Source organism: Tetrao urogallus (assembly GCF_951394365.1).
Source record: "Tetrao urogallus genome assembly, chromosome: 27".
Classification (NCBI taxonomy): Eukaryota; Metazoa; Chordata; class Aves; order Galliformes; family Phasianidae; genus Tetrao; species Tetrao urogallus.
The window spans coordinates 4,286,084-4,405,021 of record NC_136840.1 but is presented as its reverse complement, the minus strand read 5'-3'; the positions used below and the strand labels follow the sequence as shown (position 1 = coordinate 4,405,021).

Below are 118,938 nucleotides of genomic sequence, written 5' to 3'. Positions count from 1 at the left end.
ATGGATGTAATTAGTCTAAGCCAAATGCAAAGATTCTTCTGTCAACCAGACCTTCCCCAGATTGCTGTGAGCCCCTCTGTCCCAGAGGGAGCACCAATATGCTGTGTCTCACTCCTGTCCTCATGGGAGGAGGCTGCAGCCTGGTGATTGATTCATTGATTGCGCTGATTGATCTTCCATGTGATCCATTTGCCTGGTGGCACTTCGTTTTCATTCACCTGCACTTCCACATCCCAACATACCCCAAACCAGACACCAGAAACCTACCCCTTCTTTTTGGACCCTCAAAGGTGACCTTCCCTTCTCCAATTCACAGGCCATGAGAACAGCTGCCCACCATCAATTCTTCTCCAGATTTATGGGGTTTCTGTGGTTGCTGACTTACTGTTGTCCTTAGTCACCTGGCAGCTGGTTATGCAACCTGGCTCTCTGTTATCCCGTGAGTCTCATATGGTTAATTTGTGCAGATGTCTTCAGAAGGAGCCTTTTGCAGCTCTTCCCTGGGGAGAACCTTCAATCATTTTTTCAATTTATCCCGGAATCACTGGTGATGAGGCATGGGGAAGCGGTGGGGAGAGCGTTGCTGAAACAGAGCTGGAGTCACTCCTGCAGTCTCTTGGCTTTTCTTGCTTTAATAGTTTGGTGGCACTGATGCTCAAGGGGTTTTAAAGACAACAGAAAATGAAAGGAGAAAGGCGACGATGAAGTCGTTCATTCTGTCCCATTCCAATACTGGTGTGGCTTCCTCTGTCCCCCCACCCCCCACCCCGAAGACAGACACGATACAGTACTGCTGAAAAAAAAACCTCAAATGCTTCTAGAAGAGATGGAACCCCTAGACTGTAGGGCGAGGAGGGGGCCGGGATGGAGGGGGTGCCCTGTTTGGTGGTGGGACTTGAGGCAGTGGGGGGAGAGGGGGGAGCGTGGAGGAAGGGGAGGGGGCATGGGGTGTGGGAGAGCTGGGGGGCGGTGGGTTGTAGATGGGAATTGGCAGTGGAGGGTTGTAGACAGGGGCTGGGGGAGGGGGGGGCAGTGGGTAGGCGTTGTTGAGGGGGTATTTGGGGGGAGCGTCGGCATTCTTCACTCGGGTGAAATTGATGCAACGCCCCTGGAAGAAAAAAGAAGGAGGAAAAGCAGAGTTAGTGATGGAAGCTGATGTCCCTGCACATATAAAGCCAAAAAACTGCTTTTCTTGCTGTTCTGTGAGAACGGTGCTAAGCTACAGTTTGTTGTACATTTTTAAACAAAACCTTTGCCCTCTGAGCTATTCTTTTTTCTTTTTTTCCTCCCGAGTTCCAACCTGCAAAAGATCCCACTGTAAATACTCAAATGTCAGAATCAGCACTATTGCATTATGGATTCATTCTTTCAGATATGAAATCATCCAAAAAGGGGCTGGAGGATTTCTGAGCCTGTCCTTTGTTTTGCTGGATCTGCTGTCCTCCTTCTTCTCCCAAAGTAAATGTTTTTCCTGGTGAAAAGATGCCAAATGGAGCACTGAGTTCACAGAACCCTTGAATCATATAGGTTAGAAAAGACCTCTAAGATCATTTAGTCCAATCATCACCACATCCCCTTCGTGCCTACTCAAAGCGCCATGGAGCCATTAAAGTTGGAAGAGACCTCTAACATTCCCGAGCCTGAGCCCAACCCACCCCACCCTGCCCACTGACCACTTTCTTCAATGCCATATCCCCATGGCTCTTGAACACCTCCAGGGATGGTGACCCCACCACCTCTCTGGGCAGCCTACGGGCAAACTGTGTGGAAGAAGAACCCAAAGTGAAGGAAGGGAAATGGTGGTAGAAAGATGCTGGAAAAATGTTTGATGGGGATGAGTGGAGATGGCGAGGAAGGGACTGACACACAAAGAGATGCAGACGGTTCCGCTCTGAGCACACTGTCAATTCTATCATTATGCTCTGCAGATACCAAGAAACATCTGCCTGAGCTGTTCAGCAGAGGAAAGTGGATTCCTCACTGAAGAATGTAGAGCAGCCACGGCTGAGCACGGGCTGTCTTGAGCAGACAAAGGTCTTTTAAGGAAAACAAAGATTTCACAGCGCTCACACCCTGTGAACATCACCTCGGAGCTGCTCCTTCTGGTGGAAGGTGAACCCCTGCATGGCTCAGCCCAGGCTGTCTGTCTGCAAGAAGAGCCTGTGGCTTCAGTTTGGGCTCTCCTCGAGGAGTGGAGCTCCAGGGCAAAGCAGAGACCCATGGAGTGGCCAGAAATCCCCTCACAGAGCAATTCGGCAGAGAGAAGCCTGAACTGAGCACGCCACTGCCTCAATTCAATGTTCCCTCTGTTCTATTTGATCTTTGCAGGCTGGTGTTTCTGCTTTAATGTTGTTTTAATGCACTTAGTTGTGATTTTAAGTAAACACCAGGGGGTAGGACTGCCGAGTGAGTCAAACTCTGAACCCAAGTTAACCAATTCTACACAGAGAGAAACAAAACACGAGGATGTTTTCCTTGTTCTGGTTCCATGTCTCCTGCAATAGAACTTTAGCAGTTTCAGACTATTGCTTGTACCAGTTTTGTTTTCTTTATTTATGTTGAAAATAAAATAAATCCGAATGAAAAGCAGCAGTCCAGGAATTCCAGCCAGAGAACAAAAAGTTGCAATTGTTTTTGCGTGGAGAGATTCTCTGTCTGGATGTTCCAGGGGTGAGGTTATGGTGCTGTGGATCCAAATGGAACTGAACACTGCCCAAACTACATTTAAGAGGGTGCAGTGACACTCAGAAATCTTTGGAGCTGGGGTCAGGGCGAGCCCTGAAGGCTGAAAACCATCTAGCATTCATGGCAGTGACCAAGGCATGGTCCAAAATGATATCATGTCCTTACAACTTTGACTTCACTGGCAAAGATTTGAGTTTTTATTGATGAGAGCTGGCTTGGGCAGCTCGCAATCTCATCATCATAAAAACAGAGCAAGCAACTCATACCAATGCAGAGCTGCACTGTGTTTTACATTGTTTCTTGCAGCCAGCTACCACTTAGTGAACCCATGTCCATGTATACTGCTTATACTCACGACTAATGGTCTCTCTTCCCCTCTCTTTTTGCAGTGAATTGATACCTCCTGAGCAATGCTTCCTACTGCTGTGTAATGGGTAGTTCTGAGGGGCATCCAGCAACAGTGGAGGCCAGATGGAGGTCAGCCTTCCTCCTCTCATGTGAGCTAATAGTTCTCGTGTCATTGCTTGACATTTCTCTCAACCATGCACATGGAAGGGAGAGTGCCAGATAGCAGTTTTGAGTTCAGACACTGGGGGCTACAATGCCTCAGAGGAGACAGAGAAACCAACACCTTCCAGAGAAGGACAACTGCCAGACTGAATGACAAGAGGACATAGCCAGGAAAAAAAATTATCATGCCATTACACAGGAGAGGCTGAAAATTTAGTGAGATGCTGGCACTGCTGCCCAGAGAAGAGTGGGTGCCCCATTCCTGATGGTGCTCAAGGCCATGGATGGGGTCCTGGGCAGCCTGAGCTGGTGAGAGGCAACCAGACTGCGGCAGAGATTGGAACTGGATGGGCAGTGAGGTCTCCTCCAATCTAACCGTGATGTGATTCATCTGCCAGTCTGATAACAGACAGAAGGGGAGGGGTTGTGCTAGCCACAGTGTGCCTGTGAGCGGCTCTGTGCTGTTTTATCTGGATGAATGTCTGGATGAAGGTCAAGTTATGACCCATTCATTCAAGCATTTGCACATTTCTCCACTGCCAGCACAGTTCTGTTCATCCTCCAGATGATGTGACCAGCTAGAGACCCTCTAAATTAGAGACCCTCTAAATATCTGTGCTGAAATGTCTTGATCAGCCTCGGGGGCCTGGATGCAAAACTAGACTGTGTGTCTGAGACGCAGCAGAGAAGAGGAGTGCACGGTCTCCCTACAGCCAGTGGAAGGATAAGGATCTTCATGAAACTGTATTATAGGAGGGGCTCATTGCCCATCAGTGAGAACCCTCTCTTGTCTATCCACAAGTGTTCCTCCTCATCAGGTGCCCTGATGGACATCAGATGGACGTGGAAGGTATTAGCAGAACATCCCGGAGGAAAGAAAAGAACCCATTTCCAACAAATGGGCCCTTAAACAGAAGTTGCCTCTCATTCCAGGAGAAAAAGCTCCTGAACCAGATTGTACCACAGCTTTGAGAAGAGAAGCCAATTCTATAGGCCTTTCAAACAGAGAGACAGTAGTTGCAGATACAGAATGAAGAATTGAAGGGAATATGCTGTATATTGAAGGGCTGCTGTGCTGAATACCTTGGCTAGGTTTCACTTCCCTTTCTGCAGCCACAACACTTCAGGGGGCAGTCACAGCTGTGCCTCAGCAGAGACAATTGAAGCAATATGAAGACAATATTACATCCAAAATTTAGTGGAATCAGCAAAATCAGCCAGGCAGATTCACTCCAGCATTTTATGTTGTTTTTCTAAAGAACGCTGCTCGCAGGCATTTGCATAATGAATTCTGCTCTGAGTGACTTTGCTCTTTCACCTTCAACAGCTGATTGCTTTTGGGGTGGAGGCAGGCAGCACTGCCTCTGGGCCAGCCAACACGGGGCCACAGGGGATGGAGTGCTCTGACTGCAGGCGTGGCCCTGCCAGCACTTTGCACGCAGAGTGCCGCAGGGCTGCATGATCAATCCAAGCTTTTCTCTTTGTTCTTCTCATCTGGCTGGCTGGGGAGTGCTGCTAGGGTCAGAAGAGAGGACCGGATGTGGGGAGAGGGACATCAGGCTGCCGAGGTCATGGCACAGGGTGACAGCGACTGCATGCTTGAGGGAGCAAGCTGAATGTCGGTGTCTTGGAGGCAGATACGGCAAGCAGAGATGTGAAGAGCAGAGGATGCCTCAGTCAATCTGTGGCATTTCCTAGGAACTCCACAGCCTTGCCTAAGCCAATTCCCACCTCCTCCTGCCTCTCTTTCTGTTCATTTGAACCAGCTTGGCTGCCCACAGTGCTATCTGCACAGCCCTGGCTTGGGATCACAGAACCACAGCATGGTTTGGGTTGAAAGGGACCTTAAAGATCATAGAACTGTAGAACCATAGTATGGTTGGGTTGAAAGGGACCGGAAAACCCACTCAGCCCCAACCTCTGCCATGGGCTGGTTGCCATCCACCAAATCAGGCTGCCCAGACCCCCATCCCACCTGATCTTGAGTACCTCCAAGGATGGTACACACTGAACCCTATGAGGTGCATACCCTAAACAGCACTGGGGACAAGTTTAACAAAGGAAGGTTGAACACATTTTTCTGAAAATGAAGAATGTTTCTGTTTCTTTTGGTTTCCTATCAATCTGGAATGAATACCTGGAAAAACATCAATATTTTAAGACTGTTAAACACTGGGACTGGTTTCTGAGTTTAAATAGAGCCATTGGAAAAGATATGATCCTCATTGTTGTCTTGTAAGGTTCATTAGTAATTCAAACTTTCCAAAAACAATAACTGAGTTTATCCTGTTGTTACAAGAAAAAGGAGAGAAGTAAAAAAAATACAAAAATCAAGAGCAATGAGGAAAAATAACAGAAAGAAGGAGGAGAAGGAGAAGGAAAGCGGAAGACGGAAGGAAGTTGAAAATTAGTGTATTATCCTGAAACAAGCACACACAAAAGCTTCTAGGAAAAAAAAAACATCGAAATGAGCATCAGGAAAGCATTAAATACACGAAGAGATAACACCAGTCTTTGGAAAGAGATTTATTTCTGATGTGTCGATACTTTAAAAGCAAAGCACGTATATAGATGCAAGGTGATAGCACTGAATTCTCTAGGACAAACCCCACTGAAGACAAAAGGTGCTTGGTTTGAACCTAGCCCAGGCTGGAGCCTTCCATGAACATCTCTAAAAATGCATTCCTTTGTGCCATGACATACAGGGAAAAAAACAAGGGCCAAGACTTCCACTACCATGTCATCATTTGGGAAAGCAACGGTTGGGGAGCTCTTGTCTTGCTCCCGTCAAGATAAACCCAAAACCCAGAGGGTTTCTGCTATGTAATGGGATCCTGAGAGTTTGAGATATACCTTCTTTCATGACCCAAGCTGGCAGCATGCTGGCTTTCAAATCACACAAGAGTGTCTAGAGACACTTTTAGGAAACCATTGACTAGCTTCTGGACTTTGTTAGCCAGCCACTTTTGGTGAGATCAGCCTGTGTTGAGTGTGCTTGGCAATGCCAGGAAACACTGCCTCCTGCAGCAAGCATTCTAATTACACGGCTAACTCTGCATCTGTTAGTCACCCAACAGCTATTAAAACTGTCGCGTTTCGTGATAAAACATCACCGCAGCAAAACCATTCCCATCTGTCTCTCATTACACAGCTTTGAACTCAGTGTTGCTCATAAAACCTACCATTCCCAAGGCATTCCAGCCACCTCGTCCACTCAATAATTTAGAGGCTTGATCTATTTTCTCCCTAAATTAAGAGGATGACTTCCATCGATAAGAGGGAACTTTGGGTCATGACTTCTAATGGCCTGCTCAGTTACTGTAGACACAGCACTGAAAACTATGCATCATTATGGCTTAACCTAGAAAGCCTTGTGAAACGTACTGCAGATTCTGAGCTTTCTGTCAGGTCTTAGTACTACTTAGTACTACTCAGTACTAAGCTGTGCTGGATTTCCAACTCCCATGAAAAGAGTGGTACAAAATGGCATTTCCAGTAAGGAGGTGGGATTTGCCCCATATGAGAGCAAAAAATATGCCCCCAAAATAATAAGCTGTACCACAGGCAGCATCCTATACTGCAGATAAGCATCCTGTCTAAATTTAGAAGAAAAAAAAAGAAGCAGAAAAACTATCACTGTCTGATCTTTCTGAATTCAGTAATTCTGTGATGTCTTAGATATATGGACAATTCAGATATTCAGACAGTGGTTTGTATTTGTGCAACGGTTTCTATTTCAACTAACATGATCCTGTTCTTTCCAAGCAACACAAAAGCTACATATTTTGAAGGCCAAAACAAAATACTTTAAAATTCATTAAGTGTTACAGTTTTTGAAGAACTCTCATAGAATTTGCTCAGTGAGGTCATGGGTACCCCCTCCCTGGAAGCATTCAAGACCGGGCTGGATGGGGGTTGGAGCAACCTGGTCTAGTGGGAGGTGTCCCTGCCTACAGCAGGAGGGTTGGAATTAGATGGTCTTAAAGGTTCCTTCCAACCCAAACCATTCTATGATTCTGTGATTTGAAGTCAGAGCTGAATAAGCTCAGTCACGCTGGCTTGTGACCAATGCATGCCTATACCTACATATAAAGCACTGTGCGTCTGAGGGCTCCCACAGCATAAAGAACAGTTCTGCCAATTCAGCCTCCTGTTGAAATCTTACCCAGAAGCTTACTCATAGCTTTGGGACTGCGGCTGACTCTTCAGACCTGCCACAACCCAGATAACACCCATTGCTCTGCCAACCTCTGCCACTTGGTATCTGTAACTATGTCATGCAGGACTGACTGAGCTGGGGAACCTACTGAAAAGAAAACATTCAAACTCCTAAAAAAGGTGAAACGAGACGATATAGGCTTCTACTTTGCCAAATTCAAGTGTGGGAATGAGCGTAACAACTACAATCTTTGGCTTCTGCCAGAGTTTGGGAGCGTGGCTCTTTCAACAATGGCAGGCATTTTTGTGTAAGCTAGCTGACTGCTTTTGCAGGAGCTAGATTTGGCTTATTTACACTGTGAGACAAGTGTCATTTCCAGGAAGATCTGGTCATTCTTCTCACTGTCTTTCTGGAAAGAGGCAGTTCATCTTGGAGAAACACTGCATGACACATCAAAGACAATGCAGGACTATAATCTTTCATCTGGAGGCTGAGTAACCAAGTCAATTGGGTATAAGGAAAGGAGATACGAAAATAAGGAAATTCAAATGAAAAACGAATCTATTATTTTGGCAATGATAACCAGAATAATTAATCAGAAGTAGTGGTAAACATCCCTCCGGAGGGGAAGGAAGAGCCAGCAGGGTAGTGCTAATGGCTTAGGAAAACAGGAGTTACTGCTTACTTTACTGTCCTACTGGTAGATAGTGAGTAGTTCTCATCCCTGCAATCCCTGGATTCACCTTGTCTTCCTAAGCAAACCTGTTGAGGTTCAATGCATACCCTTGTAATTCTGCATAAGGGGAAGTTTGCCTCCGATCAAGATGTGGGTGGTATCCTTCCTTTGTGAGCTGCCTGCTCTCTAATTCACAAATGGAAGTCCAACATCTCAAGAGCCAGCCCAGGGCTTTGTTTTTACAAACAAAAAAGGCATAAGCAGTCCTGCAAGCTGATGGGCAGATCACCTGGCTTTGGGCTTTGGGGCTCTTAGTTCCATGAAAAATAGCTGATGTTGAGGTTAACTTTTCCACAGTTATTAATGGAAGACCATGCTGCAATACTATGCACAGAAAGGCTACAATTTTGTTCTCAAGCTTTGCAGCCTGTCAACATTTAATTTTAATTATTTAATTTTAATTATTTTCCTATAAATTCCTGACAGAACGATGTTCATCGTGGAAATGCAACTGATACTTCAAAGACACATGCATTTGTATCCAACTCCTAATGAGCACTTTGTACAATTTAGCATTCCCTAACTATAAAAGTGATAACGTTTTCTAAAATAACATGTGTTTTTAAATCACCCCTTTCTGATGATGTTTTGAATGTAAAAATAACCTCATTAATGCCGACAAGAATGCAAACTTAGTCTCCTGAAAATGTGAGAAGACCACAGGAATCCCATGTGACTCTGACTTCCTTGCCTTATTGGAAACATCTGTGTCTACTGGTAACCTCAGACCATTTCCAGGTTTGACTCCAAGAAAAGAATTTCACAACCTTTTTGTGCATCTTAGCCTCTCTGAGTGCTTTTTCAAATCAGGTTCTGAACATGCCTTCTGCTTTTGGAGAAAAGGTGCAGATTAACAAGACTACTCCAAACCAGACCAGAGTTTGCTTCATAGTTTGCTCTTTGCAAAGACAGATTGGCATGTGACTGGTTGTGGCCAACATGATAACGTGGTGATCAGGACCAGTTGATGATAACTGGTATAGCTTTTGTGGAGTTGTAATGGTCAAAGCCAGGTAAGACAACTCAGGTAGGCATTCTTCTGGCAGTCCTGCTGGAAAGAGACCTCACCTCTCCATTCAGGAGAACATCTAACCCAGATGTCACACTGGAGGTGATGATCCACAGGCAGGAAGCCTCATGAAGGTCTGGCAGGAGAAGTTGGGCAGCCCCATAAGCAAGGTGTGTTGCCCATAAGCAAGTTGTGCTGCCCAGGCAAAACAGCCTGGACAGAAGGCAGCAGTTCAACCTTGCCTTCAGATCCAGTATGTCCATCCCCACTACGGTCAGCAATTCCTGCATCAGCATGAGCACCTCTAATGCAAAGCTATACACTGAGTGCTGCACACCCCAGACAGCACTCATAGAGAACTTTCAGCCCCATGCAAAGTTTTTTTCTGAAAGCTTGTATGCATGTTTTGCAAGGTTAAGGCCTGAACCTAAAGTCTTCCAAATTAGAAGGATCCCTTGGTCAAGAAACAATCTTGCCAAAGTTTATCTTACATTCTGCTAACTGGTACAGCTGGTAAACCCCCACCCACAACTCTATTTTTAGGCAATCCCAGCTTTCTTGTTGTGTGCAGCACTTACTAGTCAGTTACTGTGATAGCTGTGCCTTTTGCAAAGCAGTCTTACTGTAAGGCATCCCAAACTTGATTAAAGGTCTCAGGGCATGAACACAAGCAATGAGCAGAGATTAAAGTCACACAAAGGAGGAAGACGGGAAGATAAGCTTTAGCCCCTACATTATCCTCTCCATATACATATATAAATTGCAAATTTGTTAAGTCACTATGCTTGAACCAATGTCTTGTTATAAACTAATGTGAATTTAGGCCAGGGAACATCTTTCCTGATGATTCCTATGGTACCTTGGAAGTTGTGTGGGCTACAGCAGATAAAGAGTACCAATTAGTCAACACAGCATTTGAAGCTGGATCCATGTTTCATTCTACTCAAGCAATCTTTTTGAACAGCTCAGCTAACATGCTGGCAGTGGATTAAGTAACTGATTATAGCAATGGATTGCTTATATATGAAAGTGATGTAATGCTGGGATTTAGTCCAATTCCTTTTCGGGCTCCAAAGCAAACAGAAATTCCTTTCAGTTACTTTTCATTTGCCTTTGATTTTTCATTGTTGGCCAGTGGGTGAATTAAGATGCCCGCTGGACAACACCAAAGGAAGAGAAGGAAAGAGGTGCAAATTGCTTTCTTCAGCTGTTGGTGGCAGTGTGATGAAGGACAGAATCGGTTTGGGATCCCCAGGCTCTTCTCTCCTCCCCTTGCTTTGCAGCCATCCCTCCAAGGTACAAAACTTGAGCATTTCACAGGCAGCTTGGTATTGAGGGGCCCTGTAACACAGGGAAATTCGAGCTCTTCCCCCGTTTTCAGAGCTATTGCAAGATTCAGAAGCCAGACCTTCCTTCTGGAGAGCAGAGCTTTGTGAATGGATGGCATGGCAATGAAGTTAAGCAGAGCCAGGAAAAAGCTGGAAAGCTGCAGTCGCCCTCCCTCCCATGTGCTGCAGTAACTCAAAGCCTTGTGTCTGGCTGCCTGAAGCTCCCTGCAGCCGGCAGGGCTGGGCTTGCACATAGCTCCAGTCTACCAGGGCTGAGGTTTCTAACCAGCTGTGCTTCCACTGTAAAACCCCAGGACCAGCTTGGTGTTGCTGATACCAGCTCTCATTAGGTCTCCTTTGCTGACAAATTGGGCAAAGTGCTCCTTTATCTATGCTTCCTGGTAAAACAGGATCCAACCCAAATTTGCCAGCAGACAGCTGTTAGAACCCACAGACTCATGGCTACTTGCCCATGCTGAAGACTTCACAACCCACAGAGAACCAAGGCTGCCTTTGCTTTGCCACCTGTCCATGCTGCCTGGTCCAAGGGAGCTATTTGAAGCCACTTGGAGAGGCCACAGGAATTTACAGCTGAGCTTGCCACTGCCGAAACAACTCTTAACAGCTCTACCCTGCTGGCTGATCTCCAAACTCTACACCAGAAACACATGGCTGGGTAGCATCTAGGTCTGTTTGGGTGACCATCCTGCTCAGTGCCATCCTGCAGCATGAAGAACATCCAAACCTGTTGGATGCAGCCACTTGGCTGCATGTTGGGCCAAGGAGGTGCCATGCTTCTTAGTAAACCAGAAGCATTCTCAGCATTTGCACAGGTAGAAATTTCCTATCACTTCCATGAAGGGCAGCAGATTCATTGTTCTACAGACACAGGTTTGTGAAAAGATTTTCTGGAGGATTGCTCCTTTTCCTTTATGTCTGTTTCTTGCAAGGAAAGCAAACCATTCACACAGACTCTCGACTATCTGCATTCAAGGCACTGACATCTGCAGACAATACTGGCAGATGTTTCTATGCTGCTGTCCTCATCAATTCAGCACTGCATTTCCAACCACATCAGAACAGTGGCATGATATGTGAAATAATATTTGATGCTTTTCTGCTTTCTGTCCTGGCAGAAGCTGATTGCCATGAGGTACTCAGGCACATGGGTTAGTGGGCATGGTGGTGATGGGCTGATGTTGGACTAGAAGATCATACAGGTGTTTTCTGACCTTCATGATTTCGTGAATTATGCAGCCTATATATCATCAGGCTGGGACACAGACTTTCTCTCAGAAGAACAGTGGCCCAGAGAAGAACAGAATGAAATTGGTAGGATCATATAGGGGTTAGAGTCTTCTTATTTCACATGGTGTAAATTTTACAGTAAATTTTTGCACCTTTTGCTTTTCTTTTTGAATAATTTGTCTCCCAGGGCACAGTGGTAGTTGAAGGTAGCTCAGCTAATAGCAATTACACAATCTCTTGCACAGAAGCATCTAAATACATCATAAAGCCAACCTTCATAATGCTCAGCTCCAGTAAAATCACCTTCTGTGCCTACAAAGGAGAAAGTCTGGGAGCCTAAACCAGCACCCAAGCAATGCTTTTCCTTTTGCTTTTCCTTCTGAGCTGTCACAAGTATCTGCCTTATCAGAGGAAGGTAATCACAACCATTCTGTCCTATTTGTAAAGGCAGTCTGAAGCTTCAGCGGAGTTTTGCTTTTCCCTAGCTGCAAGAAATGTCTGGAGGCACAGTACCTTGTCTCCTGGTTGTGGGCGCATCACTGATACACGGTCGTAACCTTTCCGCAGCAAGACCCAGAGAGCATCCAACTTCCCCTGCAATCACAAAGAAAGAAAGGAAAAAAATGCAGCGTGCTACCTTCAGTACAATAGCAAGTGAGCTGTACAAACTTACATTTTGCACTTAACCATTTGCTGTGCCTGTACAAGGTACTGAAGAGCAATGTTTTCCCTTACAGAAATTCCCTCTGAACCTGCTGCAAGTGCAAAGGAGAAGGCCTTCAGATGAGCAATAGGAAGATGTGCCTGGCAGCCAGCAGTGCCCTTGCCTATTCTTCATGTATGCTATTGAGCATCTCCAGAATTGGTGACTTAGATATCTCCAGGGTTGAGAGGATCTCGTACCTATTCCATTTCTGGCATGGTTCTAGCAAAATGCTAAATGAATGCCAAAATCTGTTGAATTTGTATGCCACATTTCCTCACCACTCTGCCTCCTCCTCCTCTGGATTTATGTGTCAAAACAATGTGCAGTGGAATGTGTATGAAGAACCAGGGTAGATGTGGCACTGAAGGACATGGTTTAGTGGGCATGGAGGGATAGGCTGATGACTGGACTTGATGATCTTAGTGGTCTCTTCCAACCTCAATGATTCTATGATAGTATTCTATTCTATTAACTATCTCTGCATGGAGAGGATTGCCTTACCAGGTCTCACACCCACACACCAGTTGGCACTGGCATCTTCTCCAGGCAATGACACGTCTTTCAGAATACTGTATTCCTATGAGCTCACTGTCAGTCACCCAGTGCACACTGCCTTGGTTTTGACAAACTGCTCACCTTGCTGTGTGATCTCGGATGCATGTGAGCAGGCACAAACCCAGACAACTCAGTGTGCTGAAATCTCTCAGTGACAGAAATGTTGGTTGAGATGTGGGGCCATACCCTGCCTTTCCTCCCTGCAGTGTTGCTCTGCCACACAAAGCATGCGATTCCAACTGAAATTCAGCATTATGTTGGGATTTCACTTGCAAAATGGATTCACCTTCCAGGAGGTCTGTAGAAGAATTTCTGTATGTGCAGCATGTTGGCTGGCTCAATGGAACACTACGGATATGTTACATACTGCAGCGGAGTTTACCAAAATCTTCAAATTAATGTCATTTGGCCCAGAGGTTGTTAAGTGAATGCTACCCAAACATTTGTAAAAATTTCTCTGGAGGATTAACAACACACTTTACTTATTGACATATCCATTACAGAGACATCACAGTCTCTGATAGGCCTAATTAAAGAATTAATGCATGACGCACTCAATGCACACTCTTCCTTTCTCGAAAGGCATATATGGAGTCTTCTCTTCCCTTTTAAAGAAACCATTAGGACCATAATCCTTTCTGACACCTGCATTCCTCAATGAATGTATTAAGCCAACGTTTCAAAGCTTTTTTGGGAGTTGGAGGGACACATGGGTGGAGACAGACAGACACATAGAATGACTGCATAGATGTTGTTTTCCATAGGATACTGGGAAAAAAGACTTCCTAAGGTGAGAGCCAGGAAAGTCTAATTCTCAAAGGAAGAAGCAAGAACCTCTTCTGTCAGATTCCTGCATTTGGACAGCCTCTCTTACACCAGAGGGAAACCATCCCTGTCTGTGAATCCATCCAAACCCATCCTTCCACTCTGAAAGCTCTCCTTTCGAGTCCATCTTTTCCCCTACATCACAGCTCATGGAAGCTCTTGGTCTCCCATCCCTTCTGACAACTGAAGAAATAAGTACATTTTTTCATACATTTTTCCTGTGAGAAACCAGAAGGAAAATTACAACTTTACATGGAATAAAAAAGTCTTTACCACAGTCCTAACTTCCAACATTCTACTGAGATTTCTTGGGGAAAAAAAAAACCAAGACCCATCTTTGGGAATTTGAATGGAGCTTCACGGTCTGCCTGACACATCTGGGCAGAAGAAAGGGAATGGATCATGGAAAGGGTGATATTGCTTAAAGAAATGAAAATGGCAATGCATTCATTTGGAAATAGAAGCACTTCTGTGCTCTCCAGTAGATGAGCTGGGCCTCTCTTAGGTTGGAAACTCTTTTGCAACTGAAGTGCGAGGTAGCTTGGAGGCAAAAAAATGGGCTGGAGGCAAATAAAGCTGTGTCCTCCTAGATATGAAGTCCAGAAAGTGGAAATTTACAGTTGTTTAGAGACTGCTATTGGCCTTTTTGACTCAACCACAGCGATGAGGTGGATCTTTGGAGACACTCAAGGTCAGGCTGGACCAAGACCTGAGCAGTGTGACTGAGCTGTAGATGTTCCTGCTCATTGCAGGGAGTTAGACTCAGGGACCTTTAAGAGTTCTTCCCAACTCAAATGATTCTATGATAACTAAGTGCGATAAAAGCTCTGAGGAGAAGATACTGATGCAGATACAAGCAGAGGCAGAAACAGAGGTAAGACAAAAGCTCTTAACCAAACCAAAGCATAGACCCGTGGCTGGCTGCAGCAGGGAGCATGTCTTGAACCAAATGGCATTATCCTCATAATCCTTTATGATCCTTCACTTGCCTCTACGTTTTCTGCTGCTCCTCCCTCTGTCAGATGAACTGAGGATTTGGCAAGTCTCTTGAGAAGTTTCTAGATTTGTGATGCTCCTTGGGTTATTTACACTGACTTTCAAATTGTTGAAGTGATATTTTAAAAGTGGGGTAAGCCAGTTGGCATTGTGCTAAGAAGTAACAGCAGCAAATAACAACAACAATAATAATAACAATCTGTTAAGTGTCAGTAGCTGCAATTTGGCAGCAAACAAAGCTCTGGAGCATTTCTACAGCAATCTATTCACTCTCAGCTAACAGCTGTGTACCTACCATATGGACACCACTCTGGAGAGGGGATGTAAGGGGAAGAAAAAGTCCATCAGACAAACTGGCAAAAGGTAGAGAACTCCAAGTAAGGCTGATGCTTGTGTTGCATGGAGAAAAGGAGGCCTGCTGGCCCTAAAATGTGAATTTCCTGGCTCTTTGTCAGATTTAAGCCACCTTGGTTCACTGCTTCTGAGATTTAATTCCTTGCCCACTTCCTTTATAAGTAGATTGCCACATGCATATTCATCCACCTTCCAAAGAGGTGTTTCAAACAGCCCAGTGGGGTGGGTGGAAACTTAATGTCTCTAATCAAAGGAGCTGAGTGCATTTGGAGCTTGGGGATGAGGGAAAATTTGAGTATCAGAAGCCATTTCCTACAGGTGAGGTTTAGTAGACTGGGAAATATTCCCCCTGAAAAGCAGTGGAAGCCTCTATGTTATTTTAAAAACCAGACTGGAAAAAGCAGTGAAGGACAGACTCAAGCTAGCAATGCTGCTTTGGCTGAGTGCAAACCCAATGACCTAATAGGCCGTCCCTCCTCGCCCTCCTCTGCCTCTTACAACTCCATGATAACTTCCCTGCACAGCACAACACAAATTCACCTTCATATGCTCATGTGTTCTGGACAAGAGCTTCCGTCAAGAGTGCCGATGAGCTATGCCAATTTTGCTAGTTCCTTACTGCACAAGGAAAGTAATCGCAGGACCTCTACTTCATAGGAATGATCCCCTCTGCTTTTTTTGAGTCCTTGTGATTGTACATGGGGAAAGTGTTGGATATAGAAATCCAGTTGGGTACAGCTCAATAAGGGGTGTGGTGGTAATTAATAATTAGGCCACCTCATCCACATATTCAGGCTGCTAAATACTATCCAGTTGTGGAACATGCCAAAGTTAGGGAGTATTTGGATATGGGGCTTTGGATTGGACCTGTCCTTATACTGTAGACTTTGAATGGTAGAAAAGAGAGACTTTTCCAAAGGAAACAGAAAGATATATCAGCCATGAGATACTTCTAACACTTAGTCCCCTAATAATTGAATTCTTGCTGTTACGAAGCAAAAGATGTTCCCAGTCAGAATCAGAACGGAACTTGAACTTAAATACATTGAATCTTTTCTTCAAGCTTCTTTTGAACTCCCAGCTGGGATAAATCTGCAACAAATTCCTGAGTTCAAAACTGATTTTCTGCCATGCAGAATAATTTCTAAGAACAAACTGAAAATCTCCTGAGACTGTCATCCAACATCATGAATTGGTGAAGACAGAGGGGAGAAACTCAGCATTATCTCTGATGGAAAAGACCTAGCTCTCACAGCTAATAATCTCAGGTAGTGGTGCCCACATGGATTCCAACTGCCTGAGTATGTATTCAGGCTCTTTGTGCTAAAATCAGTGCTTCTGTCATTTCCTAGGTGGTTAGAGTATCGTGTTGTGTGCCTGAATCTGGGCTGCAGCACACAAAAGCAACTGAGCTGCTTCTTTCAGCTCGATGAGGTCATTACCATGAGCACATAGTAGGAGTGAAAATCTCCCAGATGGGACTGGTGTAACTTACAAACACTTTGCACTAATGTAAATGACAATGCAATGAATTTAGAAACAAAGGAGCAGCTATATGGGATGGTGCTTACTGAATTCTGGACTCTGAACTGAGAACAGTGGAGTCTGTAACCTGTCCCACCAAGGGAAGGAATAACTTTCATGAACACATGTTGAAGTCATTATAGCACAATTGCAAATGACTTGTTGGTAGGCTATGTTTATTAGATGATAATCTTTAAGAGGGAAAAGAGGGAAGGCATTGGACCAAATTTTCACAGAGGCTCACGTTTCTGTATCCTCCGGAAACCACTTGTACTCCCTTGAGCATCTTTGCCATTTCAATTGCTGGATTTGAACCAGCAGTAAGATCAATGACTGTGGAAAGCCAAAACATGTTACCTGCCCGATTCCTCTGGGCACTGCTCCACTGGTCAATAACAAGATACAATGCAGGGAAACCTGGGTGTACTGTAGTGAAATATATTTGTGTCGTAACAACGTAGCAGATAGAGTATCTCTGACCGGCTGGCTGCTACCAGACAGGGAGAAAACAGGGGACTAAAAATTTCAGCAGTGGGGCACTTCCTTACTTAGAATAAAGTTTAAGTTGTGTTCAACATCAGAGGGTTTAACAAAATTGCCTGTGGAGATATTTTAACCAGAATGACCACTCTTCAAAAAGAGATCCAGGTTCCAGCAGTGCAGGGTTTGCACTCAGATATGAACTGTGCATTTCTAGTCTTTTCTGTTTACTGCAGTGCTGCTACAAATAGCCATGAACTGAAAAGATAGGAGAAGGGTCTCAGCATTTCTTGGGTCCGGTCTTGTTCAACATCTTCATCAATGACCTTGATGAGGGGATAATGGCCACCCTCAGCAAGTTTGCTGATGATACGAAGTTGGGAGGATTGGCTGACACGCCTGAAGGCTGTGTTGCCATTCAGCAAGACCTGGATAGGCTGGAGAGCTGGGCAGAAAAAAACCGGATGAGGTTTAACAAAAGCAAGTGTAGAGTCTTGCATCTGGGGAAGAATAATTGCATGCACCGGTACAGGCTGGGGGATGACCTGCTGGAGGGGAGCTCTGCGGAAAGGGACCTGGGTGTCCTGGTGGATGACAGGTTGGCCATGAGCCAGCAGTGTGCCCTTGTAGCCAAAAAGGCCAATGGCTTACTGGGGTGCATTGCAAAGAGCGTGTCCAGCAGGTCGAGGGAGGTGATCCTCCCCCTCTACTCTGCCCTGGTGAGGCCTCATCTGGAGTACTGTGTCCAGTTCTGGGCTCCCCAGTACAAAAAAGACAAGGATCTCTTGGAAAGAGTCCAGCGGAGGGCCACGAAGATGGTGAAGGGCCTGGAGCATCTCTCCTATGAGGAAAGGCTGAGTGAACTGGGTCTGTTCAGCCTTGGGAAGAGAAGACTGAGAGGGGACCTGATCCAGGTCTATAAATATCTAAGGTGTGGGGGGCAGAATGGCGAGGCCAGGCTGTTCTCAGTGGTGAGTGGAGACAGGACAAGGGGAAACGGCTGGAAACTGCAGCATAGGAAGTTCCGCACAAACATGCGCAAGAACTTCTTTACAGTGAGGGTGACGGAGCACTGGAACAGGCTGCCCAGGGAGGTGGTGGAGTCTCCTTCTCTGGAGATGTTCAAGACCTGCCTGGATGCCTACCTGTGCGACCTGCTGTAGGGAACCTGCTTTGGCAGGGGGGTTGGACTCGATGATCTCTGGAGGTCCCTTCCAACCCCTACAATTCTGTGATTCTGTGATTCTGTGATTTCCCGAAAGGATTAACCCTGAAAAATGTAGTAACAAAGAGAATCCTTTGCTAGAAACATCTCAACGTGTCCTGACTGCAAGATATTAGCTTTCTGACTCTGGAGTGTTTTCACACATCATCAGTGGATGATGCTACTGATATCTGTTGCATGTGGTTTGTTTCTCTTAATCCTGGAAGAACGTTCACATGTGCCTTGAAGGGTTTTGCTTCAGTGAAGCATCCAGTTGCTTGCTTGGTTCAGATGGCACAGGACAGCCCTCCCAGTTCCTGTGGGTGACTGCTGAGCAGCTTTGCATTGCTTCTGACCTGATATCAGCATGAATTTGATTTTCCACTCCTGAGGCATCCTAATACAGCCAAAATCTTCTCGCAGGGCATCCTTTCTGCATGAAGCTGGCCCTGTGACCCACGTCTGCTGGCAGACATCCATGTGCTGTGTTGCAATCCTTGATCTTCTCAGAACATCTCTGGTGACATTTAGGATCAATTCCATTCATATTTCTTCCCTCTTTCTAAGGAAAGAAAATGCAATTTGCTCCCTACCTCTCAGAGAATATGCAGTATCGACTAAAGGAACTAACTTTGCAAGCACAGTGGAATCTGTAACAACTTTACAGAAGCTAGACCACCGTAACTGATCAGCTGCTTATTCTGGTCTAAGAAAGCAATGCAAGCCTGAAATCTGTTTAACCTCATTGGAAATTGCCATTGCACATATGGCTCCTTTCTATAGCACTTGCCCCTGGTCACTTGTTCAGAGGGATTTCCTTCTGCACAGCTCCTCTACCAGCACCTTGAGATCACAGTTTAAAGTTCTCCATCTTTACCCATGGAGGTGAAAATAGATTGCTTAACACAGATCTGGAAATGCTTTATGTGGTGCATTGCTGGACTGAACTTACCTTGATTGGAGAGTACCACTTCCGAGGAGAGGAAGGTCTGCGCATGTTGTTTGCAAGGTTCCTGGGTTCTGGGAACTCATATTCTTGTTCTGGCATCTTGACCCTGGCATTCTTGGCTTTCTCTAATTTAGCGCCTTCCTCTGTGGAGCCCTTTTCTCCCCAGCGCACCTGAAATGACAGCAGCAGAAAAATGAGGGTGGAGAAGTGCTTGAGAAAAGCTGTAAGAATATTTCATTGCAATTTGCATGGGAATGTTGCCCCTGTATCGCAGGCACAAACGCTGTACTGCAGTAGAGGAAAAGACTGTCCTAAGACTTAAGACCATCTATTTGGCTCTCAAATATAGAAAAGAATTTGGTTCCAATGCACAGAAGTGTGAAGTTTGTACCTGCCTCCCAAGCTTTTTGGTTAAACTGCCTGAGTGTTTCACAACTGAGTTCACAACTGAGATTTTCTGATATATAAGCTGGTGTCTATTTACCTCCATTCTCTTGATGCCGCCAACTCCTCGACCGCCATAATAAGAAGCATCCACTGTTGGCCATTTCTTCTTTGGAAGACCATCGTCATCTTCCTCCTACAAAACAGAAGGAAAGGGTTGCACTGTTAGAAAGCAGGAACTGAGTTGGTAAGGGGTAAATAGTTACAGGTTGTATGGCCCTTTCAGCCTGTAAGAACTGGTGCTGTAAAGGTAGTAGTCTGTTGCTGGTTGCTTTCCAGAGGATGTGCACTCGTGAAAAGAAAATGTTTCATAATATAAACACCACCACCACCCAAAGGGTACAGTCAAGCTCCAGCAAGAACGTGTGTTTTTGATTATTTGTTTGTTTTGAAGAGACCTTTCATTCTTTTTAATTTCTATTGGTGTATTCTACATAATATGGGTACACTGTAAGAACTGCACATACGCTCTGACCCATGCAGTGCCTTTCCCTTTAACTTCTACAACTCAGTCTGTGAACTGGCAAAACAGAAAAGCAGAGTCCATCAAAAACGTTTAGTATTTCCTGTGAAAAATGCGGAGAGAAATGAAAAATGGTCTCTCTCTCTCTTTTTTTTCCCTTTCTTTCTTTAATTCTTCACAGGGATTTGGCAAAACTCCAGAACTTTGGAGCTTTCCAAAACTGGGAAAGCCAAAAATACTTTGAATTCAAACTCTCCAGTTGGAAAACTGAAAAACTGGGGAGGAGGGATAAAAATCCGAGACAAACTATGCTTTTCATGCCAAACAAAAGTGTTTTTTTTATCATTTAAAACAAACCAAAACCATCAATCGGGCTGCAAAATTTGTCCTGATCTCAAGGAGAGTAGGCAAATGAATCATAAATACAGAGCTCCTCTCCTTCGAAGCTGATTTCCTCTCTCTCGTTGGAGTAGCTGAGGCTCTTTGCTGCAACCTAAGAACTTAATATCTCTGCATGAAGTTTTCCACGAGGACTTTTTTTTATTTAAAAAAAAAGAAAAGAAAAGAAACCAAAGCCATCTAAATATTTTCCTTCAGCAATTCTCTCTTTCTCTCTCTTCAGCTGAGCACAGACTGGACTTCTCACAACAGGAAATACCAAGGTTTAGGAAATCTTCCCCACAAGCCCTTGAAAGCCCTGCAAGTCGCTTCAATCTAAGATAGGAGGGCTTCTGCCAGGACAACAGAAACACCACACGCGCAAAAAAGGACTACAGCAAACATCTGAAAAACAAAAGTCACAAGCTTTCTTCTGGATGAGCCTGTTTACATGTTTTGAAGGGCATGGGAGGTTTTGCAATATGAGCAGAAAGAAAAAAAATCCAACAACAACGCAATGATTTCCTACACACTTGACAAATGTGCTCATAACACACATGAATTGCTTAAGTGAAGCAATGGGAAAGCTGGGGGTCAAAGTGGGGAGCCAGCAGAAGAATGGGGAGGAACACAGTCCCCACACCAGCATCGCAGCTCAGTGCCCCATTCGCAAGATCTGAGCCAATACCATGAGGATGAATTATCACATCCTGGCTCAGTTTGGCCAATATTAGCTACAGTGGGGTTTTTTCCTGAGGAAGAACTGCGTAAGGAACTTCAGCTCTGACCCAACAGCAACACAAAAGGCAGCCCTGGAAAATCCAAGTGCATTTAAGGATGCTGGAAAGTGACTGTGCAGAACTTGGCATCTTTCCATCCCTCTAATCTGCTTTAGATGGAGCTAGAGTTTCTTTTACAAAATAATAAGGACAGAGCTACATTTCACTGTCAGAGATCCAGGTTCATCACTGCTGGATTTCAGAAAACAAAGATGTGTTTATCTCAGAGGCCATGCTGGGCTCTGTATGCTTTGACCCTGACCCGAGGGTACCTCATCTGTGGGTAACAGAAGGATAATTCAGGCTCCACTAGGGACATGGAACCACTCAGGGTAAAAATTCAAACTAAAATTGGCCAGATATATAAGGTTGGACAAATTACTCCTCTCCCCACCCTTATAATTATTTTCACAGTTGTCTCTGCAAAGCCTGGATGTTGGCAGAACTTAGCATTTATAGAGCTCTGCCTGCAGAAAGCACTGTATGACATGGGGCAGTCAACCCTCTGAGTAATTGTTGTTATCATCTAATTTTACAGCAGAGGAAACCTGGATGTAAAATTTGTCGTCCTCCCGGATTGCAGCTTCCTACACTCCAACCCCTGCTCCCAACACCAGGCCCGCTTCCAAATTGCACGGCCACCTCCTAGATGCAAAGGCATTGTTAGATTTGGAGGACAATTTTCTTGGTTCTTAAGAAACATTTAATTCTTGCTTTCATGGACCAGGCATCACAATTGGATAAACCCTGCCCAGTCTTAACCATCCTTGAGTCATTCTGCAAGAACATGCCCTTGGTGTTTCTCGTATCTCCACCTCTCCCAGCCAAGCCTGCAGAGTATTGTCATAAAGAACTAAAAAATCATAAGAACATCAAAGAAAAGATGCTCTACTGGTGCTCTACGAAGGAGCAGGCTGAAGAGAGAGCTCAGCTCTTGTTAGACACCAGAAAATCCACCTATTTGACTATCCTTGAGACAAAACTGCTTAGAAAACCAGCATTTAATGGTCTTACTGATCACGGAATTCCTGGTTTATCCATGGTAAAGATCCTGCTTGAAGAATATATCCTCACACGGTAAAGTGTACATGGGACATAATTAAAAGAGAACCCCTGTATTGATAGAGGAGAAGAGACATTGAACGATTCCCACTCTATGGCTCAGATGCTGAGCAAGATGAAAAGTGAAATAACATACCCGAAGTCACAGAGGAAATTGTCCTACAGAACAAAATACCCTAAGTCCCCAGATTTATGTCCCCACCTTGCAGTGCATGGGGAATATATCCCACAGTTCATTGCCTCTACACTAGTCGAGTACGTTGTGCTGGATCAGCCTACATATTTCACATTAAATTTGGTTATAAAAGACCACACCTTCAAGAAGTACCACCTACACCTCATTTGTTTCCAATAACATCCCAGCTCTTTTTCTTTTAAATGCCTGTATCTCAAAAGGTTCCTTTTCTTCTCCTCCCAAATATCCACAACACATTGTAAAAGGGGAAGAAAGGGGAAGGAAAAGAGCTGGCATACTGCTGTGACCTGGCTTTATTTCAGGAATAACAGAATACATTTCCTGCCTTGGTGTCCACAAAAAATTACATCTGAACTTCTCTGAGCTGATTTTGCTATCTCCCCAGCAAGGCTTTTCAGGAAGAAAGAGTGGTTTGGAAAGGATTAATAAACAACAATAAGTGAGGGTGCAAGCAGCTCCATCCGTGTAAGTCATTCATTGGCTTTGTGACTGTTCAGCTGTGGGTGAAAGAAATTAGTTCACAAAGAGATCAAGATGAACAGAAGGTTTCATCTGCTGACTTCACAGTAGCTGCCAGGCAGTGAGTTAAAATCCATTTCATGCAGGCTTTCCATGACAGCAATAATTATCTTCAGTATCTCATGACTGTGCTGCTGAATGGTGCTTTCCCTCCAGGACTTTCTTGTGTATGTGTGTTTTGGTGTATGTGGGGAGGGTGACAACAGGCAAAACGATTATCCAATTGGTGGTTGGTGGCTTGATCCTGGCACCATGGTAGGAGTGACTGTGGAGCCTGGGCTTGAGCAGAATGGAAAAACTGGCTTTTACTGATGAGGAGAGGGTGTACTCAGGTCATCTGGTGGGTGTCCTGCCTGATTTTACCAGGTTTCAGGGCACTTTGTGGCCCTGAATCCATTTTGTGGGAAAAAGCACAGTCACAAGAGTAAATAAAGACAAGAACAGCACATGTTTAGATGTAATAGGACACATAGGACATGGTTTAGTGGGTTGGATTGGGTGATCTTAGACATCTTTTCCAACACTGGTGATTCTGTGATTCTATGTTGACATTGCCTGGTGTTTAGAAGGGCAGGAAAGCAACGAGAAGAGCATGTGCCTCCTGGGGAAAGTGGGGAGTGCACCTTATGACACAATCAGAACTTGTCCCATGGAACAGCCCAGTAGCAGAGCCCTGGCGTAGGTCAGGTAGTGAAAAGGAAATTGCTGGAAGATGGAAAGCCCTGCAAAATGCCTCTTTTTTCTCTCTGTAGAAGATGGGTTGCAATAATGAGAACCAACTTCAGCTTCTTGGTACACTTCTCATCTAAGCCAGTAAGTTGTTCCAATAAGCCCAGCCTGAAAGTGATAGGCGCTTGAACAAAAGCAGCTGTGCCTTCCTCCAGCATGGATAGAAAGAGCCTTCCTATTCACAGGGAATAGAAGAATGCAGTTTTGATCCACTATCACTGAGTCAATCGCAGGCCAGCAAGGTGCTCACTGACTCCTCGAGGCATTCACCTCTTCCGATTAGTATTAACTCAATCCTTCCTGGCTCTAAAACCAGTCCTTCATCTGGGGTCAGCCTCCTCCAGCATCCTGCATTGTCTGAAGAACACAGCAGAGAGCTGACAACATTTGCGATTTCAAAATGAATTAATTGTTAATTAATTGTTAATTAAAAGTTTCTAGTCAGTAATGATTTCCCTCACCAACAGTGAGCGTGGCTCCAACATGTCTCAAAATGCCTTCAAAGCAGAGTTCAATAAAACCTTTGGTGGGTTTCTGACAGCAATGCTGCTTTCCCCTCATTGTTATGGTATAATTCATTCTCCTTGCAGCGCAAAGACATATATATGGGCCTCAGCTCCCAAATTTGCTGATGCAAGAAGTCTTATTTTTGCCAAGGCTTTTAGAATAAAAGAATCATACTGTAACTGCAATGCTGCTGCTTAAGGGATTAGCACTTTTTCATCTGGAGATGAGTAGTTACTATGATTTCTACAAGGGAGAAAGCTATTCACAAATTGTAAGAAAAACAACTCCATCTTCTACTCGCTTTTAGCAAAGTAAAAAATGTGGAGTATTCACTCCTCTCTGAAAGCATCATATTACTGTCAATCCCACTCTCTGGATCCAGCTCTGCAAGAGTAAATGAAACCAACAAACTGCATCTTTTTAGAGCTCCTATTGTTTTTCCACCAGTGGGAGGCTTCTGTAGGGGAAAACATGCAACACAGAAGTCACAGCTCCAAGTGTTACTGATCTCTGAGCACTGCTCTGATGCTTTCCAGTTTCTGAAACAATGTAATAGTGTGTTTTCCTTTGGCTGCTGATTGTACAGGGTAGTTTTAGAATAACTGAGTACTGAGTTTAGGGGATATGATATGGTGGAAAGTACACGTGGAATCTTCTATCTGCTATCAGATTAGTCTCTATGTCAGCAGATTGTTGTAGCTAAATCCCCTCATCCCAGGGTCCCAAAACAGAAACAGTAGGAACAACATCTAGAATATTGTATAGAGTGCATTAAGAGGGAAGCAGGTAAGCTACAGGTAGCAAATTAATGCAATTTTGCTGTTTCTCTGCAGAGAAGCCACTGTCAAACACATTGTTAGAGGTAAGCTCTGAAACAGACTGATGAACTGAGGCCTGTTCCATCCTAAGAGCTGCATGGACTCTTCCTCTCAGAATCAAAGAGAAAATACAACACGTCCAGAGATATCCTTACAGTTTAACCAGAATGAACCTGAGGTCTGCTGCAACTGGCTCAATTTTGCAGCAACTGGTTAGCTTTTGCAACACTTACTAGTTTTAGAAGGGCTTCCATATACATGAAGTATGCCTTCTTACTTAGCACAGAGATGTAATTTCCCCTTCCAGTCGTTGGCCAGAGAACCAGCATTCCAGAATGATGTATTTTAATTAACTTCAGCAATTGAGTCCCTCGGCTTGGAGGCATGTGTGATGCTGAACAGAGCACGTGCAATTTTAGACAAGTATTCTCCTTCTCATTCCAAGGATCAAAGCTGGTGAAACTAGTGGATATCCATACAGCCTAAACAGAAACGGCCACTTGGAAAATAAGCCAGATGTTTGTATAAGGATGCATGGAGTGATGTTATTCTGAGAGATGTGTGCCTTCACAAATACCTTCAGCATTGGACCCAAATGTAAACCTCACTTGGGTCCACACATGTTTTGATTTGGAGTTTTGCTTAAGGCCTGTTTTGAAGGAAACAAGTGTTAACAAGATAGAGGTTCCTTCAACAGCCTTGGCTCCAGCTGCCCTCAACTATTTTGCTGTGCTCAATGCAGGTCCGTACTCTACCATACAGCAGAATCATAACCTCTTCTAAGGAAGCTCAACAAAATCTTGTCCTAAACATCAAGGAAATTGGCTTGTTGGTGTCACTTACCTCACTGTCTTCTGCAGGAGGTGGAGGAGGCTCTTTGATGATCTGGAAGAATAAATGAGAAAAAAAAAGTGGTAAATCAGCATGATGCAAATGTTGCTCATTATGTGATCCTTTTCCATGTGAAGTGACACAGATTCGAAGTAATACACCCTGGATGCTCCCTGATATCCCAATAGGAGCCATAATGCTGGCACACTGGTAACAATCATCATTCCACCTGCACAAACATGTTAAATTCAGCATGTCCTCCTACTGGCCACTGCACACACATGCATGTCCTGCCTCAAATTAATTAGCATCCGCACAAAGACTGGAAAAGAAACCAAGGTAAACGAAATGCCCCAGAGACACTGCAGAGGAGTAATTGCTGTCTCCCAGAGCAATACACCATTCCAGAAAGTTGTGCCACTCATTGCTCTCCTAAAGAATGCTTTTCACATTGCCAAGCACTATATCCCACTCTCATACGGTTTTCTTTAAAATCTGCATATATATGTACTTACGTACATATGTACATGTATATACGCACATACACTTGAAAGTTCTCCAAGGATTTCTAACTAAAAAAGCAATCAGGGTGAGGCTTTAGACCAGTCCAGGATATTCTCCATAGAAACAGCTTAAGTTTACGTGGGCGTGAGGTTATTATTTCATGCAAAAAATTTGCATCTCAAGCTCAGCAGGCAGTTGGCTATCATCACAGCCCTCCACTCCAAGAGCAACAGAGAATCTTCCAAAGGGAAAGCAGTTGCATACAGACACGTCAAATCTCTCTCCTTTACACGCAACAGACCCCAGTGCAGAGCCATTGCAGGCAACACTGAATCTAGTCACTCGTGTCAATGCAGCTGCCCCTGGGATGGAATTTCTCCTGTAGTTTTAAGTCCATCTGGATGAAGCAGCTCCTTCTTTACGCACAAGGTAATGAGTTGGATGCTTCTGCGGTGCTGAGCTCCTGTCAGGACTGTATATTGAGTGTAGGGGCTGTCTAAAGGTGGGGTGCAGATGTACAGGCTGAGAGATCGCCCTTCAAAAACAAAATCACAGTCGCAAACAATAACAGCTTGGCTATTTAAATGCAGGAAGAGAAAATGACAATCATATTAAAGGCCCCGAAGACATAAATATTTACAAAAATTTCCCTCACTGTTGTTTTAACTTCTCTGATGAGCTCACTGTTTTTATCTTCTTCTGCAAACCCCAAGTCATGCAATACGGCCGTTAATGAGGAGCATGTGCCTTTGGCTTGGGAGGAGACTGGGGTTGGATCAGTCCTATTTACACATCACACTCTGCATATCCCATTCCTGGGCAGCAGGTCCTTCTTTGTTGGCCTTCAGGGTCCTCGAGGAATCTCTGCTAAATAGCCTGCGTGCTTGGGTGCCAACACTGAATCTTTGCCTATGTGCAAAGGCACAAAGCCCACATGGAAGCATAGGATGACATTTCAGGAGTGATGTAGGTGCACCCCCTGTCCTGCTCTGATGCAGCAGAACCATGGGTCAAGTCCTGGCTACAAATGCACTGACCATGTTAGGGACGAATGTGATGTCCCTAAGAAGTTGGCAACAACGTAGTCTCTTGTACATCTCATGACAATTAGTGACTCTTGTGTACAAAGCACCAAATAAACACAAGGCTTTTCTAGTCACATTTTCAGATATTTTGGCTACTTGTCACTATAATGGTCGCTCTTCAGCAGACCTATCTTCGAACCAAAACCCTTAATCCAAACAAAACGCTGAAAAATTTCAGATATCTCACTCATCCAAAACATATCTACAGGAACTAGTCTTACTACCTTCTCTAATGTTATTCTGGTGGAACATTGTGGGTTTCAGTGGAGTTTCTCTGATTTGCATTGGCATGAAAAATGAGGATACTTGATCCAGCTAAGCATTCACACACAACTTCTCAGCCAGTATCACTGGAAAATCTTGAGATTACAGACTTGGATATGATGGGATAGCTGTGTTTTTCATATATTTGTATTCTTTCTCACAACATACACACTCTGTCATTAACTGATTTATATGAACATTCATTTTCTTTTCTGCCACAGAACAAGTGAAAAAAAGAGTGATCCCTTGCATTATTAAGCACTGAGCACTTCTAAGAACAACTGAATAACCATCAGTTGGCTGCACAGATTGGTTAGTTTGGAGAAGTGCAGAGATGGGGAGAATTTAGTCTTCTCTGCCTTTGAGCCTGTATGAAATTTAGAAATTTATCATATACAAAATATATTTCTTATCTCACCATCCAGAGCTGGAAAGGGTTGCAGGAGCTTACCTCTCAATGGAAAACCAGTGTTTTACACAGGTAGATAGGGGTAGCTCAAGAGGCAAAGGTTTTAAGCTAAATGAAGGAGAGATTTATATTAGATGGAAATTCTTTACTCAGAGAGTGGTGAGACACTGGAACAGGTTGTCCAGAGAAGTGCCCAAGACCAGGTTGGATGGGCTTTGTGCAGCCTGTTGTGGTGGCTGGCAACTAGCCCATTCAAGGCATTGGAACTGGATGACGTTTAAGATCCCTCCCAGCCCAAAACATTCTACGGTTCTACAAACAGTACAAATCTTTTCTTTCTCCTGGGTTGTGCACGGGACCATCATTGTGCAGTAGTGGAGGCAGTGAAGCAAATGGGAGCTCTGCCACCTGACACATCAGCAAAGCAAACACCAAGTGGGAATAACAGGATCCCAGAACTGAAAGGCAGTGCCTTACAGCTGCACAAAAAGAAATGACTACTCAAGTACAAGAAAGAAAACACTGCTACAGGGAACGCAGAGAGGATAGAGCCCATGCTGGCACAGAAGGCTCAAGTCCACCACATCTTGTTCTGTGCTGCACCTCTCGCCTTCCCTCTGCCTCGCCAGATGATACACATGGACCTGCTGAATACAATCAGCTGGGAGCACGCTTGGCCAAGCAAAATGCTTTGGCTATTTAACTTGGCAAAGTTGAAGTGTTTGTTCATGTGTGCTGCAATTGTTTTGATAACCCCAAGCCATTTCTGGGCTTGCTGTTACAACTGTATCTCCTGTCCCTGTCTTTGCAAGAAGGAAAATGTGGTTAAGCAACCATATTTGCTTGCTAGGTTACAAATACCTGAGGGTTTCTACATCACTGCCATGCTATCAAAACCTTACAGTATGGTCTTCGGTTGGTAAGAAGTCAAGGCCTGAGGGATGGACAGTTGACCACTGGCTTTCCTCAGCAAAGGAAAGAACTTCAAGAATAGCTGTCAGCACTTCTGCACACTTAGCCATGAAAAGTCATGACAGTAAAGCAATTATGTGCTTTTCTATCAAATCTCAGTATGTATATGACTGACACAGGTCTCTCATAGTTGACCTACCCTGATGTCACAGAGCAGATGTTGCTGAACAACCCAGTATGAAAGCAGAAGAATCCTATTAGCCAGCCTACTGGAAACTCAAAAGCATGGAGAGGATGTATTTGCTGTTGCCATGAAAATTTTTGTAGCCATTCAGGCATAAGCAAAGACAGCACATGTTGAATCCAAATTTTGCATATTCCAGGAATGTGTCTAGAATGTTTTCCATCCTGGGAGCATAGAGAACTCCACCAGTTTGCAGAGTCCAGAAAACACATACTCAGTTACTGTCCCTGGAGTTTTATCTGATAAATAGAGGCAATATGTTCCATGTCAGTGAAATGTATCTGCTTTAAGATAGAACAGAATATAACTTAAAATGAGGGTTACATGAGAAAACAATACAATGAAATAGAGGATTCTGCCTCTAACCAGAACTAAAAATTCAGGAAGGAAAAATGCATTTAACTGAGCAGATTTTGCTCTTATTTGCTATCATTCTTCTTCATAATATGGAATACATATTTCAGCAATCATAACAAGCAAGGTTTTTTAAAAAAATAACATTAACAATGACCCATCTGCTGGATCCTTCTTTCTCTTTCTTCCTCTAAATCCTGTGACAGAGTCTCATAGCATAGTTATGAATTGGATAAAGGAACATTTCCTTTCTATTTGTTTCCTATCTGCCTTGTGTTGTAACTATCCATTAAACCCTTGGAGATTTTGTCTATAGTTCAAGGTTTCTAATACAAGCAGGAGCCTGTCCCTGTGTTTTCAACTGTAAAAAAGTACATTCTTCTTCTCAGGGGCAAATGAAGTCAAATTGGAATGCTATCTCAAACTTTTTTTTTAAAGTTGACTTCTATTTAGCCTGGAAGAAGATTCAGTAATCTCAATTTTAACTCATTAAAACTAGGAGAGACAGAACTGCTCCACAGAGAAGACTTAAAGCTGACACATGCAAAAATCCAAACAGACATGTCAAAATCATCCATGCACTTAGAGGAGACATGACATCATGGAGGGGGAAAAAAAAGCAGCCCTCCATATAAATAGCTCTGATATACTTCGCAACCGAATAAGGTTGACATGCAATTCTCTGGGGAATGCATGAGAAAACAAAGAATCTGCAAAGGTCATTCCTTTTCCTAGGCCATTTCAATTACACAGACAAACAAGGCCAGAATCAGTAGGTTTTGCTCCAAGTGCCTGACCCACTTGCCTTGGAAGTGCAAATAAATGAATTTCATTTTTTGAACTAAAGAAAAGGAAAACATCACAGCTACTTCCAGCTATCTGCAGAAGCCCTTACTCTCATTCATTGATTGCTCGTAATTTTATTGGTTGAGTAAGACTCGGTTCTAAAGCGCTATTTCTCCTCAGCTGGGCTTAAGAGAACTTTCTTTGGAAGAGGTGAGAGGAGCCCACAGAAAAAACAAAGGAAGAAAGAACTTTTACTCAGTTAATTGCTTTCCATGCAAAACCGGAGCAAAGAACAGCAGTGCCTCCTCTATTCTGAGTCTCTGTTGTGGTCCGGAACAAAAGGTGCTGAAGGCAGTTAGGATTAATGTAATTGGCTTCTGGATCTGGCCTTAAAGAGATGCATTAACAAGGAAAGTGGCTTGGTAATCTGAAGTCTACGCCTATCACCTCATGGCAAAGGGCTTTCAGAAGGCAATTCTTAGCGCGCTCTAAATATTGAACCCCTGGAACACGTCTTGGGTTGGAAACTCCAAAACTGAAGGATGTTTTGGAGAATTTGGCTTTAACTTTTTGGCTCCAATTGTTTTGTATTGACTGTGCCATAAATGAAGACACGCCTTTGTGGCAGCAAGAGTGGATACCAGTTTACGCTCCAATAGCTTTGGTGGAGCTACCATGTTGTGTCAGGTGATTGCTTGGCTTGGTCTGAACCAAAGACAGGGGCTGTGGGGTCTATAAGCCATTTTTCCTGCACATTTTTGTTTTTATCTCTCACTTTGTCTCACTAATGTTTCATACAATTTATGAATCTGCATTCTTCTCTCCCAAGATCATTTTAAGTGCAGAAAAATGATGCCTCACGCGCACATGGGAGTGGGTGGGAATCAGAATACGTGGGCCCTTACGAGTAACCTCCATCACGCCAATGTGCACCATGTAATCTTATTACTCTCCAGGGTTACTGTAGTGTATATGTATTTCCTCCCTTTCTCTTCCTCCAGTTTAGCCATAATTTGCATGTGTTTTTAATATATATATATATATATATATATATATATATATATATATTCTGTATTTTCTCCACCCAGAATTTTGTTTCCAAAACTTTCGGTCAGCTGCACTACGGACAGAGCCAAACAAATTGCTGGGTTCTTCCATGGTTCTTTCCAGAAAGCAGCTTTAGAGCTAAGACTGGCGTTCAGTGCTTGAATACCAACACCTCATTTATATGCCAGCCACACCCCTGTAGTTTAAGAAGCTGCAGTACAAAAATAAGCAAGAGGGTGCATATATTCTGAGCAGGCAATTGCTACAGAGGTGCAAAATGGGAGGAGCATGAGAACTGTCCCAGCATGGATATGACTTTCAACTGATGTAGTATGTCTTTGCTATACATCCAAAACAAATTAACCAACTTAATTTCTAAGCTAATCTATTAATATCCTGCAAAAGCCTCCTTAAGACTATTTTGGAAGCTTATTATGTATTTGTCTTACAAATATTTGCATTTACTTGGATTATGTCTATATTAAAACTACACCTTGTGTTGGCCTCCTGTCTGGAGCTCAATGTCACCTTTGGGCACCTAAGGAACCTGCAGCACACACAGTTCTCCTATGAGTGCTCTAATCTCTCCTGGTTACCCCACATTCAGGAAAAAGGGGAAAAAAACAGCTGTGGAAAGTCAAAAGCCCAAAAGCATCATCAAGGCCAGGATTTGGCACCTTCTGTTTTGCAGATGTGCTCTTCTCAGAAAAAGTGGGGTCATCCTGCCATGATGTCTTTGTATTTGTCATCATTCTTTCAATGTGTACAGTGCTGAAGATGTAAACTTTGCAGAATATCTTTCTTTGCTGCCTGCAGTTGAATAAACTCCCTTGAAATCTCTTCAAAAGTTAGCACCTGGATCCCCCGCTTTTGCATCTCCCCATGGATGTCAAGGGAAATTTTGCCTATATCAGGCACAGCAAAGGTCTAATTATTATTTTGATCCACTAAGCAACAACTGCATCTACTGTAAAATGAGTGGTAAATTCCAGACTTCATCCCAGAATACTTCTGAGACCAATAAACTTGGATACGCTTGGAAACAGTATTTCTTTATGGGTGCATGCCAAGGAGATACTGAGTTCCAGATAAATCTCCAGAGTAAGTCTATTGACTTCAGTGCCTTTACTCCAGGGTGAAGCTGGCTTGGTGTCTTTCCTGGAGAACTGCTGGACAGTAATGATCCCTATTTAACTAAAACACATGCCAAGGGGAGTTTCAGGGTTTAGAAATGTGCTTGTCACTCAAATTTACTCTTCATAAGAAAAAAGTTGTATTTTTTTTCCCCTCAATACAGACACACAATTATCTCTGAGATGTCCCCAGGCTTGAATTCACATCACTGTCTCTGGGTCTGTGGTTTGATTATTAGAGGTTATTGCTTGCCTGCTTCTTGTCTGTTGTGCAAGCCAGTTCCTCTGCCCTTACTTCACTCTGTACTTCTGACATTGAATTCCTTGCTGAGCCACTGCCAAACTAGTAAATAAGCAGTGCTGCCCTGCTCTCTTTCTCCCCACCCTAAACCAAGCAGGCTGGGTGCTCCTTTGTGGATTTGTCTCCACATTTTACAGGACTGAAATGCACTGTAAGGTATCTTCACTGGTTTGCTACTGATACTGCTCTGCCATCCTGGACAGATGAAGAGATCTTACACAGGTTCCTGAATTAAAACTTTTCCAGCAAGTAAAGGTATGTGTCTGACACACACTTAAAGCAGCACAGTTCTATGACTGCTGTCCCCATATCGTCCCCTTGGAGCAGTCCTGCACTGCCCTCTCAATGCATGTAGTTCCACATCCCTCTACTTCATACCCTTCTGCTTTCATTCATGCCTTCTTATCAGCCTCATTGATCTTCAAAAAAACCCCTAAATGGTAGCATCACTTACAGCCTCTCCTCTCTGTCACCTCAGTTCTCCACTAAACCCTGGTGTAAACCACGCACATGGGTTCACCTCCATCAACTCCCATGCAGATGTGCCAACAAAGGAGCTGGCCTGACTTTGCTGGAAACAGGCCATCTAGTTTAGACAAACAACTCCCAGAAGTCTACCCCTCTGCTAATCCTTTGTCCATTTTTAGAACTGTTTTTTTATTGTTCCAATAAGTTCAGATAAGTATTTTTTTCCCTTCTGGTTTTCTACTCAGGACAGAAGTGCCAAACTACCATGAAAAGAAGCATTCTACCCCTCACTTATCCATCCAGAAACAGACCCAGATGATTAAGATTTTTTCCTCCAAGTTTTTCCTCCTTGTTCTGTATAGAGAAACACATCTCACACAAAGACCTTTCAGATATGACCAGCTTATGCCTGTGGATCCACAGCTTGCAAGGACGTAAACTATAACATGGTGTAATCTTAGAAAACCGGAAAAGAGATTTACAATCAGGAACAATGCCAGTGATGCAGAAACTTGAGTCAGTTTGGATGATCTTAAAAGTCACATTTGAAACATTATATGCAGGCTGACACCAAAACCAGTCCCCAGTTCTGACAGTAATTCTTGCTCTGTATTTGGTGTGTAAATGAGATGCAAAGCAAAGGCTGAGACTCATTGAACTGCACACTTCACCCCAATTCCCATTGGAAAAGGCGGCCCTAGGGCATGATCAGCAGAGATGTACAGAGGTATGACGGGTCCTTGCAGTCAGATAGCAGGGTCATGAGTGAGAGAAAAGCTTATCTCAAGTCCCCGATTGCCCCTCACCTCCCCGACCTCCTGTTTTCTCCACATTTTGTCTGCCTTTTTCAGACATCAGCTCTGTAACTATGCTTTTTAACTCTTGAGAACATTTTGTTCTGTTCATTTGTTCCATCCAGACAACGTCGACCTGCTGCTTCCCACCCACCATCTCTGCCCTGCAGAGCAAAACTTAACATTTCAACATACAGAAATGCCATGGAGCTGTCAGCAGCCTGAAAGCAGAACAAGGTGAGGAGGACTTACCACTGTGCAGCAAAGAGGCCAGAACCACCAGAGGAGAGCCAGTGCCAGCAGCAGGAAGAGAATCAACAGAGCTATAGCCAGGATGGTCCCATCTGACTGAAAGAGAAACAGAGAGAGCATGTGAGTACCACCAGCAGAAAACACAGTTTTCCTCTCTCATACATATAAATGGGACACCTTCCCCATCCTTGATTACTACAAAGAAGCTGAGACATCTTATTCACCTCCTGGAGTTGTATGAAGTTTTGTCTTGGTTCTCCCAAAAAAGTATGTATTTTTAAAGCATCACCGCTCACAACACAATGTTTCCTTACAATTTCAAGCATTCTCCTTTCTTTGTGACTATTTGTGACTGTCTACAGCAAACTGATTGAGCTGTAAGTGTCCCTGATCACTGCAGGCGAGCAGGACTAGATGGCTTTTAAGGATCCCCTCCAACTCAGATAATTCTATGATTCTTTGATTCTATTCTTCCCTTTTGCACAAACTTGAAAGTAATGCCAGAATTCTAATTTAATCCAAACAGAAAACTCTTAGGAGAGCTGCAGTTTGCACCTGTAGGAGAAAACAAGAAAAGCCAAAGCTCAAACATGGGATGACACTGGCCAGCATGCAGTCAGGCAAAAACATAAAAGGCTTTTTAAAGTATGCCAACAGCAAGACGAGGTTTAAAGAAAACACTGGACTGATACTTGGTGAAGGAATTCACCTAACAAGATAGGATGAGGAAAATGCATATTTTTTCTTCAGTTTTTAATATTAATGGTTGGAGCTTGATGGTCCTTGAGGTCCCTTCCAACCTAAGCCATTCTATGATTCTGTGATCTTGAGTTGTTCTGTCATCTGAGTTGGAGGGCCATGATGAGAGAAGTGACTTTCCACTTGTGGTCACCAAATTGCAAGGAAACTGTTTTATCAGCTCAATGGTCATGAGTCCATGGGGCCTGATAGAATTCATCCCTGAGCACTGAAGGTATTAGCAGATGTTGCAGCTGGTAACTGTTCTCAACAGTTTACCAAAGGTCTGAGATGAGCTGGATATACCCAGAATTACAAACAGGGCATGAGAGAAGACTCAAAACACTACAGACTGTTGGTTTAACCTCATGCCTGGAAAAGTTCTGGAAAAGATTATCCTGGGGGATAATGAAAGGTCATTAAAGAACAAAGCTGTTATAAGCCATTGTCAACATGGGTTCATTAAGGGAAAGTCCTGCCTTAATAATTTGATCTCCCTCTATGATAAGGTCACCTGCTTGGTGGATTAAGGGAAAGCAGTGGATGAAGGTAAGGCAGGAGATGTAATCTGTCCGGATTTCAGTAAGGCCTTTGATACCATCCCTCACGACATCCTTGGAGAAATTGCCTGACTGTGAAACAAACTGGTTCACCCTACGCTGGGTGATTAAGAACAGAGCTCAGAGCAATGTAGGGAATGGAGCTACATCAAGCAGATAGTCACCAGTGGTATTCTCCAAAGATCAGTTCTAGGGCCAGTCTTGTTCAATGGTTTTATCAATGGTCTGGCTGCAGGACTGAATGCATCCTTAGCACGTTTACTGATGGTGCTAAGGATAACTGGAGGTTTCGTTCAGTCCCTGCAGGGAAAAGAGGCCCTGCAGAGGGATTTGGATAGACAGACTGGAGCACTGGGCAATCAGCAACGGCCTGAAATCCAGCAAAGGAAAATGCCAGGTGGTGCAGCTGGGATGGCATAATGCAGACACAGGCACAGCCTGGAGGAGATGAATAGCTGGAGAGCCTGAGCAGGAAGGGACCTGGGGGTGCTGGTGACAGCAGGTTCAACATGAGACAGCAGTGGGCCATGGTAGCCAGGAGGATGCCCCACGTTTTCCCCATTTAAAAAGGTATTTACAATTCTTTGATATCTATTAATCCAAACTGCTGCACAAGGCACCTCAATATAGCAGTTGAAACCAAATGCGCATTATTTCTTGTCAATTTAACACAAACCAGATGTTCTCAGCTCTCTAAGGCATGCCAGCTTCCCCATACTATGTTTCCACATTATCACCCTACTCTGAGATAAGTAAGCAGGCATCCCTGACTTAAGCCTGTTTGAGATGTTCTTGATGTAAGAGCCAGGCATATAAAAACCCCACCCAGATGTCAGGGTCACCAAGCCAGGCTAAGGACACATTCAAGAGCAGACTGACCTGCAGGATGGAAAAACTGGGTGCCTACTTAAGTCACTCTAATTCCACGGCCAGATGATCTCCCATTATACCAAAATGGCAAGAATAATGGAAAAACAATCAAGGTTAAAAGCATTTTCCAAACCTTCTTCTAGTGCAGAAGACATTTCTGGACATCTTGGATCAAGACAATCTGATCTTTGACACATGGAAATAAAAAAGATGTAGTCTGCACAGGAGAATTCACCCAAGACATCTCTGGAAATGGAAACTGGACCCTGACACAAAATAAAACTCATTTGAGAAGACAGAGCTGTACATTTTGGTGTTGTTCCTTTAGACAGATGGCATAAAATAACATCCATCATCCACAAAGTGGAACGTGCTGATGTTAAGCACTTTAGAATATGTGATCCTGAGTCTTTGTTGCTATGAAATCATAGAGGAAAGGAGGAAGGTTTTTTATGTCTAATGGTTGCCTGCCTCTTTCGTGCCTATATTGAAATAAATTTTGTCATTAAGAATAATTTAAAAGCAATTTGCAAAAATACAGGGCAAATTAAACTGGTCTTTTAACCGGTTTTTAACAGAATTTGTTTGTACTGGAAAGGGTAGTTTACATTACTCTAACACATCTGGATCTCTGCAAGCTGATGTGGCCAGCTGGTATTCTGCATCTCTCAGCAGTGAAACAGTCCAGAGAAGCTGAAAGGGTTTCATTTGCCAAAACTTACATTTCTCACTCAGGTAATGCCTCTTACCAAAGCAGCACTGCATGACAAGCCTGCAGGAATGAGCCGCCTTCTGATATCAAAACCAGACACGCACACAAAAATGTGGGATTGGTATTAATTCCTATTCTTATATTTGAACAAAGATGAAAATAGTCTGGACAGGCCAGGACAATGTATACATACATAATAAAACCTACCATAACCACCAAAATGACCCAAACATTGCTTTTGCTTTGTTTTACCTTTCTATTGTCAGTTTCCCCTATAATTTAGTTATCATTCTATGTAGCATCCATAGTTTCATAGAGCCTGAACTTTGCTTAGATGGAAAGTGCCATTACCCAAGCAGAATAATAAACAAGAAGGAAAATACGCCTGCTAGAGCAGTTTGCAAAAGTTCCACTGACATTTTTGAGCCTTTCTCCCTGCCTTAAAACTGGTTAAAACGGGCTGGTAAAGACTTTTGAAATATCTGTTTCCATTCCATTATTTTTAAATGAAAATTTGGAAGAGCAACACAATAATTCAATGAGCTGTGTTTGACACACATATTGAATAAAGGCTGTCAACTCTGACGATGAAAATAGCTTTCATTTTGAAGACAAACAGTTTTAACACTTCACTATTGGAATTCCTGTAAAGTCTCTACAGAAATGAAGCATGGTAGCCCCTAAGTACACAGCTATCGGAAATCAGTGCTACTTTCCCATTGGGATTAATTTTGACTGCTATACGGAGATAAAACCATACTGCCTGTGCCTATGGCAGGATCAACAACCTACAACTCCACCACGTGAAAAATGGGCTGTGGTACTGTTACCACTTCTGCCAACTATAAACTAAACACAAAACATTTAAGAAACTTGCCTCCAGACAGCCGCTGAAGACCTAGATGATGGCTGGAGCCAGTGTTTTAAATGCCTTGCTATTGTATCAAGAAACACTCTACATGAAAATGATCAGGATCAGAAGACCAATGGACAACTACCTCTGGATGATATTGTAAAATACAAAGATATCAAGAAGTATGAAATGGGAGATTTGAGGCATTTCCTCAGACATGGATGCGCACATATGTACATATAAATACATATATTTTTTTCTTTCACTCAGAAATTAGTGTTGGGCTTTGAGGAGCCAAACTGTGTCTGGGGGGAATTCTTTTGTCACGAGAAAGGGACCTGGCCCATGTCTGCAGGTACCCCAAGCAGTGAGGGATGACAACATCTGACCCAGAACATGGCACAGGCTATTTCCTTAAGTCTACCCACAAAAATTCAGCTATGTGCTGTCTTCAAAAGCAAGACATTCCTCTAGGACACACACAAACCCAGGGAAGATCATATCTAAGAAAAAGGTCATGATTCCGTGCATGCACATTCCTGCAAGAGACAGCAAACAGGGACGATCGCTGCAGGCAAATGACTCATCTTCACCTCTCCTGTTGCTTACCAATGTTGCCGCCCAAGACCAAGTTCCTAAAATTTTGCTTCAGGAAGTGGGAACACAGTCATGCAGACAGACAAAGCTAAGACAGAATCAGTGACTCTGAGACCCTCTTTCAGCTTAGGCATCCAGGGTGCTTCTAAGAGAAACACATAAATCTCCTCATTGACTTTTCAACAGCTTACGTCTGAGGATTTCAAACAAACAAAGCTATTATGCATCAGATGGGAATTTGGTTTTGTTTGAATCCTAATTATTTTTGTTTAAGATTTTATTTCATAGTTCCTCACTTTACTCCACTAGCATCTAGAGCATACAGTAAATATTCCAGAATTGGAACACAGATTAGCAACATCAAAGCATATTCCTGAAAGGTTTGACTACTGACGTATAGGAGTGATGAATGAAGTACTAGGCGCACCTAACAAGTGTGCTCATGTACCGCTGCTGATGAATTAATGCACCATTGATTTATAGGGAGAGGGCAGCGGTTAGCGTGCATGCTCATTACCACAACAGTAAATGGATTTAACTTGAAGCACGTGTTTAGATGTGCTGACTCTGTGGTGTGCCTAAGAAGGATGGACTTCTGTTGAATACATGCATCAAGCACTTGGCTTTTGTAGAGTGTGAAGTTCAATAAAAGGAGTTTGTTCTAACTCCTACTGACCTCATCAGAAAGTAGGATCACAGATGTGATGTTCCTTTACCAGCTAACTGCTCCAGGACCATTGATCCCATGCTGTGCAGCAGAGCATCGTGGAGCCTTTCCAGACATTCTTACACTGGGCAGGCTGGAAAGCTGGCAGCATTACTGCTCCTGTGCTGAGAATGCAGTGCGAGTCCTGTTCTGCTACCTGGGAGCAACAGCGCAGTGTGAGGCAGCCACCTCACTGAGGCTGCCTTCAGAGTGACTCATAGTAACTTAAACACTTATTACTGCCAAATCCCAGGAGATGTGTACATCTCTGTCCCAGTCCTACATCCTATACATTAAAATCTACAATCTTTTGATGTTTTCTCCATGAGAAGAGCAGTGACACACAGAAAGCATATCAAGGGGTGCTAACAGGAAAAGCGCCAAGTGCTGCTAACAGGCTTTACAGCAACCTTGACTACAGTTTTTGAATGAGCATCCAAATTCTCAGATTTTCTCACGGGATAGAAAGGAGAAACAATCTTAACAGAGGAGGGGGAGGACAAAGGATGACCCTGGCCTTTGCCCATCAGATTCAGGCAGCTTTTATTGTGATGGGAACATTCACTATTTCTATCTAGAATGCAGTCATAGAACCTGACTCTCTCGGGAACGTGCCCATCACTGCAACAGAAACGGATGCTTATCATCACACACACATAGGGACTTTATTATTATTATTTTTAGTACTATAATCTGGTCTAATTTCTAAAAGGAAATGGACTCTCACTGAATGCACTATTCTGTAATGCTAACCTCTTTGATCATGGTCTGTGTGCAGTTACATGAGTGGGAGCCAGGCATAGAAGGAGATATGAGCAAGAAACACCTGTTCTGGGTCAGCCAGTCTATGTATTTTCAGATCTACTTTTCCAACTTTACTGAGCTGTGAAATGAGAAGTCCTTTGGCAATGATCTATTTTCCTTCTTTCCTTTCACAGCTGAAAGATGATGAGAGCCCATTTACGAAAGATTCTTCCAGCACCCTTGGTTATTTGTTTTACAGCACAATATACACACCCGTGAAGCCTCACTTTACCACATGCTTAACAAATCCAGAGCAAAAGACAGCCCTTGTCCTGAAGAGCTCACACATGGAGAGAAGGAATAATTATTGCTCCCTCTGCTACAAGGGAAGATCTTTGGTCAGAGAAAACATTTCTTTAATCCCCAGTTGCAGTGTTTATACTTAGGAAAACACACTCAATTTTTCCTTCAGAAGAAATACCCACAAGTTTCCAGATAAATAGAAATGTTAGCAAGACCGCTGGAAGACAGATAGGGCAGAACTAAGGGTAAAAAAAAAATCAAGATTTCCAGTCTTGCAATGTGAGGTATTGCATCAGTACATAGAGTACAGCTTGGTGGGACAGCTAAGTTTCTCCTCGATTCAACCAAATACCCTTCATATGATGGGCATCTACCCAGTTGGAGGTCTTCCCATTTTGACTGAGGAGCTCCTATTCTGAGAAAGCCCTCTCTTGTCCCTTCACACTCGGAGCTAAAAAGCAAAGTCTTCAAGGTGAAACGTAAGCAGTTATTTTGGTTTCCATTTGTGCCTGAAGGCAGCCCTCAATAGAAGAATGCTAAATTCATTTTGGGAGGCAAATACTAACTGGAATAATAGACAAAATTCTGTGGAATTACATTTTGTCATAACAACAGCCATTTATGGCTCTGTTTGGGTTTACTTCTCTGCAAGGCAGGAAAGGAAGGAAAACAGCATGCTACAGCTCTGGAATGCCCTGTCTCTGTGTCTGAGATTTGTAGCACTTAAGCAACTTCACTAAAAAAAGAAAAAATATATGAAATCTAAGCAGCACCTTCTCGAGGTAACAGTCTTACATACCCCTCCCCGAGGGTTAACCAGTGATGTTCCTCATGGGCTGCCACAGGCAGCCTGCCGTGACTTCAGCAAGGTTAAGCAAACACCAGCATGGCCTGAACCCACACAACAAGATATACGAGAGAAGCTTCCTGCTGAAATGTCATTTAAATTGGAATCACATTCATAGCCTGGAAGGAAAGGATGCCATCTAAAGGGGCCTGGACAAGCCTGAGAAGGGGCCCAAAAGAAATTACTGAGGTTCTACAGGACCAAGGGCAAAGTTCGCACTTGGGTGATGGCAATCCCAGATATGAATACAGATGAGAGAAGAACTTGAGAGAAGCCCTGTGGAGAAGGGCTTTTCCAAATGTCCAATCTGTGATTCCTCCTCCACTCCCAAAGTATTGGTCTCTTTTGGAAGTCCTATTTTCCAAATCGTAGGAGCGTGCTCTTTAAAATGCCTTGTCTCACTTAAGGGTATTATAAAACAGCCCATGCAACAACATTAGAGTGAAACAATTCCTGCAGATTTAAATCTTAGAGTGACCTGAGAGGTAAAACCATTCACTGCCTACTATATTTGCAGCACAAAACAACTAAGAATAATTTACTTTAGAAACAGACCTGAAAACACGTGCCCTGGAGTTCCCACAGAGCAATACCTCAACTAATAACACACAGGTCAAGGGCCTAGGAAAGGGCTCATTAAATTTGCTCTGCAGTTTCATAAAGCCTCTATTGATACAATAGTAAATGCACTTTAATTGCCTACAGACTCAGGAACAGTGATAACTGGCAGAGCCTTAACTGTGCAGCCCAGAACAAAGTCACAATTGAGAAAACTCTGCGTTAGCACTGTATCACATTCCTTCTGAATAAAAAACCCCTCACTGCAGGGAGTCATCAGATTTTACTACAGGCCTGCAGTCCTCTCTTGAATTTCTGACCTTCTCATTCTCCATATTTAAAGACAAAATCCATCCACTGTTGTTTAACTAAACATACAAATTCCTCCAGTCCCTTTCAGACAGCCACAGAAAAACAAGAAAAAAATGGAATACAAAGATAGAGAAAGGTGTGTCAGTACTCATATCCTTTTGTCAAAAGCAACACCCACTGAAATGATAAGATCCAATTCTTTTTTCCAGTTTGCTTCAGTGTTTCATCTATCCTTGCGATTGGAAATGTGGGATCAGAGACCATTCCTTCCCAGAACGGTGAGTGCAGGTTTGCAATACCAGCCTTTCAGGAAAGGCAAGGTTGATATCTACTAGCATTGGACAGGAGTAAGCCCAGTTTAGGCATTGCATAGGCCTCCCAAACGCAACCTCTCCCCCCAGAATACCCTGGCCCAACATATAACTCTTCACCTGAAAGACTCCTCTTTACAAGCACGATTACCTAGCTCTCCTCCTGAAGAAACTGAGTGTGACGTGAGAAGACATCCATTGTGAACTGCATACACATGGCAAACAACAACTTCTGGTTACTGGTTGATTAAAATCCTGCAGCAGAAATGTTTCTGCACCCCAGGTGTGGTGCCTCCATTGGATGGAGAATGGATGACATGGAGACACACAAGGTCAGGCTGGATGGGGCTCTGAGCACCCAGATCTTACTGTAGGTGTCCTGTTCATTGCAGGGGAGCTGGCCTAGATGACCTTCAGAGGTTCCTTCCTATTCAAACGATTCTGTGATTCATTATCTCTCCTTGCAGAGAAGCACCATGTGTTTCTCACTAGGTGGTACAGGGGACTGCTCTTCTAGCTGAAGCATTGGAACAGCCTAGGAGATCCACTTTACATGGGCACTCCAGCCCTACACTTTTCACCTCCCTTCCAGTTTTGAGAGCTGCTAGTGCAAGAGGTCATTAGTGTCTTTTGCTCTTCTGAGAGCCTTTTAGAAAATGAACAAAGGCTTATTTTAATTCCCATCCTGGCTTCTCTCCGAGATGAGCTCTCTGCGCTGAAGAACTTGGCAGCAGTGGAGTAGGACTGACTTCCTGCCTGTGAACGCTACCTCGTTAATTACTTCCTCTGTTGCACATCTCCTGACAGTGCTTGGTGTGCAGCCTGCTCTGTACACATCTGGGTGTGTACCCATTATGAAAGCAGTATCTAATACTTTCTCCCTCTTTCAGTTCTTCAGAAAACTCCTGAATTGAGGAGCAAATCCCTTTTTAAGGGTTTCTCAACTCCATTATTTGCTCAGTGCAGCACACAAACACATGAAAGCAACACTCAGCACTGAAGTCTGATGCAGGGCAAGTTTGCATACGAAATTCCAAGATGGTGTGCTGAGAATTAGACACATACACATTATAATTCCCATTGGTGGACTGAAGATGCTTGGCTCCCATTGTATCCCAGGCTCTATGCCTTGGTGCAGCAAGATGGGGGTTGAACTGTTCAGCAGAGAGTAAGCTATAGTCTATATGTAAGGTCCACTGATGCCAACAGGAGAACTGCTTTGGACCTCTCACCACTGATTATATGCCATCCAATGAGAATATTCTAGTCTGAAAGATAAAAGATAGAAAGTGTGCAACCATGTGAGAACACCTGGAGCATCACTGTAAGCTGTCAGCTTACGGACTGGGACTGGAAACGACATTAACCTTTACTTTCCAACTCAGTGTCTCTTTCCTAAGTGCAGTAAAAAAAATTCTGATCTTAAAAGGTGTGAGAAAACAGAACAAGAACAAGTCAGTCCTTCACACTGTATGGAAATACAGCATTTATGCACTGTCATGTCACATCAAAGCCCGACCAATTGTTTCTGAAGCACTTCCTGCAGCCACTGATAGCTTCATTCAATCACCAGATGCTTCTGGCTTCTATTAGCACACAGCACAAGGACCCTGAGAGCAGTGACCAAGAACACTTCATGCACCTGCAAAGCACACAGAACAGACTTTGCTGGATGAAGAAGATATTCAGCAGAATAGCCAGGAAGAGAGCTCTTAAATGGGTCTAGGAGAGGTGCAGCCAGGCTCCACCCTTCCAGCAACACAGATGAATTGCCTTCACCTGTGCTCCCAGGCTGACTCAGTGCTCGCCTCAGGTGATCAATCAGAGGCTGTGATTCAATAATACAATAATAAACCAGAACAAATGCATTATTCCTGAGGAGCTGACATGAGGGTGGGAGAAAGACTGGCATTCAACAAAACAGACCAATTCTTCTGGGCTAACCTGGTTAATCAGGACAGGCTGAATACTCACCTAAAAAACAGAATTTAAGTGCTTGTGGCAATTTTATTTTAGGAACCTGAATGAGTAATTTTTTGAGATGTGTGGAAATGGGGTATGAAAGTGTATGCTGCCATGCCTGTGCTCTGATACAGGAAAGCACAAGCAATTGAGCCAAAGGAAGACTAAAACAGAGCCTGATCAGTTGAATTTAAGGCATCCCTTGCATTCACTTGTCTGCAAACCATGAAGTCTGCCGTATCTCAGGAATTAGAAAGCTGTGGAAAGAAAGAGGTCCCATGAAGCACAATGGCCACGTGCAATACAGGCAAGTGGATTCCATCTGCAGGTTTGTATGCTCAGATTCAAAAGAACATGTAGAAGCTGTGAGGCTGCTTCAGCTGTACCTATGTCTCCTTTAGAATAAGAAAAGCAACAGAAAAACCCCAACCCCCAGCAGTATTCACCAGTGATGCTGAGAGTCTTGACAAGTGGTGTCACTTAGTGCTGGAAAACAGAATGTCTTTCATTCTTTCTCAGCAGAGCAGGAAGGAGATTAAATCAGTCATTACATATGCCTTCATTCCAAACCTGCTCTCATTTTCTCCACACTGAAATGCTGTAGCAGATTTTACACCTCAAGTGGAAAAAATGCAAATAATGACTTCAGTTAGGCAGTATGGGTGCAAGCTAAAGCTGTCTGTTCCCAAAGAGAGTGAGTTTCTGCTAGAGAGGAATGTGTATTGCTGTATTCAAGAGACACAAAACTGTCATTTTTTAAAAGGAACAAATGCTCAAGAACATTATGTTTGCCACATGATCACTATTTGTATATACAGTTGGCATTGGAAGACACAACGTGAGCACAGGAGCACTGAGTCCTCTGGCAGTTGCAGGAATCAAGGCTTGCTGAATTACACCTCCAATGCAGTGATGCATTCAAGGCAAAGGCCTTGATCCTGTGTTCCTTGCCAAGAAGTGACCTATTTGCCTCAGATGGAAAATGTTTTCTTTCTCTTAGAGCATTCACTGTTTGATAAAACTGATATTTATTTTGCAGTCTTGTTCCTAGGAGACTTAAATATTAAATAAAGGTCAAGACCTCTACTAGTAAAATATCATTTTAACATTAAACTTATGAGAAACTGGACCAACTTTCTTAGCAAAAAATTTTAGCTTGTTTTCATATCTGCAGTGATTAAAAAAAAGCCTATTAGATACAGATGCTTACACTCCATCTGCCCTGCTCTTTAAGTATCTGTATCTGGGCTTCAAGTATGAAAGGACCCATAAGGATCATTGAGTCCAACTCCTGGCTTCATCTTAACATTTTCTAAATTATTTAAATGTTGCAACAGAAAGGTTTTGTCATCAAAGTACATACTGGCCTCCAGAATAAGAGTGCAGTTAACTCCTGTGTGTTGTGTCACCATTGGCAGCATCAGTGTAGGCGCAGACTGGCAGAAAAAGCCGCAAGAAATGCCTCTTAATCACTGTCCACTGGACAAGTAGGCATAGACATCTCCAGACCTGGGATGCCAGTTCTAATCTGATCTGTGCATGCAGATATAAGGGCCAAGACAATTACTGAAGGCACAAGAGCTTTGCTGTATTATGGCACAGAAAACGCTGCATCTGTGTTCACAGGCTCACCTCAAAAAGAATTAAACAACACCTTCACACATCAGGGTGACTAAATCAGGAGCACTAATATCAGTGTACCAAACACGTCTGTTGTTAAATGCCACCATCCTACTGAATCATTTCAAGTTGGTGAATGAGAACTTACACAATGTGTGCTGGAGATGATGACAGAGCTGGAGATGAAGCTTAGACCATCATTCATACTAACTTGAAGAGCTGCCTCCCTGAAAAAACACCAAATAAATAAGTCAGAGCTGTCTGTCCACAATCCTCTTCTAGACAACATCCTCTGGAACTTGGACTATAGGATCAGCAGCAAAACTTTTCCCATTTGAGGTAGGAATGTTTTTCTGTCATTGAGAGGATAACTGACTCTCCTACTGACTCTCCCTCTCTGTGCTTATATGAAAAAGAGAGAAATGTCTGTTGATGCACAGAAGTCCTTTTCATGGAAATCCCACACAGGGGACAAAAGTCTTGTCACACAACAATTAATAAACCACCCTGAGTTGAGATAGTTTCAAAGAGTGCATCTAAATCTATTGACACTAGCAATGCAAATATATACCATAGCCAATTTTTGTACTCAGATGTGCCATACCTGATAAACTCCAACCAATGACAGCAAACAATGCCCTGCTTTAACCTAAAAAATTATGTTCTAGAAGCTACGAGTTCCTCAAAGGTGAAACATAAAAGACAATGTTAGAACTATGCACCTAAGAACAACGGAGTATACAGAGATGAGGCAGTCTGTCATTTTCTCATAGGCAAAAAAAGTATTAGAGTATATAGGAAAAACATACATGCCAACTTCTCGTAGTACAGGTGCTGGGCAGAGTAAATAGGTATCTTCCACAACAAAAGGCTTCTCATCTGGGCAAAAAAAAAAAAAAAAAAAAAAAAAAAGAAAAAACAAGACAGATACAAAGGCTTATTACCAGATCAGTAACACAATACTTAAAGACAGCTTAGTTATAAATATATATATATAAATATATGTATAAATACTGTTTTTCCTCACTTGTGATGTCCCGCAGCAGGGCACAAAGCATCAGAAGCACAGCACTGTCTGCCATCCCCATTCTGTAGGCAACATCCTCCCCATTCCTGCAGCCACTGGCGCTGCTGAAGTCCCCCACGCCCCACATCTGACTCACAACAGAACTGAAGACCCAAAGCTTTCTGAATGTACAGAGCAAATCATCACAGCCCCCCTGTATACGAGGCCTGGATGTAGAATCACATATTTCAGGTTGGAAGAGACCAATAAGGACCAACAAAGTCCAGTACAATAAATTATGACTGGAAACAGCTGGGTGAAGAAAACTGTATATGTTATGGAAAATCTCACAACTTCAAGGCAGAATTGTCTGAACATAAATTAAACCTTCTTGCCTCTTCTACAGCTTTTAAATCAGAGTGAAAAAAAAAAAAAACAACAACTGGAGTTTGCCTTGGAAAGATGAACATCAGACAATGCTCTTTTCTAGACTTAGAACTTTGTACTATCTCCCTAGTCACCAGAGAGATGGGGATCCTAAGAAACTTCCCGGCCCATTTGCCAGCTGACCAGACATCAGGCAGGCAGACAGGCTGGTTTCTTTTACTTTTGGCTGGAAACCACACATTCCTACAGAACAGTTTAATTCTGATGAATCAGCAGCTTCCAGAAGTGTGTCATTGCATTGAGAAGCTTTCTTCCAGCTGTAGTTAGAACCATCTCTAGAGTCGTCTTTAGATATGATTACATATATATTGAGAGCAGCTAGCAAATATTGTCAGATGTCCTAAAAATTTCCTCTTAAAATTTTAATTTTGTTTGAAACCCTGGCAGATTTAAACCCCTATCATAAATTAAAATCATAACCTCATCTTTATACACTGCAAGATGAAGGAGTCCTTTCCATGGCACCATGTTAAACAGGAGAATAATATATCACCATCTTGCCTTCCTGTTTGAAGTACAAAACCAGGGTCTACAACCAAGAAAAACAACTTCACAACTGTACAGTGCACTCACTTATCTTCCCAGGGAGCATTAACATAGGCAACATAGAAGGAAGATCAGAAACAGTGTTCAGTGCCTAACTGGCACCGTTGACAAATAGGATGGAAAGGAGCAAGAATGAGAGTTTAGCCAAGTTGTTTAGCAATCTAACAAATAGTTGAACCGGTCTATTTTGCTTGGTCTTTTGTTTATGAGCTATAATTCCATTTAAGGTGCCAATGGAAAGAGGAAAAGCCACAAAGAGACAAAAACCAAAGAGAATGCGGTATCTGCTTGAAAGAAGCATCAGCTGTGAGCCCTGTTCAATCTTGGCTGCTAGGAGATTTATTCACATGGACAGTAGCAGTGGAGCACAATAACCCTAATGCTAACTCCAACATCAATGCTCAGACAACCCCAATGTTAAAACTACCCTAATTATAACCCTAATCATAACTCTAACCTAACTGTAACCCAGCCCAACTCTAACCCTAACAACACTGGCTCCATTCTTGATGGATAGAGCTCAACAGGTCTCACTCAGAAGCAGGGCTATGCAGCACATTTTACTGCAGTGAATGAAGCGTGTAGGAGAGGCAAGATGGAGGCTGCAAGAGTTTGTCCCCTTGGTGCAGAATGCAGAATTGCAGAAACAAACAATATTAGTAGTAGTAATAGTAATTCCTATTGCATATTATAATCCCTACTTCATAGTGGTCTATTTCTTTGCTTTGACAGCAAAATAAAATATGATCTCCTAGAGCAGGTGAGGGAATTTTTACTTTCTACACTCCATCAAAGAATAAAATGGTAGTGAAAAACTAGCTTTCACTGAAGTTTTCCTTATGTTTCCAGCTTCTAGCAAATCCCATGCCTATACACACACACACACTTGAATTTTTGCATTGCCCACAGTATTGCTTTTTTAAGGGCTGTTGACACACAGGCAAACAGCTGAAAATGAAACATCACAGCCAGCTATACAGTTTGCACAAATAGGCTTCACTTCTGTATCATGACTCGGCTACTGAGAGCAGCCTTCAAGCTTCTGTGATCCCTCTCGATCCCTGCTCCTGCTCTTGGCCTGGAAAGTACCATATATTACTCCTGCTTTCCCACAGCCTTGCTGCAAGAACACGTACTAACATTTCCACTACACTAAGCATTAAGAGCAGATGTTTTTAGCATGGGGTTTTCCTTTGCAACCCCACACCACTGACAAGGCAACTTTCTCTCTGAGAGCCTGACAGACAACAGGTATTTAAAGCACACTGTGATGCTCACACTTCATATAACCTACAGCATAGCACTCGATTCATGGGGAGATCCTATGCAGGCACTCAGTTTTGCCACAGAGTAGCCAAGCAAAGCAGTAGCATTTACCACTGACTTTGCCCAAGCATGGAGGATGCACATGGGTGGTGAGCACAGCACCTTCTGGCACTCTGGTGGTCTTTTCACCTTCATCTATGAGGGTATAATTAACTCCCATAAGTTTATGACATTGTCTCAGCGCACACACAATCAGAGAATGAAGACCAATGTCTTGTTTTCTCCTTTGCTAACACCAGCAGCCAAGGTCAAGGAATGTTCCATGCCAGCACTCACTAAAACGAGATCTGGTTTAAATTTTGCACTGGAATTCCTCAGCTTTTTGTTTCTGTTTCTCTCCCTTTCCATCCCCTAACTTGCATTATATCTATGCCTCTCTAGAAAGTGCATCAGCCTCATGGCTGGCAGGGTTTGCCACAGAGAGAGATTATTTTGTTTGGAGAATGCTTGTGTTTCACCACAAAAATGAGTGACTATTTCTTAGCTCTAAACAAAAGAGGATCCATTCATTTTGCAAAACTCTGTCCATCCAACTCCTTCCTGGAAAACTCACATTGAGAAACCAAACAAAACAACATTTCTCATCCACAATCGTGCCTCTATCTGCAGGACATATTTGACAGCATGCTTTTTTTTTTTTTTTTTCTTTTGCATGCTGCATAAAAGCTTGCTGTATTCCTGTGCAGTAAGAGATGGGCCCAAATGCCAAATGCTCCCAAGCTCCAGATCTCATGCCAAAGCTGAACTTGTGGTTTGGAATCCCGTCAGCTGATGATGCTGGTGGAGGAGCTGGGAAAGCAGGGGCCACTCCATGTTACTGATTTTGCTGCACAGAAAGCAATTTCCCTTCTCGGCTCGGCCGCTAGCTGGCCTTGCAGCCCTGCAAAAGTCATCTAGACTCTTTTGCCAGATTCATAGAAATGCATCGCAGATATCAGTTATGGGCAGAGCCTCAGGATGTGTTGCAACACTTCGCCTTTGAGAAAGTCCACCTACAGAAAGGAATGCCTTACCTATCCACCCTGATCACCTCATCAAGCAAAATAAGGTTCTCACTGTAAAAGAAGTCCACAGGACTCACAACATAAATGGGTAGCTAAAACTAATAATCACTTCACAGCTGTGTGCAGAAACAGAAGGGTCAAACATCTCCCCAAAATACGCGCTTTCTATAGATTTCAACAAGGTACTTTCTACTGCTCAAATTCCCGTAATTCACTATCCAGCATTCCTACACCTTTTAACAGCTATCTGTAGCCTGTAAAATCTATTAGTCCTAGCATTAGCGTGTAGTTTCTTTTGCCATTAGCAGGGTGTAGCCTTTTGGCAAGCCAGGACTTGGAGTACTTCCCAACTATAATAATAACAGCTTCAATATATGCATGATGTTTTAACACAGAAGAGCAAAACTAAACCAGAGGAATAAAACCCCAAAGGTGACAAAGAAAGATAGTATTTCTGCCATATAAACATGCTGAAATTAAAACAGCCTTTTCTTTAGTTAATGGCTCATCCAAAAACTAATGAGCAGACTGAAAAATGACTGCAAAGATCTCTTAGAGAAAGCACGAATGTTTTCAGATTGCCATCTCAACAGTATCAATGCTGACTGTCAGGCTTGCAATGTCTGCAATATTTTAGTTCAGGAAAGGCTGCAAAAGCTGTTTGACAAACTTTCCATGCATCACAAGCCAACAATTTCCTTCTGTTATTACCCTTGTCAAATAAAGGAGTATTTGTGATTTGCGTTTGATTGAAGTGCATCTCCAAATGCTCTGATCTAGTCTTCTGCATCTGCAGGAAAGATGACACTGGTTTCTGTTAATCTAATACACACAAATCAGGGGAATCTGGCTGCTCTCATAAAGAGATTCCCCGAGGAACGTCTATGCTAAGGAGGTTGTCCTCCCTTTGGTCTTCAGTCCACCTGAGACCAACCTTTGGAGCAGCCTGCCCAGGGAAGTGGTGGAATCACTGTCCCTGGAGATGTTTAAGAAAAGGTTCAATGTGGTACTTAAGGATATGGTTTAGTAGGCAATATTGATGGTAGGTGGATGGTTGGACTAGCTGATCTTAGAGGTCGTTTCCAACCTCCAAGATCCTAGGATTCTATGACATAGGTAGCCCTGAGCACTTCCACTGTTCCTCTGGAAACTCAAAATACTTCTATTATTCACTGCACCAACTACCAAAGCCCAATCTCAGTTCATCCTGGCTGACTCTTCTTATGCCACTCCTTGTGACAACTCCACAAGCGAAGTTTTTACTTCAGATCCACTTTGTGGGGAGGCAGGAATGCAGAAAGACATTGGAACACTGAAGGGCCTATGAGAAGGCCCATAAATAAAGAGAGAATGTTTTGTTAATGCTGTAATGAAAACCACATTGAGATCATGCTATGATTGCTCTGTTATGGGTAGGGACACACAAGCTTCGAATGCCAAAGCCAGAGCTGAGTACAGAGGATGGGGGGGAAGAGAGAGATAAGCACATAGCAGTGATATCACATTCGTAATCATCTCTAGATGGAGAAAAGGGATCTGGAAGGAAATTTTTTTCTTTTTCTGATGGGTTCCTTTGTCTCTGTTGTGCTCATCTGCTATGCTTATAGCTCTGTTCACCCAGCACACATAACCCAAAAGCTGCTAACAGAACTTGGCAGGCACTCCGCTGTTAATTTGCTCATGCTCACAACTGGCAGCTCTGAGAGCAGCACGTGCTCTGGTATGAAAGGGTCACTACCACGAGCAGTCCTTCAGTTGCATGCCTTGCCCAACTTCAAGCCCCTGGAGAAGTTACCATAAGGCCCATCACAATTCTTCACATGCAGCAAAGTACCCACACATCAATTTGTTAGAGGCTAGGAAAGCACGTGAGGGAAGCAAAACTTTTTCTCCTATTTTCATTCATTTACATGGATGCTCCATCCCTGGAGGTATTCAAGGTCAGATTAGATGGGCTCCTGGGCAACCTGATCTGGTACCTGATTTAGTGGTTGGCAATCCTTTCCATGGCAGACAGGTTGGAACTGGATGATCTTTGAGGTCCCTTCCAATCCAGGCCATTCTGTGACTAATTTTTCAATGAAGTAATGAGTTGATCCACCCTTCAAAAGAGGATGCCTAGCTCACCTTGGTGTATGTTTTCACCCAAGAAACACATCTATTCCTTCTAGGGGAAACACAGGCATAGCTTGTGTCCTTCACAAAGGTCACATCCTCAGAATATCTTGATGGAGTTTGTTCAGTGGGAGATGTTAACTACTACTGTAATGAAAAGAGGGAAGATCCACTAGAAAAAAAAAAAAAAAAAAAAAAGGAAACATTTCATGGAGGTTTAAAGTGCCATGACATTAGGGAACTCAGAGACTGAAATAGAAGCACAGAGCAGAACTTTCCTGTTCTGAGAATGGACAAGATAAGAGAAAGTATGGAAGGTATCACAAGAAAAAGTACTGTGCTGCCAGAAAAATAAAGAGGAAAGAAAAGGTATAATTAGCAATCTGCTTCAAAAGCAGATGACTGTTTTTAGAAGGCATTTGCTTGGCAGCCTGGGGACACAGCTCCCTGTATAGACCACTCTGGTGACAGCTAGGGAAGCCATGCTCTCACCATCTTTGCCTCTTTTTCCTTGCTTCTGTTACCAAGTGCTGAAAAACACAGTCTTATCTGAAAGAAGCAGTTTTGGCCAAGTATCCACAGAATTCACTAGAATGCAAGAGGTTTGCTCCTATCTCTGCTGTGGTGCGTGCTGTTTCCTCACCAATCTTTCATCCCTCCATTGAGTTTTAAATTGCTAGGACAGAGCTTTCCTCCATGCCCAGAGCTATCTTTGCTGGATCCTGCACAATCTGGGCAGACAAAGACATTTTAGCACCACAAACAGTCATAAGTCACTGCACTGGATAATTAGTTTTAACTCTGCACAGTCTGAAACCAATTCTCCTAGGTCCTGCTGCTGGCAGAAAAAACTCTGCTGTTGAACATGCATCTGATTACAGCTCTGTGCAGCCAAATATTCTTTATCGTTTCTACAGCTGTTCCTTTTTTAATTATTTTTTTCTATCCCATGGCTATGAACATTATAAGCCAATGCTCTCTTCACCTGCCACTTTTCTCTGCCAGCAATCCCAATAAAAATCTATTAGCTCATGCCCTTAACCTCAGCAAGTCCTAGCTGTGCTGGTCTACATCTCATCAGGGATAATTTAAGGTTTCAGGAACTTCTGGCTTAGTGTTATCTTTAAAAATACCTCCCTCCCTGATACAATCAGAGCCCAAGAAGTTTCGAGCAAACAAAAACAGCTGAACCATCTGCTCTCCATAAGGTTTCCATAAAACTCCCTCTGAGTTAACGCTGATGTTAAACTGTTTGCATCTAAGTGGGCAAGGGAGAATACCAGCTGGAGCTGCGGGCTACAGCAAAGCAAAAGCTTTGAGATATATTCCCACACAGAGCAGCTTAAACTTAAAGCTTAAAGTGCAGATTTCTGCCTGGAGAGACGTGGATCTGGGAGCACTCATCAGAAACTGCTGGATTCCTTCAATCTGGGAACAGCTTGAACTCAGAAATGGAGTTTTTGGCCTCCTGCTTCCAGGTCACTGCACCAAGCACTCTAGGATTCTGCAGAATGAACAGAGAAGTCTTGGTGTGGTGCCAAGGAGAATAAGTTTACTTCTCACCTATGCACTGATTCAGGACACAATGAATACACCAGGTCAGAGGGGTGGGGGATGTATTTGGCCCTCATCCTTATTTTTCCATGGCTATTTTGTAGACATAAGACAACAGCCTCAAGGAAAAAGCCTATGGGTTGCAACAAAAGAAGTTGATCTTTCCTGAAAGCTATTGTGAAATGATGATGATGGACACTATAGAAAATTATTCAGTACAGAGACAGCACACACGCACACAAAAAAAGGAGGAGGAAGGAGTCTTTTCCTGACCCCCACCAGCATCAGGTCACAGCGTTTGGGAGTGAAGTAACCCTCAAAAGCAGTTCCTCCTATTGGCAACACTAGATGTTTTTGTGTCTCCATGGATGGGACACACTGAATAGAGAAAAGCTGATGGATGACATTCTCAGCTCTATGAAGACTTTAGTGTGTTTCCAGGAATGAATGTCTTGCATCAGAGCCAGAAAGCTGAGCTCTGAAGCTATTGGGATGCAGCACAGATGGCAGGTCACAGCCAGTGTAGCCTCAAGTAAAGAGGGAACTTTCAAGCTATAGACAAGAGAAAATGCGGAGCAGCAAATAGAGTGCTGAACAGGCTTTACACAGGAGAGAAAAGAAGGATGACCACTGAAAAAGGAGATCTGCACCAAATCTCTAGCTACTGGAGGAGCCCATAAACCAGGAGGAAGAGAACTAAGCTGTGGGATAAGAACAGTTTGCCTACTGCATATTCTAAAACTTCCAATTAAATAGGCCAAGACCCACATATTTCAGACCATTAGACTCTGAGCTTTCTTTTTTCAATCTTTTCTTACAATCTTCCCAGACTGGAAAAGACCTTGGAAGATTGTCAGCTACAACCTTACATGAGAAAAGGGAGCCTAGGTGAGATTATCTAGCACTCTCTCAAATTATACTGTAAAAACCGACACTGGGATTCCACCACATCCCTGGGGATGCTGTATCAGTGGTTGACTGATCTTGCTGTTTTCACAGCAAGAGTGTCTTTCTTAAGCAAAGAAAGAACCTATCCCAATGAAGATGAAGTGCCCATTCATTCTCTGTTGTCTTCTCCATGTTTGTTCTTGCAAATAGGGAGCTTCTGTTGTCCTTGTAGCTGCCCTTCAAGTACTGGAAAACTGTGGTAGGGTCCCCTCTTCTCCAAGGCAAAGACATCTAATTCTTTCAATATTTCCATGTAAGGTGGATTCTCCAGCCCTTGGATCAACTTCTTGGCCTTCCTTTCGACCCGCTCCAGGCTGCCTGCAGCTTTTTTGATCTGTGGGAGCACTGAATGCAGCAAGCAGAATAGAATGGAGCAGAATTGGATGACCACACCTCTATCTACGTTAGCAATGCCCCTGCAGATGCAACCCAGAACCTGATTTGCTTTCTACTGCTACAGTGCCTCACTGTTGACTTATATTCCACTTGGTACCCACCAGAATCCCCAGGTCCCTTTAAGCAAGGATGCTCCCCAAACATTTCTTACTGAACTCAACTGGGTGCTGGATAGGTAGCTAGGGAAGGGAAAAAAAGTCTCCCAAAGATTGCTGTCCCACTTATTATTATTTTTAGCATCATCTTCATCCCTGCTCCAGAAAGCACATTTTCCCCAGAGCTCACATCTGCCTTTTGCTTTCCTTCACATGCTGCTTAATCTCCTTCTGTGGTTGTTTATCAGTCCAACTGTACTGAAAACAGATTCCCCAGTAATGCTAAGCCATTGTAAAGCACACCCCAAAAAAGTTCATTGGGAGATCTGAGGTTAATGGGCTGAAGGCAATATTGTTGAGACTGCCAGCTGCACCACTGCACATTTTACAGCCAGAAATTCATCTCAGGATTTAGCAAATGTTCTTGCTCTAATTTTATCTGCTAGTCATATCACATTCTGTGCTCACATTACAGCTTTCAAATTTGAGATGCTGTGCCAGATTATTATAATGAGACAGTGTGGCTCTTAATCTTCTTCTGACTCAGTGAAATGTTTTGAAAGGTGATCTTGAAGTTAATGCCTACAGTTACAGTGCCGATAACTGCATTTTATTCTTAGCTCATCCACAAACTGTGACATTAGTTAATGCAAGCCACAGAAAGATTTGGACCATATTGACCCAAATCCCTTTAATTCCTAGGAGGTGCAGTTTCATAGGTACCACCTGCTTGCTGTCATCCTCTGAAGCCTTTAGCAAATGAACCCTCTTTACTGACTGCAATAAACAGCAAGAACAGTCCTTTCATTTCACCAGCAGGATAAACAATCTTTTTCCTAAGAGACCACCTACAGCCCTCAGGTTTCTCAGTCAAAGATTTGAGTTAAAAAGAAAAAACAACACAACTAACAACATGAAGCATAATTTTGATTGTTCAGGATGTTAGGATGGAGCAAAAGTTGCATTGTAAGAAAAAAATACCATGTTTCAGCCGTATTGCAAATGATTCAGTGCAATCACAACAAAAGTAAAAGCATAATTTAATAAACCAAATGCAGCCCTTATCCCCTGTCACTCAGGTTGCACATACTGCCCCAGGTTGTGCTAAAATCGAAATACTGCACACTGAAATACCCAGTCAGTCTTCATTTAGAGCTCAGAAGCAGGACAAGTCTCTCAAAAGGATATCTGGTCTGAAGAAGGCTCAGGACTTAAAAGAAGGCCATGTCAAACCACAGCAGGGAGCTGGGCTCTCCTAAACGTGAAAGTTTAGAGACTTTTGTTATGCTGAGTGGTTTTGTAGCTCTTTTAACTCCCTTTCTACACACCCATGCATTTCTTAATATAAAATAAAGCTGCTTTATTTTATGTATAAAGAATCAGGACTACCTTCAAAACACTATCTGACTAGATCCCACGTTAGGCAAAATAAATTCTACTGTCACTGGTGATATGAGATATGAAATATGCAGTCTGACATCCTATGTGGACTTGCAAGCATGCAAGATGAGAACAATAGGATCATTAATTCCTCGAATTAAGTGGTCCTCAGTACCCATCACAAAAACAATAGGCACTCAGGCTTTAACGTGCCTGTCATTTTTTCTGTCAGCAAACAGTACTTCCCAGGAGCTGGGCTATTCCAACCTTAATGATTCCATGATTCTGTGCTATTACCTTTGTCCATGAATCCAAGCTGAGCAGTTCCTACCTGCCTTCCTCCCACCCCGATGGGGCCATGTGCTGAGATTGGCTTTCCCTTCTGCAATTTGATAGCTCTTCATCCCCTAATGATTGCCATCGCAGCCAAAGTATTTGAAAAATCCAATGCTTCCCAGGCAAATGCCTGCTAGCGCAAACTCAGGGAAAAAAATATATATAAGGAATCAAAACAGCTTACTGAGAGTGACTGTGTCATTGATCCTGAAGCTGCAGAGTACTCTGTCAACGTTACGAGCATGTCGAAATCCATTTCCTCTCACAACAACCTGAAATGACTCTGTAGAAAAAAACAAACAGCAGATTACTGATCCACAGGGAGGCAAAGAATCGTCACTTGGACAAGCGATGTCTGTCATGTTCTGGCAGCAGAGCCAGGGGCTCACCCTCTGCACCCCCCACAGGGAGGGAACCAACCCCCACAGTTCCTGCTGCTATCTAGGAGGGACCTTCAAAGGCTGATGTTACTTCTGGTGAATGACAATCAAACACAAAATGTTTCTTCTGACAACACAGGAGGAATCACAGTGCATCAGAAATAACCACCCTAGTTTTAAAATCCCAAGAGACAACAAGGAATGGACATTTGCAGACTCAGAATTTCCTCCTTGCACGTTACAGTCCCCATCTTCTTTCATCTCCCTTAAGGACTCATACACTGTACTTGTCAAAAAAAAAAAAAAAAAAAAAAAAAAAAAGGCAGATTTGCTCTGGAATCTGGGCTCTCTTCCAGATCCCACTCATTTACAGCCAAGTTGCAAATCATCCCACCACATCTAGCCAGGGAAGCTGCCTGACAGGCCCATTATGTGTTGTCCAAGAGCATTTGGGAAGAACGAGGGAAAAGAGCTGTGCGGGGGCTGATGAATACTTAAGAGAAATCGCAGAAGCCTCAACTGCTGGGGAATGAGAGTTCACGTACAGTCAAAGAATAGTGCATCAATGATGTCAGATTAACCATGGAGATCCTGTCTCTGCTTGGGACTGAAGCAAACAGATCCAGCACGCACACTGCATTTCTATCGTGATGCAAAACCATGCCATTTGGAAACCAGCATTTCAGACAGATGCGTTGCTGCGAAGTGTCTGGGGCTGGTCTGCAGTGCAAGAGTTGCCTAGGCTAGCAGAACCCTTGCTCTCTCCATCCAAAAAAAAAAAAAACAAAAAAAAAAACAACCAAACCAAACTGCCACTGGTCTTCGAGAATATGCACAAAAATCAAGAAAACGAGATATCAGAGATATACCTGCCAAATTTATCTCCAAAAGACTCCCAGTGGACCTAACTCTCATTTGAGAGGGAGACACAATGGAAATGTCACTTTCATTAATCTCAAAGTCCTAATTGTCACAGTTAGCAGTTGGAACATTATTAATAGAGTATTTGTCCAAGCACAGAGGTTAGACCTTCAATTGAGCATGTAAGCAATTTCTTGGTATTTTTCAAGCTTATCACTGATCCTCCTGTGACAGCAGCTGCAATGAAAGTGAAAACAAAGAGGCATTGGCAGTTGGCTTTATTACTTGCCCTACCAATTCGAGAATGTAAAAAGAAAGAGAATGCATCAGTCTCATCCTACTCTGCAAAACTCATTCAACAAACAGTTACGAAACCCTATATAAAACATTGAGCTCACGGGAGACTGAAGATGCTAAAATGGTTCTCAAGCTTTCTTCCAAAATAGCTGGGGGTTCTACAGAACGTAGAAATGTTTGCCAGGACTTTAAAGCCACAGTGTCCATAGCACAATGTTATTAGAACCACCACACAAAGAAGGAGTGGTATGAGTCAACAAATTGCACCTCCATTTACACTTACCTCCTGCACATATACTGGAAGGCTCTGCAGCCAGAATTTCTATACAAGATTTCTTCAAAATCTAAAAGACAGAAAAATAAGTGTCATAAAATGTTTGAATTGTTTTTCTGGAGATACACAAATACAAAAGCTTGAGAAAGCACTTGTCATCTAAATGCTTAACACTGCAAAATAAAGATATATAATAATTTTTCTTGATTTAAAAAGGGCTCATTCCCATTTTGATTAAGTTGGCAAGAAACTTAAGTGAAGCAGTATTTTTTCATAAGGGTTGGCACTGCCTTCAACCACTTAACAGGCAGTGATTTACATAAATACTTCAGCATCAGCCTTGGCAGACTACCTGCAAGTCAGGAAGACCACATAGATTTGTATTCAATTTATTCCCATGCTATGTTAGAATTTCTCAGGCTGTTTTTTGCAGAGAGCAGCCTCCCCTCTCCTCTGAAGACTCCAATTCTTTGCTGCACACAGACAGCAAACCTGTGACAGCATTTATGAGCCCCTGTGAAAGCAGCAGCAGTGACCAAGAGTGGTGGGTGTTCAGGGCTGGGCTGAGCAGCCCCTAAATGATGCAATGCTGATCAAAATTTAGGTCAGCTCTGAGAGGCAAGCAAATGTCAGCCAAGCATCATGACTCAAATCCAACATGAAAATTATTTTCCCAGTGTTAAACTGAAACATCTGTAAGGAAAGAGAAGCAACCAGCACAATAAATTCTGTAAGAGATGATCTGTTGTATTTTTATTTTGTATCTGCAATCACAGCTCCCTGCCTCGAATATTTAATTACATGAAGCTATGGTTATCATTTCTTTAAACTTTAACACAAAAGTCTGAGTTACTCAGAAGAAGGGCTGGTAGAGACTGACAGGATACCAAGGGTCGGAGGGAAGCAAAACCGTCTGAGCCGCTGGCAGCCTGACAAGTGAGGAGAAAGATTTGCAGGCACAAGATTACACAGGAACTGTTAGGAGGGAAAAAAGAAAGAGAAAGTCAACAGCTGAGAGCTGAGCAGAAAAGCATCAGAAGAATATGAAAGGAATGGAAAACACAACAACAACAACAACAAAAAGAAAGACCCTAAGGACGTTCTTCCAAAGTACCCACACAAAGCTAACTATCCATCATTAGCATGAATGACCCAGTTTGCAGCTAAGTGCTCATTAATGAGCTCCGTTGGACTGTCAAATAACAAGATCTATTGTCAACTACAAAACAGTCACCTGTTTCTGAAGTGTTTTCTGTCCAATCACATATGCATGTACTCAGTGAAATCATAGAATCCTAGAACCATCAAGGTTGGAAAAGACCTCCAAGACCATCTAGTCCAACCATCCATCTACCAACAATGACTTTCATCTTTCCTTCACACAACTCTCATTCTCTCTCCCTAACACCTGTACACAGTATATATATATATTTGCAGGTGACATGTGAACAGCTAGCTCAGGATGAGTGCAGAGAAGCATCATTTCTCATACTTGGTCTGTGATGCATTCACATTAAGTTCCCAAAAACGTTCCATGCTCAAAAGAAAGCAACGACCAGATCCTGTCCTGACTTCACACTGCTTCATGTTTCACTGCCTGCAGCACTTCTATCAAAGACACTGAGCAGAAGATGAAGTTGAGTTTCTGGTTTTCCTTCTAAGACTTACTCTGTTTGCTTTCAATTGACAAGTTATGATTCGTAGAATTTTCTCATAAGAAACAAACAAACAAAAAAAAAAAACACAGCACAAAGGAAAATGAAAAATTCTGGAGTGCCTTCAGCTTTTTTCTCCATTTACAGCAATCAGGTGTCTGCTTTCGCTACCAGGTTCTTCCCTCACTTCTAATGAACTCAAAAAAAATCCCAGCATTAAACAGGGGGAAAACAAGTTGTAGCAGTGACTGTCTCAGTGAGAGAAAAAAAAGTAATTCATTTGCTTAATAAAAAAATCACATTGGAACTTACAGGAGAGAAAGGACGAAAACCCAGTGCATACTGAATGCCCACAGCTCTCCTTTTAAGACTTATGTTTCAGTTCATTTAAGCACAGTCCAAATAGCCTGGTGGTGCTCAGGCAGTGGGATACAGTCCTGCATTAACAGCACAGAGCAGGGCTCCTCGCAGCTGCTCACTGAAGACTTGCTGGCTCCCACGAGCTGGCTGGAAAGCAAGGGCAGGGTGTTCCGAGACATGTGCAAACCCACCACCCCCAACAGCTCTGCTCAGCAGATGCATACCCAGCAGAGAGCCAGTCTCAAGCACTACCCCCTCCCAGCTCCCGCCCTCTTGGACAGACCTCAAAGCCCACGGCCTCTGCACATGCAAAAGGTGAGGGAAGATTTGCTCCCTGGGACGAGGGGGAGGAGGAAAGAGTTGGGCTGCCTCAGCAGGAAGATAAAGCAGTTCATATCAAATCACTGCAGACCAGAGCAAACTCGAGTCTATACATCCCAAAAGCAATTTCAAGCACTAATCTCTCCCAGATTTATTTTATATTACCTTCCCATTACATCAGCCAGTACCTAGTAGCTTAACCAATCCCTTTCTCACATGGCTAAGCATCCTTGCTATGCCAGCATTTATATGAGAGTTGAAAGAAGTCCATGGTTTCCAAATCTCATGGCTCTTCCAATAGGAAAGAGCTTTCCTATTGTACAATCAATGAACGTACAAATGTTAAGTTATGAGGCATACCAGAGAGCCTGGCTGCACAGTTATTACACCAAAGCAGAAAAGATAGGACGCTTACCCATATCCTGGGCTTGCTTTTGAAACTCCAGCAGAGGGGATCTCCAGCAGAGATCCTTTCCCCCTTGAAGTCAGCTCTTAAATGGGTCCAGGCGAGGTGCAGCCAGGCTCCACCCCGTCCAGCAACACAGCTGAATTGCCTTCACCTGTGCTCCCAAGCTGACTCAGTCTCACCCCAGGTGATCAATCAGAGGTTCAGGCCGTGATTCAGCAGTTCCCATACACCTTTGAGCATTAATACTATGTTTACACTAAGAATGAGGTATTCTCCAGGCACGGAATAGTAAGGCAGCTTGTTTTCTGGCTAGAACAAGAATCTACAGTCTCTTTATTTTTCTACAGTGATTAATTTCCTTCTTGCCATTCCTTTCACAGACCTCCTTTTTACACAGCCTATTGCAGTAACTTCAACGCAAGGCACTATCTGCCTTATAAGATGGCAATGCTACCACACTGTCAGCAGGAATCAGACTCACTGCTGTGTAATTACTTCTTGTGACCCTCCTTTCCAGGGATGAAAAATCTTGCACCCATCAGCTGAAGTCTACCTCTATCTTGAGCACAACTGAAAAGGAGTCAGGACTGCTTCTGGAATTCATTAAAAAGAGCTGTAAAGGGAATGCAGGTCTGGGAAGTAAAACAGAGCTTTTTATTGTTTTCTTGCTTTTTTTGAAAATAGATGCAACACCTGATTGAGGCCATAGCCCCATGCTTGGACAGTGTCTGGAAAGCCAATACACAAGGGATTCCATCTGCATGCAAAAGAACTAGGGAAAACTGCCTGTGCTGTGGGAGCAGGTTTTTTGTATGGTACTAAATGGTCAGAATGGTGTGTAACCGCTGTAAACACAGAAATATGAGACCCCCCTGGTGAACCTGCCCTACCCAGATTCAAGTGGAAAGTTATAGATTCCATCTGTGTTATATCAACTAAGAAAGTCTGCACCAAAATGAACAAAATGCATGTCCCCAAAAGGACTTCCCATCTTACTTTGTAGCTGTGGGAAGCAATACAATTAGAATGATTATGAGCAAAACAAAAGAAAAACTAAGGTCTTGCTTTTCCTGCTCAGGCAAGGGAGGCCCTGGTCATAAGTAAGAAAGAATAAGGGCAATTAGCATCTTAAGAACTAGAGATGTCTTATGAGGCTCTACTCTTTGCCAGTAGAGACCACAGAGCTATTTGCATGACTTGTACACAAGGAATAGGAAAGGAGACAATCCAGGCTGCCTCTCTCTTTGCCAGTGAACTGCCTACCCTCCAGCCATTTGCATGCACCAGCTCTTACACACTTTGCCCAGGCCCTACAGGAAATGCCAGCAGTTGATCAATCTGAATTGGGAAACATGAGTCTGGGGAAAAAATAAAACACATTGGGAGGCCAAGTGTAGAAAGGAGAGTTTTCAGTATTTTGCACAGAGAGCAAGATCTTTTCCCTCATTCTGTGCAGGTAAGCAGTGCCTCATCCACCTATCAGGACAGAAAATATGCCAATCAAACTGGAATACAGAGACCAAAAAGTGCTCTGATCTCCCATATAGAGTGTGCCCATATCTCTGCTGACTGACTTTGTGGCCACCATTTTACAGATTGTCCCAAAGTGCATTGTAAATTAAACCTGGTATGTCATATTAAGGAGCAAAACGTGAAGATTCATAGAATCACAGAATGGCTTGGGTTGGAAGGGACCTCAAGCTCCAAAACCCCCCTGCTGCATGCAGGGCCACCAACCTCCACATTTAACACCAGCCCAGACTGCCCAGGGCCCCATCCAGCCTGGCCTTGAACCTTCTGGGATAGAGGGGACATCCACAACCTCTCTGGGCAGCTGTTCCAGCATCTCACCACTCTCTCTGTAAAGAACTTCCACCTGATATCCAACCTAAATCTTCCCTCCCTCAACTTAAAACTATTCCCCCTTGTCCTGCCATTATCTACACTTGCAAAGAGTTGACTCCCCTCCCATTTGTAGGCTCCCTTTAGCTACTGGAAGGCTGGGCTCAATGCTTCCTCTGTTTCAAACTGCTTATAAAAACTCAATCTTGAAGTAGCAATATTATCACCAATTAAGATTTCTTTGGACACAGCATTTGATTTACTCATAGGCAGCGGATCCTTGTGTACATAAGAAGACTAAATCTTTAACTATCAGGTAACAAATTCTAACACATATACATGCAAATATATGATTAAAAATACTTACGGAGTCAATAATTCCCTGCAGGGCTTCAAAACCATCATTCACAGGAAAGACATGATCTTTACTGTCAGCAATTCTTGCCAGCTGACAGCACGGTGCAAGTAAATAAAACAGAAATGCAAAGAATGAGATCAATTAGTCATCAGGCAGCACATGAAGAGTTCTTAAGACTTTTTAGTGCTAGTGGTGGCAATGGTGATGAGGAGACAGTTGGACTAGATGATCTTGTAGGTCATTTCCAACTTGTGATTCTATGATTTTAAGACTCGTTCATTTGCAAGTGAAAAAAAAAACCCAAAACTACCATAAGTGCTGTGCATAGATTGTTAATGGATTGCCTTTCCTGTGAGGACAGAGATTGGACCACTTGTAGTTCATGTTACATGTGAAATATAATTCATGGACACAGTGAATTTCTAAATTTCATGAAATTTAGAAGTCTTTCTGTTGAGTTAATAGGAAAAGACAGTAAAATATTAGAGTCACTAACGAAGGTGATTATTTTTGTCCCACAAAAATGAGATATTGCCATATAATTTTTTTTTTTTTTTTTTTTTTTAACATTTTTCTTTCACAGAACTACACATTAAAAAGCAAAGTCCACACAACTTTCTATCTACAGCTTACACCAGATGGATTTGATAATCCTCTGCCTTTTCCCTGCTTTTCCACAACAATCATTGTGGCACATGAGCAGAGGAATACTTCTCTACAGAAGGAGGTGAAGGCAAAAGGGGCTTAAAATCAGCATCATGACCAACGTGCTTCAGGTAGACACTTCAGACTGTCAAGCAGTCAGAGTGAGGAAAGAGAAAGAAAGTCTGGATTTTGTGCCTGTCCCAAATGGCTTTACGAAATACCCAGTAGACACAATGAGCACTTGTTTACCTGGGTTTCATTGAAGTCTTTCACACCAACACAATATACTGTTGCTCCCAGCTCTCTTGACCGATTGGCCTGGAATAAGGAGAAGAGGAACTATGTGAACACAAATGATTATTTCTACCTCCAAACTTTTTTTTTTTAACTGGAAGGTGTTTAAAACAACTTGTTTTCTATGAACATATGAATTGACTCTGTTTTAATGAGTCAGAAATACTGCTGCTGTTAATGTTTATCTCTAAGATTCATGTCTGAAGAACACAAAGGTTGGCGATGCTGCCCATAGCAGGGAGATTGGAAGTCGATGACCTTTGAGGTTCCTAGCATCTCAAGCCATTCTACGATTCTATTATAGGATTCAATTAAAGTTTTCTTCCCTGGAATAAAAGATTTATCCTATATTTTGCCTTTGAAGCAACAGAACTAAACATTTTGCTCTCTCCCTGGCTAAAAATGTACAAGACTTACCTCCCTCTCAGAGTAGAAAAACAGGTCTTCATGGAGTTCTCCATCTGTCAGTGCAATGATGACACTTGCAGTTCTGTAACCTAAATACATGGAGTTCTTTAGTCCCATGTTTTGAGTAAAATTAACATAGAAAACATCTTACTAATGAGCTGCTAAACTGAAAATGGTTAGCATTAATCCCATGCCCTTATTCCCTTCAGCCAACCAGTTTTCAGAAGACATGAATTTCTGCACAATCTTTCCATTTGGGCACCTGCCTACAACACCAGTTTTAGACCATACTCCTTTCAGGTGCCAATGATTTTTAACAGAAATTCTCTCATAACTAGTTCAGTATTTCAGACCAGTAGATTAGGCAGCAAGAAAAATTAAGCAAAGTGTTCCAAGCTATTAATTCCTGATTTTATTAATGCTGTAAATTCAAGAAATGTAGAGTTTCAGCTTGTGATGAAAAACTGAATTAGGATATAAATAGATTTCGTAGGAAAACGAGCTATATTCTTCAGTCTCTCTATGTAACATATTTCAGCATCATGATTAAACACTGCTGTCTTCTCCTTGAATTGATTATAACTCAGGTTTTACAAGTTCATATTAATTTTCAGGAGCAGACAAATAGAATTCAATCATATCTCTGGCAGCAGACTTATTACAGGTCTGTAGGAGCTCTGTAGATAAAACTTGCACACTGTTATGGAAAGCTGATGGCATAGCACTCGTAAAGCAAAAGTAGATGGGCCAACATTGGCTTGAGGACCCAGTTGCACACTGCTTCTTCAACCTGTTTTTGTGTGGCACTGTTTACATGCAATGTAATACAAGCATGTAAAAACATTATCAATCCCCAGTATATTTACTGTAGGTATTTGTTCCCTTCTGCTGCAGTTGGATTTTACAGCTCAGTCCCGAAGCTTTGTTGCATTCATGAATGGCCTTGCAAAACCACTAGCACTGGTTTTGTACTCAAACATCAGGTCTCCTGTCTTTCAGTTTCCAAGAAGAGACGTTTTATTTCCACTTTGTATTTTCCAGTGCAGAAAGATTTTATGTTAATTACCAGGAAGAAAGGAGAAATATTTTGGAAGCGACTGCACTTACTATTACATGTACTAATTTCTTGTTGAAAAATACGTTTATGAACAGTATCGCCATGTACTCATGTTTCAAAAGGAAGAAGAAATGGTTATCTGAGTCCTCAAGCAAAAAGAACATCACGTACCAGATAGTTTTAACACCAGTAGGTACCTTCAGTCAGTCAGGCTTCTCACTTTTGGCCTGAAAAGCACTTATTCCAGTCTGGACCCTTAAAGCTCTACCTGTTTTTTTTTCCCTTTCAGGAGCAACTACCCTGAAGAGCATTGCATGCCTGTAAGAACAGGAGCCACCCACTACCTTTCTTGCAGCAAAGCTGCATTTCAAATCAATTAAGGGTATCAGTAAAGAAGGAAAAATATTTAATGGATCAGGAAAGTCTCTCACCATGAACATTTTCATAGTAAATCTGTTCACTTGCCTGAAATTAAATCAGAAGATTATTAGCAATAAATAATAATCCTGTGGGCATCTACACATGTACCAGAAAGAGAGAGAAGACAGCAGCAAGGATGTCATGATTGTAGCCTACAGATGACCTCTTACTGGCTTCACAGAACAAGTTTCATGCCTGTGGCTTTCACTGCATGACTTTTCTAAAGCATTAACTCAAAGAAACCCTAAGACCGCTGGCCAATCATCATCTCCCACTACTCCATCTGGAAATCACATTCACCTTCCTACTTTAGAAACATCCTATGTCCATTGATATATACTCTCCAGCACTTCTAGGTCAACTACTCCAATTGGAAACAAACCAACTGCAAAGAGATATTCACATGCTTCTATCTCTTGCCATAACTGCACACAAGCATATTTTGCAAGGCTGAAGGACAAATGCTTCAACGTTCCAAAATTAAGAACTAAAAAGCTGGCAGAAGAATACTTTGAAAGTATTAAAGTTATTTTTTTATTTTAAAGTTTTAATTTTTTTTTTTTAATTTTTTTAAATTTGTTACTGTTTTTGTCACCTCAATTTTTGAGGTGTGTTCAATGCATTTTTCAACAAACAGTTTCCCAGTGCTCAAAAATGCACATGTAGTACAGAATGGGAAGGAATTCAAGATTTCCCTAGTAAAGATTTAGACAAACTCCTGACCTTGTAAAATACATAGGAGAAGACTGGAAAGGGCAATAACTTTTTAGTAGCATTGTTTGTCCATGACAGTGAACAGGTTATGGCCACATCCTCAGATCCCAACCAACTCTAACAACCCAGACACAGTTTAAATACATTGTAACATGCATCTAGTTACCCTTTCAAATCCTTCATGCATGTATGTGTCACCTCCTGGAAGGACTTTCTGAAGCTCTTCTAGACCCTGACGTATCTGTTCCCTGAAATGAATGCAGATGAATTGTTATATCCAAGATCAAATGTATCAGGACTTGATAGCCCAGTGAAGGCACGCATGGCCGAAGTCAGATAGAGATGGGAAAAAAGAGTTAACTCAATGTATATATAGATTAAGGTAATGTCTGGATACCTTTCTAAGGATGCAGAAAATAGAGCAGATGTGCTCTTTGTGGGTATTCCCACAGCCCAGAGAAAGCCATGACAACCACTTCTCCATACACATTTCTCTCCAAATAGATATTCCCTGTGCAGCACTGATCAAACCTCTGTTGCAGAAGTAGAGCTGCTGACTTGCATATGGCTTATATTCCTCACCTGTGCTTGCTGATTTGACTGTGCAAATTAATCAAAAAAGCCATAAAGTCTGATTGGATGGATGTTTATCTGCGTGGGTAGTGGCTGAGGGATGTGGGATTGTTTAGTCTGGAGAAGAGAAGGCTCAGGGGAGACCTTATTACTTTCCTGAAAGGAGTTGGTAGTGAGATGGAGGTTGGCCTCTTCTCCCCAATAACAGTGAGAGGATGAGAGGAAATGACATTAAGTTGTGCCAGGAAAGGTTCAGGTTGGATATTAAGAAAAATTTGTTCTCTGAAAGAGTGGTCAGGCATTGGAACAGGCTGCTCAGGGAGGTGGTGGAGTGACTGTTCCAGAAGTATGTAGATGTGACACTGAGTGACAGGTTTAATGGGGATGTGTTGATGGTTGGACTATCATCACCATCAGGCCCATAGAATCACTGAGATTGGAAAAGACCACTAAGATAGCTGAGTCCAACTATCAATCTATCCCCACCATGCCCACTATGTCCCTCAGAACCACATCAACCCTCTTCTTGAAAACTGCTGTGGATAGTGACTTCACTTCTCCAGGCTTCTTCATGCTGATAGACCCCATGGAACCTTGGGGAAGATGGAGAAAGTTTTGCCACTTTTCCAACTTCCCTACTAAAAAGACTGTGTTGGCTGAAGGACTGGAAGGAAGCCCACCCGTTGTTTCTTAGACCTCTGATAAAAAGCCAGCAGCTCTCCAATTCAGCCGGCTTTTGACTAATGCCATATCAATATCCTGTTCCCAGTCAACATTTCTAGGACAGCTGCATAAATACGAAATACATTTCCACATGGGAGACATACATAGCAAGCCTCATAGCTTAAAGCCTTAAGAGACCAGAGATCCCTGCAACAGGGTGAGAGACAGACAGAGGCAGGCGCAGGTTTTCTCTGGCACCAACTTACACATGGTTAATTCTCTTTTTACTTATTGTTGTGGTAAATGGCAAGAGACATTTAGGCTGGCTGGCTTTAATGACATTTTTCAAGGTTGGTATGTGTGTGGACTGCTCTTTAGGAAAGTGGCCAGTTTCCTATTCATTTCTCTATAGTAGCTGCTCTGGTATGCAATTTCACAGACATCCAATATGTAAAACACATGCTGACTTATACAACCTTCACATATGTTACATATATCTTTGCTCCACGTGGCAGTGAAGCTAACAGAGGAAGCAGTAGTGATTAAAGAACCCTATCCAGCTCTTGAAGGCAAAGTGAAAAAAAATATATCAATCCTACAGATTTTACTGGGATTAATTTGAGGATCTGCAAGGGAGCAACAAGAACATGCTTCAGAAACATGACAATCAAACTGTCATTGCCAAAAATACACACTCTTGCAATCCATCCTAAACACTTTGCTTGTTTTCAGGCATCTGAGAAATCATTCCCATCTCTACATCAAGAGAATAATAATCATGTACTGTTTTCAAGTTTGCTTTTATGGGAAGGGAGTTTCACTTATTTGTTTGCAGAAAAAACTCCCTACAGACGTTTCAAAGGCAATGAGGCCTTGTTTTTTTTGACAACAGCCTGAAAATGTCTGGAAAGCAGCCTCCCAGATAGAGCACCATCTGGCTTTAAAGCTCAGCTGCTGAAGAAAAGACATTTAGAAGCTAAAACTCAGAAGACAACTTCTGCTTTAAGAGACCTTAGGGCACCTTAGGAGAATGAGTGTCATATATGAAATGGCCAGGTGATTTAATTCATTTGAGAAGAACAAAGATGTCACCGTGTTGTTGATTGAGAGATGGAGATCATTGAGCAAGGAAAGTGAAGGAAGATGTAGAAAGACTTTTAAACATCTTACCTGTCTTCTGTTAATCTCATCAGAATTGTTCCTCTGGTTGAAAAAACGATGAAGGACATCCTCAGTTGAGGGCTGGAGAAAAAGAGACAGCAGAAGTGACTTCGGTGGTCCAGACCACAGCTTAATGTATGTGTAATAACAAACTCAAAGTGCTCTTATTGCTATACCAAGATTATAACTCAACAAGAGAGGACTGAGCAGCAAATGGGGCTTTGCCCTGGGCAGCTCTAGCCAAGGAATACCATGAGGAATATGTAGTAATCAGGCAGCTCAGAAATGATGAGAATTCCCTGCCTGCAAAAGTACAATTTGGTCCATAGAAGTCAGGCTGGAGAGAAGGATCCATTTAGATTATCTGCTCCTGTGTCCTACAGGACAGGAACAGGGGAAGTTCAGGAACAATTCCAAAGCAATTAATGGGATGATCTGAGAAATACATTAAGAACCTCCACTAGGTGAGTTCCCCAAGGGGAAATCAGAATGTACTCCTCGACACCCCTCCTCTCTCAGTTATCTACAAATTAGTACCTCTTACCTTATGAACTTACGGGCCAAATGTTCCACAAAATGATATATTTCATTCCAGTGGTGCAGGACACTTCCTGATCTATGGGAAATAATGATTACAGGACATATTTAATTGCTGCTTTGTAGTTTTCCAAGCCTAGTGCTTTCTTACACACTGCTCATTGAGTTATTTCTATTCTTCCTTTTAAGAAATATTAAAATGTAAATTACATTTCCTACTTAACTTTGAAAAGCATTTGTGCTCCATGCAACTATTTGAGACTACACATCACAATAACATGTGGCAGTGATGTTAGACCTTTAGCAGAGCTTAAACAAATAAACCCTGTGTTAGCAATGCCTGTCTCCTTGCATTGTCTGTTATATGAATTCAACTAACTCATTTGCCATAGCTTTGTGCAGAGCTTTTAGCTCATTTTGGGAATGAAATGCAGTTGTAGGAACAGATTCCTAAGCCTCTCCAGCATTTTGACTGTGCTGGAAACCATGAAAAGTAAAATACCTTCAGTCCACATCTTGGCTGTTGCTTTCCATTCTGTCATAGCTCAGTTCAAGGCAAAACACAAAATAATGCTGCTCCCCAGGAAAATAAGCTATGGATTTGGATGGGATTGGATTATTCTTCATGTTGTAAGAACCAGGAAAAAATGAGATTAACTAGAATCTTCCAGCACTAAGTGCACCTTCTGGCATGGACATTTACATGAATATTGGAATATTAATATTGGGAAAAAAATAATTTCTAGAAATGGAAAATAAGTGTGTCATCACTTATTTCTATTCATTGACTACAATTAAAAATATTTATAGGGGAAAAACAAACCCAGTTTTAACAGAAAACTCAAAAACTCATTGATCTGCAGCCTGAGAAGAGAAATATGATTATTTGAGAATGCTTTTTCACTTCACAGAAAGAAAAGGCATCTGATTCAACTCTTCTCTACTTTAGGGCTGAGAATCTAAATGAATACCCACAAATAGATTCAACCAAGTTCTACACACCTGGCACAAGCAGCCCCTGCTGAGCTGCAAAAACCATTACTTCACTTCCTAGAAATACTGCAAGCATGCAAACCAAATTGTACAGGTTACATAAATTTCCTTCTTTCTTCTCCCCACACCTGGTTCTTATTTACAGCCATTCAGTATAACCCTTCACCCGATCCACTTCTCCATGATCCCTCAAATCATTTCTTCTTTGTATGACCCCAGAGGTCCAAAGGCAGCCTTAGATGGAGACATGCAATGGGAAGCCTTGCACATATGCTCCATCTGGATAAATAGTGAACAACACAGGTTCTCTCTACACAAAAGAGAATAAAAATAAAAATAAACAAATAAATAAATAATAAATAAAACTTTGCAGACACCCTGTTTTCTTTCTGTAACAGCTCGCATAGGAGACTCAATCACAAGAAGGTGCTAATGTCTCTGTGTTTCTTGGATCTTCAGGGAAGAGACACAAAAGACCAAGACTTGAAATCATTACTTGTTCTCTAACCTCATGTGTATTACAGAGGGCCAAATAAATGTCTCTGTTCATTGCAGGGGAGTCGATGACCTTTAAGGACTCTTCCAACTCAAACGGCTCAATGTTTCTTTGGTCTTAATAAATTAAACCACACAGACAGTGAGAAAATTGATGTCTTGTAACAGATGATGAATGATCTACATTAGGATTTGCCCTCAAACAAAAAACTCAGCCACATCCAAATTGCACTAGTTTGTATACTGACAGAATTGAGACACTCAAAGCTCAAACCCAGATGCAAATCTCTCTCAAACGCGTGGAATAACTCTAAGACCTTGAATATGACACCCCAGTCCCATCAATGCCAAACCATCACTGAGAAAGGGTTTGAAAATGGATATTTGTTGTCTCGACGTGGTGAGGCACAAAATAAACACTCGACATTATTGTAATGGTTGCGTCAGCCTCCAGAAGACAATAAAGTCAAGAGTTCATAAACCACTTACTACATCCTGCACTGAAATGTAGGTTGCTTTAGACCAGCAACACTAGCCTAGAAATTTGCGATTATTCCTTTTCATTTTGTTGCAAACCACTGAGCAGAATCTAACCATCAGTTAAAATTACTATTACTGCAAAGCACCTGAGAATGAGATCCAGCCACAGAGCACATATGGTATGTGGGTCATCATTTATAACTCTTGCCATTTTCCATGGCTCTGAAGTCATGCATTTTTTTGAAACAGCACTTGCCAGAATGAAGCTTAAAAACCAATTGCTCTGTTCCGTAATGTGCCAGTCAGCAGCACACCCCGTTTACTTGTCTGCATCTGTGACTTCATTCTGCTTTATTTAAATGGTTTGGGCAGTGGGAGCCTTCCTACTCATCTAATGACACCGAGGAGAAATGACCTGAAGCTCAAGAGCAGCAGAAGGTTCTGTCTGCTATAAGGAAGTTCTGTATCACTGCAATGATCAAAACCCCGCAAGTGGAGGATGGTTTCTTCTTTCAGTTACAAAAGCACCAAAGTGCGATAATTGTAATAATGTACAGTTATTCTTCATGTCTACCAGAGCAAGATTAAAAATGGGTCCCAAAATAAAGGCTTACACTTCTGTTGACCACACACAGATCCTTTCTTTTAGCACAAAACATCTTCCATCTGTAGGTGAACAATTTGCAGTCCACGTGCAGTTCATTTCTCTGTTGAATCAGTCCAAGGTCTCAGTGCATAAGACACCAAGGTCTGTATTTAGAAGAAATATTTTGATTTAAAAAAAAAAAAAAAAAAAAAAAAAAAATTTCTCAAAGAAAATGTCACTTATGCAGCCCCTCCTTAGGCATGCGAAGAATTCTAAACAGGAGAAATATTCGTAAAGCCTAACTGCAAGGCAATTAAAGAGAAATTTAAGGTTATGTCTTCATATTCCCAAGAAAAAAACAAAGATGATGATCCGCAAGCCAGTGCTGCAAGGCTGAAAGGTTGATGGTGTAAACTTGCAATTTACGTAAAGGCTTTCACTGAGAATGCCAAATCCTCTTGCTGGAGAAAAGCCCAATAAATGGAAATTAAGAATAAGTAAGCTATTATGCCTTTAACAAGGGAATGATACATTTTGTGGTCAACTGTGCTGGGATTTGGTACATCTAAATTCAATCCAAAGCAGAGACACTCCACATGGCTCAGTGTTTCCAGAGGCAAAGAGCCACATGCTGGCCCAGCAGGTGCCTTTCTCTTACCCATGCACTATAACCCAGAGCTGTAGTGACACAAACTGTCTTAGTTTGTCTTTCCTATACTTTTTGAACTCCTTATTTCCATTTCTCCTACTGCACCTTCTCAGCAAATCTACAGTGGTATTTTTAGTTCACAACATAGATGAAAATAGAGCCAAGGCCACAAACTCATAGAATGGCTTGGGTTGGAAGAAACCTCAAAGATGACCCTATTCAAACGCGCTTCATCTAGTTCCAACCCCCAAACTCTTTGACAGAGCTTTCACAGCAGCTACAAGCACTGCAGCAGGCAGAAGTACATACAGACACCTGATTCAGATTGAAGCTGATCCAAATTTTCCTTAAACTTCTACTTTTGGACCAACTCCAAGATGCCTCCGAGTTGTCAGAGGTGGCACTGACCCAAGAAGTTTTGCAGCATTGTTTCATTGAGCACTTGAAAAAAATAACTAAATCATGCTCCTCTGTACCACATCCCCAAGGTTCTGGAACACTTCCAGGGACAGTGACTTCACCACTTCCCTGAGCAGCCTGCTCCAATGCCTGACTACTCTTTTGGAGAAGTAGTTTTTCCTAATACTCAACCTAAACTTCCCCTGGGACAACTTGAAGCCATTCTCTCTCATCCTTACTTGCTTCATCATGCTAAGGACCTGTTAGAGTCAACTTTTCTTACAGACATGTACTGTGCAGCTATTTGCACATGGAAAGTAAAGAGCATAGGAAATAATGCCTTTGACATGGAATGGATACAGCATTGTCTCACTACTTCTTCATTCTTTCTTAATTAAGACCCTATCTCATCTCACATCCGGGATGCAAATTGTTTGGCACCATAGAGGTGCCCAGGGCCACGGACAGAACACTGAGCAGCCTGATCTGGTAGGGGGCAACCAGTCCATGGCAGAGGCTGGAACTGGATGATCTTTAGACCCCATCTAACCCAACTATTCCATGATTCTATGATCTTTAAGGCCCTTTCCAATCCATCAATTCCATTATTCTTCTGCCATTTGTTTCAACACCATTCAGTATACAGGAGGCTCAGACCACGACCAAAACCACTCAGCACTACAGTAAAACATGCAGAAACACTAAAGGATGTGCCATGTAGGACCAGCTGACTTAACTACACCAGTAGGCTTTACCTTCCACAATGCTAGGTGGAAGGTAAAAGTTGGAAAGGTCACTAAGATCATCTAAGATCATCCTGGTATGATTAGGAGGAATGCTCAGTAATATGCATGACTACATCCTGCATATTATCCAAGTAGCAAATATCAGATAACTGTACTCTAAATATCTTACAGCTTGAGCTGCAACACCCCATACCCACATTATTAATTATTTTTACAATCATAGTCAAAGGGAAATGGATTAATCCAATCTCAACTCATGTGATCACAAATCCTTCATCGAACCTGCTGCCAGGCAGCTCAGAATATCAAGTTGGGTATTTGTGTGTGCAATACTGCTTCAAACCTTTCAAGTTGCCCACAGAGAAGTGGCGGATGCCCATCCCTGGAGACACTCAAGGTCAGGCTGGATGGAGCTTCGAGCATCTGATCAAGTTGTGGGTGTCGCTGTTCAATGCAGAGGAGTTCAACCAGATGGCCTTTAAGGTCTTTTCCAACTCAAACAACTCTGTAATTCTATAATTACTTCCAAGAGGAGCACTCACACAGTTTAGGAAGCAACAGTCAAGGCTTAATGAAAGCATGCAAGTGCACACACAGATTAAAGATGCTCTGGTAACCCAGCAGTACAAGAGCAGCACTGTGATAAGGACAGCATACATGGTGCTAAATGGATTTCAGTAGTCTCTCAATCTGGCCAAGCACTGAGGCTAAGGGTCAGGATAGGGCTCCAGCACTGGTGAGTTCCAGCACTGTGTTTATTGTTGTTCTGTCCTCCTCTGATCCCAGAAAGTTGCTTAATATCTTAATGGCTTTCTTCCACCACTGCCATTAATGCTTCATGTTTCAAAACCTAAATCTGCTCCAGGATCTTTGTCACCAAAGCTCACATAATTTTTAAAGCAATTTCTAATAAAAACAACAAGGTGCACCCTGGATCTATTATGCTCATTTCACAGTTTGCCAGAAGGTCCATGTAGTCATTCAGGACTTCAGCAACATCTTTGAAGACAAACATAAACAGCAGAAAAAGCAGAAAATCCAAGCTAAGTAAGAATGCTGATGGCCCAGAGCTCAAGGACCTTCAAGGTCCCTTCGAACCTAAGCCATTCTGTGATTCTGAAGAACAAAATACAGCTTTAAAGAAAAAGATGGGATCACCTCCTGCACCACTCTAAGTTTCTCCTTGGCTACCTCAAAGGCTACAGAATGCAGTAGACAAAATACAGCACACACCAGCGGCTGAACACCGTTGACTCCTCCAAATTCCACTGGAGACCAGTGTGATTTTAACACCAGTGGGCTTTGTATCAGTCGATTTCTGCACCAAAAATGGGAAACCTACAACCGTTCAAGCAGGATTTTTTTGATACCTTGATATATGCACTGAGTACCTTGAGTCTGTGTGCTTTAAGTTTGTGCCAAGCTTTGAATTTCCGCATAAATTTCCTTGAGCAAGTGTAGAAAGTCATTCCTTCAGAAAAAGGACAGCACAGAGCTTGAAATAATAGCTCAGAGCTATTCCAGAGCACATCCATCAGATTGGGTAAAACCTCCCATTCTGCCCCTTCAGAACTCAGTTTGCAAAAGCTGTCAGCAGTGCAAATAATGCTTTGTTTTTCAGGTGGAGCAATAGAAGCTATAAATGTGCCTGATCATTGCAAGGGGTTGGACTAGATGGCCCTTTAGGTCCCTTCCTACTGAAACGATTCTATAAGTTATTCCAGTTAACAGCAGAATGGCCAAAGCAACACTGTGCAATAGATGAGAGGAACTTCTTTCCACTGAATGAAGTAAAACAAAATTATTTCCCCGGAGAATAAGGACAGCTGGCACAGTAACACACCCAGCTCACTCATCTCAGCCTTACATTTTACCCAGTATTTTGCAATAAAGCGTTATGTAATTCCAAGTCATTTATACAAATGGAATGTGGCTGCTACTGAAAAACACTCCGAGGATCAGACAGAGAGCTGCTGGCAACTCAAAATATTTTCCTATCTCAAATTTATGGTTAAAAATGCCAGTGCTATGGCTCTGGCACTTACGTGCTCCAATATTTCCAAACTTGAGGTTCAAAATAACTATTAAAGAATTAATTAACTATTAACTATTAATTAAGGAATTTACCACAATCGTTTTAACCGTAACTTCTAACACATTTAGTTTGTTGCATTGCTTCAACAGGATGCTTTCCAAAGCTCAGTTTATATCTATTTCACATTGCCACTGAATAGGCACAGCTACCACATCCAGATCAGAATTAGTAATGAAGAAGTGAGTGGGCAGTTATCTCCAGCACAAACAATTAGGCAGTCAAAATATGCGTTTGATTAACAGGAACAAAGAAAATGTGACTCAGCCTGGAGAAAAATAAAGTTTGCTTTCAAATAAAGCAATCTCACTTTTTTTCCCAACAGAATGGCCAAAATCAGACCCTTTTAAAGAGGGCTGCCACATCTCAGAGCCTCGTCTTTACCTGCTTGGACATGGATGCATGGGCAGCAGCAGATCCTCAGGCAGGAGACATTTTTTGCACGTTTTCAGCTGCAGAATTAATTCTGCAGTACCATCTCCCCATAGTGCCTCAGATATCACTGTGGGGAAACCAACATGAACAGGGTCCTGCTCTTCATCCCAAGCATGGTGCCAAGTACAGAGGAAAGGTTTGATATCAACCACAGCAAAATTTATATACCCATTTGATTTTCAAAGCATGTTAGCATTATACGCTACACCCACCAAAGTTATCACCACCACAATAGAGTTTCTCAGTCCCTTGGGGACAAAATGAATTCTCCAAAACAAAAAACAAAACAAAACTAACAAACAAACATAAAAAAAAAAAAAACCCAGCACATGGTGCCCCAGTTCACACCAAGAGAAAGACTGCTTTGAAATAGACAGATAGAACTGACTTACTTGTCCAGAATGAAGTACAAATCAAACCCTCCGTAGCAGGCAGGACCCCCGTTCTCTCTCTTCCCACTGTGTCCATCACATACCAGCAGAAAAGTTGCAAAGAAGAAACACTTGAAGCCAAATCTGGCGATGCTTTGCTTTGCAATGGCCATTATATCCAGAGAAGATGAGAGAAAAAAAAAGTCTTCCCTTGATCTCCTTTATTTCACAGCCTTCTCCCCAAAAGCCATTCAACACCCTTTAAATGCACAGACAGGTATTTTACTTCTTAAAACTCCACTTGCAACAGTTGTCCTCAGGAATTGCAAGGCTTCCCCCCTTGTTTCCCTTGCACTTCTGTTTCTTGGTTTCAGATTTCAAGATGCACAATACTGTATTTCACTTTTTTTTTTTTTTTAAAGGGACTTTGACCCTCACTCTCCCTTAGTTCGAGAATACCACCGTTGCTTCCCAACAGGAGCAGAGAGATTTTGCTTTACTGCAGACTTCAGCAAGTACAGGGGGAGTTTGACACCCCCCCCTCCCCTTGTCCACCTTTAATTATAATTGTTATTATTAAAAAAAGAAAAAAAGATAAAAAGAAGAAAAAAAAAAAAAAAAAAGCAGTTCAGAGAATGCCACCTACTGGTGAAAACTCAATGTAACTGGAGTCTCTGGATGGAAAAGACATTATCTGTGCATTGAGCACACATAGTGTAGGCTGCAAGGTGTGGGGTGAGCAGATTGCTGATAGCACTCACGCAGCATTGTGCAGAGACTTTTCACCCAATGCCAGTATCCAAGTTAAGGCATAAAGAATTAAAACCTGGAGCAATGTAGCAAAAGTCAAAGAGAAATTACTACTGCATTCATTCTTTGTGTTTTCTCAGTCTTAAGAAATCCCGTGCCTATGACCATGCTTCCCTCTGCTATCCTTAGCTTGCTCCAGGGGCCAGACAACAGTGGCTGAACCCTCCCTCTTCCTGCAAACCTTGCCAGGAAACTCATCTTCTCAGACTTCTTCCAAAAACAGCATCAAAACACTGCAAGACAACTCAAAAATAACACCATTCCCAATTCAGAGCAACATCAGTGCAGACAAGAGCTACAGTAGAGGTCCCAAGAGTGGGAGTATCCATCCTTCCAAATCAAATGCTCTCAGGAGAAGAAGGAATTTTATTTCTTTTTATTCCTTTTTATTGGGGATTGGAACCAGCTGTTTTTTGTGGTCCCTTCCAACCCAAGCCATTGTATGATTCCCTCTTATTTGTTTCTGACTGACTCTGAAATGAACAAATAAGTAACAATTCAGAATAGAATAAAAATGCTGTGCTCAAGAAAATAATTCTAGCCTGAACCTAGCAGGAGGAAAGAAAGGTGCAGGAGATCGGGTTCCCTGCGTGGCTCTGCATTCAGGCTAACAGAAGGCCCCATAAAGCTTGGGAATAAACCAACAGATGAGGCATCAGATGGAGAGCAGAGCACTGAGATGGAGAGGTGAAAACGTGAGGTGAAATGCTGTGATTTGTGCTATGGCATGAATGTGGTTCAGGGCAAATTCTCCTCATGCAGCCAAGGTGCTTCAGCTGCACACAGCAGCTCAATGGTTAATTAAGCTACAACTGATGTTCTTAGTGTGTGATTAGCATTTGGGTAACTAAATAATGGAGGAAATGACTTCAGCTGGTTTTCTTCTTTTCTTATCTATTCTGAAGCAGCATGGAAGCTGGTTCCTCCAGTGGTAATAGGGGTGCTGCTGAAGTGTCACCCACCTGTATCATCACTGGGTGGATTTTCTGAGCACTCATTCATTGTGGTTTTAGGGAAGGTGGGCTGGGTTCAGTTCCCTTTGGCTTACAAATGTCCAGCTTATACAGTGGGTAATGATTTCTGTCAAGATCTCAAAGCATTCTTCTACTTTCCTGATGGTTGAGGAAGGTGTTAGAGCAGCATGCATGGATAAGTGAGACTTAATGAATTGCTGCCATTGATATTATAATCATAAATACATCATCGTTGCACAGGAATAAGACACTTGTCTTAACACAACTAACAAAACTGTGCTGAACAGTCTGATGTGGTATAGGACAAGAGACCCCTCTGGGTAATGAGGGGTGTGCTTTTTCTTACTCTTTGTGTCCTCTTAGGGACATGGTTTAGTGGGCAATATTGGTGCTGGGTGGATAGTTGAACTGGAATCTTACTGACTCAATTGCTCTATAACATATAATTCAAGGCTGACACCCAGTGGCCAAGTGCTTTTTTCTTCCTTGGACTGCTCTAAATTTTCAAGTAAATCAAAAGCAAGACAGTAGGGTGATCTTATTTGACTTTATTCTGCTTTAAACTTATTTGTCTCTGCTGCAATGTGTAGTCCTGGACTGTGTTTTTCTTCTGGTGGTTAGAATTTTTTCCACTGCTTGTCTGTCAGGAACCGCTAACTATTTGCATGTGGATGTAACCTCTCACTGAAGGGGAATATTAAGTTCAGTAGATAAATATTTTGCTTGTGAAATTTTAGTAATCAGCCCAGGTCTCAGCAATGCTGGGATTGCACCAAATGTTGAGGTAACATCTTTCTTTCAAAGAGAAAAAAGGAGGTCATGGGAAGCTACAGATTGGTGGTGTTGAAGGCTCCTGCCCTTCCAACCCAAACCGTTCTATAAATTGGATTTCTTTATTTTTTGAAGCTTTTGTTGATCATAAAAAGTGTAGCAATGAGAAAACAGACACAGTTTATTCATGCTAAAAGTGTTTATTTGGAAGATACTATCACCAACTGATCTCTTACAACATCTGAATCATGAAGAACAAAACTCTCAAAAGACATGATGTCAGGGAAGAATAGCATCAGGGATGGCTTTGTTCAGATATTGGGCGTCGATACTAGCTTCAAGAAAGGCATGGTGCTCAAACTTTGCCAGCACGGCAGTAGTCAATGCCCACAAGATTCAGGACATCAAGTCTGTAGCATGCATTTTGGTTGTAGAAGATCTGGTTTACTAAAAGAAAGAAAAAAAATATCATGAGTTAATTCCCAAGATGTTAGTGCAAGTCATCAAACCCTTATTATGGCACCGACAGGAAGACAGCTAATGATTTATACTTGTCTGCATAGCAATGGCTTGCACTTTACCTCTGACTAAGGAATGTTTTGTTATAATCATTGCTATAGAAATAATTTGTCTATGATTGAAATTTAATAAGGAATAATAAGAAATAATTTGTCTGTGATTCTTTTGTTGTCAGCTGCATATTTGACTCAAACAAAGGAATGCAAACTGATGCTACTTAATAATCTCTACTTTTTTAGTACTAAGGGACACTATTATACCCTATATCGTTAGTATATATTATTGTGTATTATACAGGTATGTATGTATATTTAATAGGCCCTATCAGGCTTTGTCGTTATCAAACAGTCCTATAAACTGTCAGCAGTCTCTGAACTGGAGAATAGTAACAAAACATTCTTCCAATCCTGAGCCCTCCATTCAAGGCCTGAAGTTTTAGACTTATGTCTATCTTCAGTGGTAACAAGAGAAATAGTGTATTGCCAAAGGAAACAAAATCACCTGTTTAGCTTATAATTCATATGATAAAACTTACCACCCTCCTGCTGTGACTCTTCGAAAGCAAGGAAGGTTGGGAGTCCACTGCAGAGAGCGAAGATATCGTTTCCGTAAGACATGAGGTCACCAATTTGTCTTCTGGAGACGACGTACCTGATGGAACTCGAGAGTACGCTTTCGCCTTTCACATTCTAAACATCAAATGACATAATTTGGTGCCTTGATCCATTTAATTTTATGCACATTCCTATTTCTGAAACAATGAGACTGCTTGCTGTTCTACTAAAACTGTACAAAAGGATTTCCTCAGTCACTTATAAATCTCTCACTATAGAGGTACCTGGGACGTAACTGGAAGAGTGGAAAGAGAAGAAATCAATTCCATTTTCTAAAACTGGAACCAAGGGGAGCAATAGGAAAGTTGGCAAATGTATCTACGTTAAAATAATTTGAAAGCAGTTCTTATGATATTAAGAATTATGTTTTAATGGGATAAATTCTCTTAACTGTTCCAGAGTGCTTTGTTTTCATTGAATTTCAAGCATATTTTCCTTGTTAAGTGATTTGTCCATTGGACACCATTTCTGGATACCTGTATTTTCTCTCACAACTTAGACTTTGTGCTGGTTTGTATAGATAACTCAGCCACAGCCACATGACTCCTGTTCTAAATCATACCAGTAATGTGGAGGCTGAGATGAATATGTGATGTTCAAAGAATTAAGGAGTTGTAGAATCCTTAAGGTTGGAAAAGATCACTAAGATAATCTAGTTCAACTATCAATCCATCACCACCATGCCCATAGAATTACAGAATCATTGAGGTTGGAAAAGACAATTAAGGTCACCTAGTCCAACCATCCACCAATCCATGTTCTCTCATGACTTAGTTCTCAGAGTTTAAATGGAGTCTGTATCTATAAAAGGCTAATAAGCTGAACACTCATGCTATTATAGTCATTAGTTGTTTGTTGTTTTGGGAAAGTCTGAAAAGTAACGGCCCCTTTTTATCTTACGTTAGACTCTTCAGCAAGGACAGCAATTGAGTTAAGAGCAGGCATCAGGACTCTGTTCATTGTGGAAATATAGCAGACTCCCTCTTGTCCAAGTTTGGTTGCAATGTAGCCCTGTAAAAAAAAAAGTTGGAACGCAATAATTCGGCTTTTAAATCATAGAGATCTGTATTAAAAACAAAGTAACGAACATAGAGTGTTTCTACCCCCAAACTTTGACTTGATAAGAATGATTCTTTATTTTGGTCAGCTTTCATAGAATCTTAGAGTCGTTAAAGTTGGAAGAGATCTCTCAGACATTTAATCCAACCATCAACCCATCACCACCATGCCCACTCATAGAATCATCAAGGTTGAAAAAAACCTCTAAGATCACCGTTGCTTCACCCCCACCATGGCCACTAAGCCATGTCCCCTAGTGCCACCTCTCCACGGTTCTTGAATACCTCCAGGGATGATGACTTCACCACCTCCCTGGGCATTATAGAAGCTAGGCTCTTTGTAAATATTCTGAAAAAGCATGCTCCTTGCCACTTACAGTTCCGTAGTTCCAAACAGTTGTCCATGCATTCTCAGCTGAATCTGACTGAATAATTGCCACAAGGGAGTTTGGACTGATGGTCAGTGTTTGGAGGCTAAGGCCAACATTGACAGTGATTGTCCTAGGGTATTGTCCCCCATTTACTTTCACATTCTGAAACTAGAAAACAAAATTAACATTTTTAGACTTCCAACTGATAGCCAGTTATCTCCCCAGAGATAACTGAAAATCAGAAACTAATTAGATAAATCAGTGCTATGATATAACAAATGCTGGCTCATAAGGAGCGCCTTCAGTGACCATGGTACTGTCAAAATGATGAAAGAGTAAGGCCATAGCATTCTGTAGTAGCTCTAAGAATAATTTTAATATATTAATGAATAATTTACAATAGATAATTTTATAGTGGTTCTCTTGTGGTTTCAGGACTTTGTGCATGAAAAACATTTAGATTTTTTCCTCTGAAGAGAGGAGGAAAGTTCAGGAAGTAGGGAATGTAGAAGAAGAGCAGCAATGTATAACTTGGTCACTGTACTCACTTGGAATTGTGAAAGAGCCGGAGTCAGCACAAGTCCAAGAAGGACGGTAGCAACAATCTGAAAGGAACATTGAAAGCATAAAAATGTAACTGCAAGTCTGGCTGACAGATCTTGTCATGAGAATCCTTTTTCCTAATCTGATGTGGAGATGTCCTCCTTGGATACCTGTTGCTTCCATACTGGTTTTACAATGGTCACCTGAAGTGACTCATCCTTGCTTTATGCTACAATAACTCATACTGGCAATCTGCATTTCTAGGAGCAGGATCTGAATTTGCTACAGAGATCAATACAGCATTGATACAATATACATAGATATTTTACAAGAGTGAGGAGAGAGAATTTAAATTTCCTCTGCACACACATCACAAGAAAGTGGTTTGATCCATAGCATGGTGCTCCAGATCACAAAAAGCCCATTGGCAAAAATGGGCGCTGATCTTGTGAGACTGAATAGTGCATAAATCAGCTTTTACGAAGATCCTTACCCTTCATCTATTTAGGCTAATACAGTCTGAAATGGAGGAGCGAAATGTCCCCAGAGAGTAACTTTTCACTATAAATGAGCAAAGGCATTTCCAAGGTATAAAGGCAATAGCTTTGAGTTATAGTATATATGAAGTAAAAGGCAATAGCTTTGAGTTTTGGTATAGAATAAGAAAGTAGCTTGCATACTCACAGTGAATTTCATCTTGACTGCAGAGCGGATGCAAGTGCAGATGGAACGAATGGGGCAAACTATCCAGCTTATATACGCTGGTCTCAGGATCAGGCACAGAATGATTAAGTATGGAAAGAAAATTATCTAGTAATTTGTAACCAAGTCTTTGTGTCATTGGACATTATTTCCTGCCATAACTGTTTCATGAATGGAGGGGTTATACTTATGCAAATTCTGACCTATCAGTCTGACAGAATTATCAGATAAGTATCCATTTGCAGTGAAAAAGGAAATGTGTTTTGCGATAACTTTCTGACATATTTGCTGTCTAATTTTGAAAATTTACATCAAAATGGAGACCAGAGATAATCTAAGGTCGTAATAAAATATCCTTGCATTAGGGAAAATACACATAGGTTAGGGCCTTTGCACCCTCCAAAACATACTGGACTTTACCGTAGAACCACAGCTCCACCAGAATGTACAACCTAAATGCAACATAGGCACCAAAAATTGCTTTCCAGTAAAATTTCAGCTGAATTACAACATATGCGAATGTCTATGGCTGTCTTTATTATTGTAGCCATCAACAACAGCTTTTTTCTCCTTGCCATGGCTTATCTTCCATAGTGAAGTAAAAACTGATTGTGAAGAGACGAAGATTCTCTCAGGGACTTTTTTTAATAATTGGTTTTCCCCTCAAGTTGCTCGGTTCGATTTTGTGTGCAGTCAGTGCAAACCAGAAGAGTCTGAAATTGTCCAACTGCAATTCAGCACTTTTTTCAAAAACTGAGGGAATTTCTTTTCTTTTCTCTCTCAATCACCTCTAACCTGTGATGCAGGAGCAATATTAGATCAAATTCTTGCACAACTGAGGCAAGTCTGCACATCCTAAGGGGCTCTTTATGCACTCTTGCAAATTAGGTTCTACCGGGGTCCTGGATTCTATTCTGTTTAATAGATTATTTGATGGCTTTTTAAATTTTACTCAAGTCATGATTTTGAAACTTTTCCCCATTTGAAAAAAGACATAAGATCAACTGAATCTTCGTATTATGCCTGCTGTGTGATGGGAGAAAAACAGAGCTACAGAGATGGGATCAGGAAAACCAAGGCACAGATGGAGTTGAACTTGTGAAGGGATGTGAAAAATAAAAAGACGGAGTTCTTTAGATACATTGGTCAGAAGAGACAGGCAAGGGATAGTGTAGCCCCTCTGGTAAACGAGGAGGGAGAACTGATTTGTTGCCTGACCCACCTGGTGGCCTTCTATGATGGAGCAATGGTGTTGATGGACAAAGGGAAGGCAACTGTGTCATCTACCTGGACTTGTACAAGGCCTCTGACATAGTCCACACCACATTCTTATCTCTAAATTGCAGAAATATAGATTTGAAAGGTAGACTGCTAGGTGGATAAAGATTTGGTTGGACAATCACAGCCAGAGAGGGCTGTGGTCAATGGAGCTATGTCCAAATGGAGGTGGTGACAAGTGTTGTCCCCTCAGGGGCTCATCTTGGGACCGGTACTCTTGCAGTCTCACATTGCAGTGTGTGATAATGCACTAATTGGAACCTATGTCCGTGTAGTTTAAGTGGCTTAGGCAGAAGCTGGAACTTGCTGCTAATGTTTTGTGCCCTCTGTTTGAAATTTTTACCTTAACTGGAGGCAATATTGGAGCAGCACTGCCCCTTGTTGGGTGCATCATCTGTCACAGGGACTAGACTAAAAGGCCCCTCGAAAGACATTTCCCAGTGACAAGCAATTGGATAAGTAGAGTGTCTGTTTTGTCTCAGGGAAAATGAAGGGTAAAGCTGGACAAGGAGAAGAAACCCCCGGCAAGTCGGTCAGGAGCTTTGTTTAAATACTGCAGCCACACGGTTACTTTTGTTTTGAGGTTCTAAAAACTTGGGATACAGGCAAACAAGCTTTGGTTTTGCTTTCATTTTACATTTTGCTGAGCAAAAAGGCTGCTTTATCTTTAACTTGAAGTAATCATCAACTTCTATGAAAAATAAAGCATCTCGTAGGTTAAAACTCCAGGAAAAGAGCATCTGACAAAAGAGTCCTCCAGCCAACCCCAATCACTGGATTAATCCTTTCAGATCCATGGAAGAAAAGAATTCCAGCCATTTTGCTTTAGTTTTGGCCTAACTACAACTCAACTCTAAAATGTCCGTCAGCACTTTTGTTTGATTAGGGTGTGGGCTTTTTTATTTCCTGTGTTAAATATTGGTGAAACAGTGGGAAATAATAGCTATATTCAATCACAAACTGCATTTCATTTCATGATTCTGTTACTGAAAGCTTGATTTCTGCATTTGTATTTGGCTGTAATGCACTGCAGTGCTTTTTTTTTTTTTTTAATAAAACATGATATAACAGCATTTTAGCAATAAGTTGAAATAATTCACAAATATGCTTGTTTTTATACATATGGACTTAATTCTTTCTGATATGGTTATGTAGTGTGTAACACCATTTTATTTTAGCAGTAATGGAAATTCTTACTGTCAAATCTCTCTGGGAAATACTACAAGGTCAGATTTAAATGCCAAAATTGGAATTTTTAGGAATTACAGTTTAGCAACTTAGCTTTCATGCCGCTTCTGCTTTTTAAAAGGGTCAGTAAAAACACAGACTAGTGGAGGCTGATGATGCATTTTACTGAAAGAAAATATGCTCCACAAAGAGCAAAGGAGAAGACAGATACATGATTGACACTGTGATCAAGATCAGATCATCAAGGAAAAAAGGCTTCTTCATGGGTACACAGATCTGTGTATTTTCTTCAAAATTTCACCAGGAGAAATTGCAGTAAATGATTCTCATATTTCTGAACGTATTTCTGATACATGAGGGTTCATCCTCTGAGAAGTTTGACCCTACAAGAAAAGAAAAAAGCCGATTAAATTTGAATTGAGGAAACAGAAGAACAATGTAGGTGACATTTTTCTATCATTATGTTCTACCACCAGAAATGCTGAATTTAAAAACTGAGTTGTAGATGTATGCTACAAGCCACTGCTGGTGCAATCATCTTAGACAAAAGTCTTATTAGTGCTTATTTTGGTATGCAAAATGCTAGGTGCCATTATACTCACCAGGAGATGGGAAAGCAAAGTAAGTGGGAACTCCTCTGCACAGTCTTTGAATGCGTGCTCCATATGGGTACAGGTTCAGCAGTCTGTCGTTTGAGATCACGTAACGATGCTCTATGGGTGGAAGGAACTCAGGGGAGGTAGCTCCCTAGCGTCAAAGACATAACACCAGAATACAGCATTTAGGAAAATAAAATAAAATTAGAGTTTTCATAATACAGAAGGGTTTTTTCAACTTCTATTTATTTAACTTGATGCAGCTTTTGAGGTATTTAGAGCAACTCAACCCTGCTGAGAAACTTCACTTTAGGAAACTTTTCTCATTTACGTTGATAGAGAATAATAGTCATAGAGCCATTGAGGCTGTAGAAGTCCTCCAAGATCATCTAGTCCAACCATCCACCCATCCCTACCATGCTCATAGAATCATAGAATCATAAAGGTTGGATAAGACCTCTAAGATCATAAAATTCAATTGTCCACCCTCCCCACAGTGCCATTCCCCAAGACTGATAATTCCCAGCTGGTTAACTTTCTCAGCACTTTCATTCACCAGCATACCTCAAATCCATTAAATCCTGTGTCAGCTTTGCTAATGATGCAGGTGTTTTTTCCCAGTACCTTGGTTGCGATGAAACCCTATTAAAATATACATTTAAAAGAAAGAATATTAAAAAACAACAAAGACAAAAACAAAAACAAATGGCAACAAAAACAACAACAACAACAACAACAAAACCTACACTTCAAAGGCTTTATATAGTGCAATTAATCATAGGGAAGGAAAACGTAAATTATATTGCCTAGGTAAATGATGGTGGCTAATGATGGACTTTGACACAAGTAAAATAAATTGCCTTGACTGGTAATGCCACGTGTATGTGGTGTTATATTATCTAGGCCATATGAAATTCAGGGCATCAGAAATTATAGAATATTTAAATAAGAGGATTTTTAAAGCACCGTCTCTAAAGCCTCATGATCTTGCTGAAGCTTAGGTGCTTCTTAAAAACATTTTTTTTCCAGTGCTAATCTAAGCACCAATTTGGATTTTGCAGCAGTGTGAGAAGAAGCAGGTTTGCAGCTTTACATGGTCTTTGTTGAACTCATTGAACAAATGTGCAACGTGGTTACTTGGTTGGCTGTCCCCACAGATTGTCTGGGACTGCTTGCTCTTACATCAACCATCCTACACCTTAATCAAGAGGAGACCAACCAAGTAACACCAGTGTCTACTCATTATCAGCTTGCACTGTGACCCCTTGTGGTAGAAGCCAAAATGTTGCTTGAGCCATAGGGGCAGCCACTTACAGTCTTGGCATCCCAGACAGTTTTCCAGTTATTAGGGTACATAGGTGGCCTGATGGCAAACCCACGGTTGCCAAAATGAGGGCGTGGGTGGGGTGGAATTCCAACTCGAGGTGGATGGCGTCGATTTCCGTGGTGGATTAGATAGTGTGGATTTTCGCCAAGGCGTGCATGGCGTGGACCTTCATTACGGGCTGGCTCGTGTGGACCTTCAGCACGGGGTGGACCTTCGCCATGGAGTGGAAGGTGTGGATTTTCGCCAAGGGATGGACGGGGTGGACCTTCATTACGGGATGGAAGGTTTGGACCTTCACCCTCAGCCCTCCTGTGGTTCTGGTTTTGGAAACAAATTAAAGATAGTGAGGATTTAGGTTAGGAGATTCCCAGAGGTGTTTCATGTTCTTGTTCTGGTAACCATACTTTGGAAAATAATTACTCTCAAAGGCCAGAATAAAAAGGAGATAAATTCCAGCCTCGGCACTGCAAAGGCCATAGTACTTCTGCATCAAACTTTACATTCAGACTTCAGTAAGACCTGTTTTCCATGTATATCTACTGGCATCCTCTCTGTGAAGGCAGGCAGGCTTTAACATAACTGCTCCAACCCTTCCTCCCTCTCCCCCTTTATGGAGTATCAGACCAGGTGGAAAAGTTGGGTATAAGACATTTAAACACTGGGTGATTTCCTTTAAAGTTAAAAGCTAGACTTGATATTGAGAGTGCAATTTGGAAGAAAAAAAAAAAAGTAGGAAAAATGAAATAGTTCCTTATTGCTCTTCCTTTTCACCAGAGGAATTTGCAACAATTTACCATATTTCACTGTATTCACTGCTACCATACTATGTTCATAAATACTTAACAGTATTTATGCTAATCTGAAAGTCAGAATTGGTTGCTGATTTCATATCTAGCAATTGATATTTTCTCCTGATACATGTACCACCTATATATGCTCTCTAGTGTAAAAAAAGGTAGTTTCATGCTAAATGTCCGATTTCAGAACACAGCTTCATTTTCACAAATATATTTTTCAGTTGTCACAACTAAAACCCATCAGTTCTTATGGCAGTGGTGCATCTTTGCACTGTACTTACCTCCTCAGCAAGGTTTGGAGCCAGGAGAACTCCAAAGAGAGCAAGCACAATCTGAAATGAACAATAACATATGCTCATCTTGCGTCAAGTTATTTTCTGTCTTAAAATAAGCTTTACTTCTTGCTTAGCTTCATGCTCAGCATTTTTCTGGAGTTTATCTGATGAGTACATAAATATGCAGTTAAATCAAATAATCAATTCATATAAATTGCTCTTAACCTTAGAATTGTATTTTGTGCAGGTAAAAAAGCTCATCTAAACACTGTTTTTTTAAAAATTTCCAGCCCCAATTCTGTGCCCTCTTGGAAAAAGCTGGACTGAAGTATTTCTTTTTAAGAGTGAACTTTTCAATGAGCTTCTTGATTTTCAGAGCAAGCATCCATGTCTACCATTGCAAAGGGTTGGAATATGAGCGTGCAGCACAGCTGTGTCCTTGGAACACAGCAGAAATGGGACTTGAAAGTCCTCATAACAGATCTCATGCATCCAAATACAAAGCTGAAGAGGGTAGGCAGTGTATTTCTGTACAAAAGCACATTGCTACCCCTCTCTAAAATTATGTTGTTTCAATGATCCCATGCTTCATGTTCAGATTTCCTTAGGGTCAAAAGTCCTGCTGGTATATTTTTATGTAAGATTCAATACTAAATACTTCTGTAACAATAACCATTGTGGACAATTGTTCTCTTGGAGACAAATCCTCAAATACTGAACCCATCAAAAATTTCGCTGACTTCAAAGGCGAATTTTTAATAGTTAGATCCAAGTGTGACTCAGAGTATTTAACATTTGGGAAATAATCCTGCAGCAGTTTCAGACCGCTATGAATACCGCTGCCCTTCTCTCATGCATGCACTTGAGTCCCCCACAGCTCACTGTTCTTCTCTTATGCTCTTGACAGACAGCTGTAAATTAACTTCAGATAGCTCAGGAAGACCATTGACTTGTGAGTGAGACAGCATTGCCCTTCCTAGATTTTACGTGTGCATCTCACCCTTGAAACAGAGCACTTGTTTGGCTAAGCTTATGGAATGAGGTCACTGCCAAAAATGAAATTTCACCCACGAAGTTGCAACCCATTTGGCCTTTTTGCTCTGTAAACCCTACATAATTCAGTGATAGTCCTATAGGTGCCAAGAAAGACTCAAAATAATTTAAAAACTCTCCAACATTAGCAGTTTTATGAGAAAGTGATATATGTACTTACAGCGAACTTCATTTTGATGGTAGATGAGGCAGGTTCTGCTGGTAATTGATGTGTACTCTTACTTCTTATAGAGTAATATCCCAAAGTAAAATGGGTTTACCTTCTTGGCAGGTGTCCTCTGTTCACAGAATCATGACGAGTTTCCTGTGGAAGCAGTCTGATAAGAGTAGGCTTTGATACAAACCTAATCGAACTCATTACATATTGAAAGATTAAAGAAATCTTGTAATGGTAAGGTGAAAGAATTCAACAGTAACTTCTAAAAGGAGAAAAAAAATCAGAACCAGAAAATGGATGCCTAATAAAATCTGTAGTTGTTCTTTGTGTGATAAAGAACTCAGCCTAATTTTTTTATTCATAGCTCATTACATTTTAAAAATAGCAATATTACCATCTCTGTTGATGTAAAAGGTGTTAATTCATGTCCCCAGCAATGACAGAACTGGATCTATATAATAGAAGTTATTGAGTCCTTTTGCTTGCCTTCTCTCGTGAATCCTTTAGTGCTGTTTTGTCCTTAGGATCTGCTTTCTATCCTTGAGACCTGGCCTCTGCATATTCAGCTCTGCACAAAAGTACTAATTACTATTTACAGAAATGCTGATTACAAAACAAAAGTTTATTCAAGAAAGGGACCCTGTACTTGAAATTATAAAAGATGAGTAAGGCAGGAGCAATAACAACAGACATTTATATCAATTGTTATGTAGAAAGTTGATTTCTAATGTTCATCTGAGTTTGGTAATTACATATGGAGCCATAGGAAAAATGTATTAGCCTTGTTTGCTGCAAAAACTTTCAAAATGTTTGCATAATATTTTCGTTGGCCCATGAAGAAGTCCAATTCTTGTTTCCCAAGAATGATCTCCATTGCTGCGTAATGTACAGAGATACTTAGAATAGAATAATTTGAGTTGGAATGGACGTTTAAAGGTCATCTACAAGGTCATCATCCCTACATAACCCCAGATAATTTGGATTTGTTTCTTGGCTCTGCTCATTAAAGAAGAAGCAGTTTAAGAAGTACTCATTTAAATACTTGAAAAGCATTTCTTCTTTAACAGCAGCTCTATCAGTACATCAGTCCTGCACCTTGCAGTAGTTGGTATGGGTTGGCACACTCTGTTTCCTTTGCATTTCTGGAATGGCACGGTGGGAATTCTGATATGAACTAATGTCTCTGAAACGAATTATCCAATGCTGTCAGTTGCTGAATAAGAGTAATGGAAAAGGTCAGGAAATCTGACTTTAATTAAGAAGATGAGGCCTAATTCTCATTTGTAACAGTGACAGCTCCATTTTATTAGTAATGGATGTCTTGTTGGACTGCAGCACTGTGGGTGAAAGAACTGCTTTTCCCTCAATTTTGCTCCCACTTTGCAATTTGCATGAGGTGTACAGTACATTGAATGAAAGTAATACATTACTAAGCACAAGGATTTCCTTCTTCCAGTTGATCTGTGGATGCAGAATGGAGACCTGCATGTTCTTAGACTCAAAGATCCAAACTATACAGGAGTTTATTTTGAATGTCGTGAAATCCTCTCATAGTCTCTGGAAATTTAATTTTTGACTTGTTCCCAAGAAACGCATTGAGAAGCTGAACTCTGTAATGCTTGTCCCCGTGGTGTCATTACTAATGAGCTGGAACAAATGGTTTGGTCCATTTGTTCTAACAACCATCGCCAATTTGGCCATTATTATGATGCATCACACTTGGAAGCCTGAATCTCCAAATCTTCCATCAACTTTCGATTACTGAAGTATTTGCGTGGCAAACACACAATTAGAGCATTTCACATTAAGAATCGCTGATGGAACTAACTGCAGTATTAGAATCCAGGAATAAGGGCAGGGAGGGGATGCAATTACAGTATGAGATCTTGTTCTTTTTCCAACACAAACTTTCTATATCTCTTTGCCTGATTTTAAAGCTCTGATCAAAGCATTCTCTGCTTCTGTAATAAGTTCTTATACCACTGTGCAGCAAACTCCCAAGGCTGAGGAATGTTTAACCCTAGACTTACGCTTTCATGTGTAGGGTTTTTTTTCATACCTTATAGTATAGAAAGAATAAAAACTACAGAAATTTTTGGTGGATTAACCCTATAAGCTTGTTTTTTTAACTGCTGAATTTGACAAATTCTGCTTGCCCCATCCATGGACAACATGGATTTTGATCCCATGTTTGGTGTGCCCAGCTGAATGCAAACATAAGCACAGAGAACTTTGTTGCTCTTTGAGGCGTTGCTTCATTCTTTGCTTTCCTCCCACTACCTACTCACTCCCTGATAAAGCAAATATTTATCAAAAGAACATGAATAAAAGCATTAGTCACCAAGAAAGTTTGTTTTGATAGCATTATTCCCACATTAACTTGATTAAATCTCTCTCCCTTGTATGTTGAAATTCCTGTTTGGTTATCAGACGTGAACTGAAGTTATACAAGTATTCTTTTCATACGATAGTCAAGGTTTGCTTGTTTAAATGATTTTTACTGGATGGTGGTGTCAAATAGTGTATCAAATTCCTCATGTAATTTTCATCACATAGACTAAGGCTAACTTAAGAATATTTTACTGAGGTAAATTAGAATGTATTTTAAAATACTTGGCCTTATGAAATGAGCTGAGAAATAAGTTTTTTGCAACAATATACATTTCTGTGCTGTAGGAATACATTCCTTTTTCTGAATAAGCTTCTCTGTGGGACCGATCTGACTGCAAGCGTAACAGCTGACTGTGTAGAATCAGTAAGAATCATAGAATCATTAAGGTCAGAAAAGACTTCTAAGATCATCTACTTATCACAACCATGCATGTGGGGAAAAGTTTGAAAGTCTTCATTTAGATCAAAATTATCTGAAACAAGACTGCATTGAGAGTGGATACCATTGTAAAATTTTGGGGTCGGGGAAGAGTTCTGCAAGAGAATGCAAGACACTGGCCTCAAGTTGCTCCAGGGGAGGTTCAGGTTGGATATTAGGAAAAGCTGCTTCAAAAGAGTAGGTAGGCACTGGCACAGTCTGCCCAGGGAGGTGCTGGAGTCACCATCCCTGGAGGCGCTGAAGAACAAGGTGGAGATGTGGCACTGAGGGACATGGTTTAGTGGCCAGTATTGGTGGTAGGTGGATGGTTGGAGTAAATGATCTCAGAGGTCTTTTCCAACCGTAATGATTCTATGATTCTATGATAATTTCAGATACATTACTGGGAGATTTATGGATTTCAAGTTACTGACATGAGCCAACTAGAAGTGTGTTCTCTCTTGCAATAAGATTAATTAGTCAAATGCTTTTTAGAAAGTAATCTTTTATTTTTGGCCTCACCTGAGAGGATCAGCAAAATTCAATCCTTTCAACATATGGTGGAAATAATGAGAACACAACCACTGTTGTATGTTTCCTTCACTAAATACTGCTGATTAATCTACTCTCATGTGTGGCTTACGAAAGCAGAAGCTCATGCTTCAATGCCATGGCAGTTTCTCGAAAGAAATTAATATATAAAGACATAATGAATACTGGAAATTTAATTTAACGTTAGTTTTAAACCTATTAAAGGTTTTCATTTGGGCTTGTTCATGAATCCTGCTGTGAAAGGTTGTAATCTTGCAAACAAATAACCATTTGAAAAGAAGGGGCAGGGCCAGCTTTCAACAGGAGGGCAACATCAATCTAATCTAATTTAAACTAACCTAACCCCGCTTGTCACAATTTCATGTGTGTTTGTATTTATGTTCTGATATATTGCTTAGCAGCACAGATTTGTTACACTGGAGATAACACTGTCCATGTAGAGTTGCGTGGTGTAAAGCAAATGCATGCAATTTACTTTTATATTGAGGCTTACTTGTAGGCCTGGATGACCTGTTTCACCTTTTCTTCAGTTGATTAATGACTGTTCAATATCTTCACTAATGATCTGAATGATGGGTAGAGTGTACCCTCAGGAAGTTTGCAGATGATGCAGAACTGAGGAAGGAACAGTGGCAGATTCACTGGAAGATAATTCTGTTGTCCAAAGGGACCTGGACAGGTTGGAGAAATGGTCTAATGGGAACTTCATGAAGTTCAACAAAGGGAAATACAACATTCTACACCTGTCGTGAAGGAATTTAGTAACCCTTAAGTCCTCCAGGTGGGAAGCAGGTCTGGAGAAAAAGCCTTGGGAATCCTAGTGGACATCAAGTTGACCATGAGCTAGCCATGTGGCCTTGCCACTAAGAAGGCTAGCAGCATTCCTGGGTGCATCAGTCAAAGTATTGCCAACAATTTAAAGGAGGTAGTCTTTTTCCCCTGTTCAATCCAAGTGAAGGTGGGCCTGGGATACTGCGTCCAGTTCTAGGCTTCACAGTACAGGAGAGACCTGGATGTACTGAAGGGATTCCAGTGTAGGGCCACAAAGATGCCGAAGGGCCTGGAGTACCTCTTCTATGAAATAGCTGTCAGTGTTTAGCTGAGAAACTTTAAGGCTTAACAGACATTTCAACAAATTATGTAAATACTTAAATGGAGGATACAAAGAACACAGACTGAGGCTCCTTCCAGTGGTGCTCAGTGCCAAGACAAGAGACAAATGGCACAACCTGGAAAACAAGACGTTCCATCTAAGTATCAGAAAGCACCTCTGTGCTGTGTGGATCACAGAGAGCTGGCATAGGCTGCCCAGAGATGTGCTGGAGTCTCCTCATTGGAGATCTTCAAAGCCAACTGGATGTGGTCCTGGAAACCAGCTCTGGTGACCCTGCTGGAGCAAGTGGATAAGAGCAGATGGCCTGCAAAGGTCCTTTCCAATCTCAACCATTCTCTGATTCTGTAACTAAGATGACAGCAGTTTGTTGGCTTTCGGTCTGGATTCTCATTTTGTGAGAAGGGAATAGGATTCAATTACAACATTTAAGTTATGTGTGATTGGTCAAGGTGTGCGCACTGAATGATGTGGAGTTATAGGACAGGAGGCAGTGACCTTTAGTTGTGCCAGGGGAAGGTTCAGGTTGCATATTGGGAAAAGTTTCCTCTCAGAAAGAGTGGTCGGGCACTGGAACAGATTGCCCAGGAAGGTGGTGGATGGAGGTGTTCAAGAAAAGATTAGATGTGGTACTGAGAGACATGGTGTAGAGCAGTCACAGGCATGGGTTGACAGTTGGACTAGATGATCTTCCAACCTTAATGATGCCATGATTCTATGAAATGAGGAGGCCAAGCAAGGTCATAATCACAGGAGAGTACTCATGGAGGTGTCCCATGGTCATTGACTTTTGATATCAGATACAGTTGTAGTTTTAAAGGAGGAATCTCCATTCTGCTTCTCTTGTGGCCATATGTGAACACATTCTCTGAAGTCTCATGTGACTCTTTTTTGCATTGAGGAGAAAATCAGTAAACCAGATTGTGCCTGTGCAGCAAAATTGTTACTTCCAACAATGTCACTATTTTCAATGCATCTGATAGATATCACGGTGTCTGATCAAAAATTAGCATTACTTTTTGTTAGAAAAGATCATGCACATACTAGATGGAAGAAATGGCAGAAAAGCTGGTCTGTTCAGTAGCTGACACGTAAGCATGAGTGGTGCTGGAAATTTTTTCTAGGATTTCTCTGAAGACTATCAGGCTTTTAGGAGTTGTTTTTCAGAAGACAAAATGCATATTGTATGAATGAATAGCAGAGTTGTTCCTGATGTCCTTTTGTTCTAGAAAATATCCTGTTAAATATTAAAAAAAAATGAAATAGAAGGAGTGGAAATTCCACTAAAGTTTAAACCAGTAAACAGTGACTATTTGGGGAGTGATTAATCACACAAAAGCTGATGTATTGACTGCTTTTAACATATCAAGATCTGGTTATCTATGCCAGCCCAAAATTTCAGATACCAGATACTCTGGCGTGTAGATATGGACTTGTTGTGGTCAGTGAACAATTCTGTCAAGTGTTACCCACACCTACTGGATGATATAAAAGTTGAAGGTCTCTGGAGTTTTCTTGAGTTCCTATCCTCCACAGCCTCTTGTTGAAAGAAAAATGAAGGCATTTGTAAGTATACACATTTTTATTCAATTTATATTATAGTATGTTCATTTTAAAATTAAAATATAGAAAAAAGATGTTCTGAGTAGTGGTGCAGTACTGGGACTAACAGGATCTATGTATTTGGGTTTTTTTTTGGTTGTTCATTGGGAAATCTCCCCGAAGTCAGTAAGAACATTATTTCAGTGGAGGATGTAGAATCTGATCACAGTTCAAAACAGGGATTTAGTAATGATTAAATAATTCCAATTGTGGAGACAAATTAAGAAGTAACCTGCCATGTGACTTTGAAAGATGCAAATAATGCCACTGTTGTTCTGCATTTTTACTATTAGAAGCAAAAAAAGCTAATATCAGTAATATTACGATGCAGAACTGTGATTGCTTTCAACTAGCACACGTTTGGAGAGTGTAGTATTTCAAAGTGACAGCATAGCTGCTCACCTCAGCTCATGAGCTGAATTTTTTGTCTCGCCTTGTTTATTGATATGGCACTGCCCAGTGTTTCTGTTGAGTGAAATGCTCATTCCTCTTGTTACAGGCTGCAATTTTCATTTTGCTGGGAGTCTTCTGGACTCAAACTTCTGCATTGGAGGTAAGTAAACTGGCAAGCCTACTGGTGCATGTACTTTAAAATGCATTAGATTGATGGGAAGGGAGGAATATAATAGGAAGAATGGAAGAAACTAAAATAATGCCTACTGCCAAGCACAGAATAAGTAGCTTTAATCAAAGATGACAAGAGGCAAAAAGACAGAGGCAGTTCTGCACAGCTGTATAGTAGCAAGAAATAGAGGCAACATAGGTCCCCTTGGCTCAGCCTGAAGTTGAAAGACTCTTGCAGCCTTCTCTGCTGCCATGTACAACAATGTAATATAAATATAATAATAAATATAACATAATTCTCCTTGGGCTGTGGCGTGGGTCTGTCCCCTCCCCTCTCACCGTGACTCAACCACTACCACAATTAGTCCTCACCTCAAGTGCCTCCTGAGATTCCTAGAGAGTTAGAGGGTTTCACATTTATATGAAGCAATCATGATTATTGGCATATATTCTTGGTTTATGCTGTGTCTTTAAAAGTGCAAACCAGATAACAATGGTTTTATGCTTTTTACCAAAGAGTTATCTCCTGCCGGGACCTAACAATGAATATGTCACTGGGTCTATGACCATTGACAACAAGAAGAACTATGCTGATGTCCATGTCCGATCTGGCATGTACTCCTCTGACACCATTTTTGACTACCAGCACGTAAGTAAATCTAAGAATCTGCCTAGAATTTAACAATCTCTATGAAGATGTTTGTAAATTCAGATAAGTTGTATTGGTGTGCTTTCATAGTGAATTGCCCTGAAATACAGTTTCTTTGAAGACTCCCCTCTCTTCTCCTCTTATGTAATTTCTTTTTCACACATATGATGATGCATTTTTATGAGACTTGTGATGACATGGTGGTCATTTGTGAAAGTGAGAAGGCTGTCACTGACCTCAGTGCAAGAGAGTCAAGAAATGGCTGCCATCACTTGTATATTGCAAATGGAGCAGGAATCCATGGGAAAAGAGCACTCAACTCTTACAGACAGACATTGAATTCTCTTTTATTCCCCATAGGTGAAAATGCAAAAAAGTCATTCTACAGTAGTCATTGTAACTACCTTATGTTTCTTCTAGATGGCCCTATAGAGGAGAAAGAATCAACAAACATTAGTGGTAGCCATTTTTAGTGAATTACTTTTTATTTTATTTTATTTTATTTTATTTTATTTTATTTTATTTTATTTTATTTTATTTTATTTTATTTTATATCACAGGGATATATTGCAACAAGGCTGTTTGCACGACATGCTTGTTTCATCATGAAAATTGATAGAGCTTCCATCCCCGAGCTGCAAGAGCTTGGACGCCAGGCTTTTGAGAGACAGGTAATTTTGTAGAAAAATTCATTCTGTATACAAAAAAAAGTCTACTTTGTGGAAGCTACAGGGCTCTAAGACGACCTGCTGTTCTTAGGAATGCCTACTAGTGGTTAGCCATGATGGAACAGATCTGACAAAATAGAACTTCAAGGAAATATCACACAGAACATGTCAATATTTTGGGTTTGACATCATTTGAAATAGTTTCATTTGCAGAACAGAATTCAGAAATCAATTTACTTTGACTGAACTGTGATTTTTCTGGCACAACTTATGACAGTCCAACAGTAGCACATTTGCTATTGCACTTCTTATGGCACCCTTATGGACTGGGAGGATTAATGTATTTGGAAACTGCTTGACTATGCAGTCAATTAACAATTTATTAAGTATCAATACAACTCAGCTTACCTGTATTGATAGAAATAGTATCTAGTGAAATTTGTTTCTGAACAGGTTGGAAAAAATATTTTAAAAATGTATTCCTTAGCTAAAGCTTTGTATGAGACAAAGATATTAGATTTAGGGATTTTTCTCAAAGGGTACCTCAGACATGTGAAACCAAAGTTAGGCTACTAATGACATCTACTATTTTCTCCTTAGACTATGAGGAAAATTTATTCTCCACGAGTTATGTGGGTACAGTTTCAACCCGGTAATGCCATGTTTGGGAGCATCAGAGAGTGGCTTCGCTATGGTAAACCCATTGAGCAACTCTGCAAGGGTCTACCTCTCTACAAGCTTACAAAGAGTGAACGTAAGTAGGAAAAAGAAAACATTTTTGCCTTTAAAACTAAGTTCATATGGCAACTTTGAGAGGCAGGGACATATTGTCCCATCTTGGAGAGGGGGAGTAAACTGCCTGGCAAAATTGAAAGAGTAAGGCTCCAGGATGCTTTGGAAAATCTATTAAAGCATGTTTTGCCATCATTTGGCATCTGAATATCTAGTACAGCTGTTCCAAAGTGGTTTGTCTAGTGTCACAGAGGACTCAGTTGTATCCAATGGTATGTATGGTGGTCCCAAAGTGATACCTGCTGAATACTGTGACTGGAAATGAGGATCCCAAAGATGATTTAAAGCCATATAAATGGCTCAAATTCCTTTCTTTGTGTTACACCATAAAAATTTTCTACAGTGTTCACTGAGACCAGCAGGAGACTTGAACAATGACTAGGGATTGTGTTTATGTGTTTAACAGACTCTTCCTTGGTGGACACAGGAATCTCGTCACTGAAAATGTTTTCTTTTTTTTGTTTTTGTTTTAGCACTGACTAATTCCAACGGCTGTGCCAGTGCAGGAATTCCATCCATTTTGGGCTTTAACATCTGTGAGAAACTCAGAGAGAACTACTGATCTGGACAGTCCTTCTGCTTGGAAGTGGCTCATTTCTCTATGTGCTTCTCTGATGGTACACATGTTCTTAAAATGGAAGAAAACAAAATCAATTTACCTGTCCTGAGCTTTGAAAGCAACAAACACATGCTCTACAAATAAAGATAATGTAGTAATTCAAATGCTTTGTCTTCTTTCTTCATTTGAAAGTGGAACAGAACTAGGACTTCCTAGAGATTTTCCTCCAGAAAAGATGTGTTTTGCTTTGGTGCATTTGTACACTTAGGCTGTGACATGACATAGGCAGTGGGTCATGCTAATGGAGAAAAAGAATGGGTTTTCCATTGAAGATCTTTCCGTTGACACCAGCACCCATGGTCTTCAGGGACTGACTCATATATGTTTGCTAGTGGGAAGGAGAGAGGGACTGAGGAAACAAGAAAATGAATGGATAGAAAAAGGGAGGGAGTAAATATTTGTTATCAACTGTCACGGGAATACTTCATAATAATTTTAATTAGATTTGATTTAAACTTTATTGTTAGAGAAGCATCTGAAACAAAGCCCCAGGGAGGTGTTCCAGAACTGTGGAGTGCTGAGGGACATGGTCAGTGGGCATGGTGGGATGGGTTGGGGATGGACTTGGGGATTGCAGAGGTCTTTTCCAACCTTCGTGATTCCATGGTTCCATGGATGTGATATCTCTGGAGCTGCTTAAAATACAAGATGAAGCAACACTGGTGACGTCTGTGTGCTTTTCCTGTGAATCTCAGCAAATGGTTGAGATCACACATGCATGCTTGGTGTGTATTTTGGGGTGGAAGACTGAATATCTGTAGTTTATTGGAGCCTTGTTGCCAAATGGCAAGGTATCCCTTTGGAGTCCAGGAAGCTAGCCTCAGGTCCATGATTTATTATTTTCAAATCAGGCTCATGGTCAAGCCATCTGCCGTGTATTAAAAGAGCATTTCATCACCTTATGGTAAAACTATTCTTTTGGATTAATCACAATTGCCCACAGGTTCTTTGTGATCCAGATAATGTTTGTGGAGAGTCAAACTTCAATAATTAAATCCAAAATTATTTATGTGTATCTCCAAGATAAGGGATAGGTTCTGTTTGGAAGTGACATTCACTGGTGGGAAATGGAACTGGGACTTGAAGTTGTGATGTTCTTGGCTGATGCACAGGAGGCACAAAACACCTCAAAGCACTCTTCGATAGCACTGCTTATCAAGAGTGTTCATGTGGGTCTTGACCTTCAAAACTTTTCTCGGTGTTGCAAGTTTCTGAGAGAATATTCTTTAAAAACGAAGGCCTTAAAAAACTAAATTGGAAGCCATAATCTTCTTTCCATGTGACAACCACCACATTTCAACCCCTTCCTTGTGTATTATTCTTCTGTTACAGGGCACGAAAGTCATCACAAACCCTTCCGAGTCAGATGAGCTCTGCAAATGTAGAAAATAATTGCTTTAATTATCTCATGCTGTGTATAACTTTGCATTATTTCTCTACGGATGGTGACCTGGCATCAACTACACCTGAGACTGATGTAGATCCCAAAGGAACAAACTGATAGAGCATTCGGAGAGGCAAATCTTATTATTCTATGATTATATTCTATAAATAATATATGTAAATGCTAAATTACAAACAATTCTATCATTAAGTTGTTAAAAAAGAATTAGTCAATGCAGTTTGGTTTTCTGTCTAACTGCAGTACTGATGACTGAACATTTTGTGCAGTGTAGTGATGCTCCTTTGACACTGCTCCTGTTGCTAATAGTATAACTGAAATTAGTGGCATTAAAGCAACCCTCTGTGTACTACACTTGTATTGATTAAAGGAGGATGTTCTCAGACACGTAAATGAGGTCTGGTTACAACAACAAAGTGGTTATACAAAGTCGTAAGAGATGCAGGGCCAAAGAATAAGAGCAATGCTCTGGGAAGTCCTATTCTTCTCTTGTGTAATTGATTACAGATGCTGAACACTTTTCTAAATGGGCAAAATAAAGGATGAATTGCTGCCTTTACATTACTGATGAGAAAGTGAAGGACAATCTATCCTGTGCAATTTAGACCTTGAATGTAATCCTATTGGCACCACTAAAATATCACTGATTTCAAAGATCATACAAGAAATGGCTGCAGAGCAGAGGAAATTAATTCAGAGTTTGGTAACCGTAACCACAGGACAAACAGAAATGTACACCCACTTCTGAATGAAAGCGAAAAAAAGGACAGATGCATGAGAAAAAGATGTTGATATTATATCTTTCGATACTGTAGTTGGCCCGTGCTGTTTCCTGCTGACTGTGCCACCATTTGCCATATTTTCTGTGTACCCATTTTATACTACAATTAATCTGTTTTCACAATTTTACAGGATGATGGATGTTGTTGCTGGAGTACAGCAGAAGACTAATAAGTAAAAGCAACAAGAGATGAAGTATCCCTGAGATATATATGGTCCATTGGTTGCCTTAAACAACCTTAGTCTGAAACTGTTTTTGACCTTTAAACCCACAGCCTGACAGCAAAGTTCTGAAGTGAATGTATGAATCTGATGGAAAATTAAAACTTTCTTTTTACTATGCACTTAATTTAAGCACGTGTTCTAAATATTATGCAGCATCTGCTATCACAGTTTGTTAGATATGGGTCATCTATTGAAAGGATTTTTTAATATTGTGAATTCTAAGACGTTTGTCTGGAATGGATGGAAAATTCCCACTGCTTTCCATGAAAGGAACCCATAGAGCACAGAACCTATTGAATGAAGTTCCTAAGTGGAGAGCAGCCAGCAACCACCCTCGGAAACAATGGGAAAGTTACGTTCACAGTCAACAAAGGAGAGTGCTACTGCCAAAGGTTAATGTGCAGAGTTGATTGTACATGAGGCTGACTAGCCTTAAGCATAAGATAAACACCTGGAAAACAGCACAAGTGTTTGGCATATCTGTGTGAGAATATGTAAAGGGCTCTGGTGATCTGACCAGGACCGGAACCCAGATCTACCATGAAAATGAGAAAAGGAGACAATGCACAAGCTTAGATGCTAATATTGGTAGAAGGAGACTAGAAAAGAAGAGTATGGTGCAATGAGTCTAGAGAAGACTATTGTGATGTGACTCTTACCATCTCAAAAGTTATCAAATCTATCCAAGAGCTTTCCATCTAGTCTCTTCCTATAAAAGGTGTAGAATATATGTAGAAGTAAATGCATTGGGAGTATGCCTGGGCGAGTGTGAGTCTGCATGTGCATGCACATTGTCAGCATTTATGTGTTAAAACAGCATTTATCCTAGGTTGAAATATCTAATAATCCTGATTATTCGCTTCCAGCTTTTTAAAAGCCGAAAAAGTTTGCAAAGGCATGCCTGGAATCTGAGCAATGGTATCACTGGATACACACTGACAGGCAGCTAAAATACGTGAAGTATTTGGGGATGGCAGAATTAGCACACATTCCAGTCACATCCCCATGTCTGCTGCAATTAACCTTTCTTGATCCTTCATATCAGTGGGCAGGAAGCATCTCTGGTTCCTCACTGCCAAGGACACCAGTTTATCTGGTCACCTGTGCTGCACGTTATGGTTTTTTTAACACTGAACTCATTTAATAGAGAACTTCCACGCCGTAAGTAGTACACAAGACTTCTCAAGGTCAATTTGTGGCCATTTTAAAATCAGAGATTAACCCAGAAACTCCTACTCCTGTGAGCAACACCAATGAAATGAAAGAGACTGATAAAATGAGCATTGACAGATTTTCCTGTAGATATTGTCAATTATAGGAGTTGGACTCAGTGATGTTTGTGGGTCCCTTCCAGCTTGGGACAGTTTATGATTTTATATGAGAAAATACCTTCCATTTTGCATCAAGCAACAAAGAGGAATAGCTATCATCACCAAATTTCGCTTTATAGGACTGAATTCTCTTGAAGTCATATAGGCTGAAGAATTAAGCCCATTACTTGAAACAAGAATTGTGCTGTCTGGGCCAGCAAGCCAAGGATGTGAATCTAATTGCCCCCATTTTCCTGAGTCTTCCCACTCTTTTAGTACTAATGATGCACAGTAGTGGGGAAAAAAACCTCAACAAAGCAACATGGCAACATCCATATGCAAGAATAAAAGAGGAGTTATCTCACTAAAGGGAATGTATGTGCTCAGAATCAAGGTCGTGATTTTATGGACTCAGATCTTAAATTATTGGCCAAAGAGGAGGTGAGTTTGGTTTTCCAAGGTTTTCCATTTTGTTTAAGGAAATATCTCGGCCAATGGGCCACAACAGATACTCCAAGGCATGTAGCCCAATCTTGATAGTCCATTGTAATGCTAATTAACAGGCATGTTAACTGAATTATTATTGAATACCAAGAGTTTTCTTCTTGCTTTCTTCTTGAGATAAGAGCTGAATGTGATTTTTGTTGACCACTAGATGGCAAATCGTTACAGCAATCTCAATTCTTATGCTTTTTTGTCTGTATTTCAGTGGGAGTCCAGGTTGTTAGTAAGTGAGACCTTGATCTGACTGAGCTATTGAAAACAATAATGGGGTGCAAACCACAACACAAAAATAAAATAAAATGAATTCCTATCTCATAATATTAGTTATTAAATCTCTTTAATATATGTATGCGTATTCCTTTCTCTTATAAAGCATTACAGTTGCAGAGGGTTCATTAATCAGATTTCAAATCATTATAGAAACACAAGTAGCAAAGTTTGACACCATTTGAATTGAATCCTTCCTGTTTCAGAAAAGGGATACAGCAACAAACGAAAGATAAATCACACCAATAGCATCCTGACCATGACCACAGGTAAGGAGGGAAACCCCAGAACTCCCACATCCTCCTTATCCCCCTTGTTTGTTGGATAGAGAAGTGGATGTATCACACAGATACACTGACCCAACGGTGGTAGACACCAACCTTTGCATCCCACACATAGGAAGAAGGGGCTGTTTTCACATAAGGACACTCCTTGATTGAGAAATCTGCCCTCAGCGCTCTGGGAGGTGTTTGACAGTGTCACATTAAGTGGTGTTCCTGGGTGCAATGCACTGAGAGCTGAGCCAGAGCACTCTGCCACTCGTTCCTGATAAGCAGAGCCCTTTAACACCAGGGACTGCGAGGGGCTTGTTCCATGCTCTCAATGAGATAAGCTGCCATCCGCGCTTCAAAAGACACTCCTATCTGCCAAGGCACTCTGAGAAAAACTGGGAGATGTGCAGTCCAAGCTGCAATCTTAAATGTGGGGATTTCGTGAATGAAATTGAGGAACGATCAGAAGCGTGGTAGAAAAGACAAAATTTGGTATTCAACTGAGTGAGAAATATAAGGCAGGGAGGCTGATGGCCATCCTAAATTATCCAGTATAATTCCAATCCTCAAATTACAGAATCTGAAACGCCATACATTTTAATTCCTTCAATTTTTAAGGCTGTATTTTGGCAGTGTTTTTGAGGTGGATTAGTCTCTTCTACTGTCACATAAAATTTAATCTCCTTTTTTTCTTTTATTCCAACCCTAACATCAAATAAACAGAATAAACATTAGACATGCTTGTCTGATGTTTCTTTGTGTTTTGTTGATGTGATTACAAGCTGTTGGCTTTGTAAGAGCCATTTCATGCTGAGATATCAGCCAACCACCAGAAAATATTCCAGCTCTGCCTAGTAGTCAGGTTGTTAATTAAACAATTTTGAATTATTAATCAAAGTTGTCACCAAAATAATTTCTGATGAGCGGAGTCCATTTTCTTCAAACCCATTCTTCAAGATTAAAAATTCTAAAACAAAGGAATTACTTACTCATTGCTCTCAAGAGCTTTGCCTTTTTAGGGCTTTGGAAAAATTTCAATGGAGTTGTTATTAAAGAAAGCTGTTCTTCAAACAGAGCTGAGAAAGAGGAACAGCTCTGGAGAATTCTGCAGAGTTTTGTCCTGGAGTTTTGCTTCTGTCAGTGTCACGGATGGTTGCCCAAAGTTTAACACCCAGATGAATCCAAAACACCAACAAATATCTGGATGATGAGAGAAGGAATTTCAACAATGCGAAATTAAAACTTTCTCTTGGCCCTTTTCTATTAAGCTACACTGTTAAATGTGATAAGAAAGCAGCAGAGGCAAAACTCCTGCTATTCAATGATAATTCAGTTAACATGCCTGTTAATTAGCACTACAATACACTTTCATTGTGAAGATCTCATATATTGATATACATTGATATATGTATTTTTGAACGTGTCCCATTGGATTTCAATTGTAAGAACAAATTAATAAAAGATGTGACCTTTAAAGGCACTAAATTTCAAGTGGTCTTTTTAAAATCATTAGGACATAATCACAGATACGCACAGATGAAGATCTGCATATTCTCAGATAAGGGGTGTGGAGACAAATAGATTTCTTGAGATGCCTGCCATCTCTTGCAGGATATAAGCCAATGTTGAGTATAGTGCTGCTGGAAATAGTCACATTAATGTAATTTTAATCACTTGTGTTGTTATATTTTAAGGAAAGATTAAAATCAAATGCTGAAACATGCAGAACCAGACACAAGAACAAAGGACTTAATCCTCCTCATGTAAGGATCTAAGAATTTTCCATATCATTTTCCATATCATTCATGACAAGACTGAGCTATATAGTTGACTGCATGCTAGTCCAAATTTCCCGATAAAACATAAAGAATTCCCAAGTTAGACTGGAAAATGGATGCTTTTCCAGACATAAGGAGCCTGGACAACAAGGCCATGTGCTCACAGTGAATCTGACTGACAGGACACTGACAAGAAAGCACTGTCCAGCTGTTTTCAGTCTTCTTTCTGTTTCAGTGGCTGAGGCTTTGTGCTGAAGAATCTCTGCTTATCGCTGTTTATCATCCCACCTCCTGGCCAATGACCCATGGCTCAGAGCAGGTTGCAGTAGTGCAAATGCACAGGGATGGACTCCTTTCCCTGTGACTCTCCTTATTCCCTTTTTTTTCTTTTTTTTTCTTTTTCTTTTCTTTTCTTTTCTTTTCTTTTCTTTTCTTTTCTTTTCTTTTCTTTTCTTTTCTTTTCTTTTCTTTTCTTTTCTTTTCTTTTCTTTTCTTTTCTTTTCTTTTCTTTTCTTTTCTTTTCTTTTCTTTTCTTTTCTTTTCTTTTCTTTTCTTCTCTATTTTTCTCTTTTCTTCTCTTTTCTTTTCTTCTCTTTTCTTCTCTTTTCTTTTCTTCTCTTTTCTTCTCTTTTCTTCTCTTTTCTTTTCTCTTTTCTTTTCTCTTTTCTTTTCTCTTTTCTTTTTTTTCTTCCCTTCCCTTCCTTTCCTTTTTGCCCTCCCTCTTTCCTTCCCTCTTCCTTTCCCTTTCTAACATTCCAGTTTTAATGTATTGACACACTTCTCTCTCCCCACTCTTTCTTTTAGTTCTATCTTTTCAATTTCCAGTGCCATCTGAAACCAGAACAAAGCACTGCTGGGAGCTGCCCATTTATGGAGAGGAAATCCAGAGCAGCCATGAACCGAGGCATACAGCAATGACTTGGGCAGATGCAGGAATGGAAACTAATTTTAGTTATTCCATTGCAAGCTCATCACACTGTCAGTGTCACACTCTTCTTTATCTCCCATATCATGTCCAACAGTTACCTCATGCCACAGCTATCTCCTGACAGAGACCATTGTGGGTGTATTTGTAACAATTTCGCGGCAGTATTTTGGAAAATTTCAGATCACATATTGGGATGATTGCTAGAGCACATTAGCTTGCATCACTCTCCTACTTCCCTCAAATGGCATTCTTGTCTATGGTGTCTTGATTAGAGAGTAGCTCTGAATCTCAAACCCAGCCTTTGTACAGATTTTGGAAGAGGCTGAAGATTTGCTCCATAGGAATTTTGACAGTTCTGAACAAGATGTCTCACATGGTTCAGTATGAATGCTGAGATCGGATCAGAAGGGCTGTGTCAGAGATATGTTACACCTCTAAACATGGTGGGGTGGGAAAATATGTGGGTTTTTTCAGGTCTGTCTCTTTTTAAGGGCTGATTAATGTCACCAAAGACACTCTTGAGTTAAAAAACATACCTTTTTCTCTTTTATTAATAATGAATTACTTATGGGCAAAAGAAGTCATGGCTGAGAATAACTCTCTGAGTCATGTAGAAGACATTCTCAGCTTGACTCTTTTTTCCCAAATATTTCTGCAAATAAACAAAGTTTGCTCTGTGCTGTAGTGCAAATCTCTTGCAGGAACAGTAGAGGAGTGGATATTTTCTCGTGGTGCAGCAGGGCATTCCACTTTGAATTCCAGCAATGGAAGTGTGGCTGAAAGTGGCTTGATCAATTTTCTGTTATGAGAGAGGGATACATCTCTTTTGTTCTCCTCTGTATCTTTTCTTTGTATATAATACACATTCCTGAGGGACATAATTTGTTTTTTCTTATATATCGCATATGCAAAGATGTAATTGTGATTTGACAAATAAGCATGAATTTAAATGAAAACTGTAAAGATCTGAGGTCACGGGATACTGAAAAAGCCCAGTGTTTGTTCAGTTTCCTTGTCTTTAAAAAATGGACTTTAAAATGTTATTAGAATTTGTTAAGGTACAGTTTACCTTAACAAATCCACCTGACTGAGTTTACTCATGGCGAAATCACACATGGGTAATTAACTGGAAAGCTTTCTGTTTGTTCTCTGGGAAACCATTTCCATCACAAAAGCCCACGTGAGCAACTGTTAATCACTCCTTCCTGGAAAAAATCCCACATCCCAATGCTCTCTGCCTGCGTTGGTGGGAGCAGGTGTGCTTCCGTATTGAAAATCAGCCAAAGAAAGGACGAGGATGGTCAAAAAGCACTTCACATTCTTTCTTCTCACTTCCCCTTTCCCAGAGGAGCATCACGCCCTTTCAATCATGGTAGATTGTCGACCTTGGCACTTCGTAGCGCCCTGCTTCACTTTCTGGCCTTTCAGCACTAAGCTTGCTTCACACATTCCTACTCAAACCCGTGCTCTTCTGCTGCCTCTTGACAGAAGAAGCCATGGAGGCATTGGCTTGGAAGAAGTTGCGTGGTGCCTGAGATTAGAGGCTATTTTGGAGCCCTGCAATCTTCAGGACTGACCTTTGCAACAGTGAGCTGTTCCCAGGAGTTGCTGCATAGCCTTGGCCATGTCAGCCGCACCTGTGGTCCTGCCCCAGCTCAATGCTGGAAGTGGGAACAGACCACTCTCTGTGCTCAGGGATGATGTTCCCCTTTGGTTCTCACCATGGCATAGGAATGGACAGTGTCCAATCCTCCACCAGAAGCCAGATCTGACAGAAAGAGCATGACATGAGTTAAACCTGGAAGGAGGTTGTAGTAAGATGGGTGCAGACTTCTTCTCCCAAGTTGCTTGTGATAGGAAAAGAGGTGATGGCCTTAAGCTGCAGCAGGGGAGATTCAGGTTGGGTTTTAGGCTAACCTTCTTTTCAGTGATGTATTGGCACAGGTGCCCAGGAAGATGATGGAGTTACTGTCCCTGGAGATGTGTGGAGATGTGGCACTGAGTGACATGGTTAGCGGGCATGAGGTTGGACTTCAAGAGCTTAGTGTTTTTTTCCAACTGTAATAATCTTATGATTCTAAACAGTGCCCTGCATGTGCAGAGTGTTGTTCTTGATGTGTTAGGGATCTGTGCTGAGGCTTATGTTTTCATTAGCTGCATTTTCCCATGGTGCAAGTGCAAGTTTGCTGGGGAAATGAACACATGACCAAGAAACCTTTCTATAACTCTGTCTGCCTGATGAGCCATTTATTCCTAATAACAGAGGATCTTTGTATCATGGAATCATAGAATGGTTTGGGTTGGAAGGGTCATTAAAGTCCATAGAATCATAGGATGGTTGGGTTGGGAGAGATCTTAAAGGTCATAGAATCACAGAACCACATAATGGCTTGGATTGGAAGGAAACCCAAACTCACCCAGCTCCAAATGCCTGGCATGAGCTTGTGCCTCCCACCAGATCGGGCTGCCCAGGGCCCCATCCAGCCTGGCCTTGGGCACCTCCAGGGATGGGGCCCCCACAGCTTCTCTGGGCAATCTGTTCATTTAGGCTATAAAATGAATAACAATTAAATACTGTTATGTATTAAACTCCCTCTTCATTAGCTGAATTACCCTTCAATATGCTGTTGTTCACAGAGTTATCAAAACAAGAGTGGAAATACAAAGACTATTGGAATGTCTGAGCAGTAATTTTGCTTCTCATGAGCACCTGGAAAAACCTTTCTGTCTCTGGAACTGTTCATCAGGAATAACAGAAGTGAGAGGAGATGTTGACTCCGTGTGTAATTAATGGTTTAGTGGACACAGTGATGATGGGTTGATGATCGGACTAGATGATGTTAGTGGTCTTTTCCAACCTTAACGATTCTGTGATTCTATGATTCTAATGGCCAGGTACAATCCTGAGAATCACCAGCATGAGAGAGCTAAAAAACATCAGTGGTACAAATGCACAGAAATTTCTTTTAAACACAAAGCTTTCAGCCCTAAACCTTGTAAGAATCAAGCCATGCAATGCTATAGATCCCATTGCCTACAGGCTCTGAAAGGCATATCTCTGCACGCTTTTGCCTTTGCATTCAAGCTATTATTTATGCTTGTCTGAGGAGAAAAGCCAGATATGGACAAGCACTAAGGATAAGGCTCTAAGTGCTGAGAAGATGCAGCACCTGTTGCCTTTCAAAAAGCAGGAGCTCTTCCAGCATGCGTACATTCTTCATGGAAAAATAAATGTATGTATTCATATGAAGTCAGTGCACTTCAGAAAATAATGTTTAAACATAAAAAAGACCTCTTTAAACCATTTCTATAGATATTACAGCAAATCTACTACCTGCTGATTTGCTGATGAGAAGTCAGCTGGAAGAACTTCCTATACAGGAGCCAGTAATTATGCCACAGAAGAGTAAGCACTGTGTGCCCTCACTCTTCTCTCACAGTTTTCAATGTTAATTTCCATTTCTGTGACCATAGGACCTTGGCTCAGCATAGTCAGGTGATGAATCACAAGCAAGAAGATTGTGTTTTTCTTATTAAGTTAACATAAGTGACCTCAGCTCCAGAATTTCCCTAAGTTTCTCTAAGCTTAGCTCCAGAAAGCCACAATGTTCAGAGATGAGTCTTTGATAAGGCTGAAGAGATATCAAATATCTCCTTCCAGTGTAGTGTAGTAGTAACCTTGATAAATTGTTCTGCTTTTCTTATCAATTTCCCATATTTATAAAGGGAAAAGATGAATGAAACAATGTTAAAGGCCATACTGCTGTCTGTGACATCAATACCACGTGTTATTTTCACAAAGATATTGATAACCACAAAACAAACAAACAAACAAACAAAAAACACAGGAGAAATTTAAACAGCCATGGGTTGAGTATTAATCTAATTCTATTAACTGGAGTTGAGGCCATTTGCAAGAGTGATGGGTCTTGAAGAAGAAAGATATGATAGATATTGAAGAAGATACAGAATATCTGTGAAGGAAGAAAGTTGCAGGGATGAAGCAACAAATACCTGGATATGCTTAACCACAAGGGAAAAGAAGGATTTGCAAAAATCAGCAGATCAGTTTAGATTTGCTCTTTGGGTAAAGCCCTCAGTATTTGCAAAGAGAAACTCTCCAACAACTAAATCAAGAATTACAAGTTCTTACCTGCTAAGTATATAAGATATGAAAGGAAGTGAAGATTTTCTTTACTCTTTCTGTTTCTGACTGCTTGTATGGCACACAGCACTGAGCACCAGCACTCAACCTGTGCTAATGTTCTGATCGCACTAAAGGAATTATTCTTTGTCCTTGGTGCAAAATTCGTAGATTTCAGTAGAAGCTCTATCGAATTTACGTTTCCTCTATATCTGCATGGATGGAATTGTTCATACACGCTGAAGGAGGCAGAAAGAGCAGTTCCTCTCCAAGGAGAAACTTGTCCTATCTTCTCATGTCCTAGAGCAGAATGTTTACAAAAAGCTCATTAAGGGAAAGGGGATTGCAAGATAGCAACAAATCTGGTGAACAGCTTACACTACACGAGATAAGAGAGGCAAGGCGACCATAGAAGAGAGCAAGCCCTATCCAATTACTGAGACCTGGCTTTGGGGAGGGGGAAGGGAGAGAGGACGGATCACAAGTTTCAATCCAAACTTGTCATCTCTCTGTGACACAAGGGGATAAAACCGCCACTTAGCCCACACGAGAGCTAGAGCTTGTTGAGTGCGGTCAGAGGCCGGAGCGAAGCCATGGATTCCATAGTCCTCCAGCTGTGGGCTGGCCTCTGCCTCTTGGTTCACCTTGCCTCTTGCAGTCCCATCCTGAGCTTGGAGCACTCTTCCTTGGAGGAAGGCGAGCCTCTTTTCGATGAATTCCTGTCCGAGCAGGATGGCGTTGATTTCAACACATTGCTTCAGAATATGAAGAACGAGTTCCTGAAGACGTTGAACCTCTCCGACATTCCTCTGCACGAATCGGCCAAAGTGGACCCACCAGAGTACATGCTAGAGCTGTACAACAAGTTTGCCACTGACAGGACATCTATGCCGTCTGCAAATATCATTAGGAGCTTCAAAAATGAAGGTAAGATACGTGCATCTCTAGAAATGGTCACCTGGTAGTCAACGTGATGTATACACGTATATAGTCAAGTAGGCATTGAGCACACAATAGGGAGTAAAGGCCTTTCAGTGAGTGCCATTAGCAACAGACAATTAATACTGCTTGTACTAATGTCACTTGCTATGAGATGGATCCCTTGTCCTTTGCTTTTGAGATTGCAAGTTTTCAGCGAAATATGACATTCCTCTACTGTTGAAGAGTGTAATTTGAGTGCACTGTTTTCACTGTCCCCAGAATGACACTTGTTTGTTATTATCTGTCTGATTTTCAAATGGAAACTCATAGTATTATTTGAATTTAAGGCAAGAAATCATTTTACATATTGTTCAACGTTGCAGTATTTTCTGATTGTGAGTGAAACAAAATGTGGGTTTCTGTTAATACCCTCCCACTTTTGATCCCCGTGGGATTTGTAACATTTTCTTCCTTTGATATCTGAGCACGGTCTAGACAATAAGTAGAATTTTGTATCACACTTAACTTTTCTTTTTGAGAAATAGGATATTTCATGTTAAAAATTATATTAGAAAAAGGAAGCTTATTCATGACCTTACATAGTTCCCTATGTTTCTGTTTCAACATTTCCCCTCATTTCAGCAAAGACAAGATAAGTTTCAGTGATAACATTCAACAGTTTCTTAACAGTCATTTGCACCAATGTGGGATTTATGTTAGAAATGTTTTTCAACCAATGGTTTTCAAATACCAGCCATTCCACTTGGCAAGTACAAGTGCTTCCATTCTTTTTAGCTCTTTAGAGATACGTGCAACTATTAAATCGCTGCAAGACTTCTCCATGCTACCCTACGTAATGTAGAACAGCCATTATGCATTTTTATCACTCTGCTCAATCCTGCCAGGCCTGGATACTCTTTACTGGCAACGTGTTTCTGGTTTGTGATTTAAATCTCCTTTACATATCCTTTCCTCCAGAGTGGGAGAATTTATTGAATGGTTGATGGCAAACCAGCTAGACCATGGGTGAACAGTTACTCATTTCAATATAAATGCAGACGTATGCAGGAATGCCTGTTGTTCTTTTCTCACTGTGCACTGTGCAGGAGAAATGAACACAGTGAAATTTGTCGAGTAAAACATGCCAACCAATACAACACAGTGTGGTTTAGTGACGTAAATCTGGAATCATTCCACTGGCAAAACGAGCAAAAATGGAACAAACAGAGCTTTTTGCCAGGGTTCACAGCTCTGTGCCCTTCTGTGTGATGTTCCATCTCTTCTTCATCACTGCAAAAATTCTGTAGTGAGATAGGGCAAATTTGGTGTAACTTTCCATCATTTAGGTTTTCCTCTCAGCTCTGCTGATCCCAAACAGCAGGATGCAAAGTGGGACTACTGATGTTAACACAGCTTCACAAGCACATGGTTATACAATTGTTTGGGTTTTCTTTATATCTTTAAAATCCATGAAATGAAGAATCAGCCATTTCATGCCAAAATCACTCTTTTTTAATATAGAAATTAATTAGATGTAACCTTCAAGGCAGTAGAAACAGACTTTTTTTTGCTCACCTGAAAATTGGTGGTAATGGTAGTTTCATTGCTATTCATTAAGCCCTTTATTAAATTTGTAATTGCTATAAAGATATTATAGAAATGTAACATGAGGCACAGCTGGAACTAAGTCTGAGTATAATGCTGTATTGCGAACAGAACTGCAGTGCTCTATCAGTGAATGTCCTCAGGAAATTTCTATTTTCCTATGGATTTCAGATCACCCTTCCTGACCCTGCCAGGGATGTACTGGTGGCAGAAAGTTATCTCAGCTTATGGACTTTGTAGTTGAAGTGCAAAGTCACATCTTGACTTAGAAATGAACACTTTTCTTGCCCTGTTAGTGCTGACCCAGCTTGTCACATATCGCAAAGCCGTGGTGTAGTGATTGCCTCGTGCCTGTTTTCTCAGTGGCCAGGTGATATTTCTCCACTCTCACAGAATTCTCACGGTTGGCATCTCACAGAATCATTAAGGTTGGACAAGACCACTCAGATCACAGATCATGGTTAAGCATGGTTAAGCTTGAATAGCAGTGTTTTTCACCTCTCAGCATTCCTATGCTGATGCTGTGAGGAATATAATCAGCTCCCATCTTTTCAATTGATGGGTAGGGAGATGCAAGGTCCTTATTTTTTAATTCATGAACTGATGGAATTGCTAAAGCAGAAAAAAATAGAAAAAAGAAGAAAGGCAGGCGCCTCAAAACCTACTTCATGGCCATAGGAAAATTCGTGTGCTTAAGTGAGCTGCTTGCTTAAGTGCATGGATGGAGTTTGGCCAATGCTTGCAGTTTTATCAGTGTCCTTTTTCTACAAAGATATCAAAATTGGAGGAGTCAGAGATGAAGATAGCAACAGGTCCCAAGCAGTTTGCTTCTGCAGAAAGTTTACATGTAGTCTCTATGTCTGTCTTCTAAGTTACAAGTAGACAGCGTAGTAATTCAGTAACAAATATACAATCATTAGGATTGTAAGATTCCTACATTGCATGAAGAAATGCATACTGCTATGTATAAACAAGCAACGCAGGCAGGACAGACAGCCTGAATGACTAGCAGATACTGTGTGCTTCTTCTATGTTTTATTAACCAAAGCTGCCAAAAATGCCTGAGTACAGCTGTCTGACTGCTCGCTTGAAACTCACTGGCTCTGTGGCAGCATTCCTATTGACTGATGGTTCACATTGGATGTTCACTGCCTGCTCTTCCTAACCTGGAGCCTTTACAGCTTCTCAGGCAACTTTTCCTTCTATCATGCTTGGTGCTCTGCATTGCTGAGGATATTTCAGCAGAAGGAAATACTTGCTAGCACGAAAACACACAGCAGACACAGATAGAGACTGTTGTTCTTGCATATGCAGCCAATGTGTCATCTATCTCATGTTCACTCCAGTGCTATATCTTTCTTCCCTTCCTTTGCTACACTGACTGTTTTTGTCTCACTTTTTTATAATTACCGAGAAGCTATTTCATTTTGGTATTAGACCATGCATTTTTAACAGGTAGTCCTTCCAGGTGACTAGGAAGCCCTTGAAGCCATGAAAGTAGTAAGAAAACCCTTAAGTCCAGATTTATAGTCTTTATCTTATATGGGATCTCACTGTCCTCAGATATCTATAATAAAGCTGTGGGCTTTTTTTCCAAGGACAATGGAGAAAACACTCTCCTGAAACTGTTGGACTGAAACCATGCAGTGCAAAACATGTCAGGTGAAACTCAGTGCATGTGTTATTGGATATATTGACCATTCTAAAATACCTGATTTTTGTTATTTCCAGACCTTGCTTCCCACCCTGTTGGTGTCATAGGAGTTCGGAAATATCCCCTTCTGTTCAATGTCTCCATCCCTCATCATGAAGAAATCACCATGGCGGAGCTGAGGCTCTACACCTTGGTGGAGAGGGACCAAATGCTTTATGATGGGCTCGACCGAAAGGTCACTATTTTTGAAGTGCTGGAAAATGACCATATGGGGGTAGGAGAAGAAAGAAAGATCATGGCACTGGCATCCAGACAGATCTATGGCACGAGCAGCGAGTGGGAGAGCTTCGAGGTGACCGAAGCCATCAGGCGTTGGCGAAGGGCAGGGCTGACCACGCACCGGCTGGAGGTTCACATTGAGGGCAGGGAAGGGGAGGAGCAGAATGGAGAGGGGAAACTCGATATCGACATCAACTCTGAGGCTAAGCACGTGCCCCTGTTGATTGTGTTCTCTGATGACCAAAGCAACGATAAGAAAGAGGAGAAGCAAGAGCTGAACGAAATGATAGACCATGAGCAGCTCCTGGACTTGGAGAACCTGGAGGTTGGCAATTTCCATGGACACCCTGGTGAGGAGGCTCTGCTCCAGATGCGTTCCAACATCATTTATGACTCCACTGCTCGAATCCGAAGGAACGCAAAAGGCAACTACTGCAAAAAGACTCCACTCTACATAGATTTCAAGGAGATTGGCTGGGATTCCTGGATCATCGCTCCAGCAGGATATGAAGCTTATGAGTGCCATGGAGTATGCGCCTACCCCTTAACAGAGCACGTCACCCCAACAAAACATGCCATTGTCCAGACTTTGGTTCACTTGAAGAATCCCCAGAAAGCCTCCAAGGCCTGCTGCGTGCCCACCAAACTCGATCCTATCTCAATTCTCTACATGGATGCAGGGGTGGTCACCTACAAGTTCAAATACGAAGGCATGGTGGTATCAGAGTGTGGCTGCAGATAGTAGCAGGGAACACATGCACAGGGGAGTGCACAAGGGAAGTATTTAATGATTCAGTCTGTAAATTTGTACATTTCGGATTTCCTATTTAATAAGGTTATTTAATGAGGCATGTACAGATAATTGTATGTTTCCTGTCACGGGGAATGGGCAAGTCATATGACCGTAGGGAATGTATATTTTGTTCTGTTGCTTGCTTCTTGCTATTCTGTTCAAATTATGACTGTCTTTCTTCATATCTGAGCATAGAGCAGATCACTGGATTGTTTGGGTGGGCTCTTCATGCCAGAAGGGGCACATTCAAATTCACAGGAATAAAGGCATCTTTTTGTGCCTTGTAAAATGGTGATTGGCATCTGTAGGGATTTCCAGAGCGACTAAAGCTATGGGCAATACATGCCTAGATTGTTTAGTTGCAGTGTAAAATCTTTAGAAAGATCTTTACATGCTCAGATATTTCTTTGAAAATTTATCTCTGTAGCTCTGAAATCCCAACAAAAGGTTTAGAACGATACCAGTTTATACCAGCTTAGAAACTGGTCCCCCCAGCCAGTCCAGTAAGCTATGTCCCATACATCCACACTGCCCAATTCAAATGGCTGAATAGCATTGCATTTAGTCTGCATAGAAATAGACAGAAAAGGAAACCCCATTGTGCCAGCTAGATAGAGAGGATCTTTTCTTTGTGTATGTGCTGAAGTTGTCAATTCATAAAGGTACTGCCCCCCCTTAAATGCTATATGATGGAGTCACATGCCAATGTTTCCGCCACTCTTCTGCAACAAATCGCAGTGATAAGAAGGTGTCGGAGCTGAGAAACAATAGACCCGTCACTTTATTTATACTAAGCTGCAAATTTGTCAGATTCTTGGGAAAGTGTAAGTGACGCTGAGTCTTTAGCCTGTACCAGAGCCTACTGTACTGTCCCTGCATCTGTTTTACACTTTTAAGGGAAAGTTATCTTCACTGGAAGTGATAAGGGCCTTTGAAAGAATCACTCTAACACTTCATGGGAATGAACACAAAAGACTTTATCATGCACCAACTAAAACCAGTCTCACCTATTTTCACACATACTCTTCTGTGCTTCCCATAATTTATTGATCTATTTATTGACTGCCTGCCTTTGTAATATAATGTAGAATACAGAACGTTTTATTTTTGTGCTTGTATGTAACCCCACTTGGATAAAACCTTGTACCAACCCTCCTGGATGTGGACTCTCTCTGTTGAGTTGTGCTGTGTGGAGATTGGGATTGGCAATGTTTTTCTGCCCTAGATACTTGTAAAAACTGCACCCCATGGCTATCTCCATTGCTTACAGAACTATTCACCCCAGTGTTTATTTAAGCAGCATTCTGGTGAGCGTACGGTGTTGCCCACTCCGTGACCACTGCGTGGTTCCCAGTAGCAGCTGGGCCATGGGTCTGTACTGCTTCACTCCTCCCGAGGTAGCTGGCACTGCTCACGGGCCTTTCCCTACAGCCACACTGCAATCTCAGTCTGTCCTTAATGGCACGCTGCAGGAATTCAGGGGAGGTGTGATATCTCCCTCTGCTGACACGAACCGCCGCGGCCAATGGTTGAAGTGTCACCACGCAAATGCTTTCAAAACTCTCCTCAATTCTTATGAAGCCATTTGCCAGGACAAACCATTCACCTTGTTAGGAGTGATAATCCAGCATTAGGGAGATAATCCGACATTTGCTTTTATCGGCTCTTTTCTGCAACTGTTCCTGTGGCAGTGATCCACCCAACATGCTTCTGCACTGCTGTCCTTTATCGAACAGCACCAACACTTCTGCTCACCAATTAAGAGGATCTATGCCTTAGAGACAAAATATGACCCAGTAGAACCACCCT

General features: G+C 41.6%; 5 protein-coding genes across 5 annotated transcripts; 2 read left to right on the top strand and 3 right to left on the bottom strand.

Moving 5' to 3' along the window:
• Positions 1–835: 835 nt before the first annotated feature.
• ANTXR1 (ANTXR cell adhesion molecule 1) lies at positions 836–78,041 on the bottom strand (the record flags this gene model as incomplete). The annotated part of the gene is made up of 18 exons (XM_079547343.1): positions 836–1,108; positions 12,189–12,269; positions 19,272–19,439; positions 19,753–19,848; positions 26,007–26,048; positions 34,548–34,643; positions 46,389–46,467; positions 47,050–47,119; positions 57,578–57,676; positions 59,215–59,275; positions 64,160–64,240; positions 65,045–65,113; positions 65,507–65,586; positions 66,986–67,019; positions 67,855–67,936; positions 70,095–70,166; positions 70,630–70,701; positions 77,890–78,041. 18 exons carry the CDS (start codon positions 78,039–78,041, stop codon positions 836–838), a joined length of 1,707 nt encoding a protein of 568 aa, XP_079403469.1.
• Positions 78,042–80,778: 2,737 nt separating this feature from the next.
• On the bottom strand, positions 80,779–84,224 carry LOC306956117 (gastrokine-1-like; the record flags this gene model as incomplete). The annotated part of the gene is made up of 6 exons (XM_079547531.1): positions 80,779–80,870; positions 81,478–81,631; positions 82,457–82,567; positions 82,992–83,153; positions 83,534–83,590; positions 84,213–84,224. The coding sequence occupies 6 exons, from the start codon at positions 84,222–84,224 to the stop codon at positions 80,779–80,781; spliced, it is 588 nt and encodes a 195-aa protein (XP_079403657.1).
• A 2,769-nt stretch (positions 84,225–86,993) lies between these two features.
• LOC306956116 (uncharacterized protein) lies at positions 86,994–89,775 on the bottom strand (the record flags this gene model as incomplete). Its single annotated transcript, XM_079547530.1, has 5 exons — positions 86,994–87,079; positions 87,299–87,443; positions 87,857–87,934; positions 88,607–88,936; positions 89,698–89,775. 5 exons carry the CDS (start codon positions 89,773–89,775, stop codon positions 86,994–86,996), a joined length of 717 nt encoding a protein of 238 aa, XP_079403656.1.
• Positions 89,776–90,078: 303 nt separating this feature from the next.
• On the top strand, positions 90,079–100,210 carry GKN2 (gastrokine 2; the record flags this gene model as incomplete). Its single annotated transcript, XM_079547529.1, has 6 exons — positions 90,079–90,204; positions 97,475–97,528; positions 98,057–98,188; positions 98,749–98,859; positions 99,457–99,610; positions 100,122–100,210. 6 exons carry the CDS (start codon positions 90,079–90,081, stop codon positions 100,208–100,210), a joined length of 666 nt encoding a protein of 221 aa, XP_079403655.1.
• Positions 100,211–112,470: 12,260 nt separating this feature from the next.
• BMP10 (bone morphogenetic protein 10) lies at positions 112,471–117,078 on the top strand (the record flags this gene model as incomplete). Its single annotated transcript, XM_079547464.1, has 2 exons — positions 112,471–112,804; positions 116,135–117,078. The coding sequence occupies 2 exons, from the start codon at positions 112,471–112,473 to the stop codon at positions 117,076–117,078; spliced, it is 1,278 nt and encodes a 425-aa protein (XP_079403590.1).
• Between the last annotated feature and the right edge of the window lie 1,860 nt (positions 117,079–118,938).